We start from the raw sequence: 144,179 nt of genomic DNA, 5'->3' as shown, positions 1-144,179 counted from the left end.
GACCATGTTCTATAAACCTTAACAATGGTTCTGTTGGAAACCTGCAGTTCATGAAATACTTCAGCAGGCTGGCTTGACTTTGTCCACAAACCTAAATGTACTGAGTAATTGGCTGGTAAGGTATTTAATGAAGAGTTGAACAGGTATAACTAATGAAGTGGTCTGTGAGTGTATATGTCTAGGGATATAAAGAACATTAAGGACAAATAATAATAAGACAGAACACTTAATGTCCCACTTGCTTACTCAACCTTGTACAGATTGTGAAAAACGCTCCAATTACGTGTTATTTTTATAGGACAGATAATCTCGTTATGTTGGATTTGAACTAAAAATCATTTGACAATTGAGCAAATAATCACAGTGCTATGGGTACATGGAAGTCCAAGTATCTCTGCATGAGGCATACCAATCATAAAAAAACAACATGAACAACGGTATGAGCGACCTCGCTCAGGAAGCACAATAGTGCACGAGCTGCTATCTTGTCACCTTAATAATTACAGGACAAACACAATTGGAACCAACACACCAATGGTCCCCAATCTCAGCAGCTCGTTATTAGAAAGAAGCCCAGTGGAGCTCGTTAGAGGATGAGGGGAGCTGCGGTAAATAAGGTTAATTGGCCGATCTGTCAGACCAGGGAAGATGCTCGTGCTGACACGAAACAACCGGAACATGATTTCACCCTTTGTGGCCACACCAGCCCCTCTCCTGTTTGTGTTCATTAGCATTTTGAAGAGGTGATGTGGTAGCTGTTGTGGTGGAAATTGTAGCCAAGGTGTGGTGTGCTGAAACCACAGGTGATCATCATGAGAGCCGTTTTCTGTAAAATAGCAATCACATCCAATCAGGTAATGGTCTGTTTAGGATATATAAAACATACCTTTGTGCCACTGAACGATATAGAGATAAAATATATAGATAAAAAATTGCAAAAATTTAAGATGTTTGTTTGTAATCAGCATTTTATTGTGCTACACAAACATTGCACTTGTCATGAAGATTTTATTTTATGCTTCTCGTCTTACCTGGTTTAAAGCAATGAATTTGACAGCAGTTCTGAAGGCTAAAGCACTTGAAAGGAGAAGCCCCAGTGTTAATGAGACCGATATGACAATTACTTCCAAGGGTAATTCATTAGTTTTGGATAAAAGAAAAAAAAAAAAGACAAGATAGTACTGGGCTGAATGGTTCAATATGCATGACATCAGCATGCTCAGCTTTCTTTCTTCTTCATGCTCCAATTTGCTTTTACATTCACTATTTCACAAGTATGGCATCGGAACAGCTAATGGAGGCCATGGTTTTGCATGTTCTCATCAGACATCACAAATTTTGGCAGCTCCTGTTAATGACAATAGACAGTTAATTAAAGGTCTTGTCTTGAGGGAAATGTACCCATCATCACGTTTACTGAACCAATCACAACCCTGAAAGAGAAAAGGAATTCTATAAGGATGCTGCAGCTAATGTGTCTTGATTAGGTGAATATTCCTTTACTGCTAATGCTATGGTGGTGAGTGCACAGGGAAAAAGTTTGTTTTTTTATGGGTTGAAAAAAATGTATCTTGTGAGAAAAATGATTAAAAAAAAAAAATCTCTTTTTCACGCTATCTGTGGATAAAACTGAACATCTTCCAATAATGTAATAATAACACACATGATTAACTTAAGGAAATTCACTATATGGACAAAAATACTTGGGCATCCTGTTACAACAAGCTCTTTGCAGTGGTCTGTTCTTTCACAAATGTTTGTAAAGGCAGACTGTGTGGGTAGGTACTTTATTTTATATACAATGGACTTGTGGCATGTCTGAATTCTAGGATTAAGAGTGGTCTTATATTTTCATCCTTATAGTGCAGTTACAGGTTCAAGTGACAGCAGCAACTTTAACAAAAAAGTGAATATTCAAATAGGAACACCTTAATATTACATCTTGGATTCAAACCCTTTAAATCTGATGCCATCCATTGCAATATCATACTCTATGTATCTTTGAAAGTCAAGATTATGAATATTATATGGATGTGTGAAAGGTTTCACTGAATAATAATAATTGACTGTAAGTAACGATGGCCAAGTCAGTGGAATTAAAGTGTATGCATAAACCCCACAAAATTTACATAAAAGTCAAAGTATGTGCTCTTTGTCCTGTAAAGAGGCCTAAAATTATGCCAGAGATAAATGATTCAAAAGAACAGTAACGTTACATTTGCTGAATTTTAAGATCAGCTTGAAACCATGTTCTCGATTCTTGTAGAATAATTAAAGCAGGTAGGAACTGATAGTCATTTTACTTTTATATTGGCATAGTACTAGTAGTAGACCTTTCCCCATTAGCTCATCTGCCTTTGATGTTAATTTATACTGCTGGATCCCCTTGTCTCTGCTGTGCCAAAGTAATGGATATTGAACTAGCGATCAAAGCCCCCTCAAGAATTCTTTTTCTCGCCTCACAGCGTGTAATCCTTCTGCATTTAAGCAGTCTATGTTGAACAAACCACTAGGTCAAATTATAAACTTCATGCTTTAGTTACAGTTTCCACTAACTTGAAACTTGGGGCAAATATCATTCTAGGATCATGCAGCTGACTGGCGATGGAACAGACTTCTCTTGATTTAATGTCAAAAAAGATATTGCGAGACTTTGAGAAGGATACATGTTGGAGAAAATCTAAGATGGCATGCCTATATTGAACAGAAAGTGTCTCTCCACTTCAGCAGAAACCTTCATCACATTTTATGAGACATACATCCACAAGCACATACTATACTTTGACTTCTCATATCTTTAAAACACTGACCCAAAATGATCCAAGTAATTGATGGAAACCGATTCACAATTCAACATTCAAGTTTTACACAGCAAATTTATGTCATCACTGCATGCGCGGCAATTCATAATAAAAGCATTCGCTTCCTATAGGACTTTAATGTTTTAATACCTCCCATTATGTTGAAAGAAATAATGAACCAAGCTAAATGTCCCTCATCTAAATCATATTTTAATCAACTGAGTGCCCTCTATAATAAACGCCTGAGCTGAGAAATGCTAAATGTGTGTGACCTTGGGTGGTGATGTATCTGCCAATGCTTTCATTTATGCACCTATCTTAAGAGCCCACACCAATAAATCATGAATTATACTTTGGAAGCAAAAGACTAAGCCATGACCTGACAATGGGTAGAATGACTTTACAAGCACAAGGAACAAAAATTACATAAAATAGCCCTCCATAGTGGATTGATGTCTTTGTGTTGAAATGGCTAACCTTTTATTGGTATGTAAAAACTACTTAAAGTACAAATGTTTGACATAGACACTATGACGTAACCTGTTGGTTTGTTTGTTTCAGCAGGTGGCATGCCATGTTATTGGCTAATGCTACCAAACATGATTAGCAATCCGCAAATATAGGTTGTGTAGGCTGACTGTACACATATACCAACTAATAAGTGCTGTGTCATAAACTTGGTGTGGTGTGCACTAGAGCAGGGCGATGACCAGAAATATTTATCACGATATACATTTGAAAACTTGCGATAACGATGTAACTGACGATATAATTGACACTAGACAAAATACTTTACAACTCCACAACTTTATTAGTGAAAACTTTTGGTTTGCGACCATCCATCAAGCGGTGCGGGTTCGTAGCTTAGCAAAGACGTACTAAAACATTTGACAGATTTTCGTGTACCACATAAAATTGTTTTGAGGTCACTAAACACAACCAGAATTCATAAGGCACACGGCATTATAAGGGGTGCTGTCGAATTCCAGAAAAATCAAAGCATTGATTTTAAGTGTGCCGTATTTTCCAAAAACATGGTAATAACAACGGCCCGCTAGCATGCTCTACAAAAAAATAGTGCTTTGTTGTGTATCTGACGGACGAAAGCTTAACCAGTTCCACACCACTGAAGTTGCAGCACTTTTACAAACCAATTCTGGTTCATCCGTTTCATTCAACGATCCGCTTTCGCCCTCCTCATTCTCCGCCATGCTTTTTCTGCCATGTGCGTATGAAAACAAAGGCACTGCGCATGCGCATTTCATTTTCTTATCGTTGCCCAACATTATACCAGTATTACCGTGAACGGTGTGATATGGCCCAGCCCTAGTGTGCACCATACTGCAAGCCATATTATTAGTTAGGTAATGCCATTAAAATGCTCCAAAAGGCACCAACATGAGTGGACAGGTCCGTTTCAAAGACTCTAAATAGATGAGGAAAGGCTCTTCAACAGGTAGCTACAGCTACCTGTACTTGTTGAAGAAAGCTGATATGAAGTGGTAAGGAATGGTTTTGTCTAACCCAGATGGGCAAATGAACAAATTTGTACCAGGCTGTAAACATACCCTTTAATGCTAGAAAGTTGGGCATTTTACTATGGGAGTCTATAGAGACTAAATCACATTGGGAGGCAGTGTCAAGTGGCCACTGCAGGACGAACAATTACGTTATCAGTGCTATGAGCAGAAATGCTGCTGTTGTCAGTTAGGAAAACTGATCAGGGAAAATTTCATTTCCTTCTCCATGTCAGTCTGACTAAAAACAATATCAGAGTATAAAAAATAAACAGTTCTGTATGATATGGCACAATTGTACAAATAAAAACAAGAATACAGCAAGGTTACTTAATTTCGTTGTTAAAGTCAGACAAAGATTTTTTTTCTTGTTTTTTTTTTTTTTTTTTAAATGTTCAAATAAAGAAATACTGAAAGCTTAAATCTTACGGGGGTAAGGAGTTATATCTGAGATACTACATCTGAATTAATGCTAACTAACTGACTAATACAATTCTAAACCCTACATTTTTTTCTTCATTGTATTTTCGGCATCAAATTTTAATGATAACACTGTGATACCATACCATTTTACCATACCATAGTGTCAGTATTTTCAGAGCTTGAATGGCTTCATGCACAAAGACATTCAATCTTCTCTTGGTGATATATGACAAAAAAAATGACACTTGCTAATCCATTATCACAGTGCCTGATTATTTTGGCACGGTTTCCTTTTTAAAAGGTCACAGTCAAAAGGTGTAAAAGGTCCCGGCTCAGTTGAATGACTGAATGACAGGGAGGATTAGATGCGTCATATTTTGGTATGTAAGTGATCTCGCTCCTGCTTCTTGAAAGCTACAAATATGGGGTATAGGTTGGTAGCAGCCAATTACATAACCATTTCTAAAACCTGAATGTAATTTGCCAAAAACAAATCAATATCAACATGTCAAATATTGAACTCAGTAATACCTTTATCAACAATATTAAAAACTATTGTGTGACTTATAATATTGGTGCAAAATTGGGAACGTATTGGAATTTTTTACATTTTACAGTATCAGTGGAATGAGAGCTGAAAATAATGATTCCAATATTTATTTATTTTTAAATTGCTGGTCTTTTTTTCCCCTTACAGGGCCACAAAATTCTTAAATTAAGGTCTTAGGAGTGTAGCCTGTGCCCTGTTTTTCATGTGTTAAGACTGAAATAATCGAACAGTTCACTGACAATGAAAACTTGTGCTGGCCTCTTTTGCTCTCCTACACAATCAATCAATAGGTGAAGCCTAAATGAATTAAAGCTGAAATCAGAATTGATAATGGCACTAGTATCAATAAAATCTCATCGATATCAGTCCTTCATAATGGCATATTTCTGATGGTTTATTTTCAGTCCACAGCTCTCTCTTTTGTGCTATCTGATATGCATTTAAAATTAATGAATGTTAGGGCAAAGTGCAGACTTTGAGCATTAAGCAACCTCAAGCACGTGCAGAAATTCAGGGGCATGTGCCAGGCCGCTGGTGTTATTGACAACCTCTTTGGGAGACCACTAAATTCAGGCATTCAGGTCAGAAAAGCATTTCAGCATCACTGAAGACCCCAAGTGACTTTTCCATAAACTTTTATTCTTTTATTTTCTACACCAACGAAGAACTGCCTTGTGAATATAATAATGCACTTTTTTTGTTTTTGATATGGGGGATATCGGGGATTCACAAAATCTACATAAATGATACACGACACTACACATCCTACACAACCAATCAAATTGTTGTTATTTTCTATGTAAAGTGATATAGTAGTCCGTTGACAGTATGGCATACTGCACAGCATATTGTTATACTGATACTTTCAGTATTACAACAACATTGTATTCCATGATGACCAATGGATGCCCTTTTTAACTGTATTTTAGATATAAGATCTTGGATGACAGAAAACTTTTTACAGCTTAACCAGGACAAGACTGAAGTTTTAATCATTGGTCCTGAGGCTCAGAGAGAGAAACTCTCTAAATTACAGGCATTTTCACTATGTCCTTTGCTTCAAGTGAAAAACCTGGGTGTTATTTTTGACTCTGAGCTTGGTTTTATCCCACATGTTAAACATGTAACCAAAATTGGATTTTATCATCTAAAGAATATAGCCATAGTCCACCCTATTCTCTCTCGGGCCAACACGGAGATGTTGATGCATGCTTTTATTACCAGTCGCATTGATTACTGTAATGCCCTGCTCTCTGGTCTCCCCAAAAAGAATATTTCACCTTTACAACTTTTACAAAGCTGCGACCAGAGGGCGGGCCCACATTACACCGGTTTTAGAATCGCTGCATTGGCTCCCCGTGTGTTTCAGGATCAATTTTAAAGTTCTTTTATTGGTTTTTAAATGTCTTAATGGTCTCGGGCCTTCTTATCTCTCACATTTGCTTTTACCATATGAACCCTCGCAGACCCTGAGGTCCTCTGGTACTGGCCTTTTGATTGTTCCTAAAGTCAGGACACATGCTCACGGAGAGGCAGCTTTTCAGTGGTATGGTCCTCGTCTGTGGAACAGCCTGCCGGAGGAGCTCAGGGCCGCAGAGAACGTACATGTTTTTAAGAACAGGCTCAAGACCCACCTTTTTAATTTGCTTATTTATTCTATCCTGTTATTCTATTTACGTTATTAATTTAGGTTTTACCTAATATTTATTGATTTTATTCTTATTCATTTTCTTAGCCCCCTCCTGTGTGCCCAGCCTGGAGGCTGCGGTTGGCTCCCGGTGCAGACGGCTCCCTGTGATAGTGTTTCCTCACCTGGCTCATGTGTGACCAGCCCAATTTGACTCTTTAAGTGTGTGTTTGGGGGGGGGGGGTTGTATGTATGTATGTATCCATGATCGTTTATGTTAATGAGAGTGTGGGGAGTGAGTTGGAGGGCGGGGTGGGCTGCTTTTAACCATGTAAAGCACTTTGATTGATTGATTGATTGATTGATTGATGATAACTCCTTGTTTTTCATTGATCAGAATGGACCAATGACTGGCTGTCATTAACCCAAATGACAGTCAGTCATTTGGGCAGCTAGATGAGAAGCTGCAGAGCTGACCTTTTTCTCCACTTGGAAAGCACTTGGAAAAAATGATGACATATTAATAGAGATAAGAATGGAATATCACAGGATCAGTTCCATTCCAGGATTTTCAACAGTGCATTTCAAATCCATTGGCATAAACTGACCTCACACAAACATGTCTCTCTGAAAATTTATCTCCTCAGATTATCATTATCTATGTTAATGCATGCAAAGATCCTAAAAGTACCACATGTAAGTTTTAACAAGGGGGAATTAAGAAACAGGAAAATACTTTTTTTCCCCCACTGAGAACGGTAAGCTAGATTATTCGGCATGTATATAACTGTTGTTAGACATGATTCTGTCTTCACCCTGTAGTACAGCCTGATGGAAAGAAACCCCTGGTGACTGTTTACTCTGTCATCTTATCAACCGAATGTGCAGAGCTACACCTACGCACATGCACCTATACCATCTTTGCCACACAATTTGCATTACAGTGGGAGGATAGCACGACATTAATCTGGTAAAACATTAAATGTACATCATGGTGGGCACACTTCATCACTGCTGGTATGTTAGCCATGCTGTGTTTACTTACTGTTAATCTGAGGGTCTCTCAACACCTTTTGTGGTCCTCTCAAAAGCATGAGTGTAAAGTATAGTGACAATGTGCTCATGTTGCCTCTGCTACATGTTAGCCATGCAGTACTTTTAATGTCTGGTTAAAGAAACTACTCTGATGAAAGTTGTCATTTTAAAAAATCCTGTAAAAAGGTAAAAAAAATATGAGTTGGAAATATAACAATTATTTAGAGAGAGTTTAATTATCAATATAATTCCGATCATGTGATCAGACAAACTAAGTATAGGCTTGTTTCTTCAAATTTGGTCTCTGAGTGTTAGCTTGACCTTTCTGTGAGGTAAAAAAAAGAAAAAAAAAGAAAAAGAAAAAAAAAGACAAATACTACTAAATAAAAAAATTATCCTGGCTTCATTCTTTCTGTGGATGCCCTGGATCGTTGTATCATTCCAAATCTTCAGCTTCCAAACTGATACTTTGTAGCAATTTAGATGTTCATATAAAAAAAAAAAAAAAAAAATAGCTAAAGGATAACACAACTTCAACACTGAAAACACACAAAATATCCACATTTTTGTAACACATTTCAAAGAGGCAAGTTTACCTGCTGTAAATAAAATTCAGCAATTCTGTGTGTTTAAACATACACTTACCTTAGTTGCTCCACCCACTGAGGAATACTATGATGATTCTCGGGCTACTCCAGCTATCTCCCACAGTCCAAAGACATGTATGTTAGGGTAACTATTACCTGTCCATGAAAGTTTTTTTTTTTTTTTAAGAATAAAGCACTCAGTGAATGTATTACTGAATGTAAATTGCTGTCTCAATGCCTCTGATTGGTCAGTAAGACTAGAAAAGCACTATGTAAATGTCAGTCCATTTATTGCCAATTGGCCATGATGTGAACTACAAGTTAATGGTGGTTCTATTCTTGACATTACTTTGGGCTAGTGCCTCCTGTCAGTGCAGCAAATTCTAAAATAGTATCCCCCTATTATCCTACCTCAGGAAATGCTGAAACTACTCAAGTGTAGGAACACTCGAGTGTTTTTTTGCAGACACCTATCGACATCTGATTTGAATGTCGGTGCCAGATGCATTGAATACGTGTCTAACAACGGACCAGAAAAGCTAAACCCAACATCAGCCGGAGGCAATATATATTTTCATTTGCTTGGCACATGACTCGGACAGTTATACAATCTAATGATGAAATCGTTGCTATTGCTTACTGTAACAATTTGACTTTCGGTTGGAAAAGAAATGGTAACACATCTGATGGGTGAGAGTTTTTTAGAGTTTTGAAGGCTCAAGTATAGAAAGGACAAGTTAAATGACTATTTAATGTCATTCACTCTTAAATGACTTTTTAAAGTCACTCACTGTTAAATGACCATTTAAAGTCATTCAGTGTTAAGTGGCTGTTTAAATTCCCTCATTATAGGTTAGACCATATAGGTTACACTTACAAGTTGTTGCTGCCCAGTCATGCTAATATCCTCTGTTCTGTGGAGTATTCTACAAAAATGACCACAAATAAATCTTGTATTTTTCAGTAAAAAGCAATTGTCTTCATTGTGGTTTTCAAGTAGAGAGTTTACCCACCCAAACAACTGGACATTTCAGTGCTTTCAGAAAGATTAACAGGACACCAGTAGTACTGTGAATTCCTTTAGTTGCAAACTTTACATTTTGAGAAAGGAACCAATACATTTACATTATCAAAATATGCAAACCTCAACTATTTTCTGTAATATTCAGACGCACTCAATCAATATGTATTTCTAATAGCACTTTTTCAAAACATACAATAAATAAATTCATAAATACATAAGATAACAAAGCACAAATATAGTAACAGACAGCTGTGTCACTCTGTGCGTTTTATTTCTGACTTCAAGGACAATTAAAAAACATGACCTGGAGACCTGAGTGTTCTAATAGGCATATAATATGAAAGCAGTTGTGACATACAGGGACAACTAAAAGACTTTGTTTAAAAAAAAAAAAAAAAGTCGTAAAACCAATTTGGAAGCTGACAGGAACCCAGAAACTTCAGAACTGGTCATGTATGTGCTGACCTCACACCTTTTTTGCTTGTTTCTAGCGAGGCTACAAAGTAGAATATTACAGTGTGAAATGATATTTCTGCATTGGCTTGAGAGAGAAACTCTCATACCCTGACAGTATTCTTAAGGTAATAAAAAAAATCAGCCTTAGTTACACTTTTTATACACTGCTCAAAACTAGGCTCCAGGTCAAAGATGACAGATTTTATTTTATTTTTTTTACTGTTTTGGAAGAATTCATTGCCAATAATTGTACATGACAGATTCTCTGTCTGGGCTTCAGTAACTAAGAATTAAAACTTCTATGTCGTTGTGGTTGAGCCAGTTTTGTTTTCTGCCGCTCATAAACTCTCTGTGATTCTTATTTTAAACCATAAGTCCACGATAGCCGTGTAAAGCTGGGTGTCATCACCATAACTACAAGAATTAATACTCTCCTGATGACATTTCGTAGGGGTAGAATATGAAATTGAAAAAGTGTTGGACCTGAAATTGAACCTTGAGGGAAAGATTTTACAAATATCTCTTTATTAGCAATATTAAAATCATTAAACAAAGGACAATCAAATTGTGAAGTCTGTTTAAAAGAATGGAGTGGTCGGATGAAGGCTGCAGTTAAGTAGCACTAAAACTGAGTCTTTGTTCTGATCTGTATTGGATTTGACGTCATTTATGATCTTGAATAACACAGTTTCTGTACTGTGGCGAGAGTAGAAGCCAGAATGATATTTCTCATTTATGTTGAAAGAACTTAAAGTCATGTCACTGTTTAAAAACAAATTCTTACAAGTCTTACTTAAAAATGCTAAACTGAATATTGGCCAAACTGATCCAAATGATTTTTCTTCAGAAGGAGTTGCAGTGGAAAAAAAAAACCCTCCCAACTGAAGAGAAGAGAATAGTATACTATGCTCAGAAAGTCATCCTTAAAAAAAACGTAGGAAATGTTTTTAAAAAGGTTGCTATGATGAGGTCTAAAAGACTGCTAACTGGTTAAAGGTAGAAGTAACTTTGGAAAGCATTTCAGCATCAACCAAGAATACACTTCCAGTTTTCATCATGAGTAGGACAGTTCTACAGATGGCTCTGTTGATGAAGTGGACAGCAAAGCCATCACATGTAAAATAGTTTTAAGTGCACGTAAAACTACCTACTATTAAACTGACTAGCCAAGTGAGAATTTCTACCTTTTTTTTTTAATTATTTGAGCAGAAAAGTCAGATAAAATACTTCAGCAGGTCATCTTGACCATATCTACTTACTATAATCTGTTGAGTTGCTAATCAGATGTGTGCATAAACAGTTGAACAGGTGTGCCTATTAAAGTAGCCGGTGACTGTAAATAATAAATTATTCAGTATCTCTAATGCACAAAAAAATAAAACATTCACTAATGTTTTGATAATAGTGAGGTTTCAGGAAAATGCAACTTACATTTACAATGATAAGAAAGCCATGTTGCTATAAAATTCACATTCATTTCTACACACTAACTGTAGCAAATTGTATTCTATATTGAGATACATGGAGCTTGATAGCTGGGACAAAGTATTGGCTCATTGCAGATCCTTCCACTGTTTTCCAAGCCTGAAATGGAACACCCTTGTGCTATTCATCATACACTACTCAATTATGAATGTCTGAAAACTTCAACATGCTGCAGTAATATATTTGCAGGGGATAAGAGGAGAAAGAGCTGTGCTCGGAAAGCCAGAGCAAGTCAAACCACTATTAAAATACACAATGGATTCTTTGGGAAATAAAATTTTATTCTTTGAAATAAAAACTTTTCTCATCTCATAAATTGGGCTGCAATTAAAATAAATACAAATAACACACTTCTTACAGTTACTCGTGTTATTGACTGAACAGTCTTAAAAATGCACATGATGAAATTCTGCTTAGACAACGGGTGTAATAAAAGGCTGTCACAATTCTGTTTTTTAGGTGCCGTAAAACATAGCTAAAGAATTGGGGCCGAGTTATCATTCCAGCTATTGTCCTTGTGTAAGCCTAGCACCAGTGAATCAGCCAAAGCCATTGGAGCTCCCTGAGTTAATTACCAAAGTCCTTTGTCTAAAGTAGCTGCATAGAAGATCTAAAGCAGCCTTAGATGTGCCCAATCTGATCGCCTAACCGAGATGAGATTTCACTTCCTTTATGGCTCTAATTACTGAAAATAGATCTCCAACAGTGAGGTCTACTGTAAAGAACTGCATTAGACAACGCCTTTATCTCTGCATTTGTAGTCAAAGCTTTTGTTCTGAGTTACAAGTCTGTTTCTTTGAAACAGGACCATTTTAACAGACGCGAGAAAGGCCCATTCTTAGTTGCACCACTACAAGTGAAATGATGATCATAGCAGAAATGTATTAAAAAAAAAAAGTACTGTAATATTAATACTATGTTCTTTCTTGGTTCCACTTTCTAATTTGGTCCCTAGATATGAATATTAACAGGAGGGACTTGCACTTGGATGTGTACATTTGAACTAGTCCTTGACCTGAGGCAGTTAAACCTTGCCAAGAGCTCAATAAAGTGTAACATAACTATTGTCATCTAGTGCAAGTATAAGTAAAACCTTAAAAAATGCCTCCTTCAGAATAGCTATGTCCTTGGAGGTTAGGTATTTTAGTAAGATACTCACTGGGGGCTACCCCCTGCTGGCTTTTACTCAAGAATGTAAAAATTTTTAATGTTCAAAATTCAATGCCATCTATTAATATTAAGGATGCTTATCAACACTAAATGATATTTTTATAATGCTGATGTTTCAGGAAAATGCAATTTCAGTCCAACAGAAAGTATGAGAGTTTCATAACAGCATTCACTGAAAATATACACTTGTGTAACTTCTTAAAGTCTAGAAGGAACTTTAGTAATGTTCTTTATCCAGCGAATGTTGCTCAAGCTGACTCAAGAGGTACCTTGAAGTGATTATAATTTCAGATGAAATTTACCACAGGCAATTGAGAAAACAGCTACTAGCTTTGCCATCAGCCAGCACTATAATTTGTCAAACACATTTGGCAAAGACAGCAGGCAGATTTATGTTTTCTTTGAAGACAGTCCCCAATTACAAAGACTCCTTCACTACACTTAGCATATGGATAACAAAGCTGCACACTGAGAACAGAACACATGATTTTACTATCAAATTATACATTTCATTTTAATTGCGTTGACTCTATTGTCAAATACTTTCGGAGTCTATCCTAAAACGCTGATCAATCTTTAAAGAGATCAATCGCCCTCCAAAATCAGCTGAAAAGCAATTTTATCATTTGATAGTTGATTAAATGCTGCTTTCAATGCGCCATAGATTTCCTGAAGCTCTGATAGAGAGTTCATTTTTCACAGCCACACTTGATTCATTTGCAGTCATGCTTGAATTGAGCCAGTAAAACACACAGGGCATAGATATATTATATCATTTAAACGGCATGTTCTGTGAACTTCTGAGAAGTTAATTCAATTCCGGAGTGTTTACTCTTTCGTCCAGTCACTTCGGGGAAGTAAGAAAGTGGATCTGAGACAGGTGGTTGTAAACAAACTCAGACAACTAGAAAGGTGCATTTTGTTCCCACTTTTCCAAGAAACTGGATAACAATACTGCCACAAATGTCAGCTGTGAGAAAATAGCTGTTAAGTGACAGCAAATACCAATCTGTGAGGTGCACAGAATACTGTCAAGTAGTGCCAGCTTGCACTTAATGCTACACAAAAACTAAATACTTAAATAAAATCAAAACGTGCATCAGCAAAATTTTAGTTTAAGTTTTTCAATTGTAATTGTATCCCCTAAAAGATTTTAAAAATTAGTTTGTAAACTGAATTGTACAAAGATATTTAAAATAAAACAACAATAAAGTTCTGAAAAATTCATCAGAAATACATCACAGAAACTAGAAATTTATCAGGGGTTTATGAGCATTTCGTATCTACTGTACTCTATTATTATAAATGTTGTTTATCTAATCTCTCCCAATAAAGCAACACGCTCATCAGGGGGACGAACAACTGTTATTAAGAAAAGCCTTTATTTCATTGTCCTAGTAGTTTTACTAAAAAAAAATTATAAAAAGCTAGAGATATATCTGTAACGCCATATATCATAAGTCAGTCAAGTGGTTTGAAACAGCAGCATTCTGGAGACAATTTATTGTTTTCTTATTTCCCTTTCCAAAATAGGAAAGAACAAAATCTAAAATGCATTTATTTATCTATTTATTACCATGCAGGGTGAGCATATTTGCAATAAAAATGTGTCATTGATGTATGCTTACCACAGCTGACTTAGCAGCAGGGATAACAGTAATATTTTCCACAGTGCAACAATTCTGAAAATTGATGGTATCAATATTTGGAGACCCTTTTTCATTCTTCTGGGACCAAGCCAATACTTGCTCCTGAGCAAACACTGCAGGTATGAATGGAATTAAACTGTCTTTGTGGAAGAGGTATAACACGTCTCTAGACTCAAATGGAGCTAAGTTTTACCTCGGTGCTGTGCTTTCTTTCAGCTCACTTCAACAGTCTGGTCAAACACCCATGACCTATGACACCACATTGTTTGTTGAATTGCTTGGGGTTGCCTTCGGATTGAGATGAAATATGTTGCTTGTTTTTGTTGTTCAAAGAAGTCTTTAGCATCAACAGGCACTCAAAGACAACCTTACCAAACTGAAGTGAGTGTGGCTCTATTTCTGTGGATTATGATTTTAAACATCTTCAAAACGCCCACAACATCAACTATTGAACGCATTGTAATAATGTGCACTATGATCTGCAGTTTCACAACTATTTCAAACTTGACTCAGCTTCTCTTATGGAGATTAACTCGACCCTGTAGTTCAGACCATCAACACAAACTTCCTAAACATGTTTGAAGGACACTATTCAGCAAAAACTGTCTGAACTACTGTATGGTGCATGCAAGAGCGCCATTTCCTGCTAGCTCAGAACTCCTTGAAAACATAGTTATAGCCACAGGAACACAATCTTTTCTCACTACCTGGTGATTTGCCTCCCCACTATGTGGTCTGATCACGACGATCAAGATGAGGTTGGAACATCAATGTTTCACACAGGAGGAGATCCAGGATCCACTGGACTGGCACAAGTGCAAAGGGGAAAAATGGAACTTGTACAGAGTGTAAAAAATTCACCAGCGCTGAAAACAATCTAGAATTGCAGAAGATGCTTAATGTTGAATAGGAAATCAGTCGAATTTAAAATAGAGTAAGGGCTTAGATTTTCATAGACCCACTCCTGAACTTTCTGATCACACCTCGTGTAACCCAGGCAGAGTATTTTAGGGTGCACTCATGGAAGTACAGTTACCCTCTAGTGTGCCTGACTGGAGTTGCCCCCCTCTCCCCAAATCTACCTGCACTCACACTGCACTTAACAATTTGTGCTCGAGTATGCTTCAGTTTATATCAGTATGTCATCTCTCTCAGTCGCTCTCTCTCTTTCACCTACACAAATGCTTTTGATGAGTGCTGTTGTGCAGCACTATGAGCTTAACAATTTCATACATTTTGTGGTTTAATTGAAGCAGTTGTTGAACGTATCCTCTCACATGAATTACAGATTCACTAATTCTTTAACACGCTGCTTTTCACTGAGCCAGACATCATTGAGATAACACTGGAGTCCCTCGAGTGATAACACCATATACTACATGCTATATATAACGCACTTATATAAGTTCTACTGAACTGCAGAGCCTGGGCCCACCTCCTCAAGAGGGTCAGGTTATCATACACTAAACCTTGCCCAAGGATAGTACACTGCATGGATCAACCAAGTTCAGTACATTGTAAGAAGCAACACGTCTGGCATAGGAATTCTTAGTTGAATGAGAAATCATTAAGGTCATACACTTATGGGAAAGAAATATTGGATTTGAAACCTTCACATAGACATCAATGGTGACATCAACAGCCAGAGAATAATTGGCTGATTTGTTTGAAATGAGTGCCGAGACCTAGAGGACAAAACTTAGGGGACCAGCACAAAGAATCAGTTCGCTTCACTAGTGTTGCTGATTCTATTTAGGAAACGATGCATATTATTTATCAGCATAGTTAAGAAAGTGTGTTTCTGAAGCATGAAAATATTTGTAACTTTTTTAGACTAATTTAATCCTGTGCTACCGGCAAAGAAGCCGGGGCTTGGATATAAAATAGGACCCAGTCAGATAAATCACTGACATGAATTTAACCATTTCATATCAAGTAAAATACTTGAAAAGTAAAATTAAATTTGAATAATGGAATTCAATCAGACAATTGTTGCTGTTCAGCTTATAAAAGCAATTATAGTTTGTGTGCGCTCAGTATTAATTGAAAGGATGCTGCTTTTCTCAGTAGTCGGGTCTTTTGTATTAACTTCCAAAAGGTATTTGGCACAAGTTCATACTTTCCAGTTTTATTAGAAATCAAACCAGACAACTTTAAAACATCTATCATTAAGAACTGGCACAGTCACAATGCAATGATTTGTGATTCAGTAAAAGAATCAGGGAAAAAAAGAGGAAACATGAACCAAAGTATCACTATGTGATGAGTATTTGGCCAAGAAAGAAGAAATCATAAGCACTGTGTAAGGCAGCCAGCGCCCTCTGAAACTGCGCCAACAGCAATTATGCTACATCAATAGCATTCTTCCATATACCCAGTTGTAAGCAGACCATAAAGGAAAAGAGGAATAGCTGAACAGCCACTGCTATTCATAGACAGGAAAATAGTTACTGAAAGATATTCATTCGTTAAACCATGATGATGTTTTCCTAAAGCTAAAAAGGTAGATATGGTGCTCAAACTTAACCAAAGTGTTAAAAATATGAAATAATAAAAAACGTAGGCATATCACACATTTTAGACCCATTATTGTAAAATTAATATGTTTTGTTGACCAACATAGAAGTTGAAAATGTACTTTTTTGGCCAACCTCTTGGAGGAAGAGCCCAGTAAACCATCACTCTCTACTTGACTTTGACACATCACAGGATGAAGTAAATTCAGTAAAATTAAAGAACTACTACATTATTATATACTCTGATGAGTCATGAGCTCCATTAGTTCATTGTGTGTCATCAGAGCGCGTTCCCATTGGGTTCAAACTTTCTTGGAAACACTCTGACTTCTGAGTGTCAGCAGCACGACAGGGCCGCAGATAACGGCCCATGTTCTCAAACGCTCTTCTTCCAATATAACTTCACTTTGAAGTCCAGTCAAGGGATCAAGCAGAACATTTTAAGTAGTTAATCCCTCATTTCTAGTCAAATGCACACTATCCGCTTAATATTTACTGCAGAGAGGTTTCTAATTGTCCTGCTTACTAGTTCAGACTTAAAGGACCATACTGATATTTTATGTGCCCACTAGAGAACTATAGGCTGTGTGCTGAAAAATTGACGAAAGAGTGTAAAATGTTTTGTATAATTAGCATACCTTTGAAAGGGGAAAGTAACATCTCCTTTTCTTGGTTGCCTCAAGGTCATGGTTCTTAAGTATGGTAGTTTAATTAAATTTGCTGTCCATAAAGTTTTTGGGGAACATTATGCAAATAAGATTTTAATTATTGCCCATTCAAAGTGTCATCAAAGTGCTTGTCGAAAAGGGAATATAACCAGTCCTCTGTGATTTCCCCTACCCACGTTTCCTGCCATAAAGCAGAGAAACTTGGGAGGGAAAAAACACAAGTGAAGTAGTTCCAGTTTATGAAACAGCAGAAACTTTCCCCCCCAGATATTACAATTGTGTCTCCTGAAAATAACTGTAAGTCACTTAAATGTTCACAAGATGATCATCTATTTTGCTTTATCCATTAGCGCTACTGTAAATTTGGTTATGCGAATGTACTTATTATTTCACGAATGTGAATTCACTTATACTTGTAAAAGGTTTGTAATGTGCGCTTCAGCGCTGTTTAAGACTGTATATATAATTTCAGTTGAACATCAATCGACTTGATGGTGTAGTAGTTTACAGATCCACAGGAGCGAAGATCTATGGTCTGATCCAGGGAGGACACACAAATGCCAGCGGGGTTGCATGAGCTATAAAACTCTGTCAACTTAATTGTGCAGAGTTTGGAGAAGTCTTGTGAATAAGGTAGCTTTCTATTATTATTTGAACAGCTGCAATGTGCTCTGTAAACTTGCATATTCAACATTCTCCTTCACATGACGTGTGTGAGCACGTTCCTCAAACACATTTACAGACTTTAATTGCTATTGGCTAATTCAAACTCGGAAGAAACTACTGTTGTCTGACATTAATACAGTTCAAAGGACGCTGAGTGTGGCTGCACACTTAGAAAAATGTAATATTGGCAAAAGCAGCCATCCCAGTTTAAGGGAATTACGCAACTGGGTAGGGAATTAAAAGTGAAAATGGGGATGCTTAGACTCTCATGACTAGGACCTTGATCAAATATTGATTGTGTGGCACAGTAGGGAAGGTGAAACTGCTGAGAAATCCCAAATCCATACTGTGGAATTTGTTAGACGTGGGCCTCCATTATTTAATTATCACCTCCTTGAGTAAGATCAGCTCTCGAGTCAAGCCCTGTCAGCTCCTCTTGAAAAGAACCTGCCAGAGGAAGCAAGGAGTTTAATTTGCAGCTTTTTGCTTTTCTTTCATTTCCGCATTACTGATTCACCCTGAAAGCAGTCGATTCAATCCCTCCGCGGTGAAGAACACATACCTATTCCAGCATGAGTAATTGGCACTGGAATTGGGATTTACCACCTGAAAGAATGTAAAGAGTAGGAAAATACTCATTTCAGAAACTCTTAACAAACTGTTTCAGGACATCTGGAGTTTAAAAAAGGACATTTTCTTAGCAAAAACCAATGCCCTATTACACAAATAGTGGGTTGCAAAGGATAATTGGAAGTTTCTGTTGAACCTGAACATCTTAAGAATTTGTTTACCTTGTGTGGGGAGATTTTTAATAGAAATTAGAAATAGAAATATAATTTTTAAGCCGTTTTTATTCGCTTTCATCAGTTTGTTTAAGCAAGGTCAACCAACACATTGTGATTCACACAACACTAGATGATTTCCACAACTGTGACAGCTAACAGAAATGCAGAAATGTAAGGTTCATGTTTTTAGACCATGTAAGGAACTTCAAATATTTACTGTGAACCAGTTATTACACTCTGACATGTTGTTCTACAATAGATGAACAGAAACTCTTCTGTCCCTCTTCTGACAACACACAAAACAGAATTCATAGGTCTGCTTATCAGATATCTGCAGAAAACAAAACCAAAGTTCAAGTCAACCCTTGAACCTCTTCAGCACCTGAGTTGCAGAAAGAGCATACAGGCAACTTTTTTGTCCCCCTCATCCTTGCTTTTTAAAAATAGCACATGTGAACAGAAAAGGGCCACAACCAGCATATTTTTTATTCTTAACGTGTATATTTGCATTCATCTCTTTATGAGTGTATGCAAGTGTGTATATATCACCAAAATACATCAATGGGAGTACGCCTTGAGCCCTGTTCTCTTGAGGCCTTCATTATGTGGGGACCTCAGGTAATTAATGAACTATGAACAACCTCTGTGGTTAGTAAATTACACTAGCATATAATAAAAAATTCACTAAAACCAGCAGCGCCTTGAATACATGAATTGTATCATTGCTGAATGATTTAGCAGAACAAAACACTACATTTGTCCTGGCAGTACATTCGAAACCTTGTTTGCTTTCTTTGTCTTTAGACTTGTTTTTTACTGGGGAAAAAAAAAATCAAAGCACAGCTACAATATAGACATGTCAGATTTATATGGGGTTAGTATCAGAGAACTTTCTGCGATTACATGCATTAAAGTTTCACTTGCAGGATTTATACACCCTGCCTAAAGTGATGGTATAATTAAAGATTTGAAAATGTGGACATTTTGCACATATTTAACAACTATTGGAACTAAAGACAATATTATGCAAAAAAAATAAATAAAGGTGAGTCATCACTAATTTTGTTGATCTTTTAAATATTAGGAGTCAACTTGTCAATCAAAACGCAGGTTAGTGGAGAAAGCCAATAAAACTAGGATCCCTAAAGTAAAGCCTTTGGATGTTTGGAACTGAGGAACAACTTTGGAGGAATTCTCAATCTGGTCTCATTGGAGTGTGGACAATATTTAAGAGCGTTGGTCACCATTTCTTTAGTAATATAAATTTGAAACCAGCTGCCAATCCAATTTCAATAGGGTGAAAAATGTAATATTTTAACTCCCAAAGGAGTTCTGAATTGTCTTCAAAGAGGAAGAAGTTACCGCTGGCGCACAACATTTATTGCAGTTTATGAAATATCCTTACCCAAAAGGCTCAGATGTCCATCCTGCACTTCCTGTGAACCGAGTCCTTAAAGAGCAAATGCATGAAGCAGATAAATAAGTAAACACGTACTCGGCTTGATATTCTCTGTATACACCCACCTCCTTTCATATTGGTGGGACCAACTTCAAACAAGGTGAAAAGATACACCCTTACAGACTTCAAAAGTGCATTTGATATCCCAAGCTGGACATTTGGGGCATAAATAATAGATTTTGTGATTTTATTATTTAAAATTGAATGGGATGTTTCTTCTTCGAGGACCATTTCCTTTTTATCATCTCTGTGTGGAAACCAGCTGAAGACCAAGATGGTAAGACAGAGTGCAATATGGGGGAAACCGTCAAAGCAGCACAAACTGACCCTCTTTATTCTTTTCAAAGGCCCTCCTCTGCTATACGCTGCGAGAGGCACAGTGCATTTGTTCCCTGCTACTATGGAAGGCGTAGGTGATCGAAGGCCAGTAAGGGTGAATGACTCACAAAGCAATTCTTCTTCCTCGGCAGATATCTGAGTAAGTGGACAGGCCTGTATAACCACAGCATTTCCCGTTTTCTTATTACAAATCTCAGCACCAATCCAGTTCAGTCATACACTCCTCCAGACAAGCTAATGTTAAAAAAATAGAATGTGTTCAGGTACAAGTGGCTACAGATTCTAAATAACTACCTGTTGCCGGTTCGAGCCCCGGCTTGGACAGTCTCGGTCGTTGTGTCCTTGGGCAAGACACTTCACCCGTTGCCTACTGGTGGTGGTCAGAGGGCCCGGTGGCGCCAGTGTCCGGCAGCCTCGCCTCTGTCAGTGCGCCCCAGGGTGGCTGTGGCTACAATGTAGCTTGCCATCACCAGTGTGTGAATGTGTGTGTGAATGGGTGGATGACTGGATATGTAAAGCGCTTTGGGGTCCTTAGGGACTAGTAAAGCGCTATATAAATACAGGCCATTTACCATTTACCATTTACCTTTCAGTTAAAGGGGAAAAAAAGGAATGTTAGAACTCACCTTGAATTTCTCTTTTCTGTAAATAATTCAATTTATTATTGATTGCTCTTGCTGTCTGCTTGCTTAAATAAGGTATACATAACTCAATTTGCTGCTTGTTAAAAAAAAAAAAAAAAACCTTAGAAATTCAACATTACATACTGTAGATGTGATGGTAGAAATAACACAATTAGCTATGAAATATATACTCAAAAGTTATGAGTGAATCCTGAACAACAGTAGATATGACTTAAAAAATAAATAAAAACACTAAGTGAAATGCTTCGAAGTTCAAAGGGGCAGAGGATGCTTTTTTCCCCTCTAGTACATCAGAACAGAAACATCTAGCATCATGTTCATTTTTTACAAAGGGAAAGAGAGAAAGATCAATACCCCAGTTGTACTTTGTAATGAACAGACAGCTGAATAAGTCATTATAATAAGTTTTGTATTGCTACATTAAAATCTCTTTAAATTTGTTAATATGTTATTAAACAAATAAGCCTCCCCCCAAGCGCTGGGAAGAGGGGGGAGGGGCGGTAGTTACACTCGCAGTAGCACAGGAACAGAGCAGGAGGGAGAGACAGAGAAAGAGAGCCAGGGACAACAACGTCACATCAGAAAGGTGTAGTTTAGTGGTGTGCAATACTGCATATTTTGGACGATACCAATACTTTTCAATAAATAAGGTGGATGCCTCATTGAATTGCTAAATCGCAATTAATTTTCATGACCTTAAGTGTTTTTTGTGATTTTTCTTTTTGTATTATTAATTATTTAAAACCCAGGACATAATTAGGAGACATAATTTATTTATAATTAAATAAAAAATGCTTTATTATTGTGGCGGGCCGTGGTCTGCGATGCTGCTGCAGGTGAGATGGACTCACCTTCACTGCATCTACAATCATGCCTCACCGGCTTATAAACCTGTGCGCTGCTTGTGCTGTTGTTGTTTTTGGTGTTGATGTGTACAGCTGGCAGCAGGAGGGCTGCAGCTGTTGAATGTAGGCTACTGTTACAGCAACCGGGTGGACAGCACGCGGCTCGGGGTGAGCCGGAGGCTGGCGCGCCAGTGGGACCTGCCAAGCTGGAGATGGAGGTCGAGATGCGCGGGGGTCCTGCCTGAGGGCGGCATGCTGTCCGCTTCGGCACGCAGGCTGCATGGTCTGCCCAGCTGCCTCTGAGCCCGGCTCACTTCCACTCCTGCTGCACCGCCGCTGCTTGCCATATGGGTGGCCATCAGGCCAGCTCCCGGGCTTCCGCTGGAGGCGCAGGCGACCGCCAGAGTGGACACTTCCCAGTCGCTGGGCCGGGGCATGGGGCGCCGATGGTCCGGGCCGATTCCTTCACCTGTTCGCGGGGTGGGGTGAAGCGGGCGATGGGGGTATGTGGCAGGGCGTGTTCTGCGATGCCGCTGCAGGTTTGGTGGTGGGGGAGTTGCAGCTGTTGAATTTACTGTTACAGCAACCGTGTGATTATTGTAAGAATAAATGATGCGGCGAAGCATGAAAATGCCATCGGATCTGCTGTGGTGGCGATCTTTCTTTCTTTTTCTTTTTTAAATCTTAAGTGCACGCAAACCAGTAAAACAAATGAAAACAAATACTGTTGATAAACTATAATACAAAAATTACAATTAAAATTCTCAACAACAAAAACAACTGGTAAAAATATAATTAATATGTAAACAACTTAATAACTCCCAAAGTGTCTAAGTCACGTAACATAAGAGGGGGGGAGCAAAGTGTGCCTGCTCTCCGCTGACACAGGAGTGGCGAGTCCAGCGACCTGGCTTTTTCGTTTTTGCCGAAAGCACAGCATAACAAACAAGCAGAACTCAAAGTAAAGAATCGATCTAACCAGGCTAGTATCGATCCGATACCGATCCCGACTTGGGATCGATACTATCGATATTTGGATCGATCCGCCCACCACTAGTATAGTAATCAACTATTTTCAGTTGCGGATGATAAAGGATTCAGAAAGTTTATTCATGCAGGCCCATATGACGGAATATGCATCTTCTTTTAGTTTTCATATTTTAATTTATATTTAATTGTGTTGTGGTTTGTAGTGTTTTGTGTCGTTTCATTTTAAATTTGTTTAAAAGGAAAAAGCTGAAAATTTAAATAGTTAAAAGTTGAAATGTGACTAGTTGGTTTTTGTATTATATGATTTATTTATTACATTTTATGTGGAGTGAATAAATAAAAGCATATTTACGGTGGCCCCTACAGAAAAAAAAAAGACTCCAAAACACGTACGAACTCTGGAGCACGTAGAAACTCCAAAGTCAGCAAGTACCAACGACCGGATTTGGTGTGTGGTAGTAACAGGTAAATTAACATTTTTTTTTAAATTATTTGAATATATATGAGTGCTTGTGTATAAATACACAAACAATACACATATGCTTTCAATTGTGTAATTTAAGTGATCTAGGTAGCTCTGTTTTGGAAGTTCAGTTAACGCTAGAAATGTGTTTTGGAGTTTGTACATGCTTTGTCTCTAGGGGCCACTGTATATAAACATATATAAATAAAACCACTTTTTTTTACATTAGTAATTCCTTTTGTGTATAATTTTATATTATTGTTAATAATAAATTAATTAAAGCAACAAAACAACCTGAAGAGCCGGTTCAGAGCCGAAAGAGCCGGTTCTCTAAAACGAGCCGGAAATCCCATCACTACTCGCTACTACCTGCTCTTTTTCCTACTGCACACATCTTGCAATATAAGCACCACTGAAGTTGTATTATATGTAGTGTTTAATATATGTACATTTATAAAATACTGTTTAATGTAAATTTTACATGTAAATAAGAATAACTTACATTGTAATATAATATATACAGTTAATGTGTCATTCACAGGCACTAATTTGTTTTTATAAAAATGCTGTGAATAACAGATTGTTTTGTAAGTGCGCTACCATATAAAACCTTTTTTCACTTTTGTCTGGCGTTTCAAAGAAAATAGTTCTTTCTGTAACCATGGGAAAACAAATCTATTGATGGATCATGAAAAAAAAAAAAAAGATCAGTTGCACGGAAAACTTTCTTCTAGTCTGTAACTGATGAGTGAAAATATTACAAATAATGTTTTGCAGCTCCCCAATCCAAAGTTTATTAATAAAAAAATCTATTCATTTTTGACACCACTTCTTTTCTCCTCCCCATATGTTATTCACTTCTTTCTCTTTTCCTATATTTGTTCATTAGCAGAGTTCCTCCCTGAGCTTTGAACACTGTTGAGCTGACAGATTCTGGCCTTCCTGACAGAAAGCAATTAGTGAGCGTAAGGTTGAACAGCTTGAGGCCTAAGGCTGCCAAAACTACTCTTTGCCTGCTCCTGTTGAAAGAAGCTATTTGATCATGTAGCTGTGCTCACCATAAGTTAAGTCCAATAATGACTGGACCCCTTACCAGGCAGGCTGGACCTGTTCATGACAGGTCAGAAAGAAGTATGTGTCGAAATACTGTAAAGATGACAACCGATCTTTAACCACTCAAGTTGTTGTGCAGTGCCACATAATAAGCTCCCAGCAGAGACTGCAAGTATTCACAGCAGAACCAATTTATTTTGTCTACTTCAGATGTAGTGTGCATGTGTGTTTTTTGGATTTGTCTAAATGAGAAAATGCATGCAGATTAAAATCTCCAAGTCTCTAATAGCATTCATGCAAGAATGGCGGTATTTGTCCTATACACGCCTGTTGACATTGAAGACTGTTTTGTGATTTCCGCTTCCAACGACACATAAACTGCACAACATCTAAAAACTTGATTTCCTTTGGTACAAAGAGAAAATTAAAAATGCCCTTGCATATAAGGAGATCACACACTATTGCCTGAAACAGCCTGATTCCACTATCCAAAGCTTCTTTCCTTCTTGCTATGATGCACAAATGTGCGTCAGAGAAGAAAAGCACTATGAACCATGAATTATCCAAAGTCCATATCAAATGACAGTCTGCTATTAGCTTACACATTCAGAGGCAACAGTAAGTCCCAGCAGAGCCTCTGGTAGAGATTACAGAAAGAAATGTGGTGGCATTTATAGCAAGCACCCAATTCATTTGTAACTATTTTTTCTTATGTAAATTATATAACCAAGAAATATCCTTTCTTTGAATCTACCAAAAAAAACAAATAAATAAATAAAATGCTGACCTCTATAAACTATAACTCTAGTATCCAATTGGCCAATTGACTATTTTAAAGCAGAACTTACTATTCTGTGTTATTTGATAAATTTGTAAAAGAAAAAAATCATTTTAGGACAATTTTAACACAATTTTACGGTCACAAGAAGCGGCTCAATATAAAGCACAGCAGCAGCTGGCAGATTCAGTCGCTAAAACAACTAGCTGCAGACAATCTGGTGTGTTTACGAGTTGCACTAATGAAATACAGCAGGTGATACAAGTTTATGAAGTTTATGTATTTATTCCCAGAATTTTAGGGTCCCTTATTATTCATGGTGAAAAGAGTTCCTGAAGGAGAAGGAAGTCATTTGCTTGTATTTGCACCGTCATTTTTAAATAATCTAGCTCCTGCTCTCTTTATCTGCCCTATGTGTGTGTGTCTGTGTGTGTTCAGCCAAACCAGTCCAACTAAATATTAATTTAAGCCCCACTTGCCAAGTGTGGTGGATGCAGCAGAGCTGTAACAGAATCATTCTGGCTTTAATGACACAGTGCCAAGTGAATTAGACTGACAGCAATTTATTGACCCAATTTTGAAACAGAATTGCTGGAATCATCATCTTCAGTGACAAATTAGGCTCTGTATGGTAACTGCCACACAGCTACCTTGTATGTTCATAATATCCGAGCTGCTCGAGAATCATGTGCAGGGGCTCATTATTTTCTATGTTTTATTTTTTATTTACTCTTTTTTTGTAATCAATAAATAAGTGGGACACTGGTGGCCTATTAGACGGAAAGGCACATGTAGTTGTAGCATCTTTGGTCATTTGGGAAACTTTGCAGCGTATCTCCCTCCTCCTCTTCCTATATTAATGTTTTCTTTAAGTGATCCAATAATTTCAAGAAAGAAAAAATACTTAAGTGACAGCAAAGAAAATTGAACTACATATAATATTTTCAATTCATTTGATTTACTCGACTATACTTTTTAAAGTTCCTCTCGTGCTTACTAGAAAAGAAGCCTATTTAAACAAAACAACAGGGAACAGTATAATAGCAATTGATCTGCACTGTGAATCAGCTGCTGAAGTTCAAAACGCGGGTAAAAATAAAGCAGTAGATCCTCTTTTTTTTTTTTTTTTAACTATTCAGGTAAATAGTCATTTTGGTGGAAAACCATAACAACCATAAACAAAGGAGTTACTAATATTTGTACCTTTCCATTATCTCTTGAAACTAGCTCCATGTTAGACAAACATGCTAATTCAGTTTGTATTTACAGATGGTTTCACAATCTGACAGGCTAAACGTCAAATTTGCTTTACGGACTTTTAAACATTTCTTTAATAGACCACCAAGAGCAAAAGAAATGTCGACATTGTGTTAAATATGACTAACATTTTATCATTACAATCAACCCTAGCCAGAAGGGGCCATGCACAGTGGAATACAGATCATACAGCATTTTAATTATTTGAATATAATTATAATATTAAACTTACAACTGAAAACAATGGTCATACTTAATTTAAAGTGCTACCTTTAATTTCTCTCCTAATGACACCAGTTTTAAATCGCCTACAGCAAAATCATCCACCTGATGTTTTCGATGCAGGTCAAATCATTTCTGTCAGATACATGAGTACCCTTTGCAATTCACAATACTTTGGCAATTACAGTGAATTAGCTGTGATTTGTTAGAAAATACAATATCACCAGTTAAGGGGAAAAGGGGTTTGTTGGGAGAGATGACAAATTCAGTTTAAACACATCTGTTGATTGGCCACACAGTGGGAATTCAGGGAATAATAACTGTGACGGCAGTGGGAGAGAGCTGGGATGAAGGGATCTAAAATCCAGGAAAGCCGTTTCCCTGGCACCGTTCTTCCCTCAGAGATTACATGTCTCTCGTTTTCATCATAACATCCAAGTTGGCTTGTGACCATTAATAGGACAGACCTCAGTACTTTTCCCCACTGCAACAGGCCAGGCACACAGACCGCATCAGAGGAACTGTGTCATCTACACAGCACTGACTTACAAATGCAAAACATGACATCACAGTGCAAGCTTACTGAGAGATGTTTAAGTATATCACTTCTTTTCAAATGCGAAAACAACATAGAATTCTTTTCACAGCACTAAGCTTGAAGTACAATTATGTAGTCTGGGAGAAATACTTAAATGCTCTCAATAGGCTTAAGCATGAGGCTGCGGGCTGCATTCAGGTGGACAGCGTGGAAACGTAATATACTGTCGCTGCAGAGCACAATTCAGAGCCTGCAGTGAGTTGAGGCAGTTTCTGCACCACAGCCCTGCCGGCTGTTCAAATCATCCTCGTTCACTCGCTCAATATACCTCCACCTCTGCAGGCTGGAGCCTATATACTGCCCGCCTCATCTCTCCACAGTATTTAATGTGTTCCTTCCTTCCCACTCTTAGTTCAAACCTTTGCCAAACGCTTGCCTGACAACATATCCCGCAGCTTTTGCAGCAGACAAGTAATATGGGCTCATTCTGCAGCAGCCTGTGGCACTGACAGGAGTGGGCTTGTGTCTGCCAGAGCTGATTACTTGCCAAGATTGCTGATCAAATTGTCAAATCACCCAAACTTTCAGACAGTTTTCACTCCCACCTAGTAAAATGTGACCCGGTTTTATTTGCAGGGCAATTTCTGTAATATCTGTGCTTTGCAGACAAAGACTGATGCGACTCCAAATCAAAATTTATGGGTTTTTCTCTCATACAACTCGTACTATTCTTCTAGGAAACGAGTTCCAGTTCCAGTGTATTAAATCCCGGTCCATAATAATTTGTCTTGTATTATTACCTTTTATCTTCTTCTAGAGGAGGAAAAACATCAGGGAAACACGTGCCGGCCTCACTCAAATAAGCGTTTTTAATCTCTTTCATTAAGTTGGCATTAGAGCTTTGAGAAACTGATTAGATGCCTCATTCCTAGTGGCTGCACTGATTGTTGTTAATGGAAACCTGTATTGCAGGGGCATTGTCAGACCCTGGCTCACTCTGTTCAAGCAACTTTCTGAAACACATGGCTGTTTTAATTAGGTCTCCATTCAGATCAATGCAGCATTGCTACTGTGATCAGTATTCAGTATTTGAGTTTTCCTTAAAAACTCCCCTCACTTTCCTTCTGGTCTTGATTGTGAAGAGCCTGCTTTATATGAAGAGCTTTAATGAAAGATTATTCCGCTGTGATTTCACACTGTGGATGTGGATCTCAGAACCAAATGCAACTCCAAAAGGCAAAGAGATGAAAAAAATGCTTTCAAATTGGTTAACTAGAATGTAGACTGCCTTGTCTAGGTATGAAATGTTTTCTTAATGAAACCTATATTATAAGGTATACTGCATTATTGTCATAAATAGCTTCTCACTGGAATATATATTAAACTAACTAATCATTGTTTCTTTGTAAGGGAGAATGTCACAGCCTATGAGCAAAGATGGAGCCTGGATCAAGTATTCTTTCTACACAGAACATATCACAGGTAAATAAAAAACAGGTTATTTAGGTTCAGTTTTATTGATGCACTACAGAAATCCGTATCTACACATGTGCTGTGCTGAGGATAAAGCCTGCCTCTCTCCTACTAGTAAATACATTGAGTCAGAGTGGGGGAGGCAGACAAAGGCTCCAGATGCCCACTTCTGGGCTAGACCTCCCTCAGGACAGGCTCGCCTCTTCTTCGGCTTCATGATCCGGCAAGAAGCAGACTGGTGTTTCCATTAGCTTAGCCTCTAATAACAACTACACCTGGGTCCTTGTTGTCCTGCAACAAATCCCTCTCTATGTGACCCTCTTCATCCTAGTCACGCTCCAGGAAAATGAAGTACAAATGAATCTAAATATTTTGTAAGTAATATGGACAAATTTCTACAAAAAAAAAGAAAAAGATTACTGAAAATATCTGAAATATCACCCTGCCTTTGTTTATACACCACATTGTTAATCTATGAGCTTTTAAATAAAAACATTATAATATGAAACATCAGACCTGGTGGCCAAAGAAAAGTTCATGAATAAATCTCATGCCCTTAAACTGCCCACTATAGCTACACCATCATTTAATATTTGTAAAGAATAAATCAATATAATAAGTTATCAATCCCTGAGCACAAAACTAAATGGTTTTTAAGCACATTTTGCCATTTATAGGAGCTTTACAAATTTAACTTTATTTGAATGGCACAAGTTCATGTCTGGTTTTGGTTTCCATTAGGTTCACAAAGGAACCAAATTTCACTATTAAAATCTCCTTTTTTAAATATAACTACGTCTTTATTTGTGTTGAATGCAAGGCGGGGCTTTCTGCCACATCTTCTTTGAATCTTTAAAAATGTTTAATTGCCATAGCAGTACTGAAAACTGCTTTTCTATTAAATTGTTGTGGTCTAAATAGCCCAAACCTGGTCAAAAGGAGTTCTAACTTCTATCAGAGATGTTTTCTTTAAATTGGTCATTCTTTTTAATGTTTCAATTTTTACATCGCTTGTATATTTTTTCTGAACTTTATTTATCCTCTTCTTCCCCTTTAGGTATATTTAACTCATATACATAAACATGTATCTACTCATGTGAAACACAATAAGAAAATCTAGAGAAATAAAATTCCTATTTAACAACATTAAATCAGTGTTTGTATGGTCTTTCTATTCTGATTCTGATTTCTTGTATATCTACAGCATAATGGAATGTTGAAACCTTATTCATCATAATATATTGAACGTCTATTCAGTAAGAATGTATCATCACATTCAGTTACTTTTTTTTATGACACCAATGGATTTATCTCTTCCTCTGTCTTATGCATGCTTCCGTGGGACACTTTTGTGTCCCACACAGCAGTCTGAAATGCCCTGATTGACGCCTGACTCCAAGCATCCGTTCAGCCTCTTGCTTTGCAAAGCTTGTGCCAAGAGGATTAAAAATGGAGTTCTCTAGGGCCATGCCATGCCATCTGGACAGAGTTGATCTGGGAGCAGGGTTGTCAGCCAGGAGTGCTGAGTGCAAAAATACTACATAACTTTATTCAAACACAGCCTTTAGCCTTTTAGAAAGACATTAAGAAACACATTTTTTCTGTGACTGTTCTGTGCATTCAGGAAGTAATACAAAATATGGTCAAAAGGAAGACAACGACTTTGTTGTCATTTATTATTACTATTTTTATTTATTTATTTTACTTTCTTCTGCCTAGTTTGATATTGCCACCTATTGTATAAAAACAATGAAATGAAATTGAAACAGGATGACTGACTAATTACGGTTAACAGGGGAGTCTTGATGTAAAGCACTGTTTTGCACTTTGAAGGCAATTACTTTCTCTAAAATAAGGCTAAACTACAGACAGGTGACACATTATATGAAAACCCATCAATGTGTCTAAGTTGAGATATGTTTTGTTTTAATGTGACTTAGAATTTATTCTACCCGTGGGTATCTTAAAGGGGGCGATCTTAATCCTGTATTTTCAGAAGGTATTTGTATATGCTGAAAAATCTTTGTTTTTCTGAAATTAAAAGCACAGACTTTTAGAGTTTGTAATAAAAAAAAAATGCAATGAAATGGGCAGAAAAGGAAATATAGTTTTACCATGAGTCCTGTCTCTCTTTAAGACATTTAAAATGAAATATTGAGAGGACTAAATGCTAATGCCTCAATAACCTTTTTCCATAGAGTGATGTGTGTCACCTTTGATTCCCCCACCATATCTCGGTCTAACTTTAAAGGTTAAAGTGAGCCGTTGCTCTTCAATATGCCTGAGAGAGGCAAGATGACATCTGCGCTCTGCGTGGCCAAGAAAGCCAAGCATAAGTGCATTAAAAACATGCACACATGAAAATAAGAGAATTTAGGTCACCGTCAGTGACAACTGCTATACTTCAGAGGCATCTGTGAAGTTTTGATGTTTAGATGATGTAATTCTTTTTCTTTGGCGATATCTGTTGGGAATAGAAGCGGGAGATGTTGGGGTTCTTTATTAGCTTTTTCTCTTTGAGTGGTTATGGCTATTAGCAGTAACCAGCTGATGCCTCCTTTTCTGACTGGATTCCCTCACCTTATTTTCACTGCGGGCATTCCCTGTACCGCTGTATATTATCGCTTTTTTTGAAAGGTGGCATCCACATAAAGACATATTTCACAACTTCGTCCACAATCTACCCCTGAAGATGCACATATTTACACTGATGCATAGTATAAACTTATACTGATTAGCTTACCCAGTACAAGCTCTGGGGTAGCCTACTAGCTCAGACATGAAAATGGAGACCTCCACAATGGTGCTTTGTTCTACAAAGCTTAACATGTTGCCATGGTATTACATTTACTAGTCATATATGATCAGGGTCTGGTGGTGCAAAAAAAAGAAAAACAAATTTAGTTAATAGAGCCCAATAGTTCTGTCAACTCATTGCTTTAATTTTGTAGTTTTTATTTCATTGCAACACTTTACTGAACTACAAGGTCTACTATACTTTACAGTGATATACTGAGCCACTTAATGCCATCTAATAGTTGCAGTTTTTACTCAATTTCCTGATTTTGACATGCTTGTTTTATATAGAGATTTACCATTTGATTTTTGAATGAATGAATGAATGAAAGGCTTTATTGGCCACATGCAGGTTGCCCCGCAGTGGAGCATTAACATGCACTGTCCTAAATAAATTAAATTAAATTAAAATTAAATAAAATTTTTCCATACACTGCAAAAACCAGCTTGATGGATTTGCAGAAGGCTACATCATTGCTATGTATGAACAACGCTAGATTTCATGTGCAAAAACGATAATAATGAAGACTTTCTTTTCACCTCTTAAAATGAATCACCAAATGCAGTTTTGGTGATTTGGCAAATTTCAGTTTTAGCTTGTGAGTTTATTTACACTACACCTCCATCTGGCTGGTTCAGCTGCCACTCAGTCCAGGATAATGGCCCTACCCAACACTATACTCTTCAAAGCACTGCCCAACAGTCCCAACAACTTCAGAAAACCAAACACACAGATCTACGTGAATCTTCTTTTTAAAGAAATGATTAACTCGCTTCTGTTTGCAAATACAAATAAGTCATCTAATTTCAGTTGAATTTTAAATGCACAACATCCACATGAGCTCTGGACAAAGGAAGCATCTCCAACCGTCTTTCTGATTAGAATATCCCCAGGGACCACAGCATGCATCATTGCCTCTGTGTGTGTGTGTGTGCGTGTGTCATTGGGAGTTTTGGGGGTGGGGTGCTTACTGGTCGGTTTAATCTGCTTGATGATGAAGATCTCCGGTACTCAGGGGACCTGATGGGGAGGGTAAAGGGTTTTGAAGAGAGGTGTTGCTCTACTGTCTTGCACCAATGCAATCACGACCGTTGCTCGCCACTGAAGCCAGCAGCGCTCACAAACGCTCTCCCTGTCTCTTTCCCTCGCTCTCTCACTCCTCCACACACTTCCTCTCTCACTCTCCGATACACGCACACACAGACTCGCACACTAGCTAACTTCACTGCTCACTGACTCGTTCGCCCTCCCTCAGTCGTCACCTTGTAACGGTACGGACACACTCGTCTTTGCTACAGCTCCTGTGTAATTCTCCAGCTATTCCAAAGCTGCTGTCTCAGTGCCTCGCGTAGCGCGTTCACTCATAAGCATCTGTTCTGATCTAGCGTGGGCTCAAAGTGTACACAGAGAGCGGGATAATGAAAGAAAGGCACCAAGGAGGAAGGCAGGGTGAGAGAGGGAATTAAAAGGAAGAGAAGGATAGAGCTTGCTCTTGCATAAAGGTGGGAGGACAGTTTGATTCAGTGAGAATTTGGATTAAGCTGGCTACGACTCCGCTCTAAAGTTACCACTAAAGGTAAGTGCATCTTCTCTTTGAGATATTTTCACTCTGCCTCTATGCATTTCACATCCTAGTTTTCGCCTCCATCTAATTTAAACTGATTTCCAGCAACTCTGCAGCTACTTGGTTTAGTTGAGACTCGTTTTACAGCTTGTTGACAGAGCTTCACAGAATAGACGGAGCTTTATTCGATTAAGTCACTGTCATCGTTTCTTTGAGACACACAGTTGAGACTCTTCTTTGCAAAAGCTAGTTAAGTGGGATGAAATTTGGATCGGCAGTGCCCTTGACAGTGTTGTAATGCCGTTTAACTCTGACGACGGCAGACATTTAGTTGTCTGCCTCTTGGACTCTGTCACGTCTCCCAGAATTAAATGAGAATTCAGTGAGTGTCAATTAGTCACATGTCAGGGAACGCTTCACTCTAAATGTGCTAACCCCATTTGTAGGTCTCCGTTATTTCAGCTCGTCTACATACAAAAGACTGTGAAGCTTTTCAACTCTGTGTACTGGAGGGTGCTCAACACTGATTAACACACCATGGTGTGTCAAGTGGCTTTGGCAAGTTTTCCTTGCGACTTCAAAATACCAACCCCCCCCCCCCAAAAAAAAAGAAAAAAAAGAAAAACATGAACATGACCATGCTTTCCTTCTTAAAAAATCAAACTATAGTAAAATATTTAAATCAATAGCTTCAAATTAGCACTAATATCAACGTTTTTAGCTGAGAGTAAGAGCACGCAAGGTCTGATGGCTCAATCACAGGCTTGAGATTATTCTTTTTGTTTGAATAGTGTATATCTGCAACATCATTAGTTGGTAAGGCCATTCTTGTGGTGTGGAAAGGGATTAGGGAGAACAATCTAAGAGGATATCAGATAGGCTTGACAGAATCTGATTTGCTGAGAAACATGGGATCGCAGATGCAACCTTGCCCCCATTTTGCATAACAGATGCTTATTTGGATGAGCTAGAATGGAAATCTTAGGCCACAAAATATGGAAATGTACCCTCCAGCAATGCTGAGACATTTGCATTAAATATATATATCTGATCATTACATCGGCAATTCCGCTGTGATTTGTAATTGCATCAAATTTGCATTTCTCAGACGAGATCATGCAGTGGACAGACACAGACACAATGGACTTACCAGACTTCTGAAGCAATGTGCGTCATTTTTATTGCAGCAGGAGTAATTAAGATCGCAAACTTCCCAATCTCTCTGTGTAACATCATTTCAGTCTAAAGCGATACCTTTTGAATTCAAGCACAGCTTTTCAAAGTCAATCCCATCTTTACTTACAGATTAGATTAAAAAAAAAAAAGTCTCTTGCCTTCCTCTACTTTAAGCACGTCTAATGTAACTCACTTTAGTGTCAGAGGAGCTGAGTCTTCTTATCAGCATTCAGCTGAAAACACCTGCTTTGGAATAATCAAATTACGCTCCAAGGAGTCCACTTCCAGAGGAAAAAGAGGAGCTGGACCCTCTGAGTACACAGAGGCTACTGTGCAGAAAATGAGCATTCAGGGCATGCAGCCACCAACCACTCAGGTATTATAACTGCATTAGAGGGGATAAATGAAGAGGCATGCAGTATACTTATGGTATATTAAGTGATGACAGTGATATCTGCTGACTCGGGTGCATATTAGGACAATTATTTTAGCCACTTTGGAGACAGCGTGAGGTGGAAGGAAACGCTTTCCAAACGACAGGCAATCTATAGGAAATAAATGAACAACTTTTTTTTAAGAATAAAACAATGTCAGGTTTGCATATTTTGTTTTAGATTTTCAGCATTGCCCTGCATAAGTGAAATTTGTCTGCAACGGGAATAAGCGGCATCCTTGCAGATTTCAGATCCCCACACTGCCTTCTATTTACATGGATGTAATCAGGTCTCAATGACCAACAAAATTATGATGAGCATGTCTTGTTTTTTAACTACCTCTTCTAATCACAACAACTGACAATTATGTTTGATTACTTCTTGGGATTTAGAATTAATTTAGCTCAAGGCACTATGAAAAAAGATATTAGCACTTTGTTCTATTTGTTGTAAATGTAAATGTGGAATGTCCAGAGTAATGCATATGATTAGTTTCCTAAATGCCCTGATAGATGGGTGACAAATGAAAGGACATCAAGTGACTTAGTAAGCCTCACTCTGATTTGTTTTATTCACCAAGTCTTTGTAACTCGAAAGGAGGCATGGGACAGCAACTTTTGAACATGTATTCTTTAATTTAGAGTTTTGATGACAACATTTGTTATCGTCTGCATTAAGTGCACTGAGTGGTCTAAATATTGCACAGGTGTTTAGTACTGCTGAGATCTGGTGTCTATGAGGAGGGTAGCGTAAGAGCCACAACCCAAACCTTTCACTGACTTTTCATTCTCTGTGAACAAGAGCATCTTCATCCTGGTGCTCTGAGTCCTGACTGCTCACATCAGGGTAGACATGTTTCAGTACAGAACAAAGGTGACCACTCAGAACAACTTTGTATTGATTTGCTAACTCTAAAGAGATAAAGTGGATCCAAACCACACCAGCAAAATACCTCTAACTACTCACTCAGTCATTCAGGTTTTTCCTTTAATTTGTCAGCTGTCCGTATGAGACCATGAGCCCAGGAAAATGTAAAGCCAAGCAGCTCCTGATGCCTTTCTCTGCACTGTGTCCATGTAAATTTAATGGCAACCCTGAGTGCTTTGTGGTAAATTACAGCATTAGGTCTACAAAGCTGTCATCATACGTTAGGATCCACTGCTCTGTTTGATTAGGGCTGAGCTGTTATTTATGGAGAGTCTGCAGCCTTTACCGTAAGCAGAACTACGGTGATCAGTCATACAGATATGCTACCTATCACTGCATTTTGAAGTAAGTGTCCATCAAGAGCCTTGGGCTTAAACAGAATCAATACTTGAGATTATTTGAAGTCCCCAGACTCTCTTTACCTTGGGCTCTTCAATCTCCGCCCTCACTCAACGGACTCATTTTGACATCATTCCACTCTAAATGAGGTGTGTCCGAGTGTGTGTGTGTTTGTGTGACAATAAAGTGTCTGTGTTCATTTCTGTAGCACCCCAAGATGTAATAAGCCATCTGTCAGAAACTTGCCTCCATCGATTAAAGCATCTGAATGCTAATCAGACAGTGGATTCAGTTGTTCTGTCTGCAGTCCTTATTGTACTTGCATAAATGCGCTTTGTGTAAGGCAGTGATTTCTTGCCCTCATCCACCCACACCCCCTCCCGCAAGCCGCTCTCAACTAAGAACCCTGCAGACCTCTAAGACCAGGCTCTCATCAGCAAGAGTCCTAAACATCTCAAATTAAAGTCTTGCAGTGATGGATGACTCTCAATCTCTAGGAGATATTGCGCACGCTTCTACTCTGAATGATGGGCAACTCCTCTTCACTCTACTTAGTAATTATTTATATGGATTTGTCTCTGCTCGTTTGTCAGTTTTTGAGACGTGTCGTTTCTTCCTCTCTGTGGTATTAATACCCAGCAGAGGTAAAACCTCACAGTTTCTGCAGCCGTCTGATGCTGGTGTTTCTTCTTTAATATATATTCTTTTCTCCTTCTGGAAGGAAAACGAATATAACCTTCCCTGTGGTATACGCTTGTTGTCTGAAGCAATGGTGAAAACAGAAGTAGGAAGGATGCAGTTACCTGACGATACAATTTATAGAGGACACAACTGTTTTGCCCTACGAAAATACAAAACAGTGAGCTCAGTGTGGTGTTCTGTGTGAGATAAAAGGTGAGGCAGGACTCAACTGTGCCGAGTTTCAACATTGATTATTACTCATATCTGAGCACTGCTGTGGCTTATCTTAAAATGCCCACAGTTGGAAGCATCAAGGAAAATGACAACAGTTTTTTATTCCTTCTTCATTGACATTATTAAGCTGCTTTTCCACATCCTTTAAGAGTTTCACCTAAATGCCTCTGATTTTTTAAGTATTCCCTTTGAAGATATTTCAAGGAAAGTGGGGTCACATCATTGTCTCTCCTTTTGTTCGATTGCTTTATGAACTTTCTTTCATAAATGATTTTAACATTGCAGTGCAAAGTCTTTAAATATCCCAAAGAGGCCCCTGGGCCTTTGCGTCTTTGAATGTATTTGTGCCATCCCTTTGAGAAATCCACCACAGATTCTCAGCCAACAGTGGGCAGAAACAGTTGGGGTTATAAAAATCACCAGAGGCAAAGCACAGGCACAAGTACAAGCAGATGATTGAGGGTGTTTTTGTGCCAACGCTTTTACGCCACCATTTATAAAAGTTGTTCTTTGTTGTGTCTCCATATTCGAAGAGCACTGAATAACTGGTTGCATTGTTTTCAGTCTTGGTCAGACAGGCAATTAGCAGGTTATATATGTAATCTCCATCCTCTGCATTTGTGATGAAATACTTTCGATCTGACAAACATTTAATCACCGGGAGTCGTCCAAACAATAAACAGTCATCTCTGGCTGGACTCGACTTTATAACCTTAAACACAACCTCGCTCGCCCCAGGGGGGGACGTGGGAAAGATTTCCTGTCACACAGGTGAATGACTATTAGTTTACTGACCCTAGAGGTAGAGGGAGATTGTAATGATTTTTAGAGAGGGTGCTGGGGGGCCTTTCATTATAGGGGCTGAACAGGGCTGTGGAAGTCCTGCAGGAAAGAGGAAGGCAGATATGGAATACTCTATTCTGGTGAACTGATTAAATCTCGCAGATGACTGCAACCCCTTGGCTTTAACGGGTCAATAAAATTATCGCAAGTTTATTTTCATTTGAGTTCGGCTCTTCAGGAAACACTGGGAATCGTTTCTATGTTGGCAATCCGTCACTTAATCCGTCGGTGATGATAAGATGAGCACTGAGATACAAATACAGTGACATCCCCAGGCCAGACAAAAAATAAAACGTGATACAGAACATCCTGAAGCAGGCATTAGTATTTTAAAGGCCCGTGATCCCAAGCCAAGTCAAGCCATTGGCTTTAGCTTCAATAACGCCAAAGATGGAGTGCTCAAAGCTGAGGTAATGAAAGCATAAGAGATGAGCCAAGGAAGTCGAGGGACCTCCTAGCCATCTGCAACCATTACGAACCCGGCTGTAAGAGGATATGGAGAGAAAGAATATAGTCTGCTGGTGCACCTGAAGCAGTGGAAAACTGAATGACTGCATCACATTTAAACACTACTAAGCTGAGCATTAGCAAAAAAAATAACAAGAGTGATGAGTTTTGATTAGCATAGATTTTAAAATGGCAGGGTTTTCACAGGCTACCACCAAAGTTGGCAACTAGGGGCATTAACATTTATTCATGTATGTATTGCTTTATTTATTTTATTCATTTGGTTGCAGTTTTGGTCACAACTTGTAAAAGGATTTAAAACAATACAAAAACCTGATGGTATGTTGGGTTATTTTTAATTGCCACTTTTCATTCAATTAGCATCACCATTTTATCAGTCATACACATTTAGCTCGAAAACATATTTGTCTCACTTTAATGCTCATTACTTAGTATAGTATATAATGAGGCTACATGGTCAATCTTATTAATGCTAAATACAAGCTTAATTTTGATTTAAGGAGATGAATGTGTTGTTGTCTGGTTCAGTATATATTATCGGCAATGCCTCCTTTTTCAGTTTTCAAGAAAACTTTGCAATTAATTCATTCATTCTTCTACTACATGCTGCATAAAATTGTTACTTTATTAATTATAACTCTTTTGTATTTAATTAAAATGAAATTAGCTCCTTCAATGACAATATCCAAGTGCAGCAAACACTACTTTTTCATGAAGTACCCTCAGCAAATACATTTTGTTTAAAACACCTGAAGAAGCTAATCATCCGGAAAGTAGACTTCAGTAATGCAGCTGGTGAAGCCGAAGTGTTTTATACTCCGTTTCCCATGTCCAGCAATACTATCACAGTATCAATTTCATAAGTCTTTGACACTGGAGAATATTGTATAGATATTTCTAAGATCTTCCAAACTACAGGTGAGCCACAAACTAAAAGAACAAAAAGGGCATATAAATACAGTTGTATGATTTATAATATCTGAGGTGTAATTTCAGTCCTGTGTGCATAAAACGGCTGGTGTAGGTGTTCAAGGTGATTTGATAAAATTACCCATGGAAGTTGCTCCCGCTGGTATCTCCTCCTCTTATCATTATTGTGGTAGAAAGGAAAATTACATCATAACTTACTGAAGTAGAACAGGGGCTGAGCTAGCACAGTTGCAGGCTGCTGTTTGATATGGGCGCTAACCACAAAAATCACTTGAATTATCACTCATTCATGTTATCACAGTATTGGTACATCCTAGAGTCAGGCTGTTAGGCCTGTCAACCATTGCCGATGGAGGTTGCACTCAGTGTCTGCAGAAACATGACATGAAACTTTGTAGAGTTTTTGTTGTTGGTTTTTTAGGATTAATTAAAACTGGTGGGTTTTGGAATTAAAGACACACTTTCTAGAGTTTTGTGCAGCACATAAAGATGCTGATGTTAGCAAAAGTTGGCTTTTTGAATGGGACCAAAAACATGCATTTTAGGCAATCTTTGATTAATTAGCTGCAGAAAAAAGAAAGTTAGTAAACTTTCATATTAAACAACTGACGACACTGTAATTTAGGAGGTGTTGTTCAAATTAGCCTACTACGAGATTTCAGCCAAATCAAAAACCTTTGGAGGAAAAGAATTAAGACTCTGAAGTGTCGTCTTTGATCACGTCTTGAGGACAAAGAAGCTGTTTCTATCGTATTCGTTCGTGCTTATCTTCCAGTAAATGCCTCTGTGAAAAAGGTCCCTGAGATAGGCAAACATTGTTGTCTGCTTTTTAGTTTACTATTGAGAAGAGCGCCAATCCAATCTGAAATTACCCATTCATTCCCAACACACTTAAATCACTGTGACTCTTAAGGACATGTCTTTTTTGTATACAGGGTTTTTGACTTAACAGCTTGCCATTTCAAACAGGTTTGCCTCTTATGTCTTATATAAACCATGAACTTGGGGAGTGATAAAGCGTTGCACTTCTTCCATTAAATAGAATAAGAAATCATCCTGACAGACCCTAGATCTTGGCCTGGGTTAGTCTTCTTATGAGCGAGACTTCCTCAAGGTCAGCATGATGGTACTTTTCTTTGGTGTGTGCAAGCACCTGTGATGAATAGGACACAGTGTATGCGGGAAAAGGATGTGAGGGATGAAGATTCACGAGGGTTAATGTATTGTGTTTACCTGTAAATAGAGGCCACGGGTTTCAAAGACGTGACAAAGAACTTTTTTTTTGAGAGAGCGTGCCCTGATATGTCCCAGTCTTTATAAACTGTTAATGTCACTACACGGACAGGCACAAATCACCAGCTATTAAAACCAACAGTTTGTCAAGTTAGTTACCAATTCAAAGATTATCTCTGTGTAACTAACTATGCTTTCTTTTTATTCCCTTTTTATTCCCTTGAAAGATTTCTAATAATGTTACGGTTAAGGTCCAAAAAGGAGCACAACAAATCAAAAAAAGATTGTAATAGTTTGATTCAGTACTTAAAAATGTTAAGAAGAAGCGTGAGTCATTGTTAAAGTTGAAAAGCTTTCAAAGTAATTTCATGCTAAACTTGGAAGTTAAAAGCAGTGTGACACTGAGGTGACCTACATCAAAAGTGCTGATTGGAATACTTGAGATTAGCATGGAAAGTCCCTCTCTACAATCAATATATTATGCCAAAAGAATTTGACAGGTTTATGTCACAATGTCTCATCTGGAAATAACCCATTGAACACGGTGAAATGGTCAGAGGAACAAGACAGTTTCTTTGTGTTTACGGGATGTATTTTTTCTGAAAGTGTGTTGAGTACACTAGAAAAAAAAAAAGAAAATAAATAAAAAGCACTAGTGAAATATTACCTATTACACAAAGGCGGCCTTTCAACCGGGGATGGAAATATGCTTATTGTGTGCTTCAAAGAAAAGAGAACTGTATCTGAAAATGAGAGGATCTGAATACTGAGTGTGGATTTTAACAGTCAAATACAATTGTCAGTGCAACAGACAGTTCAAGACAGGTTGCCTTGATCTGGCTGGTCAAAACTAGTGTCAGGTCCATGCAAAACATCTTGGCTACAATATCACAGGGTTCTTAATGCTGAACGAACACGCTGTCTTGCAGTTTACTTACAAAATCTACTTACACTGTAAGTAGGGCTGCCACGATTAGTTGACTAGTCGCGATTACGTCGACTATCAAAATCGTCGATGACTGATTTAATAGTCGACGCGTCGTTTGAAGCTTTGTAAGATCACAAAAGACGCAGGAATAAGTAGTAGGATTTAAGAGTGTAATAACGGACTGAAACAGAAGATGGCAGCAGTGCATGTACAAGGATGCCAGCTGCCGTTAAACCCAGAAGAAGAAGAAGCTGTGTCCCAGAATTCATAGCGCTGCCCAGCTCAGTTTCCAACAATGGCGGCAGCTAGTTAGTTTTAATGTTACTCTTATTATTCTTTCTGGGTCACAAAATAAACGTTTAACATATTTTCAGGTGAGAATGTAGCTGTGTAAACCTCAAATATCTGCTCAGTTTATCAAGACACCACATATTTTCAAAAGCGCTCCGACGTTTTCGGTGACGTCTGTTACCCACTAGCTCGATAGCTAGCCGGGGGCTAGGTCACTAGAGCCCATGAGAACACCGGACTCCCGGCAAATCGTTTTCAAACCCACCGCCGTCTTACGCTACTCAGGTTAAACATATATAAGTCACTTAGATAACTTAAAAATGTTATTATTTGGCTTTTTTTTTGTATTTTATTTGTTCCTGAGTAAATCGGTTTGGCTGAGATTATAGTTATAGTTTTTACACAGCTGAACAAACGTCAAGCAGACAGCTGATTATCAGAAGTGTGAGATGCTGGAGAATTTACTCCGGTGTCCTGTTAGATTTTAGATAGCAAGGAGTTTCTTAAACTTCACCGAAACAATCTGCAAATTTCATTAAAATTTAATAAACTATCATCTTGTCTTTATTTTTAGTTAGCACATACCTTAAACACTTAAAGCTGTAAGCTAATGATAGTTATATAAGAGCAGATGCTGCTGGTGCAATAAGCTGTACGCTGTACGTCCAATGGATGCATGATCTGATTAGTCGACTAATCGCAAAAATAATTGGTGACTAGTCGACTATCAAAATAATTGTTTGTGGCAGCCCTAACTGTAAGGACATTATTTTGTGGTTTACTGCTCTGTCCGATGTAAATAAAACAAGTAATTACCTGAATCTATATGAACATGCTATTAAAGCAGGTTATCAGTGGTCGCTGTTTAAATAGCATGGGTGGCTTTTTCCAATTCTAACTACCCTCAAAGTGGAAGTGCTCCAAACTTCCACAGGTTCTGCTGTACTTTACTTCTGCAGAGCAGAACAATGAGTCACACAAAGCAAAATTCAAAACAAAACCCCAAAGGCTTGGTGCCTGTGTCTTTGACAGCTGTGGCCTAGCCTGCTGAGTTTTCCTGATGAGCAAGACTTCATTGTGTAGAAGATAAACAAGAATGTGCTCAGTCACCCTTCTCCAAGCAAGGCCTCTGTGAACCCCATTTCTGGTAGTCTGCACAATCCACTAGACTGACAGATCTATCATCTTTGTTATATAGAGCTATAAATCACTCTGGCTATGTTTTAGTAACTTAAAATTGGTTACATGTTTGATCAAATAACCTGCAGTAACAAAAGGTTCACAGTGTTTACAAAATATAATTTATGAAAGGGAAATCTAAACTACACACACAGAACAATGCTTTTCTTTTTAAATAAAAAAAAAAAAAAGTCCCTTCATACATTTTTAAATACAATTTGTATTCTTTATCAAAACCACATGCATTGCACAAGTAACTGGGCCAACTAGGACAACAAAGCATCCGGCAAGGCTATATTTTCTTTATATAGCGCTATCCATTAGCACTGCAGCCTCACAGTAAAAAAGGACCTAGGTTTTAACCTGGGGCCTTGTCCCTGTTCTCCTTCTGCCTGCACGGGTCTCCTCTGGGTGATCCACTTTCCTTACTCAGCCCAAAGACATGTTTGTCAGGTTAACTGGTCATTGTCTGTCTCTCTGTGTTAGCCCTGTGATGGACTCTGAGGTGCAGCTCACCTTTCGCCATTAGTCAGCAGGGACAGTGTATACACTCCAGGCTCACAAAGTTGGAAAAGCAGTAAAGGATATTGACTGTATCTAAACAAACATCTGAAGACTTGAGTAACATCTTTAATTAAAGAATTAAATCAACTGAAATATGTTATAATTCAACAAGAAATTTGACATTGAAGATTTAGCTAATTTTTTGGTTCTCTGTCAGTGTCATTAACGACTGCTGCCAATATTCAAGTGACTGGCAACACTCGTGTGTGCTTGCATCCAAGAAAAAACAAAAAAAATACAACAGCTTATGTTAGTGTCATGACTCAAGAGAACTATTTCTTACTGGCAGAGATGATCTGTTTTAGACTGTGTGATTTTAAGAGTTAGGGTGAGAATTATTCCCCAAAATGTTTTTGTATCGTGCAACAATAGTGGCGGTCTCTGTTGTTTTTGGAGTATTGCACATTAACCCGACATGTGGACCAGTGCACTTATTTTCATTAATTTTATGTGACTACTAATGCACTTTGTCATGTGGCACTTTGATTGCATCATTGAATAAGAGTCAAAGTACACACAGTACAAGTACTCGGGACTGCATGGTGCACAGAGTTTTGACTTAAACCTAATATGACAAGGTTTGCGACTGTGGTTAAGATAACAAAATGTGCTGTAAACTTGGATTTAGTCAAAGAAAAAAACAATAAAATTCCATGTAATCCGAGTATGAACTGGTGTAGCAACATTGCGTACAAAAATGTAATCCATTTATTTCACTCTACAGAGAGCCATTTACTTTCCACCTCAAAGAAACATAATTAAAACATTCTGCAGATGTTTTTGGGTGACGGGTGATGATTATGTCTCTACACGTTACGCACGATAACTGTGAAAGAAATAAATAAAAAAGGCAAATAACTGGTACATGTGACTCATTCAAGAAACACATGGCTGATCTCTTATCTTATCACACGAACAGGGATTACATAATTAACAGTTACTCTGGGAAAATAATGATTTGATGGTTGAAGCAGCTGGGGAAAAAAAAAAAAAAAAAAAAAGGAGCCGCATAGCGCTGTCAGATTATACAGACGATGCCTCACAGTAGCTGCTCATCAACACTTAATTTTCTCCTCTACAAAAGAAAAAAAATCCACATGAAGATTAATTTTCCTCCCGCTTATACTGTTGTTTTTAGAATTTTATGGATGCAATTTCTAGTCATTTATAACCAAATAAGAAAATACTTCTTGTTCATGCTGAAGCAGTGAAATCGGCTACGTGTGATTAAAATAATAGATTATAAACATGTAAACATTGCAGCTTATCTATATATTTGCATTTAGCTTTTCAGACGAAGAAGTAGAGGTTGAGTGTATTGCAGCCGACAGCCAGCAAAGAGCAAAAATATCTTCTTCCTGTTGCATAACATCATACCTGGTATACAGCTTACAGTAAGAGACTGCTTTGAAACACCTATGTATAGAATAGTTTTATATTCACTTCAGTTCAATGGATGATGGATGAATAATTTGTATTTTCTGGCAAAGGGTTTTTTCTGTTTTTAACGGAATTCATATTAACCTGCTCCAGTTTCAGCACATGCCAACACCTTTTCTTCCCAAAGTTTACTTGCTAACTGGAACAGAATAATGTAGAGGAGATGAAATGTGGTATGTGAAGTTATTCATAAACCTTTTATAGCTATTGTCAGCATTAGACTCCATCTTTTCAATATTTCAATACAGCTTGCAAAGAAGAAAGTACAATAGAAGGAAAGCAAGTGAGAGAGTTCCTCCCAAAGGGAATTTTATGTCCAGCGCTGTTGCTTAACAGACAAAAGATATTATACCATTTTAAATACTGAAAGAGTCCTTTATAAAATAAACCAGCACAGAGATATTTCTTTTTCCGAAGTCAATAAATACACTTTTTGCAGCAATTAAACAGTCAATATTGCTGCTTTTAAATAGAGGAGTAACTGCTGACAATTAGCTTTAACGTCCAAATTTAACAACAAACATAGATGCACACAAATGCCATAAAGGACATGAAGAGCCTTCAAAACAGAGGAAACAAAGTGACACAGACAGACTATCAGGCAAACCTAACTGTGTTGTTTATGAGCAGGAAAAGCCGGAGACCTGTACTCTTTATTTATTTATTTATTTCGACTTGGTTTGTTGCGGGGGAAAATGTTCCCGTTTTCTTCCCATCAGTGTGAGTCATGAAACTCAAGTGCAGCAACCTCAGATCTTCTTCTCCAGTTTTGTATGCCATACCATTATGCACCATTGACCCAGTGAGACAGGGCCATTACAGAAAAGACTAATTCTTAATCTAGGATATTGCTTTCTCATTATTCCCTCTCCCTCTGGCCTCTTGCGTGATAACTGTTTGATTAAGGCAGTTATGTCACTTGAGGCCCTGAAAGAGCCCACCTTTTAATATTACCTGGCTGAGTGATTATGCCAGCACTGCTTGAGGCTAATAATGTTGAACTGCGATGCTTGATTACAAAAGCTGATGGGGCCTCTTTGACAGCATTCAGAATTCTTAAATATTAATCAATAAACACTACAAACGGAATCCCAGTGCCAATTCATTTTTAATAGCGTGCACTCAGATTGACTCTGAAGTTTACATTTTTGTTTAGTCCCTGTGTAATTCTACCATTTCATACAAGACACGCTACTGCTGCCTGTGAAACTTCATTCATCTGCATTGAAACTGAAGAGCATGAGCAGTCCACTTCAATGAAATAAAGACTGTCATACCTTCAAGAATGCTTTGATTGCACACTGTTGGAATGAGGCTCGTGTCACTTTAATTAAGTGCTGAAAAACACTGGGGCTTAAGTAGCTTTCTGAATGCCTGTGAGGTCAGGCCACTCTATTATAATAGTGAGGCTCAGCTGAGGGTCCATTACATTATCTGTGCTTTGAGATGAGAACTTGACAGCTTGAAAAGGAATTTCAGGACAGGGGAGCGACATGGAAGTCAAACTGTGAGCAAAAAAACTGGGAAAAACTCTCAAAGGAAGAGAGTCAAATAAAGATGCATGTAGCAGCTTTTTTTTTTTTTATTTACTTATAAAATCTGTTTTCAATTTCAGACAAGCGCAGGCTTATATGCCGTGAAGTTACGCTGAGCTGGAAGTGTGCTGTGTATACAAAAAACCCCCAAAAAACAACCTCTGTTTTAACTGAAAGCATATCATCCTTGCCTGTCCTAATGCTCTTTGACAGCTTTGTGTCTCGTATTGTTTCTCAGTAATCAGTGGCAGACGACAGCAGGCAGGGGAAATGCCAAATAAATGAGATCACAACAGTTTCAAAAAGATAATCCCACCAAACAGCCACCTCAAAGTCACTGACTCACAAAACTGTTCCCTCTTCTATTTGCACAAAAAGGTATCACAGGTTAAAGTGGACATTTTTGCCGGCACAGTAATATCACCCTGCAATGCTGCAAACATCAATAGCTTGCAGTGCAAATTGCTAAAGGGGAGGAAGATGAGATTCCGTGAGGCGTATCATTTATATCACATAGTGTGGTCACCGAGGGGCCGCCTAAGGCAAAACCCTGAACTCATTCTCTTTTACTTGCATTTCTTTGATCTTCATTAATTAATTAGATAATTATTACACCAAATTTCAAGCGTGTGAAATGCGCATAATGGACCATTAGTTTGGGATGATGTGATTGGTCTACTGGGTTTCTAACACTTGCAAGTCAATGAAAAGCCTAAAGAAATGTTTACTGCTCAGTTCTTCTGTGTCTTCTTGCATTAACAGTGAGATACTCTGCACTCAGTTACAGACTCGCACACTTTAATATACATATGTACCAGCATGACCATTTGGCTACATGGACACACATGAAAAACACAGAAGCTCATTAGCATAAACCAATGACATGATCATAACTATACATCAGCGACTTCCAACCCAAATGTTCTTTGTGTTTATCTTTACCCTGATAATGAGACTCAGCTTAATGTGATTCTGTATCTAATAACCCAGAACACCATGACAAAAATATTTGCTTTTGTCTCTCCCTTTCTAGTTTTATTTTGCAGCATGGTTGAGCAGAAAATGTGCACCACGCAAGAGAAAATAAAAGAGCCATTAAAACCAAGGATAAAATAGAGCCAGCTGTGGAGGAGTGGAGGTTGACTGGAGGCCACAGAATAGTAACCTGGTCTAAGGTTGATTCACTCCCACACCTGCCCACCCGTGACAGATAGTGGAGACCAGAAAGTTCAACTGCATCATTTTAGGTTCACTGACTTGGCAAAAACCTAACGGTTAATGAAATTAGGTGCAGAGTTTTGTTTTTTTTGTCAAGGTTTCATTTCAAGGACATAACTCCAATAAAGGAGAAATAAACCTGGCTGTGTTACTGATATGATATTCTTCCATTCCATTCTTCTGATATTCTACTTTTCTATTTTAAAGGTTTCTCTTAAAGGGCTTACATCTATGAGCTACATAGATGCATTGATTATATAAGCTATCTAATTAATCTAAGTTAGATGTGTCACCTTACATTTAAGAACAGCATGTTTTAATCATGCTTTTCATCGATTAATGATTCAGAAAAGGATGAAGCTCATTTAAATCAGTTTTGCTGTCTACAACTGGGAAAACACGAGTAACTACACTATCTTTTGCATGCAAATTAAACCAGCTTCTCTCTTCTTCCACTTGTCTTACAGTTCTGAAAATGTTATTGTTTCACAATACTTAAACCAGGATTTTTCAATAAAAGTTGCCCAGGAGCCCCAAACAAACCGACATAACTTAACATCACCAACTGTGTGGTATGGGGGAGTCTGTTGCAGTGATGCAAGCTACTCTTCTATGTGTCAGGAAGAGGAAGACAACAAAGAAAGTGTCAATTGCATCAGCAGATACACAACAGGCACTGCTCATGAAGAAAAGACAACAAATCAGACTCCTGATATGTTTTTTTTTAATGATGCAGCAGTCTGACTGTGCACAAGTCCAGTCGCTCACACAACAGAAACTATTGCTCCAAGAGTAAAACTATAATTTACTAAGCTAACATAAATAATATAAATAACAAGCTCCAGGCTGCATTTACTGTCAAGGTTGGGTTCAGAAATTCAATGTTCACCGGTCACTAGGGGTGAGCTACATAAAAACGGCCTGCTCGCCATGTGAAATTGGCCTTTGATGAGGATTTTAATTTAACAGTTCATTAATGCTCATAATGCCAGACCTTTCCCGACCAAGGAACAGATGTGATGTACATGCCCCTGCTTTAAAGAACCTTTTTCTTTTTATGTTTTAGGCAATGCTTCCAAGTAATTAGGGTCAGACAGGGCAGGAAATACCAGGTTTAGTACGAACCATTTAACTTTAAAACTACATGCAATATCCTCCACCTCTGTCTTGTGATCACAGGTCCAACTAAACGACTCAAGAAGAATAGGTGTGCATCCACATTGATCTCAAATGACAGCAACCACCTCAGAACATTTAAATGGGGATATGCGGTCAGGATCACTTCTCTTTTCCTTATCTTGGAGGTTGTCCTGATAGTCCCAAAATAAAATGTCAAGTGTTCGATCCATGAAACACCAATCAATAGTTTAGTCCTTCTCTCATACAGGCTGATTAAGAGACACATTGAACCTATGTATACAACGGTTCTGCATAATAAATCTAAATGTTAATGTGCTGCTCAGTGTGCCAGAACAGTAGCGGACTCCCTGCAGTCACACTGCATCTTCGTTATCACTTGTTTCAACACATGTAGGCCAACAATAGAAATACCTGCGGTTTGGCCACATATTTAAGTCTGTCCAAATGTGAAGAGACTGTTCACTTTGTGCGTGCTCTTTCCTGTGCTCTTTTAGTTGGGACATCATTTTCATTACTCCTTGTTGTCACAAAGGTCATATCTTAAATAATTATTGCTTATTTGATAATACATGCTGGTATTTCAAATTCATTAGATGGGGCATGCAAATAAAAAAAAGGTTTTCTACTTACATATTCAACTGGGTTTTCTATAGAGTTCTGCAGAATTTCTGTGGTATTTCTGTGGTAGTAATAACAGTCATATATGTGACCTCAAGCCGGTGTTTATCTATTTGCTGTACACAACTGAATCCATTTGAGCGCATAAATAATTTAAAAAACAACCTCTCTGCGATAGCATTTTCTCATTATACTCTAATTGCTAACTTTTAAGAGCTATTGTTTCATTCAGTGTTTCTACATGTTGTTTTGGGAGGTCACATAACCCAAGTTTCATATAGAGTTGACTGCAAGAAAGAAGTGAGTGCAGGTATTTGATGATCATTATAAAATGTTTCAAAATCAATTATTAACTATGCATTCAGTGCTAATGCTGCACTGTATGCTGTATTTAGCAATCTTGCGGACTGTTCATCTGGTTTCAGATCTACCCAGAACACCACAAGCTGTGTGGCTCTGCTTCCATCCATCATGATACTGGGATGGGGGGAAAAAAGGGAAATCAGCAGGACAGAATGCTGAAGGATAGGAAAAACAAGACTACTGTATCTCCTCAAATAAAAACTAGCAGTCAGTTTAAAAGCTGAGTTGACATGTGTGTTGAAAAAAATACAAAAACAGAACAGACGAGCTATTTCTGCATAATTTAAACCTGCCAAAGTCTCAATAAAAGTATAACGCAACATCTGTGTTTAGTTAAAAGTCAAAGTTACACAATGTGTTAAAATTACTTATACTGCATTCAGACTGCATGTCAGAAAACTTGGCGTTTTAACAGTAGCCAAGCTTAAGGACTAATGCGTTCAGTCGTTTTAAGTAATTTCATGTTTTGCCCCACCCCCTCCCCTCATTTACCGTTTGGTGGCTCATGATGTGTTTTATTTAACCTCAACTCAGACCAGCAAAGCTGTGACACTATGAGTGCAGTTGATGAAAGCATACTGAAATAAATTTGAGTAATCCCTTTTGAGGAAACAGTGCCCCCCACACCCACCCCAAATTTAAAACAAAACGCCAGCCTCTGATACAAGCTTGTTCTCTTGAATAGTAGAGGCAGATAAGCGCTCTAAGATGCCGTCAGATCCCAAAGATCCCTTTGTTCGAACACACACATTACAGCAGAGCATTAATACCAGACGATTAAGATTTGGAATTTCTATAATCATATCATTGTGCCCGTTCAAGAATAAAGTAAACCAGTCTGTGTCACAAAATTACTGGAAGAATAAATAAGAAATGAATTCACACAGTGTCAGATGTAAAAATGCAATAATTTTCTACAATTTAGCATTTTTAATTTAAAAAAAAATGATTCCACTTCCATCGGTGTAGGCGTACATTAATTACCATCAGTATTTGTTGCACAGGTTTTTGTTCCTGTGCATTTGTCTGACCCTTGATCGTTTTGCCTCTTTCTAAGCTGTTGTGAATTAGTGGAAAATAACAACATTTTAACTGAAACATTAAATCCCCTTTACATTAGAACATTAATACACAGACAATACAATTTGTCAGTAAACACTTTAAAAGTGTATAATTAACCTTATCTGGAGAGCCTTCTTGCACTCACCAGCCTCTTAACAGGCACTTCAACAAGCACCGATGGCACCCACAGTGTCAGCAGTACTCAGTTCTTTGATTCTCATTTTTATTTTTGTGGGGTTTGTTTCAGGAAATTTTCCTGTTGTATTCGAAATTCCCCATTTTTGACAGCTTTGAGGAGATTAAAATTGTTTAGAATTTCACAACAAAACCAAAAAAGGCTTCCACTGAACTCAGTTTTCTGAAACTCTGCTTGTTAACAGGAAAGATTGTCAAGAGAATAAAAATTCCCTGTCTCATTTAAACATCCTAAGCCTTTAAATCTGCAACAGGGGAGTAGAAGACTGTGGGGTTTCATTACCCACAGAGTGTAAACCTTTTATTTAGTTTTTATGTTTTTCTTCCAGGTTCGTCCTAAATAAGTACAGCTCTTTTTTTCCCCAAACATCAGGCCAAAATGTTCTATTTATTTTCTGAACAAACAAACTTTTCTTTTGGTATGCAGGAAAAATCCTGCTAGAATGATATGAGAAAGAAAAATAAATAGAAGGGACTGGACAGCATTTTCTTCTTGCAGACTAATTTTGTAATTTCGAATTGTGAGAGGCAGATGTGTTTCATTTTAGATAAACTCAAATAGAAATTGAGTGAAGAAATGAATGATATGGACTCTGATATTCCACAGCTTCTAATGAAACAAAAATGATAGGAAAAGGCCATGAGTATCCCTGACCACGTCAGTAGAGTACAATTGAGTGGCAATGCCAAAGCAGCAGCGTGCAGAGGTAGATTATTGGTATCAGACCTCAAACATGTGGGTTTAAAGTTACAGAAGGACAGGCACGTTCAGCTCCTACGCTGTGGAAGTATTTACAGTGCTGCAGAAGAGGGGAGATAGGGGAAAGCAACTTCCCAGGTGTCACTCAGGACCATATCCATGCAGGGAAAATTGATGATGGCACAAGAAGGAAGGCAGGAATGATGAAGATTTTCACTGCCACCAATCCATATCAGTGTATCTGGGATGTCTGTGCCACCACACTGCGTGTTTGTGTGCGTGTCTGTTTCCTCATTCCATGTGCAATCAAAGTAGGCAAACCTCTGAAAAGCTTCCATCTAAGTCCAAATGATAAATTCAGCATATCCGCTAAGAAATGCATGTTTTATGTAAAAGTAAAGTCCCCAAATTATAATTTGATTAGCTTCAAAATGATCTGCATCACCAAAGACAACCGCCATCCATTCCTCACCTACTGACTGCTCCATGTCATCGTTTAGTTCAGTATCATATTCCGCTATTTAGGCATCCTTGCACATTTCCTTGCTACTTGTATCGCTTCTCCTGAAAGTACAGGCAAAAATGTGTCAGCATCTAACCAAAAAGCTTTATTTTGGTTCAATTAGTGACATCTTTTACAATATGCCAACCTGATAAGCAGTCTCTATTCGCTGAAAGTAAAATTTATGTATAACAAAAGGTAGAATGGGAAGGGAAAAACCACATGTCAATTCTAGTGCACATGCTGTGCCATAAGCATCATTCTGGTGGAAAAAGGGGCAGTTAAAATTTGCATTTAGATTACTATGGTAATAGAAAAAAACTACAGTGATGAATCTTGTTCTGAAAGAGAGACTAATGTGGTTGTATTTTGAATAAAATTGTAAAGTTAAATACTTGTGGTAAGCTGTATGAAAAGAGGTACAATGTAATCCTCATAATTAATTCATCGGGGTTAAACAATAAAAGCCAAGCCAAACTTACTACCATAAGGAAAAGATGGCAGTGGTTTAATGGAGATGAGCCAAATCATGTGTCACCACCATTGTTTATCAAGTGCGCTAAAGATTATGTGAACTTGATGCTTACTTCTGCCATGTGTACTTTATAAAATGGACTAATGGTAATGCAAAGCAGTAAAAGCTGAAGACAAGTCATTATTTCTTCAACATGCATAATCTCCAAACATTGCATGAATAACTATATAATTGTAAAATAAAACTTAAAGACACGAGAAATTCAGTCATGAGATGAATTTGCCACACACCACACAAGTACTGATTTTCATATTCATGAGCACCACATTGTTTGTCAATAGTGCATACCAAAAGGGCTTAATTTGTTTTCAGTTCTCCCCCGTCCTCCAATTGCAAAAGTGACGGCTCTGCAGCATCAGAGCCACTTAATTAAGCATCGCCGAGCACACACACACGCACTTTTTAGAGCTGTCTCAAATAATCAAATTAAGGCATTCTTTGGGTGAGAATTCCCCCGATGACTGTAGTCATTACTGTGGAAGGGAAAATGTAAACAAAAGGCAGGAAACACAATTGAACACAAGTTGGAGGAAATTTATTCAGGGAACTTATTTTGTACTTACTTCTCAAGTTGAGAGAAGTTTATTTTGCAGCCCAGGATGGCAACAGGCCAACTGTTACTCCAGGCCGCCTGAATTATTAACTGCGTGTGACAAACAGAAGTTGGGACTTTTTAATTTCTGTCCAAGACTTACTTGTTGCACAGCAGATGTTTCAGTGAACTGTCAGACGCCATTAGCATTCAGTTGACTGCAGAGGTGGAGAGTCAGATTAAAGATTCAGCATGTGACAATATGCACAAGCTTGCAATTCATACATTTGTAAGTACTTAAAAGTTTGACTTAGTATGGACTTTTTCCCCCCACTTCAACCTCACACGCTTTTCTCACTGTGTGAGAAATATGATCCATCCCCTGCATCAACATGATGAGCATAAGAGAGACGCTGCGGTTGATGTGAAGACACTTATTAAGTAAAATGCTTTTGATCTGACTGTTGAATAGAAGATGCAACATTAAAGCAGGCCTCCATAATAGCTATGCTTTTAAGTACATCACCACAATATCATGAAAAACAAAATAAACAGGAGGAGGGAGGGTGGGAAGAGGCGGAACTGCTCATAATATCAGCTCCAAAACTGTTGATTAGAATCTACAGAAACGCCTTCAAAAATACCACAAAAGCGAGCAAAGGCTGGTTCGTTCTCTGCTACCATCAAACGGGATTTCAGAAACTGTTTAGACTCATTTCTCTCTCTCTTTCTTTCTTTCTCTCCCTCTCTCTCTCTCTCGCTCATTTCTAATTTATTGCCATCTGCTCTGCTCGGGTGTAAATCTGAACGCAGGCTGACTTGCTCGCCCAAGCTTTATCTGTTAACATTTAGCAATGTCTAATTAAGCAAAAATGGGAAGTGCGTTGGCTGAAAAATGCTGCGGCCGGATAATGACAGTCATAACAGTTTGGGATACGTGTCTGTCACAGCAAGCAAATGCACTTATTAGATCAGGGTAATTAGAAGAAGACAACAGCTATAATAGGCAAAAGCTGTTCAGCTGTGATTAAAGAGGCCAACTTGCAGTACGTCGCTTGCTTCGTTTTTAAGTTTCAGATGTGCAAATTGCTGATGAAGGTCACTAAAAAGGCAACATACTTCATTCACCGTACATACCTACTGACAAAGACAACAAATGCTTTAATTAAAACAAATGTTCTAATCTGATGAATGCAACAGTAATTAACTTTTCTGGCTCAGCTAGACAATACTCAGTAATCATCACTAAGTTGGCTAAATCAGGGCTTTAAGTTGGCGTATCCTGAAGTAGCCAAAGTTGAGCAACAGCAAAGATAAGGAGCGAGGAATTAAGCGCTAAAGCCGTAGTGCCCCATAGGCCTTCAAATATTATTTCATTTGGATACTTAAATACATTAGAAACAATACATATTTTGACGATTCTCTGCCTGTCCCACCAATCAAACGTGTGAAACCAAAGTAAAAACAACCATCTGGAAATAATTCAGCTGTCAGAATTCAATTTTATGAACAAAAATTATTTTATGGCCAAGTGAACATAGCAAAATGAACTTCTACTGGTTAGACATTTTTACATGTTGTCAAACCAGTATTTAATTATAAGATAGGTGCCCTCTAGGGGGTAAAAAAAAGTCTATACATAGAATCCCTTATAATCCCTTAAAACTCCTCTCAGCTTACACGAGGAGTGAAATGTCCCAAGATGGGTAATTCAAGTCAACAAACAACTAAATAATGCTTAACAGACCAAAAGTAACACATTTGCAATGCTAAATGGTTGTTCCTGAGTGTCATTAATGAGTTTATCCCATGACTGACTTTAATGTGCTGTATTTGCTGCCTCACTAAAAGATTTCCAATTTGTAAGGTAAATCTAGGAAGGGCTTCCTACTGCCTCACTGGAAGTTTAATGTTTAAGTGTATACTAGGACCGGACAGTTTGACCAAAAATCTTCTCATCGCTGTAGTTCTTGAAATTCGGATGGTTTCACAGTATAAAAATTGAATGTCACAATAAATATATAAATACAAGTAAAGAAACCAGAAATCAATAAATAATCTTCTCTTAAGCTCTATCAATTCAATTATTTTCCAAAATGCTTGCAATGTTGAACAGCATTAGTTTGGTTAATTGTTGTCTCATGTAAAAAATGTATCTCGTGCATGGAATTACAATTAGTATAGAGGTAATAGAGTAATCTAGTAATTTAGTAAAACTACACAATCCCCTGTTATAGCTGATAAGAATGTGTTTGGATGGTGGATTTCTTGCATCTACCAGTCCTTTGGGCTTTGGGACTCAAAAGGTAAAATTCATACAGTTGACTCAAACAGCTGGATGAATTTATTTTATACTTTAATGCCAGCTGACTGTACTGTTAATCTTTCAACAGAAACTCTTGTGTGTAGTGAGACTATAGGAGATCAATGCACACCTGCAATGCAGTTTCTGGAAGCAGAAACAGAAAATAATGGCATTATTTGACACCCGCATGTACTCTGCTTCTTGGCATTTCAGTTAGCATTCTATATCTGGCATAAATCATTTTTTTGAAGTTCATAAAATGATGTTTAAGACATTTTTTTTATCCTCAATTAACTTTAAACTTTTCTAGCACAGAAATTAAAATCTGCCTTTCTGCAAACACATTTACATTAAATTACCAGTGTTGTTCATGACAATTATGGATTTTTTTTCTTTTCATGAGTTTTGATTACATATGGTTTTCTGCAACTCGAAACTTAATTTTCTTCTCTCACCTTAAAGAGAACCGGTACTTAGCCACTTCTCTGGTGCTATCAGTCTTGTTATCATCTGACTTGCCTTCTCTAACCTTGTCTGCCAATAGTTGGTGCTGCCTTCAGAAGAATTTAATGGCACACACTGTAAGGCAGCAAAAGAGTTCAAAATTCAGCCTTCGACCATTTCTTTCCATAGCTCAAAATGAAGCAGCAGGGGCTGAAGCACTATCTGAGCTTCTACAGCGTACACTACAGTAGGGAGGTAAAGCAAGATTCCTCCTACTGCCAATTTGGCTTCTGGGTCTGTGCTCAAGCTGAGCACTGACAGGTCTTCACAGTCACACCTTTTATTTTAATGTACCTTCATTGAGTTCAGATCAGAGAACAGCAGTAGCTTTGACTAAAACAGCATGAACCAGGAATCACTTTTGAGCTGTTCCACCTTTAGGGTCAGTTTTTCTTTTCTGTATGTGTGCAGCATGTCACAGATTATCCATAGCATCTAAACTTTAGAAAGAAAATACAGAATTCCGATCCTGGGTGCCTGTCTGAAGTTTTATACATTTTTCCTTTTTAATCATAACCTTTCATTTGAGCGATATCTGTTGCATCATAGATTTTGTTGGCAGGGGATCCAGACATGTTCACGCTGGGGAGAGCTGAGTCAGTGTGGAGCTTTTTTTTTTTTTTTTTTTTTATTGCCTCAGGCCAGTTTTGTCTCTACAGCTAAGCCTTCCATATATTCAGGGGGGAAAAGTTCAGTTTCTAACAGAGAGGCAACCTTCGTTCAGTAGGACACATAGCTAATTTATTTTTCATAATAACTGGATTATATTCAAGGTGTTATACTGTCTCACAGAGTACTCAGTGGCATGAAAAGTTCCTAAATGAACAGAACTAAACTTGTGAAAAGATGTCTTAGTTTGTAATCTAGTCTACCTGTCTTAAATGACAATACAATGGAAAGCCATGGAAACCGACGTAATCAAGGATTCCAAAAACACCCCAGCAAGCACATCGTCAGTTTTCCCCCTATCTGTCTCTGAACTGATAAGGAGGTGACAGATTTATGACTGGAATAATCTCCAAAGTATCAGGTATCCACAGCTATGGACACATTTTAGCATAAATCTTTAGCTTTTGGTTGTCGTGTACTTGGTATGGTTAATTTGTAATCGACACCACAATATCCCAAATATGCATTCACCAGTGCACAGCCATTACTGAATTATGAGCACTGCTGCTGAAATTTCATGGTTCATCAATATCCACAATGGAAGGTAATCAACACAAATTGTAGTTTCTACATTGCAAGCAGCTAACTGGGATCAGTATGAAACAAAGAGGACCAGATAGCCACAAACAATTGCATGTATAATTTAACCACTGCTTACCATAGATGGCTCATCAAGTGTTACACAGACAGCTGGAGTCAAAAGTTCATGGAGAATTTTTATTCCCAGATACAAAATTGGACCTAGACTAGTGCAACAGTGTCCTGCACAAAGTGTATTCACTACAGAGCTCCATCAAGTCTCAAACTCCACAAGGCAGACATAAATCATCCTAAAGATTCAAATTTTGTTTTAAGCTACTCCTCAGCTAGTGTGTGTGTGTGTGTGTGTGTGTGTGTGTGTGTGTGTGTTGGTCCAGTCTTGCACTTTAATGGTCATCGGATCAATAGCTTCACTACTTAAAAGAAATATAAAAAAAAGTCTGCTCCTAAATATATTTCTGGAAGTCATTTTCTTTTGGCATAAACACAATCATCCATTGAATTGTGATTATTTCTTAGAGACAGAGGCCCATACAGAGGTACTGTCACAGAATGCATGCAGTTTAAAATGAGAAACTCTGAGGACCACTGCTGCAGTCATGCCTCTGAAACGCAGACTTCTACTCTACATCAAGATAGTGACTTTCTACCTGCTTACTCTAAATAGATCCTCCAAGATACCCAGTTATGTTTAAATAAAAAAAATGTAAAAAGCTAAATGATACCAAATGCCACAAGACAGAGTTGTGAATCCCTCATTAAGTGCTGTTTTCAAGCAGCTCAAATTCACAAGGTCAAAAACTTGTTGTCTGGCATCCCTGAGAACTGTCTGCCTGAATGACGACAGTTGCCTGTGTACCATTGGTGCACCATGGCTGCCTTGGGGCAACAGGGATGTTTCATTTCATCTTAGTAGCTGCTTGTCTTTCACTGCTCCAGAATAAGATCAGGCATGTCTCCTGACTCTGAATATTTGTATCTGTCAAAACCTCAGATGTCAAAAAAGTGATAAAAGATAGCTGAGGACTGGTTTATCAGGATATAGGGGAAATATATTTGTTACTGTGATTCTTTGATGTACCTGGGTATTAAAAGTCTGAGTAAAAAAAAAAAAATAAATATATATATATATATATATATATATATATATATATATATATATATATATATATATATATATATATATATATATATATATATATATATATATGTATTAAGTCAAAATATATTAATATATATTAAATGTAATCAAAAATAGTTTGAGTATTTGGGATTTTTTATTTTTTTTTGTACACCAACACGTTAAATTTTAAATCAGACAGACAATCGAGGTGTGACTGAAGTGAAGTCTTTCGTCTCTAATTCAACTGTTTAACAAAGGCAATGTGAGAACTGACACTTTGTGTCAAAGTGAAGTGACGGGGTGACAGACATCAAATCAAAGGCGCAAAATAAGCTGTTCTTGCATTTCCTGCCTGTCTTGTTTGACTTTATTATAAAACTCTGCTTTTTGGCAATCAATTGTCAGTTTTTATCATTATAAAAACACTGCATGTTGCCAAATCCATGCACACCTAGATCAATATTCCAAGTCCTTTCAAAGTAGCAATCTGCTGACTCCTCGTCTGATCAGATACTACTACTAATTGTGTATCAGACACACTGAAATACCAGCCTTTTATTTCGTTGGAACACCTTTTACTTCCCAAACTAATTCATCCAAATAGTGAAGGCCCTTGTTCCAAACTATTAAGGTGATGAGCTTAAATTATTGATATGACTAAACATTTTAGTGGGCGAATTCATCTCTTGAAGTTGATATAAATTGAAATGCTGGAGAGAAGACGTCTCACTCTCTTGGTTGTACAATAGTCTTAGAGTAGAGCATCTCAGACACCAGCTTGCAATGTTACAATAATTTGACAAGACAAACTTAATTACATAAGAAGATTTTAAAATAATTACCTGAAGCATCTATAACTTTATTTTTCCCTTTCAAAGGGAACACTGACAGAAATCGGTGCACACAAAGCAATACTGCAAATGACAAAGAGTCAAGGTGGACAATGCGGTACAGTACAAAATGTGTCATTTTAGGCTGTTGAACTCCCTGTCCTTGTTGTGATACATAAACAATGAGATGTTTAGATATGTGAAGCAAGGAAAGCAGTAAAAGTATACTTCCTAAGCAGCTTCTATCAAAACCCCTGCAAAGTATCTTTGTAGTGATGACTTTCTGGTTTTGTCGATGTAGCACTTTAACAAACATCAAAGCACATTCATCACAGAAATAGTCTTGGCAACAAGCATAGTTGCCATTTGTCACTATTAAAAGAATGTGTTTTCGGCTACTGTCTAGTAGTTGTAATAAACTCAAAGGATTGAGTTCTTCTTCAACAGTCCAATTTAACAGTTTAGTTTAAAAATGCATACTGGCATTTAACAGTGGTATCACCTCTTTTAAATCAATGGGGTTATTTGCTGCTGAATCTATTTGTTGGCAAGGTAGTTTTTTGAATGCTTTTACAGTTGTTGATACCCAAATAAGACACATATTGAGGGTGCATGCAAACTGGAGAAACACTTCCCGACAAGACTAAAGTGTAAGTGCCAAACTTTTGTGAAAACTTTTCAATACGTTTTATGATTGGAAGCAAAATATGTACGCAACCTTTTTGAAGGACTCAAACTTTGATGGATGTGGACATGAATTTATTGCAGACAGAATGCCACGGGCTACCTATGGGAAAATAAAATTCATCATATTCCTGTTATGCCCACAGTATTTCATATCGACAACAAAATGTAACATTTTTCCAGGAGTAACACGCGTTAAAGTAAAGAAGATGACTTATCACATCATAATAATAATAATAATGTTTTCATTGTTCAGGGAACAACATTTCGTGCTGCTTGTACATTTGTGTTATAGACCTTACATGCTGACGCCCTCCAAAGTGAAGAATGTTTCCATTTCCAACATTAGCTGTGTTATTTTACACATGAATAAAGGACTGTATTTTCAGACAAGCCAACTGCATGGTAAATAAGTACATTTATCTGAGTAACTAACTGAGCCCTTTTGTTCACTATTCATTACTTAGGTTGTGCTATAACCTACGCATGAGGTGTTCCTCGATAATTTACCTTGACTGGCCAGCTGTGTTGTTACTCCCATTTTCATTACATTGCTTCCACCTACACCTCTCTCCTCCCACTCTTTCCCTCAAGGGTTTCAATGATATTACTGTCTTCTTCTGCCTTAGCTCTACAAAAAAATTCTTCCAGTTATTTCCCTGACACTTTTTTCCCCTCACATGTCCTCAGCTTTAGTGCACATATTTCCTCCTCAGTCAGAGCTGTACTTGACATGAGGTTTCTGCCTTGAACACTGTAGTGATAGAACTGTGACAAGTCCTTTCCTATTAAAACTTGGAAACAAAACTCCTTGTATGTTACAGATTCTTTAATGCAGTGGTCCCCATCCCCCGGGCCTCGGACCGGTACCGGTCCGTGAGTCGTTTGGTACCGGGCCGCGAGAGTTGAGGCTCAGGTGTGAAATGTGTGGTTTTCAGGGTTTTTAATCGGTTTTCAGCGTTATTTTGTTATCGTTTTTATCGTTAACTTGGTTTTCCTGGGTCTTTTCACGTGTGTTATGAATAACTCGTCTATTTTTCAGTACCGGTACTAGTTTTATTTTGTTGTATTTTTCCGCGACACCTTAAAGCCCGGTCCGTGAAAATATTGTCGGGCATAAACCGGTCCGTGGCGCAAAAAAGGTTGGGGGACCACTGCTTTAATACAGATACACATATAGATCCTAATACCATTATATCTTTTAATATCACCAGCTGATAGTTTGTCAAATATAAGCACAGACAGAGGGAGACTAATCCTTATCTAGATGTACATGTAGGTGCTCTCAGGGAATTGAGTGAAAAGCCTAACAATAATGCAGAAGTGAGTGAGTCAGCACTATGTGGAAACACCTATATTCAAAGGACAAATTATCCCTCATGAAACAGCATTTAAAAAGGTTATTCTTGGTACACACTGAGGAATTAAAAGACCTAAGGAATGTGAATCAGGTTCATAAAAAAATGTCAGTATAACATTCTCAAACAATATATGAATAAGTAAAACAAACTGACAGCAAATTACTTGAATATAACTCTTGAGATTATTAGAACAGCCATGTCTGGTCTAAAAGGAAGACCAGACATGGCATTCAACATAAAATCTAAATATTGTCCAATGTCCAGTATTTACAAAAGGATTTTCAGTTCTGTTTAGAAAGTTACCCTTAACACAACAGTTAAATAGGGGAAAAATGTTTACTTGTTTTAGTTTGCTTGAGTCCCCACAAGAGAAATCTTTGGTGAAAGCCTCGGAGCTTTGCAGAGCTACAGGAAGCCAGTCTAGAATATGTTGAGACCAGAGTTCGATAAGCTTTCTGAGATGCCCTGCACCTCCGTTGCCAAGAATGATTCATTACTCCTATGCACAGAATTCAATTTGTAAAGTATAAATTGTAGCACTAGGGATAAGGACCCAGGTCATTCCTGGACTGGCAGAACATGTGTCCATCACAGTCTGTGACCTCCTATCCATAAACTCAAAATCACTCTTTTAAATGCAAAAGTCATTATGAAGATTTACGAAAAAAGAAGCCATACGACAATAAATTATGTATTACATTCTTGCATTGTTCTGCTTAGGCTGCACTACTTGATGCTTCTGTCTACAGTGAAATGTGCATGCTGTTGCTCTATAATCAATGGAATATTTATTCATCTCTGTATAAGTCGATAACCTCGTGTAGATGATCATCAACATTTACACAAGGTTAGTGAAATCTCATTCGGTAGTTGTACATTCGGGAAATCTAAATGCTGCTGTTAGGGTTGGACAAGATGGTAAAACCTCTCACACAGGTACGTCTGAGGAAAATAACAGCATGCAGTACTAAACTATAAAAACGTAAAATTATAATATTGTAGTATTACTTGTTATTTGCAGAGTCACATGGAGAATACTGTGCCTGACAAAAAAAGATATTAATAGAGAAAATAACAATGTAGAGTGTAAGAAAAGATGTGCTTTGTGCAAATGCTTTGTAGCAATTGTGTTACTGGTTAAGCCTTCCTCTTTCATAAGGTGACCTTGTGTGCTACCTGTGTGTATCGTACACAGGTAGCACTCTATTTAAAATATGAAATCAAGATCAATTCCGTTGTATATCAAACGTAGCTAAATCCCTAACCTTATTATTCCAAGTACAAATTTTCTGCTGGCCGCCACTGCAAGACGCTGCAGTTTTTAAAGAAGGATGAAAACAAACATCTCTGCCCACTTGTCTACCAAGACATTAATGTGTTTGCAAAACAACAACTTGATCCAGATGACTCATTTCTCCCCCCTTTTCCAAAAGTCAATGCCTACTTATTCGTTTGTCATGTTTATAGCAGCCTTGACGACTAATAACTTTCTGTGGGAGTTTCTTGTGGGTGGTAATCTGCACCAGCAGATCGGCCAGCCATATGTTGTTTGATTATTGAAGGTGATGTGCGAGAACACTGTCAGCCTACTGCGTTGTGTTATCTGAAGTAGACACCTGGGTCAAGGCTCACAACCGAAGCCAGACATATGCTAATTAACTTATCTCATAAAATATGCATCAAGCCCTCCCAGGACCGTACAGTGGCAGAGGATCGTGATTTTCCAGGAATTATGGGAACAGTCATTTTCCATTATGTCGATGCTAAATGAGGAGTGACCTGCGGGAGAGGCATGTCTGACCCATGTCAAGACAGTTCCTGCCAATTTTGCACAGAGAACTTTGCAGATCAGTTTTGACTTTTAAGATACTGTCGTGACAGAGAGAATAAATGGATCCAGTTGCACCGCATAACCTTGTTGAAGTAATCTTCTTCTGAAGCCGATGTTCCAAGTCAGTATAATTAATCAAAGACAATGATGTCAATGAGGGCTCCAGTTATGAAATTAGATTCACGCTGTCTTCCATTACTGTACAGCTTATAAGTGCATTAGGAGGGAAAGAGGAATAATAAACCAGGTGTGGAAACCATTAGCTCCATTCTTCATTCCCACCATTTGTGGTTGCCTTCTCTTGTTTTCAGCACAATTAAGTGTCTTGTAACAAGGCCAGAGTTGAATGCGTGAGTGTTGATATGGTAGTCAAGATTGTAATCAAGGTGTGAACAGCAACACTCGGTACAACAGTCATTTGCTCAATAATGAATGAGCTTAACAAATTAGGCTCCTTGTGTAATATTTCATTCTCTTCTGTGCAATGGACTAATGAGTGATTGTTCAATTACAATACCATTTCAGTCCTTTTATTAATAATAATTTAAAAAAAAAAAAGACTCACCTGACATCCATAATTGCAAGTAAATTAGTTTGAAACTGTATATTTTTTATGTCTGTCTAAACGCAGACAAAAATGGGGTTTCTAAATTATGTACTTTAGCAATCCTGTTTCTCTCTATAATCTCTAGACACACACAAACGGTCATGTTTTTGTGTTCCATTCTCATTTGTTTATTTAAGACTGGTGGATATCTGTGTTAGATCAACACTAAAGTATACCACAGGGGCTGAGCGGTCAGAAAAACTATTAAAAATGCGCTGTGGAGTCGTTTCAATATTATCTAAAATCTGCATGCCATATTTCTGCAAATACTGCAGGGCCATTATTTACCTGAACTGCAACAAGAACGGTTTCATTTGAAGCTGGCTTGAATTAGAGGCAGGCTTTTATTTCTAGTTTCCTCTGTTTAATCAATACAAGTGTCCATGTATCAGCATTAAGTCTCGTTACGCACCAGTTTGCCCCGTTAAAGTCACCAACACGTGGTAACTTACTTTTGGGAGAGAGAGAGGGTGTGTGATCAGCGAGGTACTTTATATTAATGATTTCACATACATGTAAAATAATTCTCCAATGCACCAATGTACAGGTCAAAACAATTTGTAATACTTCAAGATGTTTACTGTACTGGAAAAAAGTCTAAGACTTCTCTAAGAAAGGCAGGCAAAATAAGGTGCTTTTTCATTAACATAATTTATGAACATAAATATTTAAGCAACTTAAATCCTTATGTTTACCAAGCAGTTTAGGTTTGTTCATACTTTACATCTGGCGCTATAGCACAAGTAAGACCACAACACAACCATTATTGTTTTAACCGTTTTTACATTTTTCCTTCACTCATTGATGCAAAATCAGATCAAATGAACTTCTAATGAGTTTTATGCAAACAAAACCTCTTGGATATACTGTAAGTTCTAATGAAATCTAACATTATATGTCTTTGAGTGGTAATATGTATAATGAATATCTTCTGCATGAGGTGCCACTTTTGTACAATACATGTCTGTCAAATGACACGCTACAGCAATAGGTTCAATCTCCTGTGGCCACTAGTTGTCAAAATGCACTCCACATAAGAGCGATGTCTGAAAGAAAGCAACGTATCCTAAAGAAATCACTGAGAGCATGTTGACATTTTACACAATACGCATGTCAATTTGATATATGAACTGCCAGTGTATCACGTTTTATTTTCAGATGGCTGCGTGCAACGTTTGTCAGGTTTTTTGTTTTTTTTTCAGTAGAGTTCAACTTTCAAGTTTCATTGGGTTTCATACTAAGACAAGGTTTGTGAGGCAAAACATAAAGCTAATCAGCAACCTCTCATTAAAGCGTCACTAAATAATACATAACTTTGAACTTCTGTGGGAAATCATGGCAGTGACAGGTCCACAGCACAGTGGCACACAGTGGTTTGACAGCAAGAATAAAGTCTCAGTTTTCACTAAAGAGATGAGTAGTCTAGATAATTAGTGCATGCGTCAATAAGAACCGTCTGGTGTAGAGGTAATCTATCACCAGGCAAATAATTACAACAATTATTTTTATGCTTGAGAATCAAAGTAGTCTCATTTATCACTGTGCAGTTAAAAAGTAAAGCATGGAGGTTGGGGGAAGAATAAAGGCTATGCTGTACTATCGATTCACTGACATTTATGAATAGCAGGATAACAGCACTTCATATCAACCTGTGATAATCACAAGTGCTGTAAGACATTCCTGGACTGTCTCTAATCAGAATTAGCTGTATTATTACAGTTTGGTGCAGGTGTGGAGGATAAGGACGTCTTTTCGACTAAACATTTGTTTTCTTTCCTTCAGGTGATGAGCTCCACAACTCTCTAAGAGGGATCCTGACAGACCGGGGAGAGCTGCAGAGTCTCACAACTCACCCATTTTCCATACACGCCATCGCAGATTGTTTCACTGTGGCTCAGTTCTCGTCACTGGACTTTAACTTGGGGACCTGAACCGCACAGATCGCCAATGCTAACAAGGAACTGCCTGCTGCTGTTCCTGTGGATTCTTGTCGACGAGGGTTCGGTCTCTTATTTACGTCCACCTTTACCACCATTGGGACGGAGCAGGACGGGAAGGGAGCACACCAGGAGCTTGGTGGGCCCAATGAGGAATGGGGCAGCTGGATTTCAGCGGGTCAAAAGGGGCTGGGTGTGGAACCAGTTCTTTGTACTGGAGGAGTACATGGGGTCAGATCCGCAGTACGTGGGCAAGGTAAAAAACTTTTTTTTTTTTTTCCCACTGTTATTTATGGTGCAGCAGAAGTCATAAATCACATAGTAAGGAGCCTAGGAGAAATTGAATTGGGAGTAAATGGAGGGAGCGATAGAACATGAGGAAGATAAAATGGGAGGAAGGGAACAGAAAAAAAACCTTCTAGTTTAGAGTAACTATAAAACTACCCTAAAACTACCAGTATTTTAGATGGGAAATATTTTATTCCTTGAGGTTATAATTAATTATTGACTATTTTAATACCATGTACTTATACAAGTAACAGCAAATACTAGAAGTTGCCTATTTTCATTCATCCCCAAGAACTTTACCTCTTTAATCTAATAATGCTCCTAAGGCTTGTAAATCTGCTCCTATTTCTTAGTGTTTTATGATGTGACCAGCATCACGCAAGAAAAAAATCCAGACCTAATAATGGAGCTGTGCCACAAGATTTCCACGTTAGACCAGCCACACATGACATTGAAGTGGTGAAAGGTTTGATGGTGTGGTAGAAATAAATTTAAATTACAGTCCTTGTAAAGGTGTCAGAACATCATAGTTATGAGCCACGGAAGATGCTGACAGCAATAAAAAGACAGCAGAGACCCAACAGCCTGATCCGAAACCAGACGGAGATATATACACATACATCCCATCAAACTCACATCTTTTTGTGTCACCTCAAACCTTGGCCGTCCCCGCTTTTTAGCACAGGATTTCTTATTCACTGTTCTGGCTTAAGACATTCGTAAGCAAACTCTGTGGGGGTTTAAGGCTAAAGTTGTAATTTGGCACTCCAAGCTTACATAGGATAATAGTAAGACTGACTTATCTGCCTCAGTGCCACTGCAATCAGCCCTGACAAGCCACGCTGTTTGTGGAAGTCTCTGAGGCTAAAGCAGGGCCAGGGAAGCAGCTGTCTACTGCACTCCTAAATCACTTAATCCTGGGCGGCTGCTCTTCTTCAAAATAATTGACTGATTCTTCAACATATGAAAAGCATTTGGAGATCCTCGGACCTTTGTTGGGAAAATCTTAAGGGAGAGGATTTCCCTTTGAATCTTAACCTTTTTATTGTACACTGTTAAATGGCACGGGGAGCGCTGGAGTGGGTTACCATTTACACACACTTCTGTGATATCATATTGAACGGTAATGTGAGAAATGTTCAAACAGAGAGCATACTAAGAGATAAAGATGTAGGTGAAAGGGTTCAAGGACCTTAGGAAGCAGCTTTGTTTACAGGGCACATTAATGGACTATAATTGACCATAAGTCTGCAATGAATGCGTGTTCTATATTACATCAATATCTAATGTGGTAATGTTTTCACTTTAGAGTGTACTCATGATTTCCAGCCAGTGACCTGCAGTGAATTGGAGCTCAAGACACTTTTGTTTTATCCTCTGTGGCAGAAGTGTCCTTCTGGACCAATTGAAGTAGTAATTATCTGACAACAGAGAGGCAACTGAACCCAAGAGGAAAAAGTTTAGTGAAGCAGCTGAAGCAGTTTGGGGTATTTTTTTAACATACGCTAAGTAATATAGAAAGCACAAGTAGTGTACATGTGACTAGTTTATCCAAATGCACACCTATAGCTCAAAAAGGGTATTTTAATGAGACATGGTTTGTGAGTATGTTACCCGGCATTTATTTAGGTATATAACGTACACAGTGCTGTTATTATTCATTACTTTTTGTGTTTTTATTATTATTTTTATTGTTTTGCCTTTATTTGATAGCTGCAGCAGAGATCTATGGGAAATGTGGGGAAAGCAAAGAGGAGAATGAAACATGAAAAGGAACCAGGAGCTGAACTGAATTCTGAATACAGCAATCACTATACTTTAGTACGTGATTGTTAAAAATGCTGTCATAAGAGATTTATCAACAATGGACTAATAAGGGGGGGGGGGGGGGGATTTTACATGCCACACTCCAATTTATCAAGGAGATGATTAATGCAGACAATTAATATTTCCTTTTAAAGTTTAAATGGCACGATCTGACTGTAGGAACAGCGCTCACAGAGGAAGCTCAGAAAAAGGTACTTCTGACAGCAGGAGGAGAACGACTTGCATCCATGCATGTGTGAGACGAATGACAAACATTAATAAATCCTGGCCCTGTTAGCAATAATCAAAATCTATTTCGAGAGCATTAAATGCATCACTGCCAACTGTAATTTTGACAGCCAAATCACTACTAATTAGTGCTGGCCAATAAATAAAAAAAACAAAACAAAACACGAGTCACATTACAAACAAGGTGTATTTCTGCCAGTTGTTCTGACAGCACAGAATGCAGACACGTATCGGACGAGGAATGGGGACATTGCCAGTACTGGTATTATGGATCAGTAAGTTTGCCTATTAACTAGTGCCTTTGCCTGAACACACCAGCTGTTTGTGGAGAAGGAAGATGTTAAAGCACAGCGGGATAACATTTAGTGCCTTGCTGTACGTCAAATTGTCAGAACACGCTCACCTCAGTTTTAGACTTCACCAAAACAATATCAGCGCCAATGCAATCGGCACAAACATAACTGGATAACATGCAATTCTACCTGGTTTTACTGCTTGACTATTCCCACTAAAATAACTCATGTTTCAAAGCATCTGACAGACATAAATAACCAAATCATTTTGTGTATCTCAGAATATCCTGCTTCTTCTATTATATTGGTAAATGTATTTATTTTTCCTAGTTGCAAATCCATTTAATAATGATGCAACAAACCTAATTGGGCATTTCTGTACTTCTACCTGGGGCAGCATGTGCATGGTGATTAGTATCGTTACTTTACAGCAAGAAGGTCCTGACATCTGGCCTGGCCCTTTCTGTGTGGAGTTCAGATGTTTGCAAGGTTCTCTCTGAGTACTCTGGGTTCTGCCCGTAGTCCAGTTATTGGGTTTAGGTGGTTCTAAATATGCCATGGGTGTGTATGTGACTGTAAGTGTCTTCCTCCATGTGTTAGCTGTGACAGACTGGCGATCTGTGGTAGCTGGGATGGGCTCCACCCCCCCCTCCCTGTGACTCGGATAAGCAGAAGAAGATGGATGGATACAGTTACCTGATATAACTGATATAAAAAGATGATTCACTGGTCCAGCTTTAGTTTGCTTGATTTAATTTACCTTAGTCCTGTCTTAGTGGCTTACATAAGGTTTAGCTAGAGCAACTGAAGGTCTTTTAAACATGATATAATACTAAAAATAAATAACAAGGTTCTGGGTGACAGACTTATGTAAATTTGTGAGACTAGGTTGTCTGTAAAGGGCAGAAGAAAAACACATGAAAAAAAAAAACATCAAATGCTGCCTGATCTATTTTGGATTAATGAGTGCAAGCAAAGCAAGATTTCTTTTCTTCTGCACCACAAGCAGAAAGATATGCCATGTCTGCATTTTCACTTGTTCTGTTATTATCAGATGAGTACAAAATAAAGAAAATGAATCTACACTCCAGCTTATATACCGTTTAATATATGCCATCTAAATTAAAAATACAAACTGTGTAACTGTGTGTGACAAAAAAAAGAACCACAGAGCTACAATATTCACACTGTTTTTAAACACATCATATATCTTAATATTTAGATAGGATTTTATACACTCCAACACTAACAGCTACATGCTCGGGAACTTAAGGTAGGAGACACTAAACGTGAGAGGAATGTTAGAAACGCTACAGTCACAACTGCAGGTTCACCTCCACTACTTACTTAATTACCCCGATTTCTCCCAGAGGTGTAAGTAAGGTCACCGGATTCAGCAAGGTCTTTAGCACTACTACTACTAGTCCCAACTGCTTGTATTAACAAATGCTCTGAGTTCTTGCATTTTTTTTTTACTTTTCTGCATACAATCACAATGCTTTATGGACTTTTTTCTATTAAAGATGCACTTAGAGTGAATCACATTTACATTTGAAAAAGCAAAAAAAGGGCATGTTAATACCAGATTTGATTTGTAGTGTAAATAAAGGAAACATAGTCTGCCAAGGATATTATAAAGGTTTTAAACCACATTAACATGTCATGCTCGTCGTTCACTTTTATGGTGAGGTTGTTCTCAGCAATGTGAAGAAACAAGCTTTAATGCCATAAACATAAAAGTAAAACAAATATATTTTCACCATCTTTCTCTGCTGTTTATAACGATAGCACATAAAGTATTGTGTCAGCGTTTGTGTGTACAGCATTGTTTCTTTGCTGTTCCATTAGTATTTTCACAGCACTTTTCATTCACTGAATGGTTAGGCACCTAAATTTAAATTAAGTTTTCCACAGTGTAATTGTCTACTAATGAGACTGCATCATCAATGTGGTTTCATTCCCTCAAATTTAAAGTAATACGCTGCACCGACAATACGTTTGCAGAGACAGTTACTGAAAGTTGCACCAGCAGGTAGAGCTTGTCACTAACAGAGGGACAGTTACAACACCAGCTGTGGTGGCCACGTCATCTTCTTGCTGACAACTTGATATAGCTGCTGTAGAATGTTTGGCACACATTGCAAATGTTTTCTTAAATCTGATGCGTTGGCTGTTTCGATGTTTCGAAACTCGTGTACATTCAGTATCAGTCCGGTGCAATTAAAACATGAGCTGGAGGGGAACTTCATGTGCTGGCCCAATGTAGCAAATAGTAAATTAATTGATTAATCTCTATCGCTAAACTATAACCAATAGAAAGGCATGATCATTAATAAATGCAACGCTAAATGTGCATTTGCATAGTGATAAATTTACTGCTAATGTCAATAAGCTGCACCCCTTTTAATACAACCATCAATAAAATCCTAACGACACCTAACCATGCACTTAACTCAAGAATATACGTGAAGAAAATTTTAAGACTCATGTTGACAGCATCATTATTGCAGTTTAGCAACGAAGCCCGGAGGGCTCGTGGGGGTTAATATAACAACCCTCTGTACCCTCAATAAGATAATGCTGAGGCCTTTCGTGTGCCAAGCAGTGATTATCTGACGTTAAAAAAAAAAAAAAAACTATTAACAGCGTGGCTGCATATCAAGTCAAACTGCTTCCTCTCACTCTCGATTAAACTCTCCAATGAGTTCGGGAGCTATTTTCGAGATTTTTCCTCTGACATCATGTCACTTTCTGTTTAAAGTTGATGGCTATGGAGGATGGAAGCAATTCCCTAAGATTTTTAATAATATGGAAACTCAGAATACACTTAAACAGCACTTGTCTTCTGAATGACAACACTATCTTAATACTTAAGAGTAGAGATGTAATCAAAACCCAATGTATCTCTTATTTTTGCCAACCAGACTGCTGGGATTTTTCTAGCTTGATGCTCCAATTTTATATAAAGTCATGCATATTGTGAGTACTTTATATTGCATTGCATATGGATGCTCAAGACAATATGCTTATATACAGTTAGAGGAAGGTAAAGAGAGATTATTACACTGATACTAAACTAAAAACTTTGTTTTCAGTATTTTCAGTGCAACATTATCTAAGAATTGTAACTGAGTACTGGCCCCAGATAAGAAATGTTTTCATGTTATCAAATCCATCTGAACTGTACGCCTGAATTGTTTTTTTTTTTTTTTGGGGGGGGGGGGGGGGGGGGTTTGCTGTTGTTGTTTTTTCTAAATCAAGCAGTGCACTGTAAAATGACAGTATAAAGCTTGTGACACTGGATGCTTTTGCAAACTTGATTCACATGCATGATATATTTTTTTTTACCATGTATTCATTCTAAGAGATAATTAACCAGTTGTACTGAAGATGAAAAAAATAGACATGATAGGGAATCCACTATTTTCTCTTTATGCAAGTCATGAGAAAATGACAACAATGGAATGTGCTGCCAATGACAGTCTCAAAAGATACTCAACAAATTATACACTTGGCAAGAAAAAGCAGACAGGGAATTGCTTTCATTAAAAAAAATAATAATAATTTAAAAAACGCAGCAACACGGTGGCACAAAGCAATTATTTAACCCGTAACGGCACTGAAGGTTAAAGAGAAAGCCAATCAATTTAAAGAGTCACATTTACAACCCATACAAGGAAAGAAAAAATATATGCAGTGTATGCAAAGACATGCAGGACATGCCCCAATGCCCTGCTTTTCACACTTGCAGACAAAAGGTCACTTATTTACATATAAGTCAATAAGCCTCTTTTTCTAGAAAGGGCAGAGCTGTTTCTCCCACAACTTGTTTGTTTCCTGCCTGACAAGGAATGACCATCCTTCTTTTTATTGATGGCTCTTCCTCCCAGTACCACCCCACACCTGGCTGAGATTTATTACTGATGTGAAGCCTGCAATTTAATCTTTCAATGAGGACCTATAAGAAGGACATAAAAACCTTTTCAGCAAGACTTATGCACCAGGCTCAACAAAGAGAGCGATTCCATCAGCTGACCATATGAAATTTACAAGCCTTACTCTGCGATAGTATGTTCCACACTGTTAAATACAGTTTGTTTTAAATGCTATGGAATTGAGCTGTAAAGCTAAAACCTGAAGACGGCCATATAAAAGCAGCAAACCTGTTTACATCATTTGATGATGACAGCCACTGCTGTAAAATACTTGGGATAAAATACTTTGATTGACTACAAGGCAAGCGAGCGGATAATTAACTTCAACTCCAAAACTCTCAGCCTTCATAACACTGTTTTGCATGAAGCTATGAAGACTGGTAGCCAGTGATCAACAGCTAAGCTACAGAAAGCTACAATTTGAAGAGTCTTTCAAGAATCCTGTTGAATTGTGCATGACTTCTATGCAGTATGTCCAACTTGTACATATGCTCCCTACCGGTCTCTGAATTCACCTCTGAATTCAAGTTTGCCACCTTTTTAATTCACTGTCACATTCTGCATAATTTGAAAGGATTGCTCTCCTGAAGAGTATGCATGGAGTGTGTCGGTGAGTCAGCTGCTCGTTACAACATATTAAGAGGTTGAGAGCATTTACAATTGTAATGTACGTTAGTGATGAATGCTGCGGGATTTCTGAAAAGAACAGCTGAAATAAAAGCTAATGATGCCATTCATCTGTCCTGCCAAAGTAATATATATTTCACATATTTTGTCCTCATGGGTAATGGGCTTTTTCCCCTGAATTGCTTGGGCCATATATCCAAATGGTGCACTAATGCCCCAATCAGTATCACTTTATACCATAGTCCACTTTTTCTATGTTTACAATGACACTGATGGGCAGTATTGTTGGCACTGTAGGCAGAAAATCGCATTGTGCATGTCATATCACACATCAATATATCGTTTAATCATGTGTGATATGAGGAAATGGAATGCAGCCTTAACCCTGTTTTCTGGGATCAACAGAATCATATATATCAATGTTTTATTTAAAGAAAGAAGAAGAAAAAAATCAGTACTGCATAATGTTATTTGCAAAAGGTAGCCTTGTATACAACCAGTAATCTTAGCACGAGTTCCTCGGATTCTTGGCCTAGGAAACATTTACATCAAAAACAATTTACAATTGACCCATTTACAAATGGTAAACGCAGTTGTCTCAGTTCTGACTGCTGCTGTCGCACACCCACGACAATATCTGTCACTCTGTTACTGCCTCTTGCTTTCGCTCTCTCCCTTCCTCACACGTGTTTTCTGAGATTGCGTATCTACCAGTATAACCTCCTGTATGAATATCTTTTTTTTTGTTAGCTTTTCGTCCCCATTACCTGACTGAGGTATGACACAAACCAGACAGGGAGCTCCGAGTTGTCAGCAGCAAAGAAATAGCTCGGAGGCCAGTATCGATCAGCTATAATAAGCTTGCAGGATTTGGCATAGTATTTTCCTTCCATCAGCCGCTGCTCACCAAAATTACCTGCAAAAACTTACAATGCAACCAGGAGTCATCATGTGCCCTGACAATACACGAACTTCAAGCCACCTGCAACGTACCCCAATGCCAACAGACTGCCATACTGTCATCATACTCCTGAGTTGCTAGGACAGTGGTTGAATGGCTGAACTGAATGGTGGTTTCAGACCTTATCTAATGAATACAAGACAGCAATAGAACAGGGGCGCATAAGAGCAGTGGAATGTTTTACTCTCATTAACAGTGCACAGTATAAATTCTGACAGGTGACATATAGAATATGCCCTGGTCTTGCTCAAAGCATAATCCACAATTAAATATGGATTAGAATCAATTTATTTAATAAATATAAAGTATAATAAATATGCAAAGAAGAGCTTTGTGATACCAGTCAGGAAGCATGTTTCGCTTGTATACCACGAAATGTGAATAATCCACAGAGACATTTAACTGCATTTAAAGACAAGAAGAGCAAGTACGTTCTAACTCTTTTTCGACTTGTTTACAGTTTTGTAAATGCACTCAGTGGTGCGGGATTGCTGGACCATTCAGGGAACAATGTTGGCTCGCTATCAGCAAAGGGTTGTGGCTGTGATATGCATTCCTTAGAGGAGCTCCACATAATCCTGGTTGCAGAAATCCAATTACAGCATTTTCTACAGAGGTTGGTTACGTTCTCTGAAATCACTCAAATTAATCAATATGCAGGGTTTACTGCATTGCCAATGAGGAACCATGCACTGCAAATCCTAAAAGGAACAGGGATCACCGACCTCTTGCACATTCAAGAATTTACTGCAAGGCAAATTCCAAATATGTGACTATTTTACAGCCGGTAAGATGAGCTACCATTTCCCATCATTTCTGCTAGTAGTTGAATAGTCTGAGTCAATATTAGTATTTTGCCCTGATGATTAATAGATGAGTAGTTGCCTTAGCCATATTTGTTTTCAAAGCATTGCTGGCGCATTGGCTGCTCATCATTTCTTCAATACTGTGGAAATTAAAGGTTTAACCCTAAATCTAATCTTTTTTTTCCCCTTTAAAAGCTATGCCAACAAAATCTGAACTGCTTCGTGATCACTGAAACATTTGTCTGACAGTCTGTGAACACTAAAGGACATTAAAGAAAAAAAAAAAAAAAAGAAATGTAAACAAATGAAATGTAAGTGCAGTGACAGTGTGAGCTTGGATGGCAACAGGAATCTCATTTCAGCTCCACACACGAGCAGTTTCTTTTTATAGCTGCCATGTCACCTGATACCTTGAGCAGAGAGTTTTACTAATTGTGCTTAACATGAAAAATGGAGAGGAAGGATATCATCACAAGCCAGCTCTTATTCACTCATTCTCCACAAGTTAATTTACTTAATGTGTGCAAATGAAATAATGGCATTACTGAAAACTGTAACTGTTTTGTTCATGTGTTAGAAATTGGAAGCAGTGCTACAACAATGGAAGGAATTTCCCCGTCTCTATTTTTAAAAAGCCGTATTGTTAAAAAGGTTATGGATACGATCATGTCTCTTGTCTTGTGGGTGTTTTATAGCTTAAACAAAGCATTTGTCTCCCTTCTTATTAATGGACTTTCTTTACATAATTGATTACCATTGTTAGTGCAATGGAATTTTTAATTAATATCAGTCAAGTTTCACTTATAATTAATGGGGCAATGAGCCTGTTCATTTTGCATTTGCATTTCTTTTTCATCTCCAATTCTGCAGCTCTGAATCAATGTGCAGGTTCCTCTCTTGGGTACTTGTATTGAATAAACTACAAATGTGAAAAATATTCTTTTTATGCCAATACCCAGAAGAGGCTTGTTTTTCCCCACTCTCTTCTTAGTTAAATGACAATTAAATATAAACTCTCATAAATACAATGTGATTATTTGCTCAATAGTACACAAAAATATGAATGCGCCCACAGTAGTACTGTGTTGACTGATGATAGGGCAGCCTATTGAGTCATTAGTATATTGATTAAACACCATCACATCACAAAGTAGAGTACATGGAAGCTATCACAAACAACTAAACAACCTTAAGCAATCTGAAACAGTGCACTGTAAGAGACAGTGGTGTGAAGATGTTGGCTCAGCACTACTGACTACAGACTTCAAGTGCTCCCTGTTTTGTTCACTGGAACTGTGGCAGATAAAGTTATGTAACTGCAATCACATTGTGCGATTCATGTGTGATCAAAACAATTATTTAAAAATTCATTATCATATTTACATTGCTTGTTGCAGAACCTGTATTAGACGATGATGACTGAACACAGGTGTTTGTGCTGAGTGCGACCCTGTATGTTTCTTGTCAGCAGAGGTGGCAAAAGTACAGACATTCTATACTTAGAGGTACAAGAAGAAGTGCAGATACTAGTGCTAAAAACCACTCCAGTAAACGTCCAAGTACTGATTCAATTTCTTTACTCAAAAGTAAAAATGTACAAGCTCTCAAATGTAATCAAAGTAAGAAAGTAAAAAGTTGCTCTTTGGGGGACATATCTATTTTTGTGCAAAGCTAACTGAACCTTGTGCTGTATTAACATAATGACAAAATAATATCAGGAGATGGGAATGGAAAAACTTAAGTCCAAAAAAATTAGCTGTAGGGGCTCAGCGTGGGGAAAAGGATCTCACAGTAATTTCTACTGAGAGCTCCAGTAGATTTTCTTAATGTACAGGTTGTGATCAGCTGGCCTGCTTCTCTCTGTGGATGCACACAACTGAATTCAGCAAGATGTCAGCGGATGTTTCATGAGTTGTCTTGGCCGATTTCCATCCTCACTGACAGTACACTGTTTATGCTGTATTTTTTCTAGACAGTATAAGTTGGTATGACGGTGGAATTCAGTCAGCATCATCTGCTAAAATTCATATGAATCTCTGCAACACTCGTTGTAACTCTGACCATGAAACCACAGCCGCTGTGCACCACACGCTGTTCTTTACTTTAAATCCATCACAGTACAGCAAACTAACCTGTTTAACCTTCACTATGCACAGGATTTTCATGCAACCTTTAAATAGCAATGTTCCACAATATTAAAAAAAATCAAAACATACTGTCACATGTACAGACCCAATATCCGATTTAAAAACATGAGGACTTACATGTAAGCTTTAATTTTCCAGTTTATCAGATACCACAGAGCAGTTCTTACCTTTAAATGTATATCTTCTTCCGCTCCTGTCCTGTTTTTCTTATCTTTCTCCATCTCTGAGTGAAGTTAGCGCTCCTTCTTTTCTCTCCCTGTGAAATACAGCGGCTTTAGCTAGCAACACAATGTGCGACAAACCGCACATGAACAGTTTGTCTTTGCTGACGTTTGTTGAGCTGACAGAAACATTGCGTTGACACTTAAAAAAGGTCACTCCTTTTATGCTCGCTCCTCTTCAGTAGGGCTAGTCATTCCAGTGTTGTGGCAAAAAATAAATAAATAAATAAAAACACCAACCCACTTTTAGCCCCTTAATTTGGCACATCTCATCTCTTTTTATGCGATGTCCTCTGGCGATTAATACACGAACAGGATTTCTTATCATATGTTACTGTTTAGGCTCAAATCGGTTTGAAGACCAGCAGTGACATAAAATAACTCCTCTCAAGTGCATTAAAGCAAAAGTTACGAACCTGTTTTGAAAATGTAAAGAGTAGGAAGTAGTCTTGTGAGATACCACGGATTTCCTTTCCGAACCGATACCAAGTCAAATTCACGGCGCTATCAACGATACTGATCCGATACTTTGTACAAAAACTTAATGTGTTATTGTATTTCAGATTATAGCTTTATAATGATTACAGGACATCAGACTACTTGTTCTTATTGTTCAATTATGAAGAATTATCATAAAGAAATGTAAAAAGAACTAAAGTTGTGTGTTAATTGATGCTATTTGAACAGGTATCTTGTCATTTAACATGTATACTTGCCTGGACATTTCAGCAAAAACATTCAACATTCACACTTTCCCTCATTCACAGCAGTGCTGTGCCACACTACAAGTTTTGGTATCAATCCAATGCCAAGTAAATACAGGGCCAGGATTGCCGATATCAGTACAAATTATTTTAAGTTATTCAGGCAGCTAATTGTGGGAGAGTAGGTGCCATGACTTATGAGATAAATTCTCAGTTTGCAAATTCTGCACAGTTTTAATCACCACTATATCACTGTGATTGTTACTTTCCACAATAATTAGTTAACACAACAAAACACACCTTTCAGTTTTTCACGTGTTCTGAGACTGGGTTTTTGTTGACCTGGGATGTAAATATTTCTGTCTCTAAAGCACACAAAAACGTTCAGACATTTTTTTATAGTGCATGTTTGCGGTTCATTTTTTGCAAAGAAATAATTAACACAGTTCAGTGGGCTACATACTGAACTTAATGGATAAAAGCAAAGTATCAATCCAATCGTGCTAGTACCGATCCGATACCAATACTAGAGTTGGTATTGATATTTGGATTGATAAGCCCACCGCTAGTAGGAAGTACAGATATTCACTAGGTATTCACTAGGGGTGGGTTTAAAAAATCAAATCGATTTTAGTTTGAATTATGCCATATCGATTCATTAAAACCTGAATTGATTTTTAAATATAAATGTATTTTTCAGTAACACCACAATCCTGAAAACCGAAATCTCACAGATTCTGAAGCTGCAGGTTTCGTCAGTCTCCAAACAAAACTCACTGAACCAGCAGCAAAAGAAGATCAACACTACGCTTCACATTTGAAAAACTTTGCTATGAATTCCCTCTTAATTTTGCTTTTACTTCCTGCACAGCTCTCTGTCAGTGTACTTAGAGACCAGTTTACCATCAAAAATCTCTATTTTCTGCATTATTCTCTTGCTTATTGTGCTTTCGTGCTGATTATGCGCCAGTCTACCGTTGTGTACCATGCCTTCGGGAGATGTTTTTTTTTCCCCAAAAATGACCTCCAACAAGAAAGCCTCATTTCTGCTGTTGAATACCAAAGAAATGTAAACTTTAACAAATTATGTCAAATTGCAAAACGCTTAGCTGTGTCTCCAACAAAATATCTGTAACTTTGCCCTGCTTCACTTCAGCAGCATCAGGTAATGTTCATATGTTGATTCATGGTTTTCTTCTGTTTTTGATTTCCTGTGGAACATGTTTAAGTTGGTTATCTGCCATAAAAAGCCAGGCCAGCAAAATTTTCTTCATGGTTTTCCGTATTTGATCCTCAGTTGCTTTAACACAAAGGCATCTGCTAACACCTCTGATGAAGTCTCACAAGTGTCAACTTTGTTTTTATACATGGATATAAAAATCTGAATATGTCTGATCATTCATACACTAATGAATGATCAGAATTATGATATTTCTGACTGTCTGAGTCAAAATTGAATCGAATTGGGATCTTGTGAATCTGAATCGGATCAGTTATAGAAATCAGTGACGATGCCCAGCCCTAGGATTCACTCGTACGTCAGATCATTGCATTCAGGTGTTCCAGTCACCTTAATGGGCACAGGTAATATAAAGGACTTAGGCATGCAGAGAGCTTCTAAAAACCTTTTCGAAAGAATGGATCACTCTCAGGAGCTCAGTGAATTCCACTGTGGTATTGTAATAGGATGACACCTGTGTAGCAAGTCCAGCCCTAAAATTTCATCACTGCTAAATATTTCACAGTCAACTGTTATTGGTGTTATTATAAAGTTGAAGCGATTGGGAACAGTCGTGAATGTACGTCACATGCATCACCAACACTAACAAAAAAGTGTCAGATACAGTGGTGTAAAGCATGATGCCACTTGACTCTAGAGCAGCATTCTCTGATATACCATATCACTGGCAATCTGATGTCAGTGGTCTCGGTTTGGCGATGCCAGGAAAATAGTGCGTGTCTGACTCCAATGTGCCAAGTATACTTTTGGTAAAGGGGAGATTATTGTGTGGGGTTGTTTTTGCAGGAGTTGGGCTCAACCCCTTAGTTCCAGTGAAAGGAACTGTTAATGCTGCAGCTTAACAAGACAGTTTGGATAATTTCATGCTCCCAGCAGTTTGGTGATGGCCTCTTCCTGTTCCTAAGCAGTCCTAAAACAAGTTTCAGACTAGCTGCCTGAGATTATACCCTTGGTTTGAACTTATAATGGTGAAATGAGTTGCGCGATTTCTAATATACACAGGGCTGATGTGGTGATAGTTATAGGAAAACTGAAAGAATGCAGAATGCCATGGAGACATGGCCATGGAATAATATAAAACTTCCAAAGCAAATATAAACAGAGCAGATGTTACAGCAATCATGTAGTTTAAGGAAAAGCACAATCAAAACACAATCTCTACCAAGGATAGGGCAATAAAATCTTTAGTTAAGCTCACAGTGTATACGAAAACCCTCTTGCGGAAAACATTTAAGTGAAGAATTCCCTCCGCAATTTTGAAATATGTATTTCAAGCCCTCGCTGTTCACTATTAATTTAATTTCATCTTCCCACAGTTGGAAATCTACTGTAGTACAAGTGATTTCATAAACCGTTTGAATAGATTTTGAATGTTTACAAGATTGCAAAACAGGACACAAGGTGAAAGATGCATGAACCATAGTTACACAAAACCCTTATTCATCTTGTACTCTTCTTGATGCTCTGATACTGTCCAACTAAAACACCAGGTACTAGAATACACAGTGTTTTATTAAAGACCAGCAAACTCTGAAGCACAAATTCCTGGGCAACAACACTTAAACCATACTGCTGTCAGTCAAAAGATCCACAAGAAATGGCTGCCTTTCATTTGGCTCAACAAAATACAATTCTCCACATAAGAGTGCGTATATCCACAAAGGACTGTGTTTATACCCCAGGCCCTCGGGTATCTGAATGTAGTTTGACCCGCAGACATGGTACTGTGTTACATATAGCATCAGAAAATGATAAATAACTGTAATCATTACTGCTCCAAAAAGTGCTGCCCAGATTTTGTGATGAAGACAGTTTAATTAGAGAGGGAGCTCTCTGCCCAGCTGATTTACAAGAGCCTGATGCATCCTACAACAGCGGAGACAAGAAGCAGGGAACTGCAGCCAGCAACATCATGGCAGGTTTACTAAATGATGAAATGCACAGCCAAGCACAATGGCCAAAGTAAGAGCACAATGGCTTAAACCAAAGTAGAATATAAACAAAGGAAAATAAAACAGCCCAATTATACTTTATAAAGACAGAAAACATATCAGGAAGCCTATTGCATCTAGGTGCATAGGTGCATCTGCACCTATTGCCTTTGCATCCTTAAGCAAAGCCATCACAGAATTTCCCACATGGATTCTACGTTTTACAAATCAATAATCCGAACAGAGAAAAAGTAAACCACATCTTTTTTCATAGCCACTGAAACCAAAACCCTTCTGTCTTTTCTTGATTTTTATAATTACTGATTCACATTTTACATTTTTGAGACATGGCATGACTCAAAATGATGGGGAAAAAAAAAGAATCATAACAACTCAAACTATTTCATCAACTTCTCTGCTGCAATAAATAAATGTCAATTGGATATCTGAAAAAGCTGAACAGATGGGCCAAAACCATGACGCACATGCTGCACAAGCCTGCACACATGCTAGCAGGAAACAAACAAAATTCAAGTGTACATGAAACAAATCTCACAGAAGCTATAAGCAGGACATCAGCCAGGCATAATGGCACAGCAGCCTATAGCCCAACATCACAGCAAAAAGTAAAATAGATGATTATAGATAATAAATAAGAATGTTCCTCTTAAATGTTTTAGGTCAGACGCAAAAAGAAAGGAAGCAAGAAATCAGACAAAAAAACAGTAATGATTTAAATTAATTAATTAATTTTGGACTTGAGAAACCTGGTGAAATAATTGACATACACTGGCAGTCAATACGTCGTTATATATTATGCATCACCCAGCCCTTGCACTCATACACATACACAGGCAAAAGTAAAACTGCAGCGAGCCTGAGATTGACAAATGGCACAGAGGCACAATGGCACCCAGAAATGGAGAAAATGACAAATGGAGTCACTGAATCATATGCTATATTTTGTAATCACAGTGTTTTCTTTAATGTGGTGTTTAATACGATATTTTCATCAAACCCAGAACTCCTCGGGTCTTTGCAGTCCTCATGAGCTCATGTTACTCCATTTAGCAGCAAAGCATTGTAACATTAAGCAAAACTATTCCTGGTTTCTGATGGCATAGGTGTGTGTGTAAGTGTGTGAGTGTGCTTTTCTTTTTAAGCTGCTAATTACTTGGCATTTTGCACATTAAGTTCTATTGACTTCATCCACAACATCTTCCAGTTACCGTCTATCATTCCATCCATCCAACCATCCTGTTAACCAGTTCAAGATCGCTGGGGACTGGAAGCTTTCCCAGGTAGGGCACACCCAGGACAGGTCACCAGTCTGTTGCCTGGCCAGTTCAAAATTTATTTTTTAATTTTTTAATTCTGTGTGGCTGCTTTGTCTGTCCCTGTAGTTCCCAAAGCGAGGCTCCTTCCTTATCAACATATCTTCCAAACTAGAAGTTTCCACCCTCAACCCCGTGTCATTGCCCATTGGGTTGAGTGCAGGCACTCATCCTCACATGAAATGAAGATGCATTGTTAAAGTTTTAAAAATGAGTTTTTCTGTACACTTACAGTGCTGCCCTGTAGGCGGATAGCAACAAAAGAAATACCCCAAAGCCTTTTACAATGTTAATTTGAGACACATGAAAAATCACAATTAATTATCATTAAAATTAAGAGACCCTCTGGGATAAATGAAACTGCTCAACCATTCAAGCATGATTGTAGAAGTTTTCAGTTGCAAATACTGACACTATTGTTTCATTGTAAGCACTTGCAACAAGTTTTCATTTTATTCTGTTTAGTTTTAATACTTTATGACAGGCACGTTACGACATCCCTTTCTTTCAAGGACTGAATTCTCTTCATGTGGAGACACTTGATCCACTGGTTTCTCTTCATTATAAGACCAACATGTCCCTCGGCAAGAGGGCCTTCAGCCAATAAATGTTACCATCTTTTGCTTTAACTCACATGTCAGTTAGTGGTTAAATTGACATAAGATGGTAGTTTTAAATTAACAGTAGTACATAAGGGTATAATATAAGCACAGCACATCTGCATATAGGAAACCAAGTAAAAAGGTACTTTTTAATTATTTAACGTTGGTTGTGGCCCACATTCTGCTACATCATGATATATACTGTTACGATGTTACAGTACATGCCAATCATAAGTTAGAATCACCTTATATTACTAACTAAGGATAAATGCAAACACATTTTAATGTTACAATATCTAGTTTGTGCCTGAGGATCATACTTTTATCATTATTACTTTATGTATATTAGACAATAATAATACTTTTTGCATTTTTTTTGGTCATTGCAGAAAATATTATGTGGTTTTGCTGCCATCCAATAGGGGTCATGTACTAACTCTAGTTTTCATTCATTTCTGTAGAAATAAATAATGCACCACGGGTGATAACATTATAATGCCAGGCTATGCTTGCGTGAGCTTGGGAATTTGCTCTGAATCTCAAATTACTTCTAGTGTGTTTGTGCACATGTCTGTGTGTCTTGGGTTGTTTTGAACCATAATCTACAAAGAATTCATGGCCTCATCCCACATTTACTCTTGGCTCTATGCCGGGCATTGCCATGAAAATTCACTGGAATTATCTATGTGCAAAAAGGTTGATATTTACAGGCTGAAGAAAGGCTAATTTAATCGAGAGAAATGTGAGTGTTAGAGTGTGGATCTATCCACGTGTTAGGTAGTGCCATTGTAAGAGGGTGATTACAGGAATCAGTTCACAGGTTTAAAAACAACCAGAAATGTAGCAACCTCTACTCAGATCCCTTTTTTGATAGAATAAAAATGAAAAAGATGTTTTGCCCCAAGCCACAAGTAGTTAGCTGGCTATGGAAATTCCATACCTTAGCAAGCAAAAATCCATAATCATATATGGTGATGATCACATTGCATTACAGCCTTTAAATATTTAAAAGGCTTTGAATTGTATGAATGAGCGCTGCAGTGAGGAAAACATAACTGTGTCAATAGGCTTTCGAACACCAGCCCAGAACTTGTTTGTCTTGTACAAAGAGAGCTGCCACTGTCCTGGGTTTATATACAAAGAGGTTCTCTTGCTGGAGCTGTGATACTGTGAAACTGTGCTGACTCCTCTGGTTACAAGACTTTTAAGGTGAAGGTTGAAAATGAGTATTTACTTCAAGGATTTATAGTTTGAACTTTGCTACTTGGAAGAAAAAACAGAAAAAGAAAAAGAAACCCTCACATCTCCTGTTTTATATAAGAGAAAATTTTTTCGTCATTCATGATTAGGAATTGATCCACGATGTTGAAGAGTTATCACTGCAGCGTAATTGCACAGAGAGAATACATTATTTATGAGCGACTTAGCCTCATTAATCTGTGAAATGTTCTGAAAGCACGATCATTTTATTTTTCTCATGACTTAGTGTTTTGCAGATCTGTGCAGAGAAATGAATTTGCTCTTTGATGCGCAGTCAGTTTCCTTGGCTGTCTTTGTGAAATAGTCTTCCTTGACAGCCCTTCCCCGGCGCATTCAATGAATCATTATATGTGCCAATGTTTGCACTCAACCTGTCGTTTTTTTCTGCTTTGTCTTGCAGCTACACACTGACCTCGATAAGGGGGACAGTGCAGTGAAGTACACTCTCTCAGGAGAAGGGGCTGGCTCCATTTTCACAATTGACCAAACAACGGGGGACATCCATGCCTTAAGAAGTCTTGATAGGGAGGAGAAGCCTTACTACACCCTGCGCGCCCAGGCTGTTGACATCAACACCAATAGGCCCCTGGAACCTGAATCAGAATTTGTAATCAAGGTCCAAGATATCAACGACAATGAGCCCAAGTTCCTGGAAGGACCATATACAGCCAGTGTTCCCGAGATGTCACCAGTAGGTAAGTAATCATTCAGAGTTACTTTTAAATACTTGGATCAGTATCATCATCGGCACACCGCAATTCTCAGCATTGAAAACTTTATTTTTTCCACTTTGGAAACACATAAAGTTCTCTTTCAGGCGCATCTTTACAACCACAGGGTAAGCCTGCTCCCCCCAACAGATTTTGACATTTCAGAGGACCATTTATTCTTGGTGTGCCCCGAGTGAATTGCACTGCTTTGTCTTTCAACGTTATCCCCAGGGAGAACAGATCAAGGTAATTCACGGGGAAAAAGGCTCCTCTTGATGTGAACTGCAATAAAACCCTCAAAACTCCAAAATCAGCACTCTTTGGAGAATTGGTAGGAAAAACAGGAACAACGCAGCATAACCCCAGTGAACACTCCCAAATCACAGGCTGCATGGTAACTGTTTATTGTAGAATAAGAAAGCGACTTTTAAGTTTATCAAAAGAAAAACATCTGTTGTGACCATGGAAACAGTGTACAGATATGAAATTTAAACAGCACCCACACACTGGATTAATGGCGTTGCTTACAAATAGCTAGTTGTTGGGCTTCTGAGGTCCAAAGAAAAGAAAGTCAAACAAGCACTGATGATTTATACTGTGACTTTCATTCTAAAGCATTAGCGAAAACTTCACTTTCCATCAAGCGACTGGATAGTACAGTTCATTTGTGAATTTAATCAGTGATTACATCTGCAACAACCCCACCCCCCACCCTGTTTGTAACACTAGCTTCCTGCTATAAGTGGAAAGTCTTAAGCGGAAACACCCCTGATGATATCATATGCAAAATGATTGGTGAAGCACCCCTGATGGTATCATCATAGTCATTTTTTCAGCCTTTGCAGAGCTCCCTCAAGATCCATAGAACACATACTCCAACTGTTTTTACAGCTTGAGTAATACTCCCTATGGTGTTATGACTAAAATGACCTTCGTGCCCATTTATTGGACTGCCCATTTAACTGATATTGGCAATGTGAATAAGCTTAACCAATATGTGACTGATTACTGTTTTAGGAGAAGGCAATATCTAAATGTATAATATTCTGTGTAAAAATAGTAAGAGTAACCTATTTCTACATTGAAGAATATGTATATGTATATTTTTTAAATAATATCTAGTCTGTATAAAGGTTTAGTTGTGTGTTGGGTGATAGAACTGTTATTCCAGGTCCCATTAAAAAGTAATGGTGAAACCAAGTTGGTACCAATTTATACAGAGGGACATTACTACCAGAAATGTCTTTGTTGAGAATTCAACTGTGTGAATTCAGCCGCAGCGGCCAGTGTAAACAACAACCCACAAGGATGCCTATACTGAGCTGCAACCATTGGATTAGCATTAAACCAAATGAAGTCATTATCAATATTTATAGCAGCAAGACTTGGGTGATCAATGGGCTCATTAACTGCTACATCTCTCTTGTTGTCTTTGTTAGCAGGGCAAAATAAAAGCTAAAAGATGCTGAGCATAAACACTGGCAGATAGAGTCAAGTAATCTATTTGCCCTCGTGGTAATAATCCTTTGTTAGCTATTAGCTTATCCATGAAGTTTTTAGAAAAAGTTAATGTGCTGAAACGACTGTACCTTACTGTGCAAAAGTCTCCTCTAATTTCTTTATATTTTACTCCCAAGGAGCCAGACCAAAGCACCTAGCCCAAGGGATGAATCACCTTTGTATCTACATACAGTATATATGAAAATGTAGCAAAGAACCAATTTTAAATTGTATCTTTAGCCAATATGTTACTTGCAGCCTGTCTCAAAAACTCATAATTTGTTCCAGCTTCATTAGTTCAATTTCTGAAAAATCCCAATTACACCAACAAGATGATTTTTAAAGAGCTAAAAACTAGGCATATCTGGGCATTGTGTGCAGTGTGTCCTTAAAAAATCTGAAGAAACTAGACAAGAGGAGAACAAAATTGTTATACCTAAAAAAAATAAATCTGCGTACTGAACAGTATCTGAAAGTCACGCCCTTAAGAAGGTCAAAATCCAGCAAAGACCTGATGAAAGACCTGAGAGATATATCTGACCCTTAAGCTGATGCATCTGCAAAGCCTCTTCAGAAAAAGTCTCAGTGGATTAAATGCTGTTGAGGTAAATGAGGAGGCTGAGGTATGCTAAATCACTGACGAAGTGGACAAAAATGGACCGTAGTGTCAATAGGTCTAATGGAGTGATGAATCTGAAATTGTTGGTTCCAGTTGTTATCCATATGTACAGAGTCAGGTACAAGAGTGTGTGTCTGCAGCCATTTGCAGGCACTTCAGCTAGCAGTATTGGGAACCTGGTCAAAATTGATTAAGTTACAAACATATAAAACTACTATCAGATTTTGATCCACCATTCAATATCATCTGGAAAGTCTCTGACTGGAAATAGCTTTATTTTTTCAGCATGGCCATGCTTACAAAAGCATTGTAAATGCAGTGAAAGCATATCTGTATAGAAGACACAGTGCTTACCAGAGCTCAGACCTCAACATTATTGAACTTTAACTTAACAGAGGACATAACAAAAGGCAGTCAACATACAAAGAAGAGCTGTCTGTGTTTCTTTGAAGACACTTGTCAGGCTTGAATGTCCTTCAAGAAGCCTGGAGAACTATTCCTGAAGACTACTTAAAGAAAGGACAAGAAAGTTTGCCTGAGAGAGTTCAGGCTGTGTTGAAGATTAAAGGTGGCGATACCAACCATTGACTTTCAAGCTCGTTAAAATCCGTTCTTGCCTTATATACTGTTTTTCCATGCACCAGAGTTCTTGACTGATGCTCACTGTATTCATTCTCTTCTTTTTTACTTCATATTTCATTTCAGTGTCATTTGACTTCCTCTACACTCTACTGAAACACATCATCGTCATTTTTTTGAATACTGACTGAAACGAATTGAATATTTAAAGTTAGATAAATACAATATATTTCCTTTTTGCAAAATGTTACCAGCAGTGACCTTTGAAGTCACTTCTTTCATCGTATTCCTACTTATGCATTTGAATTTCCATAATAATAATAATATGAGTAGAATTTATTTGACTTGTTTATAGCCCTACACCTAGGTTGGTGCCTGCTGCGTAGGCGTATGATGTGCTTAAAGTCTCTCAAACTCTCTCTGCATCTGAGCTCTTACTGAAGCGGATTTCCTCTCCTTGGATGAACAGAAAAGGTGTTAAGTGTATTATCTCATCTATTGTATACCGTGTTGTAACATGATGCAGTCCTTCTCAGGTATGTCTAATCAGGCACATGTGGAGGACTGAAACACTAATCCCTCACACCATGTTTAATTCCATTGTTACCATCTCCTCAGACTGAAAAGCCTATTTAGTATACATCAAGTTCTTTATAGAGAGCTAAAATCTTAGCAGAATTCCAAGCAACTAATAATAATAATAATAATAATGGATTGGATTTATATAGCGCTTTTCAAGGCACCCAAAGCGCTTTACAATGCCACTATTCATTCACTCTCGCATTCATACACTATGCAAATACAGTCCCCGTGGTCAGCCTCTCTTGATCATACTAAGTATCCCATAAATGCTTCAGCTATATTGTGCACAGCTATCCAGACGTAGGCATGCGGTTGAGACGTGGACGTATGTGCACTGCGAGTGAAGCATCAATGTCAACCTGTCTGCAAGTCCTCCTAAACAATTGGTCCATCTGCACGAGAACCCCCAGAAATGAGTTGTGGAGTTGTCAAACAGTCATGCTGTCAAGGCATCACTTATTGTTTCCTCACACTAGAAACTTTTTATTAAATCTGTTTAATTCCAATGCATTTAATCAGGATTGTGTTAGTGAAATAGTGTTTTCACTGCCAGCTAGTTAAAAGGGATGAGCAAAACATCCAACAAGTAATTATTCTGTCCCTGTTACTGAAGGAGTTTGGAAGACTGCCATCTTAATACTATTCTTGCCATGCCCCTTTGTTTTCTTAATGGTTACACTGTATAATGAATAGTCACATAAGAGTTTTAAGAGTTTTTGATAACCAAAAACATAAAACTGCTGCTCTATTGTTAAAGAACAGCTACTTTTTAGCGATGCACAAATCAACACACACAACAAGAAAATTGAACAACTTCCCAGCACATTATTTCTCCTCTGCACTCCTCCTCATTGCTCATTGCACTCCATCAGGGGCTCTGAATGTTGCGCATTAGCTGAGGCTTTCTCGGCAGAGATTCACCATTCATTAGTGTCAGGTGAGATTGTTTAGCAAACTGATGAGGTTCAAAGAGTTTGGATCTTGGTCTAATGAAGAAAGCGATTAGATCGAGTCAATATGTCTTCTGACTCCTGTCTGCAGGGACATATGTGACGCAAGTAACAGCCACAGATGCAGATGACCCTACCTATGGAAACAGTGCCAGAGTGGTGTATAGCATCCTCCACGGGCAACCCTATTTCTCTGTTGATCCCAAAACAGGTAAAGTACTTGTGTTTTTTTTTTGTGTGTGCTGTGAACAGATTTAGAATTTAAACAAAACAATAATGCAATGTTTTGCAAATCTCAGAAACCTATATTTTATTCACAACAGAACATATAAAGCATATCAAATGTTAAACTGAAACATTTTATCATTTCATTAAAAAATATTGTCTCATTTTGAATTTAATGGCAGTAACATGACTAAAAAACTGGCTGAAAAACTAAGTGGTACTAAAAAGAAACAGCCAGAGGAACCTTTTGCATTAAGTTTCTATTAATTGGCAACAGGTCAGTAACATGACGGGGTATAAACGAGCTTCTAGAGAAGCAGAGTGTCTAAGAATTTAAGATCAGCAGATGTTCACCAATTTGTAAAAAAACTGCATCTACAACTTGTTGAACATTTGTAGCATAGATATAGCATTAAAAATAGTCATGATTGTGTTATGAAAATCACTTAATTATCTCATGAACACTTCCAGAAATAACTGGCTGTTATCCACGATATCCAAAAATGCAGCTTAAAGCTCTAGCACGCAAAGAAGAAGCCTTAAGTGAAGATAATCAGGAAACACTACCCAATTCTCTTGGCCAAAGTTTGTTTTAAATGCACTAAGTCAGGACGCTACCTGACCCCATTTTTTTCAGATATGTTGCTGCAATCAAATTCAAAATGAACAAATATTTTAATGAAACGGTAAAATGTCCAGTTTAAACATTTATGTTTTCTGTCTTCCACTGTGAATAAAATATGGCTTTATGTGATTTGCATTGTCCCAAGAGAATTTGGTTTTTATCAAACGTGTGAGCATGTGTGAGAATTTAACACTCGGGAAAAACAGGCCTCAGAATTAACCTTGGGGCAATAAGACCTGAGAATCTGAATTATTTATTTGAAGGTTTAAAATTGGATTGTAGGATGTGCTACACTAAAACCAAACTGCTCTAACATCACACATTCACCTTGAATATGGTGAATGTCATTACTTTGTTACTGAATCTCAGGCATATAGATGCTGGCTAGCCAGTGTTGTGTGCATATAGAGGTAGGTAATTTTAACCAGTATCTATCTGTCTCTGGTGGTGAGACATTAAGAGTGTTGGTTATTTCCATCTTATTTATATGTGTGCTTTGGTCTCATGTGAAGGAAATGGCACTAAAAAGGTTGTGGAGTGGCAGCAGGGGGAGCATGGCAGATGATGGCTCTGAATCTAAAAAAAAAATCGAAATAAAAAAATAAAGAATACTGTACTTTCATACTGCCAGTACTTGCTGGTAGTAGGCCGCTGTTGGCTTGCTTTCTGGAACTGTTCAAAGCATATGAAAATAGGTTCATACATATCACACAGCCAGATATGGTGGAATCTGTTGCTGATTATGCTGCTCATCCCAGAGCTTTACAGAGCACCTACTGTGACTGTATTTCAAACTGAAGCTGGAAAAAAATCAAACTGTTAAAGCAAATGTTTGCCCTGCTGGGTCTGCAGCTATCTACAAACGCACATAAACAAGGGGAACAAACACTAGGAGGTAAAAGGTGAGCAAAGGCAGGAGGACAACAATATACATAAATCACCATGCATGTCACAGGGAGAGACACTCTCCTTCTTCCCAAAAGAAAAAGATGACAGAAGTTTAAAAAAAAATAACTATAGTCTTTGATTTGGATTCTTACATGTTAGATGTTTGCGGATCAAATGGGACATCCTCACCAGATTGAGTAGAATGAGAAAAGGAGAAAGTGTGGACCCACCTATGCTGGTTGCCTCTTTTTAGCCTGCCAACCTCCCACTGACCTAGCTATTAATCTGCAGTACAAACGCTCTCTGATCTCAGGGTCTCTGATCCTCAAGTGAATCATTATATGGCTTCACCAGAGCTCCCTATTGAATGTCAAGTGTTTCCAGTTTGTAAGATGACCTCTATTTCAGCCTTGGTCTGAGCACATATGCAGCTTCTTACACGGGAGTCAGCTGCTTAGGTGGAAATATATTGTGCTTTTTGTAGTAAATTGTGGATCTGGCATCAACTGTTTTTTTCTGAGAATTGTATGTTCACCACTCTTTTTCCCTTTGTCTCTCTATCTCTCCATCTCTGTCTCTCACTATCTGCTCTTCCTTCTCCGCTATATCTCTTCTTTATTATCTGTATTTCTCATCAATCTTGCTGTACACCAGGGGTTATAAAGACAGCCTTGCCCAATATGGACAGAGAGGTGAAGGAACAGTACCAGGTATTAATCCAGGCCAAGGACATGGGGGGCCAGCTGGGGGGACTGGCTGGGACCACCACCATCAACATCACCCTCAGCGATGTCAACGACAACCCACCCAGGTTCTCTAAAAGTGAGTGCACTTTGCAGAAAACAACGTCTTGGCTGTTATGTAGAGCAATGATGATGGAGATGACCTTATACAGGTTCACACATTTTTTTGATAATGAAATAAACACTGTGCAATTACAACGGGGCAGGAGGTATTCATCATATCTACTCTTTGTAATTGCTTTTCATTATTTGTCATTACTGCCTTACTGTCGTAAGCAGTCGTAAGCAATGGCCTGTTTGTTTTGCATGATTGCATCTACTGCTACTACTCCTGGCAAATAAACCGGGGTTGGTTTTATTTCGCTCATGGGGCATCCTTCTATATTTGGATCAGATTTGAGCATGTCGCTGATGCATCAGGGATTGAGCCAGTGTATTTAAACTCAGTATTTTACTCAGTATTTTATATAAGCTGCTAAACAGATTAATTCAATTGTAGCGTTCACCAGGTCATGTAAGAAGCCATGCAGGGGAAAAAAATCCACAATTCTGTAAAATCATTGATCTGTGAAAGCTTCTCTGCATATACTGAGCATAAATATTAAACTCTCTGCACAATGTTTTCTATTCCAAGCCAGCAACTGTATGACAGGAAAGCACAAATACTGCTCTGTATTGATGCAGACTTTTTCGGTATTTCAGGTGACACTGAATGGCCTCCTCTGAATGTAAATAGATGCAGTCAGACGGTCAAGCTCCTTTGGCTGCAAGGAAAAGCTGATATTTCCATAATGCTGTCACAGCACAGAGGTTTGGGCCAAGTATGGTGGCTCCTCTGCCCTGTCCTAAATCCTGCCTTTGTCTTCTTCTTTTTTCCATTTATATGGGGCTTGCAGGTTTAAATAATGTGCAGTGGTCATGAGTAGAAGCACTCTTTCTGTCTGATTCAGTAATATATTGCCGTATGAACCCACCACACATCTGTCTTTCCGTTGCTTGTTATTATAGATTATGTGTTTGGGAACTGTCAATCCCCTAAACCTCTGTGATGGAAAGCCAGCAGATGCCATTACTAATAGCGGTGTATAGTACATGCATCTGGCTTAGCTGAATTAAATCATAGAAGCTTGTTAACCCAATGACAGTGCCACATAACAGCTGTTTGTTACCATCTAATAATTTATAACTTGATTTTTTTTTCACTCTGGGGTTTACAAAAAGTTCTTGTTCTATCCTTGAAAGGACACGAACCTGAAAAGACTTTGAAATGACAGGATGTTCTTGAGAGTATTTGATTATTTATTGATTATATTTAATCACAGCTCCTGGATTCACACATATGCTGCAGCTTTCCTCTCTCAATCCTTGGATCAATATGAAGGAAAAAGCTATGATCCACAGTAAAATTGAGGAATAACAAATGAGTCCTAAGATAGTACGCTATTATTTTCTTGTGGTATTGGACAGTTGGTGGTTTTGTTTTAGCATATTTATTTTTGAGAACCAAAGTAGGAATCCACTGTTATCAGAAGCACAATCACACAATTTCTTCTGCACATTTTGTTCTCTTTATTGATCCTTTCTAATCCTCAAGTTCAAGCAAGATTTTATTTGTCAAATAAAGGCTGAGCAAATAAAAAACGTGTAACTGGTCTTTGCTGCTTTTTTTTTTTTAAGTATTGATTCAGTATGATTGGAATTTGCTTATTAAAATGGCAAAGCAGTGAAGCTGGTGCAGCGGTCAGGTTCAGCTGCTGGACTCTGATTAGACGTGCTTGCTAATCCAGTCATCATGAATAATATTGCAGTGCCTTCTGACATTGCATCATTCTGAGATTTCTTAAACTTATATAGATTGCAAGGACAAAATCAGTGGTGTAATTACCCTTAGACGTTCCAGGTCCACTTTCAGTGTTCTACTGAATCGCCCACACCACCTCCTTGAAGTCACTAGGTGTAGGCACTTGATTTTTAATGCAACAGTAAAGTTTTAATTTCTCTGGCAGCAGCAGAAACTGATAGTTCAAACTGATATCCTTCTGAGCCAGAGTAGGGAAATTTAGAATGAAAAAAAAAAAGAGATGAATTTCTATCCACCACCTGGTGTAAGTGATAATCAATCAACCTGCTGCTTGTTTGCTTATGGATTTCTTCCCAAATCCTCGGCAGAAATGTCTGCTGTTGGTAGTATCAAAGCCCCTGGACTCTTGTGTATGTTGGTCTTACAGGTTGAGCCAACCAATTTCAAGGAGCCGAGCAGCCTTGATGTCCAAACACGTCAAAATTGAATAATATCATGCCTATAGCTACAGGCCTGACTTCAGACAGAGAATATCAGTTGCTTTGCCTGTGGGTGGATAAGACATCCTTGGCTCGGTGAGAGAATACTTAAAGCACAGAGGATGTAAGGAGCTCTACATTTCCATTTGATGACAACAGATGATAACAAATGAGTCCTGTCTGATTTATATAAACACATTTTTGTGTTGTTGTTGTTGGCAGGTTTCTTTCACTTGAGAGTGCCTGAATCGTCTACAGTGGGCTCTGCTGTTGGGAGAATCAAAGCCCATGACCTGGACATCGGAAAAAATGCAGAAGTGGAGTACACAATTGTGCCGGGCGATGGAGGAGCCATGTTTGATATCACTACCAATGAACACAACCAGGAGGGGATCATCATTCTCAGAAAGGTAGCTTCTCAGAATTGCTAATTGTTTCAAATAATGGTTGCGTGTTTTATTAATGACATTAACACACGCATTTGCTGGAAGCGTTGAGTTACCAGAAATGGGAAAAGACCGGACTGTGTCAATCTCTACGGGTCAGGCTGTTGCAGTAACCTGAGCATATTTAGTTACCAGTGTTGGTCAAGTTACTTGAAAAAAGTAATCAGTAACTAATTACTGATTACCTCTCCAAAAAAGTAATCCAGTTACTTTACTGATTACTTATTTTCAAAAGTAATTAATTACTTAGTTACTTTTTAAAAACACAATTTACAACCTGAAGAGGTGATAAAGCGATAGATCTTTCAGCCCAATTCTACTTTTTCTGCATAATCCATCATACAAAATGTAATCAAATGGAAAAGTATCTTTTTTTTTACTTGTTTTATCAGTTTTAATCTTTTAACTCACAGTACAATAATATTGAATGGGTTGCATTGTTGTATTTTGTCATGTTTCTCAGGTCTTTGTCTGAATTTCTACGAACATTATTGCTAAGGATTGTCTTATTGCATTGGAGTCACACTGGGTTAAATATGTACACTTGGGTTTTAAGGGGTATTTATTATTTTCTTCTTTTTTTTGGGTTGTATGGAAGCCCCAAACGCAATTTCATTGTTCTTGACAATGACAATAAATAAATAAATACTAAAAAATACTAAAACTTTATGCATCAAGCAAAAAATTTAATTATATGCACCATTCTCTGACTTGAATAAATTAGTTTAACATTTAAACCTATTTTCTGCACATTCCAGCACATAAAATAAAATATTTATTGTGTTTACACTCAGTCTTTCAAATAGAAGCAAGTAAAACACAGCAGAAAATAAATAAAGTCAAAGACTCAGCGGTCCTTTTGCTCTATTTTCACCTGTAAAGCAGGAGTGGGGAGGCGGAGGTTTCCCCTGGTGCAGGTGTGCCGCAGCGGTGAGTGGAAGAATCCGCGAGTGAATTTCCCATTATATCCTTGTGCACTCAGTGCTTGTTTAGGGCTTTTTTTTCGCTGTAAAAAGAAGTTTTCTTCCCACGCACAACGGACGCTAATGTTTTTGTCACTTTTTATGGAATCAAACTCAAAGTAAGGTCAGTACTTCCACGCTTTAAACGCTGCACGCTCATACTCTCTCCGCACTCGATATATTATCCATTGTTGATCTGCACACAGCTGTTGTCACTAACGGCGCACTCGCTTACGTCACTGTCATGAGACATTCTCGCAAAAAAATCACGGTTTTAGTAACGCAGTAACGCAGCATTCCTATGGGAAAGTAACGGTAATCTAATTACCGTTTTTGCAATAGTAATCCCTTACTTTACTCGTTACTTGAAAAAAGTAATCAGATTACAGTAACGCGTTACAAATAACGCGTTACTGCCATCATGCATTGTTTTTTGTTATCTTTACACCCAGGATGTCCACATGGATAATATTTTTAGTAGTGTGATTATGAGTTTTGAGCACTGCAAAAGGTTTTTGTAGCATTTTTAGGCCATAGCAACAATATTCAAATAAGTGAAAATGTTCAGGTAGTCCCTCTTTATGTTATGTTGTATAATGCTGGACTAGGCAGATGCAAGGGCCACAGCTGTGATCTCTCAGTTGTGAGATGTTGCTCTCTGCTTGAGTCCTTGCTGTCCATGCCTTAAAGCACAGCACGGAGACATGGCATAACTCTCTCTGAGCGCCTGTGCTATATAAAGCATTCACTCAGCACGTCAAGGCTCATTTAGTATGCCATATGTTCTTTCTGGTAAATGGATTAATACATCGAGAGCATTGTGACCCACAGCGAGAGGTCTTGGTTGCTGGCTGTTTTGAACCACAGAGCAAAAGTATCTCATTTAATACCAACTTCTTTCACCACACACAGCATTAGAGTGGCCATGATATGACTTCACAAAATGGTAAGTGGCACATAGTGATATTAGTGAAATGTATTACTCCTAGGATAAACCCACTGAGATCTGTCATCACATTTTCGAGGGGGGCCTGTAACTGCAAGAGGTGAAAAAAGGCCATTACAGCCACAGACTAAAATTAGAGAGAGAAATAGAATGGTCCAGCCAGCGCAATCACTTCTAATCTGCTAAAATGAAGCTATATTAAGACTGATTATGCAATCCATTATTACATTTAAATATGTATAGACAGTGCTGTGCAAAAGTCTTCAGCCACCTACGGGGAATGGAAATGGGGAATAAGTTCAGTGATTTATTGAAATGTGCATACATGGAGACACACTATGTTAGGGGAAAACAGAGTTTGTACAAGTCTGATTAGCTTGAAAGTACAAAGGAGTGTTAGGGCCACATTAAGAACAAAATGCAAAATGCCTTGGCACTGTCGTGCTGTGTGATACAACATACATTCTCTTTATTGCAGAAGAGTGTAACCATTGTTTCCTTGCATTTGTCCATTGCCAGCCATTTTGCTTTGTACAAATCTGGCCAACTCAGAGTTTGTGTGCTTTTTTTGTTCTGAGCAGATGCAGATTTCTGCACCGTTTTTTCAACGTCCTTATAATTATCACCACATAGTATTTATGTGCTAAAAGAGGGATAATTTCCTTGTAACTGTAAGTGTAATTGATTTCACTACAGAGGGCACTTTGTATAGAGCATAACAGCTGCAGGTTTTTTTCTTAAAACCACAACAGGAATCTTCACATTTCAACTTTTTTCCTGAAATAGAATTTTGACTTTATTCTCAAAATGATTAATAATGTATATATTTTTTTCTTAATGTGGTCCTGATACTCTGTGGTATGAAAGTCAGTATTTCCCATGACCAGCTTTGAATCAGAATCAGAATACTTTCTTAATCCCTAATGAAGGAAATTATGTAATTTTGCTTTTTGCTTTTTAAGATAGTCTGAACCTGAAGTTTTCTTGTCATGGACTAGTAACTAGTTTTTGAAGGACATTCAAAGCTTTTCTTTGGATGTTGGTCATGATGATCTCACATTGCTACATTAAAGTTGAGATACGGGCTCTGTGTTGGCCAATCCATGACCAAAAGCTTACCATTGTGGGGTTTTCTGTGCAGGTATAGTTCGACTGAATTGGCAGTGTGTTTAGAATCATTGCCATGCTGAAAAATCAAGGTGTTGCCAACCAGATGCTTTCCACATTGCATTACATGGTAAATTAAAACCTACGTTTGTAGTTCCATTCATTTTTCCTAGATCCATAACACCACTGGCTGAAATGCAAAACTATGACAGAATGTATCATAAATCCAACAAAACATGAGAACAAATGATGTGTTTTTGTAACAGGGAGCAAGTTACAAATTTGGCATGATTTAATTTAAGTCTTTACAAAGTTGCTTGTTATGTATAGAGACAACACTGGTTTATCCAATGAGGTGCCTCTTTTATACTTGAATATAAGTGGTAAGTGGCTTAAGAAACCAAAATAAACATTCCTCTGTAAACAGTCAGGTAGAAGTACTGAAAGCAAATGAAGAAGCAGCCAATGTCCAAAGGGAAACTTTGAAAGACCATCAGAAGTATTGCTCAAGACCACCAAAATAAAATGTGACCTGTGCTGCTACTCCAATATCCATTGCAATTTTTTGGATTTGAATAACACAAAATTAGTATACATCAATTGTCCAGTGTCTGATTTTAAAACCCTTTGAAAAAATAAGCAGAACTGTGCAGAAACATTTTTGTGTTTTTTTTTTTTGTCATTTTTAAACAGGTTGAAAAGTTACATTTGAATTTACCTCCTTTACTCTCATTTACTTTCATTCCACTTCTGTGGTGTTAGCTAGATGCTGTATAGTGATCGAGTGTATTTACATCTGCACCTTAAATACATCACAAAGATGAGAAGAAAAAAAAGAGTGTGACCAGGTCTTTTCATTATTTTCTCATTGCTGAATAAGTGTCTTCGTGCCATTACTGAAAGCAACAGCCAGCTACAGGACACAGGCTGCAGGACACAAAAATGAACTCATTCAGCAATAATATGCATTAACCTGTCTATCAGATTTAAATGTTCATTAATTCAAGGTGCAGGAACGCTGTACCGGATTCTGCTGGTCCACTTTAACGCCTGAGTACACCTCATGATTCAACAGCTTGTAGAACCACCTTTAGCGGCAATAACTTGAAGTAATCATTTTTTTCTATGACTTTATCAGTCTCGTCACATCTTTGTGGAGGAATTTTGGTTCCAGCAAGGAACCAAAAGCAAGGTCCCAGCAAAGTGTTTCAATCAGGCTGAGTTCTGGACTTTGTCTTGGTCATTCCAGCACCTTGATTCTTTGCTTTTTCAGCCATTCTGTGTTATCTGTAGAGAGAAAAATCCAATTTTAGATTTAGACAAAGAGCTGTGACACAAAAAAGCAAACCTCTAAATTTCTTCAAGTCAGAATATCCTCATTAAAATCATTTATGCTCTGTTCTGTTGTGACCCTTTCTTTGTGATAAATCTGGTTAACAACGTATGTTAACACACATAAATAGACATAATGTCACTCTTACACCCACAGCAAAAGGATGATATTTCTCTTTGGACATTGAAAGCATTCAAGTCAATTGCCGTGGGTGGGTGAGTGCTGCATGGGCAGAGAAGAGTCACATTGCAGTCTCATTAAGGTTTCACCGGCCATCTCTTAAAAGGTACAGCTTTTAGAATGATGGCATGCATCACAAAAAAGTGCATTAATAGAATTTTATATAACTTTAATTACCACTGGATAGATTTTTTGCCTTCATCGGGCCATATTAATCAAAATCAAAGTCAAAGTGCCTATGTACACAGAAACACGAGCTTCCTGATGTTGATTTGTTTGCCTCTCCACTCTGTTTTGTTTTATGAAAGCATCAAGCATTACAGGCCTAACTAATACTGTGCAATATGTTGTTTTCAGCAGTGCACAAACTCATACCTTTCATTGCCATTTGGAGCCATAACACAATAAATAATAAACAGAAATGCTCACGCTTCCACAATTCTGCCATCATGCCAGTATCACTGGAACAGCTGGCAAATGTTTGGCTCACTATCTCAGAAAGTGTCATGTAACAATAGAGAACAAATAATGTGAAGGTGTAAAAGTTAAAATTACCCACACAAGAAACTACACAGATGCACTCATATAAAGTTTTTCATGCATTCTCGCTTTCTCTCTAACGCATGGACAAAGAAACATGCAGAAATATCAGCTCTCAATCACTTAGCAGCTGACACAAGTCTATTGTTACACTGATACCTTCGTATTCTTTTGCGTATTTCACTTTAGCAGGATGCAGCAGACCCCTGTGGTGAGTTTAAATGGCATTTTCTATCAGTGGTATTGAGATTCAAGAGAAAAGGGGGGAAAAAAGTGCAAAGGAAAGCTACATTTGCATGATGAAAAAGCCAGAAAATGTCAGCATTGTGGAAAAGAAGACAATATAAATGTCAGTGACTAAAGATTATGCTTAGCATGCTTTTATAGAAAACATTTAAATGTGTAATCGATAAGCCACAACTTTTTCTGTTTTTTTGTTTCTTTTTAAATACTTATTTAACAGCAACATTTAATTTTAATTTCATTTGATGTCATTAAATTTTTCTTGTCTCGTAATTATTTTTGGTTGTGTGTAATTGTGTATAAAAAGAGTCTTCCTTCACATGAAAAATCACTTGTAGAAGTTAAAGAAGTGGGTTTCACATTAAAACTTGCTTTCTTCACTAAAAAAAAAATCACTGCTAAGGAGTTACAACAGATCCGTTTTTGTCTCTCATTTTATTCAGGGACGGAGCATTTATTTCATCTGATTGCAGAAGTATTTGAAAAAAAGGTGCAGCCAATTCTGTCTGTATTTTGTGCCTTTCAGGCTTTTTCTGATGTAAGTGTCTAAAATTTTCTTTGGGGGAATGCGAATCTGCATTTGTTTTTCTGATCTATCAGACTGAGGTATTCGTTAACTGGTACATTTTTAGTACATGCCCCAGCACACGACTACACAAAGGTGTGTGATCCTTTGATCCTCCAAAAATATGCAGCTGAGTGAGTAATTGATTCACTGCTTAGTGTAAGAGCTCCCTCAGTATGCTCTATACGTGTGTGCATGAACATGTGCAAACCAGTGTGTGTAGATCATAGGCACGCGTCTGTACACTGAAAGCGAATAGTGGATATAGTCATAGCTGTAGATCATTATATCGTGACCTTCTCATTGATAGTAATGGAAAAACAGAATGAAACAGGAGGCAATTATAATGTAAATGAAGACAGTTATTTGTTTACATCAGGCATAGCCTCGATGGATGGCAGGGATGCATCTTTCCTGCTATTGTTTTACTTCCCATGTTTGATATGCTGCCATAACAACAATGCAGCATTGTGATGTATCCCCTACAGTAGCATGGTTCTGTACAAAGCCAGCATTGAAGGGAGGCATTCTGAGCCCCTCTAACTGACCAGACCCCCCACAGGGTAATTTGCCAAACAACACGTGCTCCGTCCCATCTGGTATTACGATATTAGCAGGAGTGAGAAAGAGAAAAGAGGAAGAATGAGCATTGCCTTGGAAAGGCGTGGGAAGCAGGTAGCCAGAGATGAAGCCTTTAAGAGTTGTTCACTGTGTTCCCCAGAATACTGACCTGCCTACGGACTTGTCTTTTTTCAGGTTGATAGACTATCCCTAGAGACAGGTGTGCAAATGTGCACAGATCACCCCTCACTCTACCGTTTCCCCTCCCTCTCTGTCTTTCTTGTCTTTTTTTTTTTACTTCCCTTCCTCTCACACACATTAAAAACAGTGGGGTAGAGACAAGAGCCACATTGTGCACAGAGCAGAGTTTGGCAGACCTCAAATTAAAGACTCAGGAAGGTTGGCTATGATAAGAGGATCAGGCTGAGTGTTGGGTTCAAAGGATGATCATCTGTTTCCCAGTCTACCAATACAGGGAGAGAGGTAAAAAAGAGGCACAGAGGCATAGGGGGAATTTGTACATCCCATCTGCAAAGCATAAGATTATGGGAGACAATAGGTAAATCCACCAATGAATTCCCAAAGAGACGTACTGACAAATGTGTGCATACAGAGGGACATACTGTACATGGAAAAGCATGCAGTGGCACACAGTGTGTTCAAATATCACTATAGGTATATGGAGAAGACTCGCACACCCACACATTGAGAGATCTTGCATGATAACCTTGGGTTACGACGCTAGAATAGTTTTCAGTCAGATTGAATGCTGTTTGTCCATTTGCCTGTTTATTTGCCTTCTCCTGGGAGGGAAAAAAAAAAGGCAGATATGTGTAATTGAAATGTGCGAGGCCTAAAGGAACAGCATTGTTTAATGACAGCTTGTGTGGCTCAATATTTGCTGGCTCACATTCAGGGAATCTATTTTAATACAGGACTATCTCCTCCCTGTAAAAACTGAATGCCCCCAGCGGCCACAGTGCATTGAATAAAGAGCATTTGCTGCAAACCTCTGGCACCACTTCCAAATCCATTACCACAGAGAGCGACAGTGGTCCATAAACCACTGTAGAGAAGTACAGACGACTTCAGTTGCAAGCTGCTGTATCTATAGCTTAACCATGAGTATATATAGACAACTGGGGTTGGTAAAATAATATATCTAGAACATATGTATGCAATATGCTAGGGAAAATCTGGACAGCTCAGCCAGATTTCCTGTAACCTCAGATGATAACAGCATTTCCATGCCAGTCCATCTTGCCTTACACCTACATGTATCTGGGCATCCTACTGGCAAATCTCCTTTTTTAAATAAATTTGAATTGAAATATTTTTATTTAAAAGGGGCAGTCTATATTATTGAACATATCAATGTAAATATGCCAGAGTTAGCCAAATGGCTATGTTTCATCTCCAGTGCCTGGCAGTTCAGACAAAATAAAATAAAATAAATAAATTTAACACATCATTAGATAAAACAAATATGATATGGTTCTTTGGATATTACAGTGTTTTGAGCTGCTGTTGGATATTTTGTTACAATGGTGTCATGTCTGGCATCGTTTTTGATTGGTTGTCAAGGTTTTCTATAGTTTATGTTCATGGTCTGGCTATTCCTTAGCAAGAGTGGAGTAAGTTTATTAATCAGTGGTTTGATGCTACAAGATGTTGAACTCCAATTATTCTCTGTGGCAAGCCTAACACCTTTGCGCTGAAGCTCTACAAACATGAGGGTGAAAATGGATTAATGAAATACATATTGTATAGAGATTTGTCCTCAGCTTTAATGGTCCAGTCTATTAAAAATCGGTTGCCATGGATTTTGAAGTCATCAGTTAGGATTGTTAGATTATTGTTAGTATATTTAAGTTGGTTGTCAAGGCAGTGTTGGAAGATCATTTCATAAAAAATGCACAGAAAAAGTGAAAACTTATAAACAGCACAAAGCGTAAACTAGACACTCTTTAGACAAGCTTCATCTTAAGAATACCAACTTTCAAACAAACCAAATACACAGAAAATGTGTCCACGCTGTAGGCATTTGTGCTTAAATTCTGTGCTGCATTGTGCCACATTTATAGAAACATACATGCAACAATAGCAAAAGTACACTTTACATAGAAATAAGTTTAGTGCTTACTATAAAAGAAACAATTAGTTTTACAGAGTCCGTGAACATAGGTGTCATTTGTCACTCTGTCCTTGGTGCTGAAACATCTGACAAAGAAAAAAATGGCTTGAAGGTTTCAAACTTAGCATATACTCACCAGCCACTGTGTTACCAACCACATCGCCACAATTCAGTAAATTTAGCCATGTAGACAAAGTCAATATGACCTGCTGAGGTTCAAACTGAGAAACAGGGATATAGGGATAGGGAATAAAGGGGAATGTGCTGTGGTTTTTGGTATCAGACAGGCATTTCCCATTCAAAAATCTTTCAGTTTACAGAGAATCTGAAAGACTGTGAAAAAACATTGAGTGGGTGGGAGTTCTCAGGGTAATAATCATTTTCTAATTCCAGAGGTCAGTGGAGACTGGACAAACTGCCTGGAGCTAATAATCAAATAACCACTTGTTACAACCGAGATTTGCAGAACAGCATCTTTAAAACACAAAGCAGATTGAATGGAACAGCTGAAGCCTACACCAGGTACAACTCCTGTCAGCTAATTACAGGAAACTGAGCCTTCAATTTGCCACAACTCACCAAAACTGGATGGTACGGAGGACTGAAAAAATGTCTTCTCTGACAGTCAAATTTAGGGTCAAAATTTGGTGCAAAAAACATGAAAATAGGGATCCATATTGCCAACAACAGGCTGCTGGTGGTGTTGATGCAATATTTGCACACTTTGAACACTTTTAGTACAAATTCAGCATGATTTAAACACTACACCACAGCTTCCCTGGTTGTTGTTGTTGACTGTGTCTGTCCCTTTATGGCCACATTGTAAGTAAGCTCAAATGATCTCAGACTGGTTTCTTGAACATGAAAGTAAGTTCACTGGCGTCCAAACTTACCAAATCAAAGAGCACTTTTCTGGGGCTGACAAATCTGCATCAATGCTTGATGCTGTCACAAGCACATTTCAGACCATATCTGAAAAGTTTTAACTGAGATAATACTTCATACAAGAAGTCTATAAGATTCAAGACTCCATCACTCTTGCTTATAGATGCTATGTTAGCGTACAAGCTGGATTATTTAATGTATTTAAATGTAAATAGAAAGAATGTCTTTCAAGATTTTGAGTTAATAAAGCAGCAGTCAAAGTCAGCCAATGAGTCATCCAGCTTGCATAAGGTGACATGTTTTTTCTGCTCCCAAAGAACAGCATGTTCAAGTGATTAATGTTATAGTGTTGCATGGCATTTAAGAAAAGAGTGTGCCACCAATAGGGAGCAAAACAAATTCGACTGATTGCTTGGTTTGCCTTTGCTCAAAATGTCCATATTTAGACTTCCCCATAGTCAATTGACTGTACTGAGAGAAGAAGCCTTTTTTTTCAGCCTTCCTGCCATCAATTAAGGACTTATGAAGCCATAAAGTGACTGCAGTCTAATTTCTTCATCAGACATGTCATTACTGTGCTGTTTGAACAGTAATCATTTCAGAGCATGAATGCTGTTAGCGCCTTTCAATCTCCCTGAGATACTAGCTTAAAAAAAAGGTCAAACGACAAACACAATGAACAAGCTGCTTGAAGGACCAAAAACTGTGAAGAATATTGGTTGAATGCAAAAGAACAAAGAAGACTGATTAGACAAAGGCACATTCATTCAAATGTCTTGAAATAACATGTCATTGTATTGTAAAACCATCTGAAACATATAATGCTCATAACCTATATATTTGTATAGGATAATTACAGTACCCCCCCAACAAACAAACAAACAAACAAACAAACAAATAAAAAACAAAAACAGACAAACATACACGCCAAAAAGAATCCCCCAAAAAACAGAGACCACGGAGTGGCATGATACTACCTAGTCCTGCTCAAAGACAAGAGTTGAAACTCATCTATTGATTAACGTGCCAAATGTTCCAGTAGGAGGTGAAATGAGTTATTTTAGGCCTGGTGTAAAAGGAGTCCAGAGATGGGGGGAAGCAGGAAACAATATGTCAGCACAGCGGGAGATTCAGGTGTCCAACACATGAATAACACCTTGCCGAGACGCCAAGCAGGGAGCAATGTGTGTGCACGTCTGTGTTTGCATGTGCCGTCTGTGAGCAAATACGTACAACAAGAGAAAAAGAGGAGAGAGAGTGACAAAGAGGTGGCTGAGGTGGTGCTGGGAGTCGATGAAGTGCCTTCTCTCTCCGGTGGCCTGGGGAGGCGTGGGTGTTATAGATTAAACTAGTGTCTCGGGGCTCATCTCATGGCTAACCCTGTCCTATTAAGAGTGGCAGCGCGAGTCTTTCACAGTCACTCTACTCAACTGCAGTGTGGACAGAGCTGCTGGCAAGGCTCTCACATGGCACTCCACTGTTGTGAACACTGGGGGGATGGAGATGCTTCGAGGCAGCCAAGGACACAAACCGATGTGACTGATGGCAGCACAATAAAGTGAGCAGCTCTTCTCCGCAGTGTTAGGACCCCCTGGTATTCACAGGGACATGAAATGGCTCTCTGGGGCATGTAAGCTTTTCTCTACTGATGATAAGCTCTTTGTGCTCTGTGGTCAGTTGACTGCTGATAGCACAATTGTGGCCCCAGGGCTTAAGTATTCTTCTGCATGGCCGAATTTCGCCGAACTGTCAGTCAATGATTGCGGTGACTTCATGAAGGTGTCATTCATTTTAGACAGCCCTACTAAACCGGCGACAAACCATGCCTCATAACTGCTCATCTCACAATCTCAGTGGAATCTGAAGCGACTTTGTATCCAACAAATAATGTGTTTAGCTTATTGGACTGGCTGTCATGTAGGCTCGGAAGGTATTGATCTCACAAGAAATAAGCATCCAGACAACACGCACTTTTGCTATTCAGAGAAATATGTTGGCTCACGCGGCTGCTATTAGAAATGTGTAATATTCTGGGCATGTTTGGCTTAACTTTGATTTGCTCTCGAGGGGGTTGGAGGGGTTGGTGATTCATAAGCAGTATTGTAAATATATAATACTGTGGTTAAACGGATTTAAAGCCGCTCTGCACATCACAGATTAACCAACACTGTTGGATTTTTCACCCATTTAATCTTCGGCCCTCTTCAGGTAACACAGGCATTCAGCACAAACAAATAAAATCAGCCCTCTAATGGCTTGCTGTGCTGTGATAATGATTCGTCAGTGGGAAAGACTAGATACAGTCCCGGCTTTTGGCAGAAAACTATCCCCCCCCATTAGCAGGTGAGCATAGCTGAAGTTGAAGAAGAGTATTGAACTCTGCTATTGTTACAGTATACTGAAGTGAATGCACAAACAAACGGTGAACTTATTAAATATGCATATCATCCTGCCTCTCACATCCCTAAAATAACCACCAAGGTAAAAAAAAACAAGACAAAACAAAAAAACAACAACAGCTGCAGCTAACACTTTATGCTGTTAAGAGAGAAAGCTGCGAAGGCGCGAGTAGAAACAGAAATGAGTGCCAAGTGAGACATAAATTACTTTTTTTTTTGGACTTGCCCTTATAATATCTCAGTATAAATCGTCAACGAGCTCATCCATTGTTCTGTATTCACACATGGGAATCTGTCGATGTAAGGACTTTTTAACGTGTGTGAAGGATAATACTGTACCTGTGAGACTATGATGCTGTGATTAGTCCCCAGCTCTGAATTAACAAATTCCCTTGGAACATAACAGGTTCAATTGGCAAGGAAAAAATAAATAAAGTTCCTTCATTCAGTATCACTGCCAGTGCAATGAAGGTGCACATTTACATATCAAAGGGCGCTGCGCCATGTCTAGAATTTCAAGTATGTTCTGTTGTGATGTTGAAGAGCAGTAGCACTGACATGAGAGGAACTTGGTTTGTCCTCCTTACAAATTCCGCTGTTGATACGCTTCCTTGTTGCGTCTGCAGTCACCCATAAAAAGGTGCATAACAACTGAAGCAATAATGAGACACTTTAAACATGTAATTGAATGGTATGCAACTTGTTTATGGACAATATACATGTGTGGATATGGGTAATACTTAGCAATACAGAGCTGGCTTCATAAGTAGGTCATCTTCGAAGGAGAGGGAGAAAAAAAACCTAAAATGATACATGCAGGCACAGAATGAATGGCTGTTTTTTTTTTTTCCTTCTTGGGAAATTTCCCCTATGGCCTGCAGGTCTGATTTGATTCTCCCCAAGTCAAGCGTTGACACATTAGTACGTCTTCTCATTAACTCAGAGTTTCTCATTACCCCCTCCTGGTCCCATTTTATTCCAATTTAACCACAGCTATCCCAGACATACTTGGACCATCATTGGAACATTACTGTTTGCACTGTGGAATTTGCTCGATGGTTTGTCCATGCATTGTCTAATCTCCCGCTTCCATTTGTGAAGTAAATGAACTGCACTTTGCCCCCGTGTTGTCATCTCTTTTCATTTAATAGGAGACTCGATATCAAAACCTTTCAATCGTCTGCCATAGTACTCCATAAAAAGAAAAAATAATAAAGCCATAATAAAGCACTAATACGTGCTCTATCATGCCAGGGTGTTTGTTGTGTGTTTTTAGTTTTCAAATGCTAGTGTAGAATTTGAGAGCTCTGCTCTTTATTTTGATACTGTAGAAGAAAATATCCTGGGGGGGGGGGGGGTCTTTGTGCAATCAAATATTATTGGCAGTGTTTGGTAAGCTTAAAACAATATGATGGGGAGGGTATTAAAAGGTTTGGATTTTTTATATTATTTTTCTGGTCTCCTGTGCACTATATTTTAGTCTTCCACTCTGTTGAATTGTTACACACTGAATAAACATGTCAAATGAACTTAATTAAGTTTCATAATGAGCAAAATGTTATAAATGTGATAAATGTTGCATAAAATGATTCAGGGCAGGAATATTTTTATGACATTTAAAACACTTTCTAGTTGCCACATTGGCTGTTTCAGCTAACAAAGGTGAGTGTTTCATAATTATGAAAAGACACACATCTTTCAAAGAAATGCACCATACTATTAATTTCTTGGCATAAAACCTGGGACATCTTAATAAGTAGGAATTTTTGTCAAACAAAGCTGTTGTGAATGGGAGGGTGAATGTGAATGCACAGATTTGAGAGCACCTTGTAGTTAGTGGCTTGTGAGAAATGTTAAAACATTTGCAAATATGCAAATGCAGAGAGTATAACTGCAGAAGCAAAGAAGTTGAGAAAAAAAGAAACAAGAATATGTGAATCATAACTCATATGTGATAAATATGTAGTAATAACGAATAAACCAACCAGCAGTTTTAAGATATAGCAAGGTAACTTTTTGAGTCTGACAAAATTGGCTAAGCGTTGCTGCAGTTTAAGAGTGCCTTATTAAAACAGTCACATTTAAAATGCCTGAATCCACATGCAATTAAATAGCATTGCTCATGCTCAACTGTTTTCAGGCATTATTTAAGCAAAGTCATTTGTCAGCTGGAGCTCCAAGACACCAGCTGCGCTTGCTAGGAGATTTGTGTCAAAACTGTGGCAAAGTCGGTGTGTGAAAGGAGCATTTCCTCATCGCATCCCGCAAGACTGTCCTCAGCTAGCTGCGGATTACAAGAAAATTAGACAGTTATAAAGGGTGAGATTTTGGGCCTGTATCCTAATTGTGGTGATGCAGCATGTTGAGATGGAAAGCAGAGCTTCTCCCTATCCCCAGTGAGATTCTGGCTAATGAGGCCGGGCGTACACCTCCTGCTGTCCACAGGCCCACCACCGCCTTCCCTCCTCCTTCTCCACCTGTGCAAGTATTACTGTTGAACTATGCATGGCTGTCTACAGATGCCGGTCCAGGCACAGTATGATGTACTATGCCAGAGGGCCTATTATTAGTATGTTATTCATTTTGCTTTGTTTATGCGGGGTTTGAATCGTATAAATTCAGGTAATGAGAACTGTTTTAAATATCTTATTGGTGCAGTTATTTCAGTTCTCTCAAACATACTTTTTAAGAAACAAAAGCACAGAGATTTCCTTTTGATGCTGGTTTCCAGGAATTCACAGCAGGAAGCTCAGTAAACACTGACTGTTGTACATTTCAGACTACTTTGCAGGTGTCGGTGTAACTTTGGGGAAACTTCTCGCTTGATTGCGGCGATCAGAATTTGACTGACACCCACAATTAATTCAGTTTTTACACCAGACTGTTGCTTCAGGGAGCTCTGTCTTCCCTTGATGTTGTCACCTCTTGAGAGTGATTGAAAGGGACAGAGTGTATTTCCTGTTAAAGAATCTTATAGCTGTGCCTAGCCAGTTGCATCTGGTGCACTGTAATCAAACCAATCATGGTGGTTGATGGTCAATGATTGCTTTCAGATTGGCTTGCCTTCACATAGTGCTCTCGCTCTCTTTTTTCTTTTTTTTTTTCTTTTTATGGACACCTGCTGCAAGTGCAAGACTGTGAAGCCGTGGAGATGGAAGAGAGACAGAGGGCTTGAGAAGCATCTGTTATCACTGTGAAATCATGACTGCACAGCCTCTGATTATTTCTAGTGGTTGGACTCTAATTACATTGCTAATTCATGTGCATTTAATTTGGACAGATGATTTAGTCATATTCATTTTGCATGGCAAAAAAAAAAAAAAATCCTCAATTTTAGGCATCCTCCAGCTTACCCACTCTCCCACAGCCTCTGTCTCTTCACATAAGAACATTTTGCAGCCCTATTACCAGCTGTTTTCACTTGGTGTCTTCTGAAACAGCAGGCCAGAGAAGCCAAAGACCTGAGGCAGGGAGATAGCATTGCTGCCATAGTGGTTACATGTTAGTCAATTTGAAATACACAGAAAGGAATGTCTCTCATGTGACTCCCGGCCAGTAGAGCGTGACCAACTGCAAGCTCGCCAAGTACGGTTGGTCACACATGAGAGGGCAGGAGACAGGCAGAAGCACGAACACGGGTGTCATTGCTGTCGGATGTGTACACCTCATTCGCAGACATGCCGAGGCCGCTCATTCCACCCCTCGCTTTTCACTAATTGACCCTGAGCTGATATGTCAGACGCTCAAGTAGGAAGAACATATGAACTCTGAAGCTATTGTTTGAGAACTCTTGTATGTGGGGTGAAGTCCTGCTGAACCAAATAAGTGCTGCTTGACTTAATCACCCTGAGGGGGGGGAAACGTTGACCTGGTCAGGACCTGCAATATGTGTCTCATGAACTTGGTGCTACTGTACTATTAACTGCCAATTGACCTGTCATGTAAACAACAAGCATACACACAATCATTATCCTTCCTATCATATCAGTTGTTGCTTTTTTCACATGCATTTACTCTTTTTTTCGCAGGCAGGTGTGAACAATGCCGCTTGAATGTGTTTTGCCAAACTGAATAAATACAGGAAATAACACGTAATGCTGTTTTTTATTGAATGTGAAGACTGATGTTGACATTTGATAGCAGTTACTCATGCTTGAAAATGATAATATAACAAAAATGAAGTGAGAGGAAACTGCTGTCAACAGCGATGCTGATATCGAGTTGCAGCATTTTCCTCAAGAGCTCTTAGCACGTACATGATGAACACTACACCAAAAGTGCATTAGATCAGAAGTGCAAACACATGACACAATTATGATTTGCAAACAAGTTGGAGGTAAAAATTACTTCTTTTTTCCCCTCACTCAGCCTCTGGACTATGAAACAAAGAAGGCATATACCTTTAAGGTAGATGCTTCCAACGCTCACCTGGATCCAAGATTTCAGAGCTCTGGGGCCTTCAAAGACACAGCAACAGTGAAGATTAACGTTTTGGATGTGGATGAGCCTCCGGTGTTCAATAAGCCCTCCTATGTGATGGATGTGTATGAGGACACACCTGCGGGGACCATCATCGGAGCAGTGACTGCACAGGATTTGGATGCCAGCAGCAGCCCAGTCAGGTAAAGTTAAACTCTTCAGGATTAAAAAGTAGATCCTGTAGACATATATTTCTGCACATGGTGTTTAATCACAGTTCAGTTTTATCAGTTTTGTTATATCTCAGTGGTGGGAAAAGTGATCTGATTTATCAAAGGGTAAGCCAGTCTCAGGTTTCTTTCAAGTTAAACTGCCACAAATATTTTGCACACAGTGGAAACTGTCTGGAAAACCTTTGTTTTTAATGCCCCAGGAAGTGGTTGTATTTAAATCACAAACATATGTCTCCACAGTACTACACAAATGTCTTGAGTAACCTCTCATTTCTTTATATTCTGCAGAAAAATGGGAAATATGTGCACTGAGTTATTAAAACATGAGTATAATTCAAAGGTTAATATTTGGTGTAACCAGATAGTATAAGTAACTCCAGTACAGCCTGAACTCTCTTAAGCAAGGTTTCTTGTTATTTCTGTAAGCAGTTTTCAGGCATAGTTCTCCAGTCTTGTTAAAGGGCATACAATACAATTCTCTGGACGTTGTCTGCCATGATGAGGTCTGGACTTTGAAGAGGCACATTTTTCGAGCAGGATACACTTTTGTTGCATTAATAACATGTAAGGCATCACTTTTGTGCTGGAAAAATGACGCTGTTGCCAGTTAGATGCTTTCCAGATGGTATTGCATGATCCACTAAAATCTGGCTGGACTTTTCTGCATTCATAATTCTATCAATTTTAATCACATGCCCACTACCATTGGGTAAAATATAGCCTGGAATTTTGGAATTTTCTGTATAGTCAACTAAACTGTTGTAACAAGGTACCAAAAGATACAATTTAAAATAGTTTCTATGTTAAGTTGTGTGAAGACATGAATTAGGTGTGTTTTTATACTTATTCACAGTTTAATAAACTATAAGAAGCATATCTGTGAGGCTTCTCAGTCATCCAGGTCATCGTAGTGTAAGGAGCTTGGAAAGAAGAGCATCTGGAGTTGTACACCTGCATCTAAAGGACAAAATCCATTTTTTTGAGAATGCCAATGTCCACTTCTTGGACAGAGAAGACAGAGGGTTTGAAAGAGGAGTGAAAAAGCCATCTATGTCCACTGTGAACAACCATCTTCAAACAGAGGCGGTGGCTTACGACACCAACTGTCTGCCATCTATAATCCAGTTTTGAGATCCCTTCCCAGACACTTTAATGCCCACTCACATCTTAGGTCATTTGTTCTCAGTAAGTCACATGATAGGGTGGGGCAAGGTCTCACAACAGGTTCACCCAAAACTTTGGCTGATTGTGACCCACACCTGTTTTCACACCTTTGCTTGTGTGATTAGGAAGAGGAACAACAGGGGGTCCAGGATCCTCTTAGGGACACTCCCAACAGGACTTAAAAATCTGGGACTCTCCACCAGTTGCTCTTAGAACTGAAGAAACTTCTCAGATGAGAGGTTGAGAGGTGAAATATCTTCAAGAAATTTTAAAGAAGTCCAGACACTTTTAAAATATAAGAACAAAAGAAATAAAAAATGTGCCTGAAGAATGTTGCACAGCACTGTATATAATTCGAAATATTTCTCTTTTGTAGGAATGTTCAGAGACAAACTGCACTTGAAAATCAGTTTTTCATGCAATCAGTTATGCCACTGACCGAATATGATGCTGAATGAACAACACTTACTTCTTTTCTTAATTACTAAGATTAACAGACTTGTCAAGATGCTATGCATTTTGTGCCAACTTAATTATACTAAATTTGCATCGTCATGATGGTTTTATGTAGAACCTTGACAACACAGCTACATTACAGTGTTTCCCGTGATTCAGAAATCCCTGCCATTAAAAGAAACACATTGGTTGACATTATTCAGACTATAATTTGTACTAAATACTTGAGTAAAGTATGGTAGGATCTAAACGCGCATCCATCTTCAAGAGCTCAGGCTATTGAGCCAAATTGCCCTTGGTATTCTCTTGAGAATAAAAGTGTTAAATAGGGAAGTACTGTCATTCTGCAGCCGGTGATTGAAGGTTTTAGCTCTCTATTCATCGGTGTTTCCAGTCTTCATTCATCAGTGTCATCATAGCTTTAATCTTGAGAGTTTTGTCAGGTTTACTCATCAGTCTAAAGCCCAATCAGTCTATGTAGAACATTTGACACTGCCATCTAAAATCCTGCTAGGATGATCTGTTAGCAGGTCTACACTTGCCGGTAATGTTACACAACATAAGCAGCCTATTTGAACTTTGTAAGAGTTGTCATTAAGTATATTTAAATATTCTGTGTACTTTCAAAACAAAAATTAGTGACTTTAGTTTTTAATAGTTTATAATGACTCATTAAACTAAACTGAATGTATTGATCCCTGCCTCTCAAGCTGAACATTAGAGATACCTGTTGTTATGTTTAATTTGTTTTGCAGATAACAAATAGGGATAAAGCAGCAGGAACCTATGTAATTATGCCAACAAAGGCAGACAATTTGTTGGCACAACATCATTGAAAGAACACTACAAAGCTGGACATTGAGAGGCGATAGCACACTGGGAACAATAGTGAGCAGTATGGACATAATAAGCCAGCCCTGACAGAAGAAAGCAATGACCAATGCATCTACTGAGCTGAGGTTAAAGATTATGGCCAAACACAAGGTATCAACCCAACTGAAAACGATCCGGAGCTGAAACGGAACAATTTTGAAGAATATGTGGGAAAAAGAGTTGTCACACAACACAAACTCCAAGTGGCTATTGGACCTAAGAGCACACCTCCCAGAACAAGAACCAGTCAACTTCACAAAGACAGACATCCACTTTCTGGAATGAAGAACTGGACAGTACCGGGACCCGGCACAAGCCCAGCCTATGAAAAAGCTATCTCCTCCTGAGATCCAGCCTGTTCATTTATGGCCCCTGTAGTCGACATACAAATCACAAAAAAAGTTAAATTGGAAGATATTTTTGCCCTTTGTTCTCAAGAAGATTTGGCGATCCATGATTGCCTGGCAGCACGAATAAGGGGCTGCTAATAGCAGGTATTCATCCAGACAAGGCAGAACAATCCTGATCATGAAGGATCCCCTAAAGGCAGGTAACAGCCAATTACCTGCCTCTCCACAGAACACAAATTCCTATCAGGCATTATAGCAACCAAGCCGATTAGGTATATAAGTCAACACGTGACCATGACCGTTTTCCAATGCTCAGAAGAGCATTGGAAAACCCACCAGACTGCCAAAGCATCAGCTTGTGGTTGATAGAGCAGACAGTAGGAACACATGTGAAAGGTAAAGTCCAAAGTGATCCCAGTGGTATTAGTTACATCAGAAGCTGTAACCCCCCAAACTGGGAGAGAGACTCCACCAGATTCTAAGCACAACATCAGAGGTCTCTGTCCAGAAGATTGCAGTTCTAGCAACAACTAAGACACTGGACTTGTTACTGGACACCTTTCATACTGTTTAAGTCCAGTTAAGAAGGAACAGGACGAACATTTTCACCAATCACTTTTAAAACTGTAGGTGACAAAGAGTGGACCTTAAAAATCTGCATAATTTACAAAATTGATTTTACAAAACAGATTTCATACCTTGTTTTGTTTGTTTTTTTCTTTTTCTTTTTCTTTATTTTTGTCAGGTGCAGGTTGTTTTCCCATAGACTTCTATATAAACATTTAAGATTGCATGCATCATTTTTTTTTAACAGTGAAGGAAATACTTACTGTATCATGCAATCAAAACCCAGATTGTACAGTGAATTACGTTTTACCTTCTCAAATCGAATCCCTTTTGTTGTATCAGTTTAGTATTGCTGATAAAGTATTTTCAAGACATTCTGAACAAAACATGTTTTCAATAAATCAAGGTTTACATACATGGCTGTGGATTCTACATAAATGCATACAGTATCATCACTTCACAGTGTTGTAGCTTGTAGTAAGTCTGCTTTGGACAATGCAGATGACATGTTTGCATTAAATACTGCTCAGAAGTAATAGATCTAAGAATGTGTTAGATGAAAGAAAAGTGTAAACCATAGCATAATATATCCATGTAACCTTACAAGGGTACTAAAAACAAATGGAAATTCATTCCCTTTGCTAATTTATATTATTAGAATTAATTACTCAGGTTTTAATTTCCTCTTTAATAGTTTTTTGTTGAACGCTGAAATCAACCACCTAGTTTATGAAAGCTGAAGGGTCCTTTATAAGGCGCTGCTGCTCTCTCCTGGGTAATTATCAGGTGAGACATTTTAACATTACAGCTCAGTTTTATAGATCTGACATGCCTCACTCATCTTCTGATTTATAATCAAGGCAAGATGCTCCTTTTCTTTCTCAATCTCTCTGCCTCGATATGCACCCGCCACTGCACGCACACACATACATAGAACGCACACTTACTCATGCTGCCCCATTTTCTACCATTAAACCTCAGTGGTGGATAACAATAGACTGTCCTTTGCAAAGACAAAAGAGTGCATTCTTAAAAATGTATGAGAACCCTTTCGCTTTTTAAAACATATTAGCTGCTCTTATTCAGGTGGATTGCTTTATAGTAATGGATTTCAGAGATGAATTACCAGAGTGTTACGCAAAAAATGGGAAAAAAAAAACATGTTGCATGGACAGTAGTTGTTTTATTATGAATATTTCATCCCAGGGAAAACAAAAGAAGAGAAGAAGCAAAGATTTGTACAACAAAAAACGAATGCCCTCTACTCTGTGGATCTCCACTTTGTCTCCAACATTTTAAATATTCATCAATACCACAGCTGACATTGTTCATTTGTGTGCCTTTAGAGAGCCATACATTCTTCACTTCAAAACAACGGACCCAGTGACCCATCATGCATAAGGAATAATGCTTTTAGACATTTAGACTCGACCAGTAACACTATTTAGCAGTATAGTGTCAAGCTATCTCTAGCTGCAGGGACAAAAAGGGCATCATGAATAGTGCATTGTTGGCTGATTCTATAGAGCTTCCTACAGCTTGTGTTAGTTTTCAGAACTTAAAGATGGAAAGGCCTCTGCCTAAAAAAGGCAGTAACACAGATCACAAGACTTTGAAGAGGCACATTGGTCATGGACTTTAAAATGCTACCACAGTAAAACCATAAACTCTAAAAACCAACGACTGTAGAAAATAAACTGAAACATGCCTTCCTTTTTTCCCTTAAATCACCTTGTGCACTGTGTGCAATGTGCACTGAAGTGAATTAACATCATCGCAATTCAAAGAAGGAGATAACGCCATAATTAATTTTCATATCTACAGCTGTCTGCACTGAGTTGATCTTAAATAGACTCTTTATATCTGTGATTTCTTATTCCTAGCTGTTGATGAGCTCTATTCTATTTAAAGATAACTCAGAGATTAGGACAATTACAAGTAAAACTATTTTACATGCTTTTTGTCCCACATGAATACAGAATTAATGTTTTTTTCATCTTTGTAATGCACTTTTAGAAACTGTGACTGATGTGTTGATACGTATTGTGTCGTTGAACTGAATACCAGCGCTGTTTGTTAATGAACATGCGATATCTTGTAATACCAACTGCATGGGCCACGGTGAAAGCAACACATGTGCTTGACTAGCAGGTTGACAACAATGATACCCTCTCCCCACAAAAAGCATAAAAATAAAATGTTTTACCCTGAGGAAAAATTACACCTATTGATTTTTTTGAACTTTTGATGGGAGTTTGGCTGTAATATTTATCAAAGAGACTCACACTAAACTATTTTGACACGATCATGTTCGCTTCAAGGCCGCATGCAATGCAGAGTTAAAGAGAAAATGGCGACTGAACCAAAACTAAACTGAAAATTTAATGGAACCCAAGCTCATAGAAAATATTACTCAAGTGGTGTTGTTATCAACCTGATTACAGTAAAAGACTTGAGGGTGTAAATGTAAGCCAGGCTTTTTTCTCTTAATGACTGAGTCAAGTCCAGTTTGAGGCTCTGTAGTGTGGAAAACAAGCATTATAAATATTCATGAGAAATAGCTTTTTAAGATCAAATACTTTGGCATGGAACAAAATGTTTTTTTTTACCAGGATAGTGGCAAAGACAGCCTTTTCTGTATGTAGTGAATGCGGACTCACTCCCATGAAAAATTAACTATCAGCCCTGTAGAAATGACCATGAGTAAGGCACCAGATTCCCATTACATCTCAACTGACCTAATTGTGAATGAGAATGAAAAAAGACAATCTATTTATTCCTGCTGGAACGCCATTGACGATCACAAAATTATTAATGAAAAATAGCCTTTTAAGATCAAATAGCATGGAGTGATGAATGGCGCTGTCACTGCCATGCGGTCTGCTCTCAGATCTCTTTTGCGTTTCATAGTTTGCATTCAGAGCAACTCAGTAAGACCAAAGATGCATTTCACAGAGAGGACATCATGCCTTCTGTTCTCAGACATCGAACCAACACTTTATGCCTTTGTTGTTAATTGAGCATGAGAGATTGATACGGTTTCAACTGTGCCCAAAATTCATTTATGTTCCCAAGAAAACCGTTAGCTCAGCATGGCCAAAGTACGTGTGCCCCATTACTAGATTGGAATGTATATGCGATCCTCAGCACATTTCCTGGAAATGACCATTCAGAATGAGTAATGAAGGCTACGCCAACATTACATTACACCTAACTCATATACATGAAGCTAGAAGGAAAATCGCTGTGGTTTAATTTGCTGGTTTGTGCTGCAAATGGATGTCTTTAAACTAACGTTTTCTTTCAGATATTCCATTGACTGGAAGACCGACTTGGACAGCTACTTTGACATTGATCCAGTGGAGGGAACGATTTCTACAAACGAACTTCTTGACAGAGAAAACATCGCCCAACACAATATCTCCATCGTAGCGACAAAACTCAGTAAGTATGACAATGAGATCAGTTATGATTCACGCAGGTGTCATTGTCCTTCCCCCACCTTAATCTGCGTGAAAGATTTAATGCACTTTTACTCAAGTCAATACTCAATCCCATTTTGCTGGAAAGGTTTATAGGTATCTATAAACTATGATAGCTCTCCCAGAGGGATGTGTCTTCAGGACATTGTCTCCTCTAGCATACTTGCCTTAACTCTGTTTTCATTTTTAACTGCCTCTTTTAGCACGTTTGATGTCACTGGCATTGGAAGAGAGCTTGTCTTGCCAGAGTCAACTTTTACTTACGCCGCAATAAAACGTGAACCTTCCACAGTTTAACAGTCCGCCGACGCAGCAGCATCGCAGCATGTTGTGAGCCAAGCTCGGAAAAGGATGGAACTAATGTGAAGCTGTGGCTTTAAGACATGTCATCAAGCTAATTATGTTTTTATGAAGGAAGTGGAGCAAATTTCTGGATAAATAAGCAAATCCATCGTCATCAAGTCATCAAATCTGCTAAGAACCGTCAAAGTCATTATCCCAGAGGCAGGCTGGTGCTCAATCAAAATTACACATGCTGTATATTCATTAGGACAGACTGTGAAATATGGGCTGTTAAAACTTGAGTCATTGTCGCCTTGGAAACTGATATTAGTCACTTCCCCTCAAGGTCATGGAAGTGACATGCTAATTTTGTTTTCAATGTGTGTGCGCCTTTCTTTGTGTGGCTTTTGTGCATAAGTGCCAAGAAATTGCAGGATGAGGTAGACTGAGAGGAAACAGCACAGATGAAGAGGAAGAGAAGCGAGATGGAAGTTTTAATAGGCAGTTACATGTTCAGTGTGTCATACTAGATGCAGGAATCAGGGGGAAGTTCTGCTCATTTTATCCTCACCCACCTGCGCTTCACTCCTTTCTTATCACCTCGCTACAAGTCGGGCTCTGATCCAGACCTCTGCCCACCCCTCTCAGAGGACCAATGTTCATCTACAGACAATGTTACTCACTGACAATAACAAAAAAAGAAATAAACAAAACTTCCAGAGCCAGTGTTTAAAAATAATAGTTGGACTGGTGCAGCAAGAACAGAGATAAAACCAGCACCCCAGAGTTTGTGTCCCAGCTTGAGTTCAAATCTGTGTTTGACCTTGAGTTAGATTTGGCAGTACTTTGTGTTCTGGGTATTGGATGGCTGTTATGGCTCCACTCTTCTGGATACTATTGTCATCGTTGGCATGTTTGCTGTCTGTTATTCAGGTCTTAAACCATGGATAACAACAATAAATACTAAAGCAAGGATGCCTTCAGTGCCCATACAAAAAAATCCAGTTGTTGAGGAGAGGTCACGCACACACAGAGAAAAAAAATAATTGTTCTAACTTATCTACAGTCTGTAGCAGCCCAATTTAGTATTGCACAGCAGTTTTCAATAAACAGTAAATTATTGCAGACCTCTGTATTTGACCTGCCTCGGTATCTACCGAGTGTTCTTGCCGCTAATGCTTTTTAACATTTATCCGCCCACACCTTTTATTCCCGTTACACTTGGTGGAAAGCATCCAGCAGTATCGACAGAGTTGCTGGATGGCATTTATGCTTTTGTTCGTCGGCGATAAACACCTGGTCACAACACCTGAGCTGGAGACACTTTAGTTCGGAGACCTTGGCGATCCGTCTGGTCGTCTGTAGACACTGCAGTCATGCAGCAAAATGAGAGCAGTGCGTGCTGTTCCCCTGAGACACTGGGCTGAACAGAAGGCGTGCTAAATAAGAGCCAGGGCTAGATTAACTGGTTGTGTTTTGGCATTTAAACTCATTGGTAATTTTAAGGCAAGGGAGAGATATATTCAATGCTGTAATAACCATGACATGGGGCAATTAGGAAGCACACTTACTATCTTTCTTCTTTTTTTTTTCTTTTTTTTCAAAAAAAATGACAGTCAACACAATTTGTTTTTTTGTTACTTATGTTATCTGCAGTTACACTTTTAGCAGACAGATACTCAGAATGATTTCTTTTTATTAGTGTTCTGCAGTGCATTTTATAGATCCGTGGTTGATTGCTTGCAATAATAAAGTATTTTTTTTTAATTAAAATGAGAAATAAAAAATGCAAAATGTGCATTAGAAAAACAGTATAAGCTGGTAACTTCAGGGCAAATCACTCAAGCATTGTACAACTATACAGGACTCAGTAAATCAATAGAGCATATGTTTGGGCTAAATTGCTGCTCAAAGTCAGATTCAAATATAACCACTGTGCCATTGCTCCATCTAGTGGGCTGAATGATATATCACTCATAATAACAACAGTTATGGAGATGAGTTTTTAAAATTAGATGAGAGGGAAAACTGTAAACTTAACTAGCTCAAACCACTGAGACTATATAGAAATATAGAATTTATTGATATGGAAATATTTTAAGTTGTCCCCACTTTTATAAATAGAGTTCTCGATCACAAGCGAGCGATAGTGCCTTTTTGCCAACTGAGCATCCGTGTTAGTAGTTCAGTCAGTGCAAAGCAGCAAATCCCATGATCAGTGTCATTTTTACCTTGGTGGGAAGATTGCTTTTTCCATCAAGGTCAGAGACAGGTTGCTAACTGAGCCGTGGCTGCTTCTCCAATCCCCCCGCCCTTGCATTTTTTTTTTCTCAACCACCCAGCAACGCACAAACCTACCAACCTATGCACTGGCACTCACACAAACGAGAACACGCTAAGCCTCCCAATGTGCACCAAAGCCTATTCCCACATCAAATCCATAAAGTTTACCTTAACTGGGCTCTCACACAAAGAGAACATTTCCCCATTGTATCCCCTCTGTGAGGAAACACTAACAAACAACTGTGGATTCAAGCTATTCCCACTCGAAGGGGCTTTCACACACTAATTAGAATGGGATGCACATCTTATGGTTCAAACCCATAACAGAACCTTTAAAAAAAGGCTTGTAATAAAAAATGTCCTCTCGAAAGGGCCGTATACAATAATATGAGGTGTGCTTTAGAAGCAACACATGGGATGAATTTAGTGCATGTATTTATTTTATTTTCCTTCTCAGCGTCAGTCAAAAGCATCATAAAACAGCATTTATGCATCACTGTGTTCCACACACATAAGACGTTTTCCAGAATTTGAACACTTGCAGTGGCTAAGCAGCTATAACATCTGTTCAAGGAGACTCAAGCATGAAAGCCTCTTTAACCACTTGACCATGCTACTGCAACAGTGATAAACCTTCGAGCTCTGGCTTGTCATAAGATGGTAGTACTTAATTTATCCACATGATGTCAGTGCTGTGAACAAAACACCCAAAATGTCTCTGTTTCTGTATTCATGTAATTGTTTGTTGCTTCTCTCTGCAGACAGTCCAGTTCTGACCAGTCGAGTAGCCATCACTGTCCAAGTGCTGGACATCAACGAGTTCCCCCCTGAGCTCGCCAGTCCTTATGAGACCTTTGTGTGTGAAAATGCTAAAGCAGGACAGGTATGTTTACAGCTGCTGCTTTTGTCTGACAGGTGCTGAAGGAATTAGGCAGAACTCATTAAATTGTGTTAATTTATAGCGAGATAACATCTGCTTGTTGGAATATGTGTTCCCCCATAGAGGGGGGTATGGTTTTACAGCATTTACTGACAGTTATCTAAAGATGTCAAATTGAATATGAAGGATACTTCTTTATGAATAGTGACAAAGTGTCCCTGTTTCAACTTTGGCAGAAATAATTTCAGACTTTTTAGAGGAAGTTTTTGCTTTTTGGAATGCTACACATTTCGCTCTCACATTGATATCTAACCAGCTACTGCATCTTACTCAAGGTCACTTGAATAAAAGCTTTTATTTCAGGGGATTTTTCCGAGAACACTTACAGAGTAGTACAGAGTATGAATCAAAATCTCGAACTGACTGAGTCATGGAGTTGGATTCAGTTCATAAAGCAAAGCGGCGCTTTGCATATCAGCAACCTCAAGCACATTTCGGATAATATATTTGAGATGCAGTGGAGAATTTGCCTGTGTGGATTGTAAACCACCTGTGCCTGTAAATTAGCCCATTAACTAGCATCTATATGCAGTTAGCGTTGTGAGGGAACAGCGTCTTTGGCAGTCTATCAAATCACCGTAGACACCTCATCACATTAAGGATGTTTTGCTGGTCGTCAGGTCTGTTGCAATCAAAACGCCCATGCCCTTCATTTGAAGACATCAGTGTCTTCCTTGGCATGTGAATTTGTCATGTTTCTTGCTTGCCAGACTGAATTAAAACACAAAATTGTCATTTTTCTCCTAAATTTAACGTGAATGGTTTCTCATTTGAAGTTAACCTTCACTCAAAAGCGTGTTTTGCTCATGGCTTCACTGTGCAGGATGATGAACAGTATTTGATAGTGGAAGGATGTTTTATCATTTATCTCCTCATGGAAAATGTTTGTCTTGAAGTTTTTGTCTTTAGAGTTTAAAGCATGTACCTGTGAGCATGTAATTCATCTAATCACACCTAATCGGAAGGCAGTTCTGGACCAATATGCAATTTACACTTCACAGCATAATGTGAGCACAGTAGTACAGATACACATAGCATGTTCAATGATGTGCAAGGCTTTGTGCGGGCAGCAAACTTTTTTTTTTCAATCTAAAAAGATTGAAAAAAAAAAACTATATATATATATATATATATATATATATATATATTTTGATCCACATTCTAAAGAAATGAGGTGTACAATGCGTCCTTTAAAAGGTTTTCAGGCTAGCGGCTGTGGACTTGTGGGTGGCTTATGGGAGGTTTAAGGAGAGTGTATAAATGTGCAGATATGAGTGGCTATCTGGTGCCCTGAGCATAGTTTCTCTTTCCTGAGGTTGTGCCCCTAGCTTTAAGGATTAGGAGGTCATTATGTTCAATTATATGACTGCTTTGATTCTGCTTCAGATGAACCGATAGAATCAGCTTTTTATTTTGCTCGGTCTGTTGTTTTGGGGTTTTTTTTGTTTTGAAATTCCTTTATTTAACAAGATTAAGATTACGATTTTTATTTATTTATTATTTTTCTATATAGACCTGTTATACATGTGCAAATGTATTAGGGAGGTAAAGAAAGTAAACAAGTTGAAATAATATCAAGGCATTCATATATTCAGGTGAACTGGTCACATCATGCAAGAAGTGTCCTGTATATAAAACACAACATCGCATCTCCGTGGGTGGCATGGTATCGTGGTGTATAGTATTACTGCTTCACTGAGTTTGAATCCACCTCGGAGCCTTTCTGTGTGGACTTTGCATGTTCTCGCTATGTTTGGATGGGTTCCCTCTGTGTACTCTAACTTCCCGACACAGTCCAAACACATGCATGTTAGGTTAATTTGTGATTTTAATTCGAACATAGTTCCGAATGGTTATCCTTGTCTCTCTGTTAGCCCTGTGATAGATTGGCGACCTGTCCGGGGCATACCTCGCCTCTCGCCCTATGACAGCTGGGAAAGGCTCCAGTGACCCTGAATTGGCACTTCTATTTCTCTGGAGCTTCTTTTTCCTCAAATCCGGAGCATGCTTTTTCTTCCACAGCATGATCCTTCCAGGTGTTTTGCACAGCACAGCTGGAAGATTTAACAAAAAAGAACCGCAGAGCCTCTCTTGTAAAATCCATCATATGTTCCCCTTGTCTGCACTCACACGGCTAAAAACATGTAAAAACAGCTTGTTTCAGAGTGTCTCGTGCTGCTGCACAACATCCAATTCAAAATGACTGGTAACTTGGATGAAACCAAGCAAGCAGGAAAAGCAACTGATTGTTTTTATGTAAGTGTGTGGAGAAAGTAGGGAGGAGAGTGGCCTGAAACCTTCAACTGAGTTTTGCATATAAAGAAGATCAGGGTTGTGGCAAAGTTAGACAGCAGGTCGTTTCCACATCCCATAATTTACTGTACTCAGAGTCAACTGGTCAAGTGTGAAATGAGAAAAGCAACCATAAAGGGAATATAAAACAAATGACTTCCTACATATTAGCGCAGCTGGTGCTACAGTGTGTTCCTTCTGTTATATTTACTTTGTTTTTGATAATGCTATATTAAAACAGTGACCTAATGAATCACACTGATTCGCTGGAACAATTACATTTGCATTTACAGCATTTAGTTGACACCCTCATCTTGCTGTATGCAAAAGTGCAGAAGCAGGATACACTTAAAAACCATTAAAATATATATAATAGAGCCCGGTATATTCTACACATGTTTGTATGGGATATTGTATTTGTTTTAAATGTTATATACCTATGTGGTATGTGACTTTTGTTGCCATGATGCCAGGTCTCTCTTGGAAATGAGATTTTTAATCTCAATGAGATTTTTTACCTGGATAAATAAAGGATTAATAATAAGCGGTTACTGCAGCAACAGCTCTACTTGTGATCAAGAGGAGAGGTGAAGCATTTTTGAGAGCAAGGTAAGGTGGATTTACACTTGACAGATTATAATTAATTTTCTGTTTGTGAAAAATATAATAAATGCTGTTTTAAATAGGTGATACGAGGTTCTGATGTTTCAGCAGTGAAGCTAATTGTCAGTTAATACTGCGTGACATGGATTTACAGTAGTAGTAGATACTGTGGTCCTTGATAGGTAAAGAAGAGGGATAATGGTGCACTAAAACACATTTTAAATAAGAGCGAGATTTTGTGTAGCCAAAGCTGATGGAGGCATACTTGCCAACATTTAATACAGGCTATTTTACTAAGGTTTTATGCATTTTAAAATTCAATTGATGCTAAAAGACCGTAACCTCTTTCATCCTTTACTTGGGGATAAGTATCCACAAGGGAGGTCTCCTGGGAACGACATACCTTCCTAGCCTCCCCCCCTATTTGCTCTTGCATCTCTAATAGTGAAATCTGGAATGATGTAATACCTGGCCAATGGTTGGTAATGCAAAGTCACCTTTTACTTTTGATATTTTCTTGTAATCCTGTTTCAACTTCTTAATTTTCTCTCTACGTGTACCACATTACTGTGCTTTGTGTTGGATGCCCAGCAGCAGGTCAAGTGGAGCTACTTGTGAAGATTTTTTATATTTCCTCTGTCGCATATAGGTTTAGATTTTCCCTGTTTTTCCACCTGACCTCTCTGCAGAGAGTAGGGAGCCAGAAGTGTGCGTGTATATGTATATGGTTTTGTTGAGTTTGCGTTCTCAGTTTGCTTTTGTTTTTCGCTCTTGCATAATTGAACTTTTTGCACATCAGCATTTTTAGGTTTTCGTTCATATTGTGTTCATGCTCTAGTTAATGTTTCTGTTGTCTTCTATTTGTGCTCATTTTCCTTAATGTTGCTTTTGTTCAGTGTAGCAGTTATCTGTGGATTTAGTTCTTGTTTTACTTTGGCTGTGCTTAGTTTTACTTCCTCCCCTGTCTCATTTTCTTGATTGTCTACACCTGTGTCGATTGCCCCAGCTGTCTTCACTTCCATGACCATGACTTTCATGGCTTCCCTTCACTCTTTCTTGCAGTGTCTGTTTAAACTTACACTGTGTTCTCTGCCTACTTTGGATTCAGTTTTACATTTTTCTGGTGGACTTTGAATCAGCCACAATAAAAGGCCCGTCTTTTGTTATGTAGTCTGTTTTGGAGTTTCCATTTGGGTTCTCTTCTTGCAATTCATTAGACAACCTGCCCATATTTCTGGACCAATCACAGTACACCTACATAATTCAAAGTTGAAGGTTTTATGTGATATAGTTTAAGTCATTTTCCTTTGGAATACACTGCAAAACACGATTTCCCAGTCTTTTGATGGCCATTAGACAAAATTGCCTATATTTATTGAAAAAAGATGGGTCTGTTTGTAGCTTCATTTATTCATAAAAAAGCTAATTTGGTTGCAGGGGTTCAATAGTGCAAACTGTACATCTGCAGCGAGGACCTCAGCAGAGTGCTCATCACACCTAGTGTCAAGTTTACTCCCCTGGAGGGAATTTCATTTAGATACTGAGAAGGGAAAACCTCAGACACAACGCAGCCAGGGTAGCAGGGCAGTGGGGCCGAGTCGTGGCTCCTGCAGGTGGGGGAGCCAGCACCAGGGCACTGGGTCTCCCGCAGGTTAAATCCAGTAAGTGAAGAGCAGCTTGATTGCACAGCTGGATTGGCAGCAAGGCCATTTCCAGACATATCTCTGAAATGTTTGGGGAACAAAAGAAAGTAGAAAGCAGTCAGCCGCCTGGCACAGAGGTGGCTAAATCAGCAGTCTATGTCTAACAGGAAAGTGCAGAGGGGATAGTGGCTGTCATGGTGTTCTATTAGTAAACTCTATTTCACATGTAAGTGATCCAGTTTGCTGAGGTGCAGTAGTACGTAACAGTCGGTGTCGGACTGATCAAACTGTGTCTTTTTCCTGCATTTGTCTATGCCTAAAGCAGATGCACTATAAAAGAAATGCAATTTAAAATAGCTGGCCTCTTTCCATGACCATTGCACAAGCTCCAGCAGTTTTGAATAAAGTTAATCCATCACTTCATGTGATGAGGTGATCTAGCAATTTCAACAAGTTTTCAATCAAGTGCTAAAAACATCCGGCAAAACAATTCAGTGGCAGGTCTGACACACAGGCAGTTTAAAACGACTAGACGTTGTTCAATGATGGATAATTTTCACCTCCAAACTGTGCAAATTCAGTCAATTTTCTGCGTGTGCGGTTTGCCAGTCTTCCACTAACCAACAGGCAGGAGAAGAGCAAGCCTCTTAAAATCCCCCAACGTTTAATACACATAAATGGCAAAGGAAAAAAGTTGATTTGAATAGTTTTATTGTCAACCTGTGGCATTCATTTATTTATTTTTTTTGCAGGTGATACAATCTTTCAGAGCAAAAGACCAGGACTTACCAAGCGCTGGACAACAGTTCTCCTTCAGATCACCAAAAGAAGATCTGAAAAACAGGAATTTTACCATCCGAGACTTTGGAAGTACGTATTCTCTGTTTTGACATACCTGACCAATGAGTACAGTTTGAAACATGTCTCCTGCTTTAACAGTTTATGAAATACTGACAAACAGGTCATAATCTTAGAAAGCAGATGACCTTTTTCAGAGATAAATTGAAATTGCACTTGAAACACTTTAAAGTGACAGTGAAAGTAATGATGATACTGAAATATACTGGGGTAGTGACATAAAAATCACCTTGGGTTGTACATTCAAGTGAGATATTACTCTTCAGTCGCTGCCTGCAAAAAACCTGTCTCCAAACAAAACCCAAAAACACAGAGACTTCAGATCATCTTTTCATTGAAAGGTTTGAGTGGCATGTCTCAGTGCTAAAAATAACCCAAACACATGCAGTCAGACACTGTATTGTGATAAGGCCACATATCACATGTGAAGCTCTGCAGTCTGCACCGGTTGAGGCCTTTGAAGTCTAACCAGAAAGACGGGTAATGAAAAGTGAAAAGTGGGTCATGGCAGGATGAGGCCAGGGAAACGAATGCATTCACCATCCTTGACAAGCACTGGTCCGAACCTCTGATCCAGTTTTACCTTTTGGACACAGTGTCTTGCAGCATCCTGACTGTATCTGGAGAGTGTGCTTCTGAGGCTTCTGGCAAAGTGAGATCTGATAGGTAGGGACAGGAAATGCAAACACCACAGGCTCTGCGGACAGGTTGGGTAAGACAGGGGGAGAGAGTGCACAAACAAAATCGTGCTTGTGCGCAACATGCAAGGTGTGCTAAAACGCCTGACCTCCTGTCAAGAGAAAGTGCTAGGCTTCGTCACTGGAACAAACCTGGCTTGACAGGGGTCAGACAGTCTAGCTGTAGCAGACAGAAGCAGGCAGGTTTAACCTGACATGTTCCCTCTCCCTCGTATACACTGTCGACCTCTATTCAAGTTGAATTTCTTACACCTTTGGCTGTCATCCCAAGTTGTTCCCTTTGTGTGTTTTTAGGAGTGTAATCAACAAAGCAGCAGTAACCCCACTGGAATTATTCAGATTATTTTATCCAATCTTCTTTTTATTTCTTTATTTATCCATGCTGCAAAAGGTTCATGAAGTCAGAACCATAAAAACAAACATTTCACGACAGGCTCCCTGTTGCCAAGAATATTCATACCACAAAACTTTAGGTGCCGCACACGGAGGTGCCACTATCAAAATGAAGTTTACAATTTTGCACATAGCTCAAAAACAGCTTGGCTTGCAGTGGTTTCTTTTCATAGTTTCATTCTTGGAGTCTTTGTTCTAATAGTTTTCAGCCCCAAAGTAATTTCCAAAAAATGGTTACAAAGTCAACTGATACATCAGATTTGACATTACAAAGTAAATCAATATTTATTGATTTAAATAGATAAAAAATAAAAGGAATTTCCCAGTTGTCTGAGAAAATACATTTCTTAATGCACACTCACTAATGCGTACTTAACTTTTCTCCAAGTGTACTCATTCATAAATAATAGTAACAATTTTTAAATCATTAGACGTCTCCATTTAAATGCTGCCAACACTGTTACAGATGATTTAAAGAAAGCGATCACATTTCAGTAGTAATCGGACACGTCGATGGTGAGACTTGTCTGAACTGCTACTGTATAGTCAGCCTGTATATTATAGACTTAGAGTATTTGATAATACATGCAAAGCTAGCAGAACAATATTTTAAATCATAATTTAATCTATTTTGCTTTAAGTTTAGTTTGACAAAAACATGTACATCTGAGTTATTGCCTCAGCTGTACACATGTGATGTCATTACATCAAGATGTGAGAGAGTATACTGAAAACCATGTGTCTCCCCCCACTGGTGCAGCCAGCAAGTCAACTTCAGCGAACACGTAAAAGTTAATATTTAACATTCCTGGTTTCTCCCAAATCCTACTTGTGTTGACAGAGATCTGCAAATGCTTCCAGTCAGCCTGGACCCAAATTATTTATAATAGAAAATTATCTACTACCTGTAAAACAAGATAACATCATAAATAAAACATGCATACATAATTACAAACTCTCTGCAGTTAGATAGAAAACCCTTTGTGGTGTTTCAAGGAATACTGTCTCGGGTGTGGCTCGAAGCAAATTATTGAAGTTTCTCATCTCACTCAGAGAAACAAATTGAGAGGATTTGGTATCACACATAAAGAGTTATCAGACATGGCAAAATTTCGTCTCTCAAACTTGGACATTGAGAGTTGTAATTCAGCTCAGAGGATTGTCTGACTGATGTGAGGTTATACTTGGAGGAATATTTCAGAACTTTCAAGCCTGCACAGATCAAGGAATAAGCAGTTGCTGCACTACTTCAGGCCTTTCCATAAAAAAAAAAAAAGATCTCTTAAATCCAAGACTACATATGTTGTCAAAGAATCAATGACTGTGTTTGAAGCTCTTTTGTTTATTTGATGACATTTTAAAAAAGCTCTTGTCTTTTTTAGATAACACAGCTGGAATCGTGACAAAGCGGAGCGGCTTTCGAAGACGTTTACAGGAGATCTACTTCCTCCCTGTGGTTATTGAAGATAATGGCTACCCACCCAAAAGCAGCACGGGCACATTGACCATCCGTGTATGCGGCTGTGAATCGGACGGTTCACTGTTAACTTGCAGTGCAGAGGCCATCTTTCTTCCTGTGGGTCTAAGCACAGGAGCGCTGATTGCTATACTTCTATGTATCATCATCCTGCTCGGTGAGATTCGGATTTTATTCTCAAACTTTTGAAAACTCCAAACTGTGTGAAATATGACTATATTTATGGCAGTTATAGTTAGTAGTCATTTTCTTTGTGGAAAATATTTTATGGGATTTCAGGAGGATAAGTCCTAGTCTGCTCTATATTTATCCTTTGTACTATAAACTCTATTAAAATGTGAACTAGTTTGACATTTTGGGAAATATAACATAATTTTTCATAACAGCTGGAGGCAGTCCAGCAAAACTGCTCCGTCCAAAGGTCTGATGGCTTCTTATCACTGTAGAGGCTCAAGGGCACACAGTGTGCATATGTTTAAGTTGTATGAAAAACCATTGCGTCCAATTTTCCTGGGTTGGACTCTTTCTTGGCTGGGTTCAGCGACAGTCTGGAGTCTTCATTGTTTGCCTGGCGATCTCATAATGAGGCCAGGACTTGGAGAAATATTGATCTTCTCTAACTTCTGAGGGGAGAAAAAAAAAAAAAAGCAGGGGCTGACATTTTATGAAATATCAAACTATTGACATTTCCACTCTACAACTATTCCTTTAGTGCAGGCTCTGAAAAGTTGAGAATTTATTTTTTAATTCCTGCGATTTTAGTAGCCAAATTCTGATCTGAATGTAACCAAAGAAAACTGTAATGTTTTAGAAAACCCTGTGAGACTAGACGCATGTGCATCAAAGAATATTGATGCATGTGCTCCAGATATACTTCCCCTTGTGTCTGGCAATACCTGGTTCCAAACATGCTGAGCTGACCGTCAGAGTTGGGCTGGCATTTCTCCAGGAGTGTCTGCAGTTAATTATCAAACCCATGTGAATATTGTCATTCAATGAGATGTTAAAGACTAAAGGGAGGGTCGCTCGGCTCTATAAACTAAATCCAATCTTGCTGCCCTGTGGCTGTTTCAGAAGCTACAGCTTTTACATTTCCCACAAGGTCATGGTTGTAAAACTCCTTCCTAATTCTCTGCTATTAATGCCTGAGCTCATCTGCATAGCTGGGAGGAAGTAAATGTAGGTTTATGGCATCATTTTCTGAATTATAAGCGTGGGATGGTCGGTTGTTAAAGAAGACCTTGTTTTAAACTGGAAGTCCATGCCCTTTGAATTTAGCTGTATTTACTTTTCTCTATCTCCTTCTAATTTACGGTGCACGAAGAATCCACTGTTAAATTCCACCTATGCCTAATCATTAATCCTTTTTCATTACCCTCATGAATGTATTCATGTGAAATATCAGCCCAACTTCCACTGTTTTATATGTGATTGAACATAAAAGCACATTGTGGCACTGTGCTGTAGAGCTGTGTCGGTGTGTTCACTTCATTTGAGAAGAATGTCTTCAAAGCTCCAAGTCGACCCACCCCCAAGGCTAAGGCTGATGCCAAACTGTCATGCTGTCCCTGAGAAGGGAAGAGGCAGAGAAAATCAGCACTCCCACTGAGAACATTTCCATAGAGCCACTTAGTTTCTGTGCAGCATTTGTAAGGATGACCCAGTTGTCCTGTGAGGGGAAAAAAACCGAGGAGTTGAAATTAAACAAGCCAGGCGTTCATCTGCATTGCTATGTCTCCCAAACCGATGTGGATCGGCTGCATCTAATGACAAAGCCTGTAATAACTGTCTGTTGTGAAAGTCTACAAATGAGCCACTGGGGGGAGCTGGAACACCACTTAAAGGAAGATAAAAATAACTTGAGAGTAAAAGAAAGGAGAGAGAAAGTGAGCTACAGAGAGGTTGAAAAGAGGCGACCTAGTCAGGGCTTTTTTCAGTCTGAATGTATTTATTGGAATATTTCATTTGAATGATTTCACTTTTTCCTGCCCATTGCTCTTACTCCTAGATGCAGCTGTATATTAAAAGCCCAGAGGAGAAAAAAACCCCCACATTTTACTGCAGTTTTCAATGACTAGGCTGAGAAGGGGACACAGACACAGAGAGACAGATTGCACTGACATGAGTGAAGAGAGAGTAGGAAATATACCGTGCTGAAAATAACACAGCGGTACTATGGTGTCTAAAATATGCAGCACCTCGAGCAATCTCTGATGGTTTGTGTGAAAAAACAATAAAATGTTGCTTTGGGTATATTGTCAGCGGTACAATTTCACTTCCAACAATGTTTACAGCTCTGTGCTATTTTTTTCTAAGCATGTTTTGCAGTGAGTACATCTTATTCTTTGAGATGCCAAGGCAAAAGAAGGCATTGATTTGCAGGTCAGATGTCTAGACAAAAAATGACAACGATAACAGGGATCGTGGGTTTCTTTTTTACCCCTTATAACTGTTGTTCCTGTGCTCTATATTACCACTTGCTTTTGATCGTGGGTATGACACAGCATGGCAAAACGTATGGCTTATGTTGGAATGAGATTAAACATCTAGAGTCATACTACCTGCACTTTGCCGAGCACATTTCTACACTAATCCTCTTTGCTGGCATACTCATCATCTTTGTTTCATGTGTACGCATGTTAATAGCATTTTATATATATTTTTTTAAAACACAATACTCAAAAAAAGAACACTCTGGGCCACACTGTGTATAAATCTTGATCCTATTAAACATTTTCAGTAGGATTAAGCATAAAACCAGCTGGACTCAGTGAAGGAGGGAGACTCAGGTGATACCCTTCTGTCCATCCAGTCGAGTAAATTTTATATAGGGTTTAATAATTAAGTTGCCACAGTTTCTCTGCATGCTACTCTGCCATACAGCCAATCTCAGCTGCAGTATCTGTTCTCATGTAGAGCCAAGTAAAAATTAAGACATGCCAAAATCATCTTTTTTTGACTATAGGGGTCCTGTTTAAAATGACATTTACTGTTGTGTAATCCAAATTCATACCTCTGATCAACACATATTTTGAGCTGTAAATGGTTAAAACTATACCTCTAAGAGGCTCTACTTTTCTCACAAATAACCTGATATTTTTGGGAAATCTAACATGGAAACATTTCGATTTGTTCTCCTAGTTATTGTAGTTCTCTACGTGGGATTGAGACGGCAGAAGAAGAAGGAAACCCTTATGTCATCCAAAGAGGACATCCGGGATAATGTGATTCACTACGATGATGAAGGAGGAGGAGAAGAGGACACGCACGCGTTTGACATGGGGACACTTCGCAATCCCAAGGTTGTCAAAGACAACCTGTACCGCAGGGATGTCAAGCCTGAGATGAAAAGAGGTACCAGGCCGCCTGTCTCTCAGGACAGCGCAGACATCCGAGACTTCATCAACCAGCGTCTGAAAGAGCATGACACGGACAACTCAGCCCCGCCGTACGACTCCTTAGCGACATACGCTTACGAAGGAGATGGCTCTGTAGCTGAGTCGCTAAGCTCCATTGAGTCCCTCGCAATAGACCTCGAGGAGGACTATGATTACCTCACTGACTGGGGGCCCCGCTTTAAGACACTGGCAGGGATTTTCGGGGAACAGTCAGAAACTCAGTCGAACTCAGCAACCACAGAGAACGCACATTGATGTTGTTCACAGACTCAAAAAGCAAATATGTAACAATATTCTTTTTGTTGGCTCAAATGTTTCATCATTACTTTCTTCCCATGTTATCCATTTTTAATGTTTTGGGGATTTTTTTTTCAGCTCACTGTTTTCTATTTCATTGGTGCTTCACCATGCTCAGTCCCCAAATTGTCTCAAAAAATAAAATAAAAAAATAGAAAGAAAGAACATATGATAACATAAGTACATGAGCTAAGCAGTCATTCAATTTCCTTTCGGCTGAATATTGTTTCTTGTCTTACATTTTATTTCCTCTCGGGGATTACGCATAGACACGGAAATGTTGCCGTTTCCAACAACATCCTTTAAAGTGCCTCAATATAATTGTTCTTTCACTTGCTATTTCATGCCACATGTCCAGTGATGTTCTTTTGAGCCCCATAGATAAATTCAGTCAGCACTGCGCTCTGACTGGCAGAAGCATCTACCAACACCAATGTAACTCTGTGGGGACAATGAGGTGGCCCAAGTTTGGCCAAAGATGTTTTGAATGTTATTTATTGTTATATTTATTTATTGGCTGATTGAGTTTGATTCGATTTTTGTGTATTTATCTATTTATCTCTCAGTCATCAATCTGTATTTTTATTTTTGGAGACACTTGAGGATTTTGTAATTAATCGAGGCCCACTTGAAAATGTATGTTTCTATTAGGTGGGTCCTGTGAATAGACTTGTACTAGAGTTGTAAAAAAAAAAAGAGAGAGAGAGAAATTAGGGCTAAATACTGCAGTTGAGTCATGTAAGCACTGTTTTGTTAAATAAACCACACTTGGATAGAATCCCTCTCCATCTATTTATTACTTATGAAAGTTCACTTACCACTGATTAAAATAATACTGTCTGATTTATGGTGAACTTAGAAGTTGTATGAATGGACCTGAGCACTCTTGGTAGGTACATTAGGTGTAATTGTGAAGCTGTATATATTATACATGTGTAAATAGTAAGTTCTAGCTATCAGTGGGTGATGTTACAGTACTACGCACCGGCAAATTCATAATGTGAGTTGCTAACTAACTTAGCCATCAAATGTCATTATGTTTAAATAGCATACATACAGCCATGGTGAAAAAGAAAGTGCACCCTATTTCAATTCAAAGAGTTTATGTTTCAGGACATAAAATCATCTACTCCTTACCAGGGCTAAAATGAGTTAAATACAATATTGTTTCATTGTTTTTTTTAAGAAAAGATAAGACAAAATGCAGAAACAGTGTGTGGTAAAACTAAGAAAAGCCACGTGCTGCTAATCAAATGTACTTGTTTGATTAATCATCATCAACTGTGAGCACCTCTATAAAAGCAGAGGTTTTGGCAATTTGCTGGTTTGGAGCATTCGGTTGTGCAAGCAATTGTTGATGGCCATCAGTCTTGGAAGGGTTGTAAAGCTGTTTCCAAACCATTTCAAGTCCATCCTTTCACAGTGAAAAAGATTATAACCAAGTGACCAAAGTATTATAGAGACAAATGTGAGACCGTCTGTGTGACAGATAAGCTTGGCTGAAATTGGGTCATGCAACAGCACAATGATCCTGAGCACAGCAGCAAATCTGCAATAGAATGGCTGGGAAAGAAAAGAACAAATGTGCTGCAATGGCCCAGTAAAAGTCCAGACCTCAACCGGATTTAGAAAGAGATGTATGGATAAACAAATGCCAATAAAGATTAATGAACCAAAGCAATGTTATAAATACAAGTGGGCTTGCACAACAATGTGAAACTTGTTGGTGAAACGGCAAACAATTGGAGTTATTTCTACTAAAGGTGATTCTATAAGTTACTGAATCAAGCAGTGCACTATTTTTGTTTCACGCTGCTTCAGTATGTCAGCTTAGTTTCTGTTAAATAAATAATGACACTGTGTGGTAAGTCATGGGTTGATGTTAATCTGAGGTTGTATATCACTAATTTTAAGACCTTTTAAGGACCAGACCATTTTAATATGTCCCAACATTTAAAACCTTAGAGCTGAAAGACTTTCTTTTTGCCACAACTTCATGTCTCTTTACCAGGTCTCACCACCAAAGTAACACAACCTTCCTGCACCTGAGAAATTACTTTCTGATCATTTGATTGAAATAAAGGTTTTTAAGAGAGTGTTTCTGGATTTGGCCATACTGAACAAAGGTAATCAAGGTGCAAGCATTTCAAGTAACACAGAGACTTCAGTAGGGTATTAGAATGGTTTATTCCTCCAGTAACTGAATGAGGTGGCTTGGTTTTTTTCTTGGCATGCTCTGGTGACAACATAATGGAAGGTCTGGATGAAAGCCAAAGCAGTGACATACAAGGTAGATCTTTTACTGATGGATGTAAGTGATTCCACTTTCTGTCTCTCTTTGTCACATCCAACAGGTATACCAAGGTAGAGCTTCAGTAAATGTGTAGCGATGTGTTTAAATGGACATTAGGTAATCTATGATCCTTGCAGGCAGCAGCAATTGCAACGACAGTGATATAAGTTAACTCCTACACCCTCTCTGTCCTTTTTACGGATAGTGGTCCACAACTGACAGTGATGACAATAATGCTGCTTTGTGCTTGTCATTTTGCAATTTGTCAATTATAGAACTGAGCTTTCCTCACAGCTTAGCTGCACCACTGAAGTTTACTCCAACTATGCCTATGATGCAATATGTTAATTTTGTGCTCTTGTCATATAACAAGTTTTTGAACCATTAAAACCTGTGAATTTTTTCATTTGCAAAATTGCAAGTGCAATGCAAAAATATTCTGCAAATTATAGGCTTAGTAGACAGAAACTGCAGACTCTGGCATTACGATTAATAATTCTCATCTAGCTCACATTATTGCTACTACCATAACAGCCTCAGGTTTTTAGCCATGGATCTACCAAATGGATTGGCACCTAATTTGGTACAAACTATTTGGTATTCATTACATTACATTAGATTATTCCTAAACCATCTGAATTTTACCTTTCAAGGTCCATTTTGAGTTTGATTTTTAGGTAAAATATTGCCATTTTATGTCTTTTAATTATTTGAAGTTTATGTCCTAAAGTAATGCCCTCCCATCAGCTTCAGAAGCACTGTGCTTTGTGCTAACTGGAAATGTTTTCTACCTAAAAGGCTAAAATATATGAATTCTACATGGTGAACAGTTATGAGCATATATGCATAATGATTAAATACAGCCTCAGAGGCTCAAGGCTGTGCACTTTTGTTGTACTGTATTAACTGATGGTGTAATGCAAGAATTATTGCAATTGTGGCTCATTTTTGAAAAAGAAAATGAAAAGAAATCTTAGCTGCATTCTTATGCCAGGGGTCAATTTGGTGGCAGCAGTTCAAATACTATGGTGGTGGTGGACTACTTAGAACTGTTGTCTCACAGGAAGAGCCAGCTGGGGTATTTCTGTGTGGAGTTTGCATGTTCACTACATTTACAATCTCAAGGTAGTCTGGCTCTCACCCACAGTTAAAGTGCATTCTTCTTGTTGTAGTTTAGCTGGCGATTTTAAATTTGTAATATGTGTGAATTCTTGTCTGTCTCTATGTGTTAGCCTTGTGACAGACGAATGACCAGTCTGGGATGTATCCTGCCTGTCATCCAGTGACAGCTGGGAGAAGCTCCACCTCCACCGCAAACCTGAATCAGAAAAGTAAAAGGAAATGAATGGATAATGAATGGATAACTGAAAAAAAAACCCAGTAATGAAAACAAATCTTTGCTACAACCCCAGTTTGGTGACACAGTATTTGAGCGGATACAGTAACCAACTGTGATCAATAAACACCCCATTCCCCTGTGTGGCTGTTCTCAAAGGACGGCATTTCCAACACTGCTTGTGACTCACTCTGTCTTGTGGCACAGTCTGTGTACCAAACCAAACAGAGACATCAGGACTAACAGGGGGTTGTGGTGGGTGTGGGAATGAGGGGGATGCCATCCCCTGCATAAACATGAGAGAACTGGCACAATCTATGCTATAGCTCAGGGGAAAGCGGCCATTACTACCGCCAACAAAAAAAAGTGATGGCATTGATACTGTTTATGTTGGACTGGGTTCAGCCTTCTGTGCCCCGGTGAAGAACACTGTCCAGTCCCATTGTTCTTGCTCCTCTTTTCTTTTTACTGCCAGTACTCCACAATGAGTTAAGTAACTCCATAAAATGAAAATGTCCCCTTGGTTGCAAGTTACTTGTCAATACTTCAATAACAAAACTGTAACTCTGGAACATAGAGAAATATCACAATATATGGGACATTCATGCTCTGGGACTATTGTTTGGCTCTGAACTAAGATGTTTGTGCAGCATTCACTTTCTGAGTCATATTAGCCTGTGAGAGCATAGCTGTCATGATTCAACAATCATGAGTTGTCAAGACACCTTTTAAATCAACTCCCCTATTGTTGTAGGCACTAAACTATTTGCTTAGACGAAATAAATGAATACACATCACCAAGAGTACTGTTATTACTTTGGAGTTGGCTATGGAAATATGCCTCGGTTACTAAAGAACCCCTCAGGGATTATAAGGCTCAAAGATGCACGTGCGCTAATTAATACCAGTCACTTTGTATTATTCTGCATGTAGGATGCTTTTAGAAAGTGGATTTCATATGTACATGGCAAAAAAAGCCTGTCACTACTGCCACTGAGTTCTCACTAAGCTGACAGGTTTGCTTTACAGGAATTTGCTGATCTTAGTGTGCAAAGCTGCGCGTCTTTGGCCACTTACTTTTGTTAATCCTATTAATTATGCAGTGACAGCTGCTGCTAACCTTGAGACAGAGGAATATAGGTAAACACAGCAGTCATTATTGCACTCTAAGAACATTTTTAGCTTTTGTTATGGAATAATTAAGACATAATGATGAAACAGAAATAACTTTTTAAATAGGCAGTTTACACCCAGATGTACCAGATATATGGCACAACTAAGAAAGTGAAGCTGATCGCAGCCAAATAGAAAATGATTATTGACATGATGTTGGAGAATTGCTGTCTAAAGGTTCAGACCTTATGCTTAATTGTATTGTACTGCATGGGTATCAAATCCCATTTACTTCAAAAGGGTGAAAAACGGCTCTTATTTTTATCCCGAATCATGACAGACTGCACCATAAATGACACTATAAATTCTAGGCATATGTACAGATCATCTACTTGGAATTAACATAGGGATGTGTTTGAGGCTTCCTATCTTTAGTATTACACCAGACACCAGGGTTGAAAAGAACTGGGTGAAAAAGTCAGCCAGTGAATAGAAACAAAGACCACAGTAATTTTTTCCTTTGATGGTTTTATAAAACTAAGCCACAAAGTAACTTTTTGAACCCATCCACAAATTTCAAAACCATGTGTAAAATAACCTGAATTCTTTTGTTGTATGGAGTATCTTTATTTTCCAGCTTGTCACTGTTCTCCACCTGTGGTGTGATTCATAAGAAGTCGAACTAAATCGTCTCTCTCTGTGTGTTACATGTTCTACTCTGTGAAAATGGCAGCGTGACTGCACCAAAGCCAAGAAAATTAAAAACCTAAATAAAAAAAATCAGGATTAATTCTGTGGCGACTTTGATCGAAAAAATGTCTGATAATTCAATTTCTAACCCGGGGAGCTAAATATGGCACGATTGCATGTATTTATGGAGTAGTATACAGTCCCTTCTACTAAACTTTGTCTTGTCCCTGTAATCCCACTGCTGCTTACTTAGTGTGAAATGAAAATGAATAGATTGAGTCTAAGATAAACAGACATCCAATACGATAAAATAAGCACAGAGCCAAATTGAAGTGCTATGCAGAGGCTACAAAGTACATTAGAACAATGGCAAGGGAAATAAAAACAATTAAAGGAGAATCAAATTGAATAAAATGAGAACGCACTCTCACATCTCCCGTATAAAAACAAATATATTACATCGAAAGCTGTTTTCAGTGATTTTCTGTAATCTGACAACCAGCATATCAAAGTTTGTTCCATTTCTATTTTTGATCTTCAGCTCAATCTTCAATGACTACTCTTGATTTCTGAAGGTCCTGGATATTACTGCTCTCGGCGATAAACAAGAATGGAAACAAATGCATTAAACATTAAATGCCACCATGACTCAGCACACAGCTAGTACTTTACTCCAGCCCTGACTCATTCTTTCAAGGCAGTGACACTATATATAAATAGAAAAAAAGGCCGTGTATCTCTAATGCAGGTCAATATGGTACAACGCAACCTAAAAAGGTCAACTTTTAGGCCAGTAACACATACCTTTTACCTCTTCTTGCAAATGGTTGTCTTTCTTGTCCATCTTTTGACAAGCAGAAAATACTGTTTGACATTACCTCACAAATGACAGAAACACAATAAAAAGCATAAAAAAAGACAATCCAAAAACAATAAGAAATACAAAGTTAAATAGGCTTGGATTTAAAAGGGAAAGTTATTGTGTCAGTGTTTTAATACGTTCTCATATAATTGAGGCACAGAATGTAATTGTTACAACCAGGAATCCCTAAATAGCAATATTTCAGTCCCCATTGTCTTTGCTACTTCATTAACTAAGGAGAAGCACCTTCTCATTTCACCACTGAATGACTTAAGGGCCATATACTCTGTGCTCTGTTCAGTCTTAGAACGTAGAGTACACATTGCTTGAACTCATATTCATTTAGTCGGCTCCTTGTGTGCGTTACTAACACTAACAGACACAGACCATTTTCTACATGGTATCTGCCCCAAGGGAGTGGAGTGCTTGCTATTTTTAAAGCCAATACAAAACAGGTTAGGCTGGTGAGAGCCAAATGTGCATGTTATTACCAAGCCAGCTACTACAAAGCTGTCCCCATGTAATGTGTATCAAATAAAACAACATTGCCCACAGATTTGTGTCTACTGTCATCCTTTTCTTAGAATGTTTGCATAATGTTGAAAAAAATAAATACATTTTCATTTGTGTCTTTTGCAAGAGGGAGGGACTGAAGTTGGTTCCCTGTGCAAAAACCTGACATTGCTTGATAAAGTACAGGATTATGGTAGGGATGCGTGCATTTTGCATGCTCGAAGGAGTTTATTCCAACTTTGTAGACATGTCTCCTCTATACTGTTCCAAGTCGTGGAGCTTCCAAAGAACTGGGCCAAGATGCTTTAAAAATGCACTTCTCACTTCTTCTTCAACCACAGAGGTGCTTGTGGTATTTAAGTACAAATAATCTGCATTTAACCTTTTTACCATGACACTCAGTTTGGATGTGGGTCTGCTGACAGTGAGAGCTCCAAAAGTATTGAATTTTGCAGAGCATCCTGCCTGAAGCCTTCCTTCTATGCACCGCTGATATAGTAAATGTGTGGAAGACTCAGACTCCTTGAAGAGATTTGACCAGAGATCTGTGAAATTAAACAGATTACTGATTAATACCAGAGAGCACTCCAAGAGCACATGACTGTGTCAAGGCTGTGCAAACCTCTAAGTTTTTTTTTTTTTTAATAAAACATTCTATTGGGATTATATATATATATATATATATATATATATATATATATATATATATATATATATATATATATATATATATATATATATATATATATATATATATATATATATATATATATATATGTGTGTGTGTGTGTGTGTGTAGATGAACCTCTCATTTCAAATGCAATTTAATTAAAAACACACAGAAACAAACAATAATGATATCATACCTGTAATTCCCAGAAGCAACTATCATGCCCTCATTAAAATTATACACATTCCTATTGGTTTAAAAATGTTATTTAGCATTTATGAATCCATTGCCTCTAGTTTAATAAAGTCTGTAGATGAAGAAGGACTACTAATGCCATCTCTGCAAGACTTTTTTGATTTCCTGGTGGTGGAACAAGTCATCAGCCTCTGTAGAGTCATAAGAGTCTCTCCTCACAAATTGCTTGAAGACTTACTGTACCTCTTGTGAGACAGTTTTCTCATACTCTCTGGTTACAGCTCTGCCAAAAAAAATACCATTGGCTATGCACTTATGTGTTACCGTGCACCTAAAGCCTTGTGGCACTGGAATAAAGTGGAATAGAGTGTTGAGACACTTATTTTCAATGGTCTCTCCTCAGTCTTCTGTGGATTGTGTCAGATTTGGTTGTTGCTTAGGAGAGAATTGTTCATTTTAGTGCTCTAATTGTCTAGTAACACTTTATTCTGTTTGTATTTCAAAACTACAGCACTGCCATTGCATCATCAGTATGTGTTGTGATATTATCCAGATTCTTATAAGATAGACATTTTATTTCCCACGTTTGACAGTTTTCTTCATGTTGATAAGCATAGATCTTGTCTGACAGTTCCTATCTGATGTTGATTTAAATTAAAAAACTCTGACAGATTGAAAACAAAAAAAAAGAAGAAGTGTGAAATAACACTTTATTTACATCTACTGTAGGTATAGCAGGCTCACAGCGGATAGAGAAAATGAAATGGAGACAGATTGAATCAATGTTAAAGATATGGCGCATATGATGTAGAAGAATGAAGGAAGACTGAGCTTGAATTATTATAGTGATGACCCTTGCTTTATATATTTTGAGTGGTCTGCTGATTTCCCACAACACCCACTGAGGTCAGTGCACAAAATTCGAAAACACGGCGGTCTAATGAAAAACAACCAAATGATTATATCAGCCACATAATATACACTGGATTACACAATCTCTGTGATTACCCCTGTGCTCAATGAAATTCCCCCGGCTACATCTGTTTAACACATGATATGCTACTGGTCAGTAAAGCTTCAAGCTAATGTAGTTTGGGAATGTAAACAAGTTTAGATGGCAGTGGGTTTTGTTCAGCTCTTTGAGGATACTACGACAAAGCAAAACATTTATTTATCCTTATTATTACATTTATTATTAATTTATATCTAAAGTGTATAAGTTTCTAGATAAAGTATTTCCAGCTTCAGTGTTGTGTTATATTATTTGATTTATGTCCCACATAAATCAAAGTCCTGTTCCTAGACTACAGTTCAGCATTCAACACAATAATTCCCTCAAAGCTTTTCACCAAGTTGAAGGACCTAGGACTCAGCTCATCACTGTGTCAGTGGATCCTGAACTTCCTCACAGGCAGACCCCAATCAATAAGGGTGGGAAGACATGTCTCCCTCCTGATCTCACTCAGTACTGGAGCACCTCAGGGCTGTGTTTTAAGCCCCCTGCTGTACTCACTGTACACTTATGACTGTGTAGCCACATCACATACCACCTCCACTGTCAAGTTTGACAACATCGAGAAGGCCTACCTGGAGGAGATTAGGAACCTGGAGAACTGGTGCCAGGAGAACAACCTCCTCCTAAACGTCAGCAAGACTAAGGAGCTGATTGTGAACTTCAGTACAAAGCAGGCGAGGAATTATGAGCCCCTAAACATCAGTGGCATGCCAGTGGAGAGAGTGGACAGCTTCCGGTACCTGGATGTCCACATTACCCAGGACCTGTCATGCGCCTGTCACAATAACACCCTGGTCGAGAAAGCCTGTCAGCATCTCTTCTTCCTCAGAAGACTTCAAGACTTCTACCTGTCGCATTTACTCCTGCACCACTGAGAGCATCCTGATGGGAAACATCTGCACCTGGTGTGGGAACAGCACCAAGCAAGACAGATGAGCTCTTGAAAGAGTGGTGCGCTCGGGCGAACGCATCATTTGCATCAGTCTGTCTAAACTAAGCGGTGCAAGACCAAAACCAGGAACATTATGAAGGATCTCTCCCATCCCAACAACGGATTATTCTCACTGTTAAAGTCTGGGAAGCGCTTCCGCTCCCGTATGGCCAAAACAGAGAAAATGAGGAGGAGCTTCTTCCCTCAGGCTACTTGGTCTCTGAACCAGGTGTAGGACATACATCACACCACTGCACATGCACTCTAATAACAATAATGTAGCTTATTACTATACCTCAGTAACTTGTTATTTTACTGTAAACTATTACTTTGCACATCGTATATTTTAAAAAAATCTTCAAGTTGCTTATTTGAACATTTTTTTAAAATGTAACTTTAATTCTTAGTTCAGACTTTACTTCTTGGGTTCAATTCCTAATTTATTCTTTAAATCTTGTTATGTAACTCTTATTTCTTTTTTCTGTAAATTTTTACCGTATGGTCGGGCATTCCACAGCAACAAGCATTTCACTGCATGTCATACCGTGTATGATTGTGTATGTGGCGAATAAAATCTGAATTTGAATTTAAAAAATACATAAAATGTGATCAGATTACAAAAAGGACATTTAAAGTCCAAAACAAAAATCACAAAGTCAGTAAAGTCCATAATGAAAGCAACACAAGTCTTGCAGGAGCAAATAGTAGGAAACACATTGGCAAGGAAAAACTGAGGAGGACTGGACTATTTATACACATGTAGTAATCAGAGAAGTGGAAGCAGGAAGGATTACTAAATTAAATCTAAACAAGGAGACAGAGGCCAAGAGTACCAAGTAAAACATGACTGCGTGACAACCAAACCAAAACCCAGAAACATGAACGACCTTAAGAAAGTGAATCTATAAGAGGATGACACTGAAGGAAAAACTAAGGGGACTAATTAAACTCAACAAATACAAAGAGCAAATAGAACTAAAAATACTCCAAGACTTAAATGCTTAACACAAACCTAAACAAACCTAAACTAAACAGATCTAAGACCCAAGTAGAAATCACAAAAAACAAATAATAAAAAAAGTAATCCTAAATCCAACAATATCAAAACCCTGGGACCACTTAGAGATCATGACCAGTTCAGGAGCAAAATAACATTTCTGATGAAGAACTGTGAATAAAGTAATTCATTTGTAAGCTTATTATTTCCACATTATGTAACATCGCTGAAGAGTAGCATTCAGGGTATTTGCAGTAAAACTCTATGCAACAAAGTGCAACAGAGAAACTAATCCTTGGTTTCATATCCTTCTGGACAACTTGTTATACTTTGGCATGACTCAGTCTTTTTATCTTGTCTTTGAATGTTTCAGAATTCTGCAAAACAAGTTTTGAAAAGCTCAAAAGAGAGTCTGTCAGGCCAAATAATTTAATTTAAAATTCTTACATCACAAATGCCTGTTTGGATATATTAGCTTCAAAGGCCTTTGCTCTTCTAACCAAAGTCCTGGTTCCTACATCGAGGATTAAATAAATGTTATGGGGAAAACCTTAACAATAGGTGCATCAAATTTACTAATTATCTTCCTCTGCCACTGTGCATGTTTTTAG

The 144,179-nt window shown here is 38.3% G+C and overlaps 1 protein-coding gene across 1 annotated transcript; it reads left to right on the top strand.

Annotated features, from left to right (window-relative positions):
- Positions 1-32,924: 32,924 nt before the first annotated feature.
- Positions 32,925-133,731, top strand: LOC147322265 (cadherin-12-like). The gene is made up of 12 exons (XM_086306747.1): positions 32,925-33,393; positions 65,685-66,095; positions 84,644-84,938; positions 89,275-89,394; positions 91,576-91,743; positions 94,167-94,354; positions 110,614-110,867; positions 117,615-117,751; positions 121,116-121,237; positions 126,585-126,702; positions 129,164-129,415; positions 132,400-133,731. Exons 2-12 carry the CDS (start codon positions 65,850-65,852, stop codon positions 132,909-132,911), a joined length of 2,412 nt encoding a protein of 803 aa, XP_086162873.1. The 5' UTR covers positions 32,925-33,393; positions 65,685-65,849; the 3' UTR covers positions 132,912-133,731.
- Positions 133,732-144,179: the final 10,448 nt, after the last annotated feature.

This window comes from Aulonocara sp. 'chitande type north' Nkhata Bay, linkage group LG9 (genome assembly GCF_057382095.1).
Source record: "Aulonocara sp. 'chitande type north' Nkhata Bay isolate Kocher_YH1m ecotype deep benthic linkage group LG9, A_spYH_male_GT1.1, whole genome shotgun sequence".
In the NCBI taxonomy this organism is placed as follows: Eukaryota; Metazoa; Chordata; class Actinopteri; order Cichliformes; family Cichlidae; genus Aulonocara; species Aulonocara sp. 'chitande type north' Nkhata Bay.
Note: the sequence above shows the minus strand (reverse complement) of the source record. Positions and strands in the feature narration are given on the sequence as shown.

Bases quoted from the DNA above. Each gene is read 5' to 3' on its own strand.
- LOC147322265 (XM_086306747.1), top strand. From the start codon at position 65,850: ATGCTAACAAGGAACTGCCTGCTGCTGTTCCTGTGGATTCTTGTCGAC. The intron at 89,395-91,575 runs GTAAAGTACTTG...GCTGTACACCAG, and splicing joins CTCTGTTGATCCCAAAACAG to GGGTTATAAAGACAGCCTTG. The intron at 91,744-94,166 runs GTGAGTGCACTT...TGTTGTTGGCAG, and splicing joins CCCACCCAGGTTCTCTAAAA to GTTTCTTTCACTTGAGAGTG.